This window comes from Thunnus thynnus, chromosome 3, assembly GCF_963924715.1.
Source record: "Thunnus thynnus chromosome 3, fThuThy2.1, whole genome shotgun sequence".
Taxonomy (NCBI): Eukaryota; Metazoa; Chordata; class Actinopteri; order Scombriformes; family Scombridae; genus Thunnus; species Thunnus thynnus.
Window position 1 is genome coordinate 11631469 of NC_089519.1, and position 143598 is coordinate 11775066.

General features: G+C 39.2%; 8 protein-coding genes and 1 long non-coding RNA gene across 23 annotated transcripts in view; 2 read left to right on the forward strand and 7 right to left on the reverse strand.

Annotated features, from left to right (window-relative positions):
- Positions 1-12217: 12217 nt before the first annotated feature.
- Positions 12218-17104, reverse strand: crybb1l2 (crystallin, beta B1, like 2). Its single transcript, XM_067584175.1, has 6 exons — positions 17002-17104; positions 15784-15884; positions 15303-15421; positions 14776-14908; positions 14430-14572; positions 12218-12974 (listed from the first exon to the last, which is right to left on the reverse strand). The coding sequence occupies exons 2-6, from the start codon at positions 15877-15879 to the stop codon at positions 12803-12805; spliced, it is 663 nt and encodes a 220-aa protein (XP_067440276.1). The 5' UTR covers positions 15880-15884; positions 17002-17104; the 3' UTR covers positions 12218-12802.
- A 4279-nt stretch (positions 17105-21383) lies between these two features.
- LOC137179490 (beta-crystallin A1-like) lies at positions 21384-27861 on the forward strand. The gene is made up of 6 exons (XM_067584176.1): positions 21384-21550; positions 21836-21912; positions 22025-22143; positions 25308-25449; positions 25740-25882; positions 27436-27861. The coding sequence occupies exons 2-6, from the start codon at positions 21838-21840 to the stop codon at positions 27581-27583; spliced, it is 627 nt and encodes a 208-aa protein (XP_067440277.1). The 5' UTR covers positions 21384-21550; positions 21836-21837; the 3' UTR covers positions 27584-27861.
- Positions 27862-28176: 315 nt separating this feature from the next.
- Positions 28177-41283, reverse strand: unc93b1 (unc-93 homolog B1, TLR signaling regulator). Its single transcript, XM_067584174.1, has 13 exons — positions 41143-41283; positions 39435-39551; positions 39131-39272; positions 38843-38996; positions 38585-38746; positions 35814-35943; positions 35568-35661; positions 34123-34247; positions 33194-33376; positions 32670-32943; positions 32450-32571; positions 32223-32345; positions 28177-30732 (listed from the first exon to the last, which is right to left on the reverse strand). The coding sequence occupies exons 1-13, from the start codon at positions 41143-41145 to the stop codon at positions 30466-30468; spliced, it is 1896 nt and encodes a 631-aa protein (XP_067440275.1). The 5' UTR covers positions 41146-41283; the 3' UTR covers positions 28177-30465.
- Positions 41284-41990: 707 nt separating this feature from the next.
- On the reverse strand, positions 41991-47459 carry timm10 (translocase of inner mitochondrial membrane 10 homolog (yeast)). Its single transcript, XM_067584193.1, has 2 exons — positions 47232-47459; positions 41991-43265 (listed from the first exon to the last, which is right to left on the reverse strand). The coding sequence occupies exons 1-2, from the start codon at positions 47300-47302 to the stop codon at positions 43070-43072; spliced, it is 267 nt and encodes an 88-aa protein (XP_067440294.1). The 5' UTR covers positions 47303-47459; the 3' UTR covers positions 41991-43069.
- A 291-nt stretch (positions 47460-47750) lies between these two features.
- LOC137179491 (uncharacterized) lies at positions 47751-57642 on the reverse strand. Of its 3 annotated transcripts, none has more exons than XM_067584179.1 (7): positions 57474-57642; positions 56391-56506; positions 55271-56295; positions 54695-54793; positions 52673-53162; positions 50033-52006; positions 47751-48632 (listed from the first exon to the last, which is right to left on the reverse strand). In XM_067584179.1, exons 2-7 carry the CDS (start codon positions 56491-56493, stop codon positions 48286-48288), a joined length of 4038 nt encoding a protein of 1345 aa, XP_067440280.1. In that variant the 5' UTR covers positions 56494-56506; positions 57474-57642; the 3' UTR covers positions 47751-48285. The 3 variants fall into 3 exon arrangements, with proteins under 3 accessions (XP_067440280.1, XP_067440278.1, XP_067440279.1); XM_067584177.1 differs by having other exon boundaries at positions 50033-52027; positions 57474-57641; XM_067584178.1 differs by lacking the exon at positions 57474-57642 and adding an exon at positions 57014-57401 and having other exon boundaries at positions 50033-52027.
- A 124-nt stretch (positions 57643-57766) lies between these two features.
- ctnnd1 (catenin (cadherin-associated protein), delta 1) lies at positions 57767-86325 on the reverse strand. Of its 11 annotated transcripts, none has more exons than XM_067584180.1 (23): positions 86218-86318; positions 79175-79322; positions 75280-75354; positions 75029-75154; positions 74488-74780; positions 74276-74366; positions 73901-74091; positions 73424-73679; positions 72658-72729; positions 70540-70690; positions 69383-69584; positions 66272-66389; positions 65965-66121; positions 65158-65175; positions 64769-64834; positions 64425-64552; positions 63949-64099; positions 63594-63789; positions 63266-63459; positions 62004-62051; positions 61737-61819; positions 60381-60435; positions 57767-59928 (listed from the first exon to the last, which is right to left on the reverse strand). In XM_067584180.1, exons 2-23 carry the CDS (start codon positions 79313-79315, stop codon positions 59870-59872), a joined length of 2871 nt encoding a protein of 956 aa, XP_067440281.1. In that variant the 5' UTR covers positions 79316-79322; positions 86218-86318; the 3' UTR covers positions 57767-59869. The 11 variants fall into 11 exon arrangements, with proteins under 11 accessions (XP_067440281.1, XP_067440286.1, XP_067440284.1 ...); XM_067584185.1 differs by having other exon boundaries at positions 60341-60435; XM_067584183.1 differs by lacking the exon at positions 86218-86318 and adding an exon at positions 86123-86198.
- Positions 86326-101168: 14843 nt separating this feature from the next.
- LOC137179494 (GTPase IMAP family member 9-like) lies at positions 101169-118079 on the reverse strand. 3 transcript variants are annotated; one of them, XM_067584194.1, is made up of 3 exons: positions 116825-118079; positions 107423-108199; positions 101179-103791 (listed from the first exon to the last, which is right to left on the reverse strand). In XM_067584194.1, exons 1-3 carry the CDS (start codon positions 116832-116834, stop codon positions 103274-103276), a joined length of 1305 nt encoding a protein of 434 aa, XP_067440295.1. In that variant the 5' UTR covers positions 116835-118079; the 3' UTR covers positions 101179-103273. The 3 variants fall into 3 exon arrangements, with proteins under 3 accessions (XP_067440297.1, XP_067440295.1, XP_067440296.1); XM_067584196.1 differs by lacking the exon at positions 107423-108199 and having other exon boundaries at positions 101169-104028; XM_067584195.1 differs by lacking the exon at positions 101179-103791 and having other exon boundaries at positions 105677-108199; positions 116825-117753.
- A 21146-nt stretch (positions 118080-139225) lies between these two features.
- On the forward strand, positions 139226-142141 carry LOC137180546 (CD209 antigen-like protein E). The gene is made up of 6 exons (XM_067585935.1): positions 139226-140271; positions 140359-140445; positions 140595-140663; positions 140782-140924; positions 141067-141167; positions 141704-142141. Exons 1-6 carry the CDS (start codon positions 140073-140075, stop codon positions 141831-141833), a joined length of 729 nt encoding a protein of 242 aa, XP_067442036.1. The 5' UTR covers positions 139226-140072; the 3' UTR covers positions 141834-142141.
- Positions 142142-143091: 950 nt separating this feature from the next.
- LOC137179496 (uncharacterized) overlaps positions 143092-143598 on the reverse strand; it is a 634-nt gene continuing 127 nt past the window's right edge. Inside the window, exon 2 of the long non-coding RNA XR_010927824.1 lies at positions 143092-143255. This is a non-coding gene — a long non-coding RNA (uncharacterized lncRNA). The remainder of the gene's footprint in view (positions 143256-143598) is intronic.

Here is a 143598-nt window from a genome sequence, read left to right on the forward strand (position 1 = left end):
GGCACGTCGGTGTCTTGTTTGATTGACATTAGCTGGCAGGCTGCCAGAGTGCTGGTGTTAATCTGTATGGCTGTTGGCTGTAGCAATATTTCATGGGCAGACAGTGTGTCACTATCAGCGATTTTGAAGAGCAATGACCAAACCAGCATCTAATGGGACCAAGGTGACATTTTCAGGTACATTTACAAGCTGCTTAATGCACTGCAGCTAAGCAGCCAATTGGTTATCTAGCCTGCTAACTGACGTTAGTGGTGCACTTTCTGCTGTGAATGTTTGTTTGGTGGCTCGTTCAGCAAGGTAAGGTGCAGGACAAGACACATGTTGATGTTTGTAAGTTATAGTAAATAAGGAGACTTTAGCAGAAAACAGGGCCTACTAAAGGCATAGGCCATACAGGCAGTCACTTAGGGCGCCACCTTGATAAACTAAATAAATAAATAAAAATTCACCGGTGGGTGCCCTTCCTCTTTTTCTGCCTTGAGGTAAAAAATGAACATATACATAAAGAAAGAATGAAAGAAAGAAAGAAAAAAATACACTTTGCACCCCTGTTCCTCACAGTGTTTCATCTGCCCAGCACCTGTACCTCCAGGTGTGCAAGGAATGAAAAAATGATGCTGTGTGGCAGAAAAACTCACCAAAATAATAATCTCGCCTAGGGCACCAAAATGGCTAGAGCCAGCCCTGGCAGAAAAGCTTATGTGGGTTGTTGTTCAGGGTCTGTGGCTCTTGTGTTGTGTAGCAGGATGCTATCAGGCTCAGTGCAACCATCTGCCTGTGATAGAGCACCACATTATTGCTTTATACAAGATTTGATTTGCTGTATTGAAATAAGTTCTCCAGCTTACATAAGTGAATTATAGAATGGCATTTTATCAGAATAATGTAAAACTAGGGGGCACAATCATGAAACCAGAGAATTTAAAATATAAATGTCTCCCCTTTTGTTTCAGATTTTTTCTCAAAGGAAAACACAGGACAAGTGATTTACAGAGCAGATATGCTGTAGTCAACAAAAAAGGGAATTCAATTTCAGTTTATCTTGATCCCAATGCTAATTATTTAGTTTAATATTGGACATAACTTCATCCATAACCCTATGTAACTCATGTAATCTATATCTCAACTATATCTCAAAATTAACTCATGGTTAATTTGATCAAAACGTTTCTTAGTTTTCAGTTTCAGGAGGTTCTTTGACATCCAAATGTCCTCAGAAAGATAGAAATACAGGAGCACAGACACATTTTCATGAACGCACATCATATTCAATATTTCCATTTATTGTGAGCATTGCCCATTATTTCCCATCAGTCAGGATTCAGTTCCGCCTCATCTTTCATTAGGATCAACCACTAACACAGCCTGACAGGAGGCATTCAATCCCTGTGATGCCACATTTACAGGTAATGGATTGCAGAACAGAGGTGGACTTACCATTAGACCCCAAGCTAACAAGGGCCCCATGAAACACCTCATAAACTCATGGTTAAGAAAGTATCTTTTTTCTGTCTTTTTTTTTTTTTTTTTACTTTTCACTGATTAATTATGGCTTTCTAAAAATCCATTTGCTAAAATGGTATCAGAATGCTTAATTCATGATGTTCTCATGCAAATGTAGTGGAGTATAACTATAAACTAGCATAAAACTTAAAAAAAAGAAAAAATTAAGTAAAGTAAAGTTCAGTGAGCAGTTCATGTCAGAGAAGCAGTGTAAAAACCTGGTTAATGACTGCAGTTATGGAAACCATTAACCTCCTTAATGCCACATGCTGAAAAGTCACCAAGGACATTTACTCAAGTATTATGCTTGCAGTTATGAGGTACATGTACTTTACTTTAATATTTCCATTTTATGAAACTGTATACTTGTACTCCACTTCTACTGGGAGGAATTCAGTTTGTTCTATTTCAGAGGAAACACAAAATATATGATCAATAAATAAAATAAAATGTGTTATTATAGATAGATTACTATCCAGCAGTATATAAAGCAGCTAAGATGAGCTCCACCTTGAACAGACGTTAAGTAAATGTACATATATTGTGCTAATAATACTAATGCACTTTAAGTAAAATATTGAATGCAGGACATCTACTTTTAGTATTTTCAGTATTAATAGTTTAAAGTTTTGAGCACTTCATCTACTACCGCCAATACCAACATTTTCAATTGGACAAAGGGTGAAATGAGGCACAAAGGATGCCCCATGACTGAGTTTGCCCAGAGCCCCCAAATCTCTAAATCCGCCCCTTCTGGAGAATAAATACATGAACAAACAACTATTAATGGATGGATTTATTACTTTTCTCCTGCAGGCTGCTGCTTCTAGACCTGTCCTCTCCCTCTCTCCCACCTCTCCCCCTCCATATCCTCACCTCCTAATCATCGTTCCCCTCTCCTCTCTACTTGCATCCCTCTGTTTCCCTTTCATCTTTTATTTTTAACCCTAAGGCATGCCTCATATGTGACGCAGATAGGCACGTAATACGGACACAACTAAAGAGGGAAAGGCCTGGACTGCAGACAGAGAGAGAGAGAGACGGTGCCTGGTATTAGAGAGGAAAACAGGCGCAGGGGGTCTTGTTAGGGAGACAAGAAGGGAGAAAGACGTTGAAGTTGAAGTCTGGGAGGGAGGAATAGGTGGTGAGGCAGATGGAGAGAAACAGACAAAAGTGTTATCACCATTTTACACATTACTCAGAGCTAAACAGGTAGCCTCAGCAAAACTTGTCACATGTCAAACACTGCTGAAATACCTGCCAGCAACATTTTTGTCCCTGCTGTGGTGTAAAACATATGTCAAAAAAACATAATCAGCATTGTATTATTGCTGCTTCTTCCCTCTCCCTCTCTACCCCATCTATCTTCCTGAAAGCTGAACACACCCACTCACTTGTCTGAGCAGAAAGGAGAGGAGTTACATATCAATCTTACATCACTCAACAGTCAGCCTGAGACTTTTCATAGAGGCACTGAATGAGCATCAACACTGAATGACGCACACCAACTGTCAGGTTGAAGTATTTATGTGCTCTTGTGTGTTTGCATATATGTGTGTGTGTGTGCGTGAAAAGGAGAGCAAATATGTGCAAATGTGTTTGTGCATGATTAATTTGTCTGCCTGCATAGCAGATCTAGATGGGAAGTAGCTCCATAGGATCAGAGAAAAGAGAAAGTTGTTCCTCTATATGGTCTTATACCTTCCCCTTTTTCCATCTAACTTAGAATAATGAGTTAACATTACTCATAATTGGACAATGAAACCAAAATTGTTGGTCCACTCCCACTCAACATACGTGTGCAGTCTGTTTCCAAACTTATACATCACATTGCACATAACAATGGAAGCATCTAAATTACTGCCAATTGTAATGATTAATAATGCTGCATGTAGGACTATATTACTCAAATATCAGTAAAATTAGTACTGATGACACATTCTATTGTTGGCAAAAATCAGTGACTTGTATAGCATCAAAGAATACAAAGAATCATCTGCTTTTATCTGCCTGTAACTCTAATTAAAGTGATTAAAGCTTTCCCAGAAGCAGTTATAGTGCGGTTGGTGAGAAGGAAGATTATGACTTCACTCTAATGTATGGAGGACCAAACCTGACTGATAAGCAAAGAAGCAAATAAGAAAGTGTCAAATGAACAAATGAAAATAAATTAACAAATAAATAAAGGTTAAATAAACTGACCAATAAATAAATCAATAGACAAGTAAATAAAATGGCAATACATTATAAATAAAATAATACATAAATGTAACTATTGTAAATCCACAAAATGCTCATACTGTAGAAACAGAAATATGAAGTGAATTTAAAAATGTGTTTATCTTTTTCTGTCAACTCCGGTTTTAATTTTTTTTTCTCTGGCCGATGTATATTTTCAAAAAGCAGAATATATTTTCCTTGATTTTCTTTTTCTTTTCTTTTTTTTGTGGGTGTACTCGATCACTGTTTCTCAGGGGAGAAACAGTGAACAAAAAACAACTACAATAAAGATTGGTTTCTGTGCTTTTCCATCATTTGTAAACGTTAATTCCTGCATACTTTTTTTAATGTTATTATTAAACATTTTCTCCAACAAATCAAAAAGTAGAATAAATTATTTTTTTCTTAAAACACAAGTCCTTTTTTTTCAGACCTGGATAGTGCCAGATCTTCATCCACCAATCAGAGGGTAGGGCGGCTTCTATTGTTCCGGAGAGGCAAAATCCAGAGCACAAAATGTCGAAAAAGCTTCTCATGAAACATATTTCTGTGACCACACATAATAAATGTAGAGTGTAATAACATTTTTACAAACTCAGAGCTTCTCTCATTTGGATTTATTTTAGTCTTTCATTTATTTCTCAGATTACTTTGTGGTTTTATTCATTTGTTCACTTTTGTATTTAGTTCTTATAGGCCATGTTTGGTCCTCCATAAAGCAGATCTCAGGAGAAGCATATGGGACTGTAGCTTTTGTTATCTTATTAAAGTCTACTTGACAACCCTATTGACTGAAGAAATTCTCCTCACATTACCTCCAATCAAATTAACATCCCCACAAGCCCATCTTGTAAATGAGCTGTCCTATATGCTCTCTTCTGCAGAAACTGAAAACTGCTGTTGTTACGTAGAGCTCATTTCTTCGATATCCACTGAGAGCGGTACTGGAGTGACTTCAACCCACTGGGAAAAGAAATGAGAATGAGGAAGATAAGAAGACAAAGATTGTGCGAGCCACATCTCATCATTTTCAGCTCCTTCATGAATGACCACCTGTGTAAGCTGCCCATCAGGCGATGAGGGTTAAGAAAAACAACAAGTCCTCAAAATTAAACAGCTAAATTGGATTGTTTGTCCACGCACTCCAGAACGTGTTTTCTAATTTGGCGTCTCTATCAGCAGTGATCGGCAGGACAATATCGTTTATCTGTGCTTTCCAAAACTGTTACAAATCGCTGTTAAAAAATAATTATATTTTATGATGTGACAATGCTGTGATGAAGGCACAAAAACCGCTTGGTAGCATAGGGGAAAGATCATGGTTTGGGTTAAAATGATTGCTTGAAACATGGTGTGGGTTTAAGTTACTACTTCCTTAAAGTTAAGTAACCTTTGTTGTCATGGCAAAGGTAAACACCACAACAATCGCAGTTATGGTTGTTAAAAAACTGTTCCGACTCACAGTTGGAAGTTGGAAATGTGACACTTGCAGTTGGAAACGGGATGCCAACAGTGGTCTCCTGCAGAAAAGTTACCCCACCCAGCACCTCCGAATATGGAAATTTGTCACCTTATATAGACATCATCTGAACTGCTTCGGCTGCTAGATGGCGTCTGTCAATCAACTACAGTTACGTTTGAGTCGTTTTTGGTGACTGACATTATGACCTATTGTGTGTTTTTTCTTGGAAAGACAGGCTCATTAAAACACCAGATGGAGTGAGAGGTTTAGTGAAGGAAATGGAAGTGAGAAGGTGGAGATTGGTCTGGTTCCCCTGTTTGTGTGTGTGTGTGTGTGTTCTTCCCATTCAATCTCTCTCTCTCTACTCATTATTTAGCAGTATTGTACCGCAAAGAGTCATTAAGCTCTCATAAGCTATCCCATAATGCCCTGCTGCTGAGACAGTCCCAATTCACAGAGTGACATCAGAAGCAAGGCTGGAAATAAGAGTAGCCGTATGTGTGCCTCTGTGTGTGTATGTGTGTGTGTGTGTGAGTGTGGCTGCTTGGATCTGCTCATGTATGAACCTCCATATGTGTGTGTTGTGCGTATTTGCATGTGTGTGCGTGCGTGTCAGTCTGACGTCAATACTCCTCCAATCCTTATTTAACTGCATAGTGAGGAAGGCTCATAGCACCTTGTAGGTGTCTTATCTCAGTGTATTTATAGACTGAACTAAACTGGGTGCTGGTGTGACAGGTGAAGTGTGCCTTTCCCTCTCTAGTTTGAGAGTTTATTTCTGAAGTGGGATGCAGGGGAATATGTGATGCTGATAGAACTGGGTTTTTACCACAGTTTCAAAAGCGGAGACAGAAGTATTTCAGGAAGGAGGGATGAAAAAATTATGGGGAAAGTGCTGAAATGGTGCATCATCACATATTAAAATAAACTTTTAAAACCTTCTAACCCTGTTACAAAAACAAAAGTAGCTTGGATTTGGGTCCACATTTTTTCTATTCCTGTCCAAAAAAAGATGAGGTGACATCACACAGATATTTCCTGTGGAGCTATAATGAAGCACAAAAAAGTAAAATATCAGAAGCACAGAGTAACATAAGATAAATGCAAAAAGCCATTAGATATGTTGCTTTAAGTGTGGCAAAATGTTCTTTTTCTCAGATGGAGGAACTCTTTCTATTGGTTTTGCTATTTCTGTTACTCCTTCCACCCACGTTAGTCTGGTGACGACTGTGTGCTACAGCTGCATCCACTCTATCTGGGAAATCTCCATTCATTGTGCAGTTTCATTCATGTAATTACTGAGAGTTTCAATTTGTTCTCATGCTTGAATGACAGACCATCTGCCAATCAATTTGCTGCTCCAGGAGGGTATCAAATAGGGTGGAGCCACATTTGAAAAAAACCTCAATGTCACTTAACATGGCAGCATGAGATAAATGGGCTCTTAATGGTTATTTTAAATTAAGTAGTTCTAAAAATTCCAATTTTGTTACAGAGAAATCACTTTTTTGAGCCTCATCAGCCTCTGCTGTGGAGAAGCCAGAATGAATCAGAGCTGTATCAAATTCTCTTTGTCATTGCAACAAGGGCAAAACATTGCTTGCAACAACGCTGACCAAGAATAAGAAAGTGAATTCATTTAAAATTCCAAATCTATTAATTATTTACTGGAGTCTAAACATTTTACAGAGCCCCAGAAGGGACCTAGAAAGAAAAAAATATATTGAGGCCACGTTTTACTACATCAAGCGTTCAAAATGGTATTGTGAGCACATGAGATATAGTTCGTTCCCACATTTTGATTAATTAGTGCGCACAAATGTTTGAGTGGGGCTATATCCCAGTTCCATACAGTATCATATCTACTGTTTAGAATTACGAGAATGAGTGTTATTATTTGTACTCATTTCTCCAACATGGCGTATTCACAGTTTTATATCCGTTATCATTTCAGGTTGTTTTGGTTTGTCTGTGTTCTGCAGGAGCTAATTTGTTACATACCAGAGTAGCTGGCAGTGTGCTTTGTTTGCCTTATCATATAGTGTAAAATTATTGGCCGAGATACATCCGTCTATTGCTTAGCTGTAGAATAATGGAAAGAGCTGTTGGGGTGCATGCTCTGCAAACAGCTGTTTCCACGCGCCTCCCCTTGCTGATTTTGACAGAGAATCATTCATAATTTCAAAAAATATCTAGCGCTCGGTTCTGATTAAGAAATGTATTCTTTGATTTTGGAACAGTAGCCTAATGTTGTTGTTATGCCTTTCTGAAGTTATTGCATGGTTAAATCAATTAATTTTATTTTATGAAAAAAATTACAGCTTCCTCAGTCACTTCATACTGATGCTGAGGCTGCTTTTACTCAAAAAGTAACAATGGCAAAATATAAAAATACTCCTTAACAAGTAAAAGTTGTCTTGCATTCACTGCTCCACTCATTGTTGTATTTACTTCCTGTAAAAAGTATTCATCCTTGGAATTTTCATGTTTTATTGTTTTACAACATGGAGTCAAAGAGGATTTAATGTGACATCTAGGATAATGACAGTTTCATGAAACTTTACTCTCAGAAACTACTGACCTAGGCCATTCAGAGGATATGTGGCTTAACTAGGTACATTGACAATAAGTGAGATTTCCTGAGCTTTTTTCAGAAAGAAGTGTCTGCTATCCAGCCACTGAAATGGCCAATTTTTGCAGGAATCTCCAGATGTCAAAAGTTATTGATACTAAATCAAAGTATGAACTTTTTTTAAAGTGTTAAGGTTTGACCTTTTTTACCATTTCTCAAGTGGGCAAAAATAGCGAAAAAGTGTACTAAAGCTACAGTATAGCTAATTGCATCATCCCAAAACTTGTGTACCGGTGCAACTTATTACACATAATTGAGCTAGGTAATGACAATTATAAGTATCAATCTTAATGTTCCAAGCCCTTATACACTCTGAAGTCTAAACCTTCATATATTGTTATTGCTTTATATAGCCTACATTATATTATAAATATGTATGTATTATTGCCATATAGTAACTCATTATACTGTGAATTTCTCCAGGCCACTCTTGGCAGAGCTTGAGGTGTGGCCAGCAATAGCAACCCCTCCTCTATACCCACACATCAGACTAAAACAAAAACATGTGAACAAAGCAGGGCTCTTTTGCCTCATGATCACTGTTTGATGACATTACAGTGGTTCCAGCTTTTTTGATGGTGTATAACAATATGTACTGCAGACCTTGCAATGAAGCAGTGAGGAATATTTGATGTCAATGTAACATGATTAATAATTTAAACAAAAACAAACACATATGCAAAAGGGAGTGCTTTTTTATTAATCTATTTTAAACAGCCTAACATAGGCAAACTTGAACTGGTGCTGTTTATGAAAACACACCCTGTACCGTCTCCATGGATACAACACAACTTCATCACTACCCGGGAACCAGTGATACAACATCCTCAGTGTGACTCAAAATACATTAATGTTAAACAGAAAGACCAGAACAGTCAAATGAAAAGACTCAGCAGGGGAAGGCGCGTAAAAACAGCTGTTAGCGGCGCATGCACCCCCACAAACAGCACTGTCCATTGTTCAGTAACAACAGCGGCGCAGTCCATTGTTCTGAAACATCAGTTAAGCGATAGTTGCATGTATCTCAGCCAATGATTTTGTTGGTTTTGCTATTTTTCTATAGATACACAAAGCTTAAACAGAGGAGGCAAAAAATACAACTGATTGGGCTATAAGCCCCCCTAAGACCCCTCATGGCGTCAGGCCCGAGTAAAAGGTCTCAGTACTTCTTCCAAAGGGTTCTCCCAATGTGAAGTCACAAACCTTTTGTCTCAGCTGTGACTCAATGTTCCAACTCCATGTTCACATTTTCCGACGTGACAAGAAATGTGTATAGTCAGACAGTCTTGGACAAATTAGTGCTTGTTGACACTTGACAGAAATCCATTCATCATCCTGTTAGAATCAGAATCTCTTTATTTTCCAAGTATATTTTATATACCAGGAATTTATAATCTGCAACCTATCCTTACCCATCCTGTTATTTTGTTTTACTATATATCCATCCTAACTATGTATGAGCAGTGGGCAGCCACAGTCTGACACCCAATAGTTGAAGCAGGTGCACAGCATTTCAGGGAGACCCAACCTCCCTAACCAAAATGTGGGAAAAAATTGTATCTTGTGTGAACTCAACAGCATCAATGTAGTAAAAATTTTTTTTTTTTGCCCATGTCCCCTTAGGGGCTCCCTAAAAATGTAAACTCAACCTTCAGTCTGCCATTAGAGGCACACTGTTTCTTATACTGCAGTGTTCCTTAAGAGTCCTAGTCAACGTCCTTCCTACAGGTTTCATGTACAAGGGCTCATACCTTTGACCTCCTATTAATGAAGCAGATTTTTAGCAATGCTAGCAGCATGGCACTCAGTCTGTCAGTCAGAAGTAATGATAGTGTTTCCAGCACTTACACTTACGTAATCATGAATAAATTAACAGCATGTGACACTGAAGTTTAGTGAGATTGTACAAGTAATACACAACAGTTAAACAAAGATAGATATTTGGTAGATTCAAAACTGTCATATCCACACTTTCATTATCTGCACACTTCTGCCTGCAAGACCAAAGAAAACTTCTGCAGGAATTATAATTTGTTAAAAGTGTAGATCGACACAGAGATCTGGCCCAACAAATGAACATGCTGATGGGTTGATCCAGGAGGCAGGTTTGAAACAGAACTCTGGATCCGGACAAAACATATCTACAGCTGAAGTTCACCCATGTGAGGCTCATTCCTTGCACAGTGTTCATGCTATTTTGTCCCCTACCCCCATTTTTCTATTCTGACAGAATATCTTACCTCTGAACACTAAAGGCTGCAAAAAGGTAGTATTTGACCTTTTTCATTAAATTGTGCAGGCTTAGGTTGTTAGAATTCCTGGTGTGTTGTATCATTACAGGATGATAATGATTCAAGTATTTCACCAAACCACCAAATTTCTCAGCCCCTTCTGTTGGGACTTCCATTAAAAGACAACTATTTCTTGTATCTCTTCAGTAAGGCATGGTGATATAAGACATTTTGCAATACCACTATGATCACTAGACAACATCAACATGCTTCCTACATTAGCACGGGAAACTGGGGCTGGATACAAGCTGTATACTGAAGAATTAACTTAAATACAATAACACCTTTGCAGAACTGACACATTCAGATGGAAATACGCATGTTATTGTGTTATATTAGGCATTTTGTTATTGGAGTGCGTCCTCTTGTTATTGATGACAATTGTGATCTTTTGTTATATGTGAACAGAAAGCATATGAATTTGTCAGCAGGTTGGAGAGGACAAAAACAAAGTAAAGAACATGGTGATGCTAATGTACCGTAACCATTATTTCTGGGCCAACAATAATTGAAAAATACTCCAGTGCAGTTTACTGAAACTTGCTTCATTATATTTTCATGATTTGAAGCACTCTCAGCCCTGCTCTATGAAAGTCTAATCATCACTGACGCCATTGATAAACCACATGGCAGCGAGAGACTGTGCAGATTACATTATGAATGATGTCATTTGCTATTGTGGAATATTTGATCACAGGGGAAGGAGTGAGCATTGCATAATTGAACATATTATGTAAAAATAAAGTGTGAATGCTAAAATGTGGTCAAATACATTTTGGTGCTGACGTTTGCAGACCACTCTGCCAATCAGTATTCCCTCTGGTGAGAAAGATGAATGATGTATGAAATCATTCATCAGAGAAAGCCTCAAAACATGCTGTAATCTGTATCTTGGATGGGATGCTAAGGTGGAGGAGATGGAGTGCTTTCTTCTCTCACAGATCAACAATGTTGATTCAAATTGTTTTCCATTAGTACAAACCAAATTTATGTCTCTGCAGCATGTGTCATTCATGATAGAATGATTACTCTGTGAGCAGACTGGTAATAGAAGTCGCAAATTACCTCAAGATGTGCTCTAACAATAACAAATCCAGTGAGCTGGTCGATTCTTCAAATTATTTCAAGTACATGAAGTAAGTCAACAAACATTCTCGTGCCTTAAAGAAAAAGATGACAGAAGTCCAAACAAAAGTTTTAGTATGTTTTCTGCTTTCCTGAGTAATGCAACATAAATTATATGCAATTCCAGTTGATTAGAGCTACGGTGTAAAAAATACTGAACTCTTTGCTACTCACTTGAGCACTGATAAATCACTGAACAGGCCTATTGAGCATAAGCCCAGGGCCCCAAAGACTCAGGGGTTTCAGAAATTGAAATGACTGCTATTAACATTTCTTATTGGAGAGTCTAAAGGCTCAGTTAAACGTAGAGATATCCTGATTGTATTTTTGACCCTTTAATATCTTCTGATACCAAGTCTAGTCTATTTATTTTTAGCCACACTATGAGGGTAGCTCTAGGGATCGCAATGGCAGTGTGTCGATCTACCACTTAGACCTAGCATAGATTGAAATATCTCAACTTCCAGATGGAATGACATGAAATTTTTGCATTCATGATCCCCAGGTGATGAATCCTAAAGACTTTGGTGATCCCTTGGCTTTTCCTCTAGCGCCACCATTTGGTTAATATTTATGCTTTCAAGCAAATGTCTTAAATATCAACCACTGGATAGATTACCATGAAATTTGGTGCTAACATTCATGTCCCTCTCTGGATGAATTGAAATACCTTTGGTGATCCATTAACTTTTCATCTAGTGTCATCATCAGGTCAAAATTTTAATTTGTCCAATTATTTGGTTTGTACCAAAGTCTTTTGGTTATTATATTTTATATATTTTTGTTAATTTTCACGTAAATAATTCAGCTGCATAATATTTGGGAGCTTTGGGAAACATTTAGACAGCCTCTCCTTATCTCCAGCATAAACAAAACACTGAAGTTCAGGATCTGTTTTCAACCAATAGCATAAATGTAAAGCTTGGTTTTGGTACACATTTATTACTACCATATCTGTTAAATAAGACATCATTTCAAGTGGAGTAGGATTTGAGATGCTTTATTGGGGTTCAGGGTTGATGTGGCTTCAGAATCTGAGCACAGAGATTTTGCCACCACTCTCTTTTTGGGGCTTTTTCTGTCTCAGATCCCCACCACACAAACACACACAAATCCACACTGGTTGTCCCTTCAGTCAGGCTGTAAGTTGAGTGAGGGCTGACATTGTTGGGATGTGGAAGAGAAGTGTGTGAGGGGGAGAGAGGGAGGGAGGGGAGGAGAGAGGAAAGTGGGAAGCAGGGAGCTGACAGAGACGGTGAGAGGGAGAACAAAAATGGAGAGTGTTTATTAGAATCAGTCTCGACGGTCCGTGTAATTATCTCCTCTTCAGTTTGAATAACTTTTCATTGGTCACTAGATTACGATGTTCCAACAACTAAAAATAACAACCTACTGTATTCCCTCTACGCTGCTTTCAAACCGCCGAGAGATTTTGGGACAGAAGAGAAATTATTACACCCTCTCCCTCCTCCTCTCCTTCTTCATCCTCCCTCCTCCGCTTCCATCTCTGTGCCCTCCCTCGACCTCCATTTCTCCTCGGATCCCTCTCTTCCTCGCCCTCGCTGGGTTTCACTTGGAGGTCACAGTGTAGCAGCCGTGTGGGTGCCACTGCATGTCGCGGATGCGCCTAATGGACTGCATCTGGGGAGAGCGGGCGCCAAACTCATTGAAATGCCTGAAGTCACCCTTCTCCAGCAGGTACTGGCTGCCACGGTAGCCAGGGAACTGGTAACCCACCCAACTGGAGAGAAATAGAGGAAGAGAAGAGGGGAAAGAAATTGAATTTACATTTTCATAGAAGAGGTGGATTGCAAGCTTGCAGGAGTAATCACAACATAGAATTTGAGTAGGATAAAAGTTTGTGATTGAACAGAGAAAATTACAGGAAAATTGATTTAAAGACACAAAACACAAGGCTGAATGATGTGTAACAGACAAGTGAAATGTGAAAGAAAGATGCTAGAAAGACAGATGCAGAGAAAACAAGGAGGACATACATCTTTTAACAAATAATGACATTGATCTGTTTGTCTTGCTGTCAGACACCAAGCCGAGGGGCAGTGTGCCCCCCAGCTGTTTGGTTCAGGCAGCGGGAAGTGCTACAAATGAACTAATCACAGCAGTTAAGAAACCTTGTCTGCTGCTACACCCCTGAGAGCACAGACGCACTGAGCTGCTGACGTTCATGACACCCTCAGCTAGCTGCTGATGAAAAAGCCTCTATTCCTGAGCTCACTCCCAGGCAAACACTTAGAGCACTCAGATAGTTGGTGATTATGCTGCTGTTTCTCTCAGTTTGACAATAATGTCACGAATAGTCTGACACATGCAGGAGTACACGAAGCTGGACTTTTTGACGTAGCTGTTGCAAAACCAGGGTGTAATGTTTGTAGCCAAAACATAAAATATGTATGATTTAACAATCTAGAGTTGCAGGTTGAGAAATTATTTGCAATAGCTGAGTTACAGCTTCACAGCAGGACATAAAAACCAGAGGCAAGTTTTCTTGGTGTTTGAAGGAATGGTTTGCTATTTTGGGAAATACGCTTATTCTCTTTTTTGCCATGAATTAGATGAGTTGAGATACCACTCTTGTGTCAGTATGGTAAATATGAAGGTACAGCCAGAAGCAGCTGGTTAGCTTAGCTTATCATAAAGGCTGCAAATAGGGGGAAACAGCTAGCCTGGCTCTGTCAAGTCAGCAAAATCTGCCTTCCAGCAAAGCTCACTAACTAACACATCTAGTTTGTTGTACAAAAACCAAAGTGTAAAAACAACAAGTTGTGGTTTTATGGGGTGCCTGTTAACCACACATTGACAACAGGACTCCAGGAAGTCACTGCACGTGGCAAAGAAATAGTCCAGCACATAACCCTGCATAAAATCACAACTTGTCGTTTCAACACTTACATTTTTTATGTATTAAATTAACAAGATATAACACATTAATTAGTGAGCTTCAGAAATTTTTGTAGAAGTTTTGTTACTTTCGGAATGAGCCAGGTTAGCTGTTTCCAGTTTTTATGCTAAGCTAAGCTAACCGACTGCTGGCGGTTGTTTCCCTTTTATCAGATAGACATGTGGGTGGTATCAATCTTCTCATCTAACTCTTGGCGAGAAAGGAAATAAATGTATTTCCCAAAATGTCAAACTATTACTTTAAAACCTGCTTGTAACATGTTGTCACAATACTCACGTTCCACAGCTGACCATGATGCTGCCAACTCTGTCGGTAAAACCGTAGGAGAACAGGCTGGGAACATCGTCGTCCATGATCTCCATCTTACGGCCCTTGAACTCTCCGACCTCATACAGGCAGATCTTATGCTTCTCAGGATCCTGGAAGATAATGTAGAAAGAAAAAAGAGGGGACAGCAGTTGGAAAACAGGCAGATACAGACGAAGATGAAGAAAAGTAGAGCAAAACACCCTTAAGAGTATGGAAAATGTGGATAAATCTTAAGATAAGTGGACAGATACAAGGTGTCAAAGTCAGGAGAGCATTTCGTTCTCAGTATGATCAAACAGACAGAGGGTTTTACCATGCGGACAGGCCTGAAGGACAGCAGGTAGTCATTCTTCTGGCTGTTGGTCCAGGAGTCCCAGCGGGGATACTCGCCCTTCTCCAGGATGAACATCTCACCACAGAAGTTTATCTGCTCAAAGCCCACAAAGCTGAAGAGGGAAGGAAAGGTCACATGAAAGAGGGGAGAGTGAAGGTGGTTATTTGCTCTTAATTTGACAAAATCTCCTTAGTCCTTATATTCTTTTCATTTTATTGGACAACACACTGAAATCACTGCACTGCTTTCATCACAATCCCTGCTGTTTGTTGCTTTGTTATGTATGTAATTTAGGTATTTGAATTCACTCCACTGCTGCACTCTCTGCAAATCACTCAGGATAAAAGCATCAGCTGAATGCCTAAAATGCAAAGTGTGAAATGTCAGATAATGGGAAGGTACAACTGTGAAAACTGTGCTCAGCGGACGAGTGTGGGTGCTGGGTACAGTATGTTTCTTGCATGTGTGGGTGGATGTGTGTGGCTGTAAAGGTACTAGTGACTTACGGTCCACTTTCAACGCGCAGGGAGCGCACTCTGTCCAATCCCATGTCACACACATTCATACACTCTCCAGTGATCTCCATACAGCGGCCCTGGAAGTTCTCCTGGTCGTACACACACATCTGGATGGTTGGGAGAGGTAGAAAAAAAAATGAGAATGGAGGTGAGAAAGTCAAGAGCAACAACTGAGGAGAGTAGACACAGGAAGGAAGGACAGAGGAGAAAGATAAGAAGTGTAGTAAAAGTGTGTTGTTTTGACAGCTACAGTTGACTTAATGTACAGAGGCCTCACATTGTATTTTTCTGTCAGTTGTAGTTGTCAACCGCCCCCTCACAGAGCTATAAGAACTAGCAGGTTGTGATAATAGACATCAGCCCAGGAGGTAAACTGTTAGTGTGAGGCCAGCTGCTTCACACTGTGTGAAAAAAGACTATGATGTATTTGTGGATGTTTGATCATCTATTGCATGTGTGTGTAATGTACCTTGTAAGACATCATGCCCATCTCAGACATCTTGTTCTGAGCAGCCTTTCCGTCAGTCTGGGAAGCAGACTTGGATTTCTCTCCTCCAGCAGACATGGTGACTGAGAGAAGAGAAGAACAGTTTTAGGGACTGTACAAAATTATCAGAGTGGGGAAGAGGGCTAAACATTTTATTTCATTTTTTTAAAAAGCAAGGCCCTCTTCAGCATTATTATTTTCTTTGAAATCTCCCCTTGACTAAGAGAAAACTCACAGCACCCTCCCCACAATATCTCAAATATTTAAGATGGTGTATTCCAATTTAAACCTTAATATGTTAATGGAAAAATAATAATTTTCACATAGCCGCCAAACACCATAATAGAAGTGGAATTAGCAATTACCAAAATTATGGCAAACAAAATTATGCATCCGGTTTATCAAATATTACATCGATTCTTTACTTTTGAACCAAGAGCTATCATCGTCATTACAAGACACCTTTCCATTTTTAAAAAAATAAATTTTACTTTACTCTAGTTCTGTTTCTGTTAAAATGCGAAATAAAGTGAGAATTAAAGTCCAAAATTTTAGATTATCTTCCCTTCAGCAAGAAGGAAAAAACACATAACACCTCCCCTCACACAGACACACACACAATATTTTTTCTATAATAACTAACAAAGCTGAATTCAGTACAAACTTCACAACACAAATTACCATCTTGTCACTGAACTGGCTTTACACTGATACAAATCAAGTATATTCTACTGACGTCATACTCACCTACTAATGCAAATCCACAAAAAACAGTACTTTTAAAATAAGTGTATATTACATATATATATATATACATATATATATTTATATACACATATTTTTAAAACATTTATAAAGACTGGAATTATTCTCAAGTGTTAACCTAAATTAAGAAAGGACCCTTAATGCTGTGTTTTAAGTTATATTTTAGATTCCATCAGTCAACATTTAAGCATTAGTTACTTTAATCTCAGAATAAATATTTATTCTGAATATAAGAGACTTAAACAGGCCGCAGTGCATTTTATGGCAGCTACTGGATTTGCACGATAGAAATTCACATTTCACCTGAAATGTTTGACTTTCACATCTTTAGCTTGAACTGTAATCCTTGCTTGTTCTCATTATTAGTTATTAAATTAGTCTCTGTCTACCTCCCCTTCTTTCTTTTCTTTTCTGTATGTTTGTCCACTGTCTTACCTGTGGCAGTGTGTGCGTAAAGGAGTAGACTCAGGAGTGGGACTGGTGGTCTGTGTGAGAGTGCATCGGGCCCCTTGCTGCTTTTATATGCTGGCGCCCAGAGAGAGGGGATTATAGACACAGAAACAAACTCGCTGAGCTCACAGCCCCCACAGAATAGAAATACCCCATCATCAAAGAGAGAGAGAGAGAGAGAAAGATGGTGGGGCAGAGAGAGAGGCAGAGAGATGCTAGCATATAGGCCCAAAAGGAGAGAAGAACTTGAGAAAGAAAATATGAAAATGTAAAAATGAGTCTCAGAAAGTGTCAGCTCAAAATTCAAGGTTATTTTCACTATGAGCCTTGATGAAAGATAAATAACATGAGCTACTAAGAGAGTAAAAGCAAAGCACTGCTGGACTAAAACGAGATGTTATACACAAAGCAATGAGAAGAATGTCCGTTTCATAATACCGACAGCCAGCTGACCAGGTTCACATGTAAGAGGCTGTCACATAATTATTCATCCTATTCCCCTCAGTGAGATAGCGCTGTAATCAAGAGGCGCTGGGACAAACAATAACAGGAAAAGCAATAAGCTGTGAGAAGCAATAACCTCACTATTCCACCTCTGGGTGAGCAAAGAGGTTCGGAGTGTGCATGGACTATAACCTGAATTTCCCTTTTTATCACACTGGGAGAAAGCTACGAAATTAAAGCCCTCTGCCTTTTTTCTTGTGTGGGTGGATAAAATATTGTGATGGGTGTTAGCTTTAAGAGGAAGAACTATAAGCTGCTTATTCCAAAGTGCACACAAAGGAGCAAGCAAAGTGGTCAGACGTAGCTTCGGACAAGGCTTCAGCACACGTGAGGTCACGTGTTGTGTGACATCAAGGCTCCACATGAGGCTGCTGAGGCTCAATCTGTTGATTCCAGTACCTCAGCTGTTCACCAGATCACATCCTGATCCCTTGAGGTGAAACCAGTCATGTCTTAGAGTCAGTAGTCGGCCTCATTAATCCTGCAAATTTGAATTTCCTCAAATCCTCACTCTCAAGAGAGTGTCAGTGAAATGTCAGTGGAGGAGGGAGTGAAGGGGTGAATCAATCTCAAGTGACTGGTGGACATCCTCAGGCACAGCTGAGAGTCACATGAACTTGTGAAATAATGAAGTGGATGACAGTAAGGGGACGTTAAGTATGCACAGTGGGATACGTCTCTTATTCATGCATCCTCTAGCCATGTTTTGAGGACAGACTGAAGGCCTCCATTCACAACCGGATTCAGTCAAGGTGCACCGTACAAAAGTACATTTGAGCTGATAAAACGCTCCTCAGAGGAGGCAAGAAATAAAGAGTAAGAATACACAAGTGCATCCTATTTGGAAATCTTTTGTTTGAATGTGTGACTTCTCTTTCTTTCTGTCTAAAATCACACCACAGATCATAGAAATCATGAAGTAAATGCAGGAAATATTACATTTTTTAACAGTCAACAAAAAATTGTCATTCTTATTACAAAATATTATCTGATAACATAACAGAGAACACACACAGATAATATAAAATGTTCACATAGAGTACAATAGAGTAGGACCTGAAAGACATGAAAGAAATGATATCCTCATCTATTCAAAACTATTACAAATAACAAATAATAAACTACATTAAAAAATGTGACATATGAACTCAAATTCAGAAAGAAGCAAAGTCCTTGAATTTTGTTCACTAATAAACAAAGAAAGTTCCAGTTCTTTCTGGACTCTGCTCAGCCAAGGAGAAGTTATGACTTTGTATTCATATCATATTTGCAAAGAATTATTAAGTTATAAACCATTTATCTTTTATCTTGCATGGATGTCCCTGGAAAAAATGCTGTAGGACCCAGTTTTCACAGTCGTTACAGTTTTCATATTCACAGAGACTTTATTAATTATTATTATTATTATTATACTGTGTTCATTCTGTGGACCTGAAGGTTTTCTAGGTGATCAGTGACACTCTGAGCCAGAAAATCTGAAGTATTATTACTATAAACTTCTATAACATCAGAACTTACATGTTATGCCAACAAAAGTCAGGGATGTTTTCCATGTGATCTACTAAAACCTTGCATCAAAACAGCCCATTGATCAGTGACTGGACTACGGATGATGTGTGAAATACACTTTCAAATTCAACTATTTGATTGATCTTTCCTCACACAGTCAGAGTAATGAGCTGTTTATTGATATATTTTCAGTTTAATATACAGTAACAGAGAAAAACAGCCTTTAATGCAACAGGACATCACACAATATGAGCAAAACAAATCTCTAAAGCACCAAATCAGTTAAAAGTCACTTGGATCAGTTCCTACGTGCTTGCATTTCATCCTTTCATGTCATCAGTAAGTGGACCACTGAGGCTTTCACACCAGCTCCTTATGACTGATAACCCATCCATTGATCACTCCGTCAGTACATGCATCTGTCTGTTCGTCCATCAATACATCAACCCATTTATAAGACTGAGCATGCATCAATACAACACTTGTGTCAGTGTTGCATCCTCACGCATGTCTCTATGAAATGAATCAGAAAATTCTGCCTTTGGTACTTTATTCCAAATACTTCACATATCTGAGAGGTTGAATTATGTTTATGTGCAGAGCTGTTGCCAGAACCGAATTATCCAAGTGGAGCATCCAGTCAAAAATACCCACATGAGATTTTGTTATATAAAGGTAAAAGGCAGTCCTCTACACGAGTGATTACAATTTTCCACCACTACATCATATACATCAGTGTTCACTCTCATTATAAAACACAGTTCGTGCAGGAAATTCTGTTGGAAAAGCACAGTGGTCGTGACTTGGGTAGTCCTTTGACGAGGCCTGTGTGTGTATGTGTGTGTGATGGTAATCGTGTGAAGTTCCAAGGACCAGACGAGGTAAGAGGGGGGGATGTTGCTGTGGTAACTGTGGCCCGTTGTCTGAGGTGATGGACTGGTGAGTTTACATTAAAACCACATCACTGCATATATTGTGCAGATGTGACACAACTGCAGCTTTATAGACAGAAAACTTTCCAAAATATTTCTTTTCCTGTGGGATTTCACAGTAGTTTTCTCTTTTTTTGGCTCTTTTTTATTACTATCCTAAACCATTTTCTTTTTCTCAGTCATTTAAAGAGAACATCATTATTAGTATAAACCAATAATTATATGAATGAATTTTATTGCTCTATCCCAATTTCCACGACTTCTGGGATGCATCATTGACACGGGCTCCCCCGGATGGCTCTCCAAATCCTCCTCATTCTCTGCCTATAGCCCCGGCCATTGTTGCTCTATACGATGGCACTGCTGACCTATACGAATAGACCAAGAACACAACAGCCCTGCATTCACCACCCGCACCTCTGTGACTGCTGTATATGATCTGCTGAGTCGACAGGCCGCATGGTGGTAGCTACAAAGAGAGAGAGAGAGAGAGAGAGAGAGAGAGAGAGAGAGAGAGAGAGAGAGAGAGAGAGAGAGAGAGAGAGAGAGAGAGAGAGAGAGAGAGACAACGAGAGAGAGCGAGAGAGAGAGAGAGAGAGAGAGCGAGAGAGAGAGAGAGAGAGGGCACCAGCAGGCTCCCCGGCGCGCGCACGAACCGTTTTTTACCATGGCACGGGCCGTTCAGGTTCACGCTCACCTGCGTCAAGCTGTTCACAGTTAGCCAGAATACCGGAAGTCATGTTTTTCATCCTTCACCATAAAAACCTAACATCTAAGATTTGAATTGTTTAAATCAATTGATTTATGAATGATATCAATGTTGAATATAAGTTAATCAATTAAAAATTTAGTCTATGAAATGTCAAGAATGAGTGTAAAATATGTGCGTCACTAGGCTACGTATGTCGTAGAGCCCAATTTATGATGTTATAGTGAAGTAACAATCCTCATATAGGAGAAACTAGGGAATGTTTGATATTTTTGTGAAAAAATGTAATTAATTAATTGATTATTAAAATAGTTTCTGATTACTTTTCTGTTGATTGACTGATCAAGTAATTGACTATTCATTTCAGTTGTAGGCTATTGGACTCAGAATATAAAGAATAGTAGAGCAACATCTGTAGTTCAAAAACATTTATGAATGAATGAATGAAGTGAAAATGAAGCCTGCCCCTAAAAATAAAGTGTTAAAGGTTTAATAAACTGTGTCTTGGGGATCATAATTTAAAGCTAAAATAAATTTTAAAAAAAAGTGTTATAACTTAAAAATGTTCAAAACATCTGACCATCTGGCTGATAATGTTTCTCACTGTATTACACTGTTCTCAAAATCAACACACGGAGTTATATTGTTCAATACAGCTTAATTTTGAAGAAATTAACCGGATGTATTATCCTTTATTGTGGCAAGCTTCACAGTCCACAAACTCGCTTCGTACAGAGTCATTAGCATGTAGGGGCAACGCACGCACACTTGCGGGCACGAGGGCCCCGCGTGGACGCCGGTATATAACAGAAGCGCCAGATTCAGACAAAAGTCTCCTAAAGAGGATTTGGAGTGTGAGGAGCGCGAGGAGAGCATCCAGGTAAGCAGAGCGGGAAACTAATGATGCAGAACTTTCCCACGGGATGGATTTACAGGATTCACTGTTTGTAACTCAGACATTTTATTTTCTAGCATTTTATGGGAAATTGAATAATTCATACGGAGGGAAACATGGTTCTTTAATGCAAATAGAAACTATTAATATTCACTTAAAATTCACATTTAAAAAAGTAATTACATTGTTATTCAATATAAATTTAATACTAATTACATTTAATGTTTTTATCCTTTTTTTGATCCATGTCTCTGTTTTTCTCTGCTCTAGAAATGAATAGAGTCACTAGAACCCACATGACCTCCCCCATGTACTTCCCTAACATGGGTACCGCCCCTTTCTTTAAGGTGAATTCACACACACACACACACACTTACACACACACACTCATAAACACACATAAAGCACACACCTTCACACCTGCCTTCCCCTTGCGTTTGTGTGTATGTGTGTGTGCAGGTGACTGTGTTTGATCGGGAGCATTTCCAGGGCAAGAGTCTGGAGTTCACCTCCGAGTGCAGCAACATCCACAACTGCGGCCTGGATAACATCCGCTCCATCCGAGTGGAGAGTGGAGCGTGAGTCACACAGCCTGTACGCCTGCAAGTCTCTGTGGAAAGCTGGCTGACTGACTGATTGACTGTGTGTGTTTATGTAAGTGTGTGTCTGTGAGACGGAGAGAGGAAGAGAGGAAGTAGTGTCCAGGCTTTCACCTCTGAGGTCACTCCATCCTACATGCAGGGGGCACCCAGTATAAACAATGTTGCTCCTCTTTCAGACACAAGAGAAAGAGTCTTTTAACCCGTCTGAAAGCCGTTTACACCGCAGGATTCTCACTTTGTGTCGGCTATTCAAACCTGGAATGTGTCCCTCACCTGTGGTCAGCGGTTTCTATTGATGATTTAAGGTCACATGAATGTCTTCCTTTGATAAAACCATGTGACAAAAGAAAATATCATAGTTTTTCATTCCTCTCATGACAAGCTGTAAATATATAAAACTATACTATCTATACAGTCACTACAGTATTTCTATTGCCCAGTTCTCGTACTCATAACTGTTATCATTTCAGTCATATTTTTAGCACCACAAGTGAGAGTTACATGGCAGTAATGTGATGTGTAAAAGGAGCAACAAGACCTCTAGAGGATGCTAGCAGAGTTACTGTGTATAATTTAAGGCCTTGTTCTCAAGGGTACTAAAAAATGAAGAGAAAAAGAAGCAAGAGTCCACCATTACTACTGATCATGATATCATACAGCTGTCATCGACACACAAAATGTCCTGTAACATTGAGTATATTCTATATTTTTATGTGTGTAAATGTAATGGATACATGTTATAGTAACTAGGGGACAATTTTATTACATCCTTTAGTTTTTTTTGTCATTGTTTTAGTTTTAACTTCACCACCTGATCAGTTACTGTGAAAATGATATATGAGTAAATCCAACAGTGGCCCCAAGTAAGATCCTCCTGCACACGTACTTCCATTTAGAGGTTGTGGAGGACTTTGTTCCAGTATTCACTTCCACTCCACACTACCTGGTTTGGGGTAATGGAAGTTCACTCACAGACAGGAAAAGAGTGGAAGCTGATAAAAAGAGAGCGAGCTGGCATTGTTGTGCTGTGAGGGAGCTTGATATATATGAGCTTATTGAATGAATGCCCTCAATAACACTCAAACAAGAGGTAGAGAGGAAAGGATGAGGAATTTTCCACAGAATTGTCTTAACTTTGATTTACAAGTCATAAAAATTAGGGGGAAAGTAACAAAAACCCACAGCAGGATCTTACACCAGAGTTTTGTATTAAAAAAAACACTAATAGTAGCTTAAGAGCTGAATTGTGGTTCTCAGATACTGACTGCAGCTACTCATAATTGTTGTGAAATTAATAGATATGAAACATTTAGTCAGTTAATGAAATAGTTGGTCGACATAAAATTAATTGGCAACTAGCTTGATAATTGGTTCATTTTTCAAGTATAAATGTTTATCATTTTAATGTCTCAAATGTGAAGATTTGCTGATTTTCTCTGTTTTACATAATTCATTAATTGCATATTTTTGAAGATGTCACTTTGGCCTATAGGAAAATATACTGGGCGTTTTTACTAGTTTCTAACATTTCATAGCCAAAACAATGAATTGATAACATAATCAGCAGATTATTAGATGATAAAATAACTGTTAGATGCACCCCTAAAAATAACTTCTACAATGATGTTGCCCTCCCTCAGTCACTGAATCAGCCAATAACAGGCCTCCAAAGCATACGCGTCAATGCTGCATCACTCATTCCTCACATTTTAATGTACAACCTGTGATGATGAATCCCTCTGAAATTATTCATTGTATCACACACACATATCTTCTTTATGTTTAGAAAATGTATGCGATAATTATGTTGCAAAAGTCAGATACACTGTTTAGGATATTGTTAACTCTTAATCAGCTGAAGAAGGAGTTTGACCTTAACATGAAACATTCTCCTTAAAAAGAGGCAGGACACATGTATTGTATTCCATCACTGTCCAGTTAAATTTGAAATGAATCATTGTATTTTTTGTAGTTTGTATTATTTTGATTGTATTCTCACTCAATCCAACACAGTATTAAGCTGAGAATCCAAACCTTATTATGTTGTATCAACAACATGTAATCCAAACATCTTTTCTGTCTTCTAGTTAAGTGTGTCTTTTCCTCTGTGTGCGCAACACAGCCATCTGTTAGAGATTCCTTACAGGGTTAGAAAATCTTTTGAGCTCATTCAAATAAATTAGTAGCAGAGGATAAGTCTGAACATTAATGCATGGCATTTATTCTGAGTGAGAGTAAGAGCAAACTTATGTCACCCTCAGTATTTTGACGCACTTAAGACCAAAACTTTACTTTGAGCAGCTTTCTACCAGCCCAGGCCTTAGTCATGTTCTGCAAAGCTTGCCAATTGATTCTCCAGCACCTGCTGACATCAGCAGCCGAGTGCAGATTTAGCTCCAGCTCTTCACTGAGAGATTCTGTGTGAGTCTCACTGGCAGTGCAGCAGTCTACATAACTAGTGGACTAAAGATTCAAATACATTTACTGAGCTCCAAAGCTGTTTTGCAGAAACAAAGTCACATAATGGATTAGAGCTGAAATGATTAGTCAAATAACTTGAATAATCAAATACAAATGAATCTAAAACTACTTTGATGATTGCTTAATTGTTTTAGTAACTTTTCAAGAAAAAATTCCAGGTTCCAGGCTTTTCTTTGTCATACAGTATATGATACACTGAATATCTTTTTGTGCCCCTTCATCTTCTCTGTGCAACATGGCAGGAACTTGTCACTGTTGTCTCATCCAAACTTTGAAACTTCATTTTTCATTGTTATTTTGTTAATTCAGCTAAGGATTATCCTGAGTGTTGAAAAAACAGTCCAGTCCTTCAGCATATAAAACTGTGTGGGAAAGTGGACTATTGGAATGTTAAATGTTTTTTAAAAAAATCATCCTAACAACTTAATGCACCTGCTCATCATCCTCCTCTTGAGGTGCAGTGTTGCCTGTGACCACTAGACAAATGTGGTTAAATTTCCCATCTGCGGACCTTCCCCGCTCTCTCCTTTTGTGTATTCTCTCCTCTCATCCTGTCTATTGTCACCTGCCGCTTGTCTGTTTTATCTCCAGTCTGAATTCATAAAACTCTTTGTACCACTGTTACTCACTCGTTTGACCCTTTTCACCTATCTATCCAGTTGGGTGGGTTTCGAGCACCATGACTTCCAGGGACAGCAGTTCATCCTGGAGATTGGCGAGTACCCCAACTGGGCCTCCCACAGCGGCTCCCTGTCCTACCACACTGAGCGCTTCATGTCTTTTCGCCCCATCTACTGTGCTGTGAGTACCTGCAGAGGAGGGGAGGGCTAAAATGAGAGAAAGGTGGGAGTAAAAGAGCAGGAAAGCAGGCGGATGGAAATGGAGATGATAGTGAGTGACAGAGTGACAGAAGGACGGAGAGAAGAAGAGTGAGCCACACAGCGGGTGACTGAGACAGCTCAAAAATAGAACGACAACTCAGTGTCTAACGTCTGCTCTCGCTGTACATCTGTCTGACAGCTCCAACTGTAAGTTAAAACACTAACTCTCCGTTCTTTCCATCTCTCCCTCTGCATCCGCCCCCTCCACAGTCTCACCAAAGCAGCCGTATGATGATCTTCGAGAAGGAGAACTTCACAGGCCGCTGCACTGAGCTGTGCGACGACTACCCCTCACTGCAGGCCATGGGCTGGGCCCAGCCTGAGGTGGGCTCCATGCACGTGCAGTGTGGCGCGTAAGTCAGTTCTTCATCCCAACACGTTCTACTTCAAGCTGCTTTGTAGCTCTTTATCATAAAAAAGTCTTTGTGGACTTAATGGACAAGAGCAGAAAAAAATCACTACAACTTTCTAATAAGGTAGCCTTTATAAAGGACCTATCAGTTTTAACTAATGAGATTATAAATGGTCAATAAATCATTTACTAGTACTTTGTAGATAAGTTATAAGATTATAAGGTAACCCTAACCCTTCCACAAAGTAACAGTGCATTAGGAGTCTTTCTAATGAGCTAAAGAACTAGTTAAAAGCACAAAGAATGTGTCATGCTAGAGGAGGACAAACGCAAGCTAAGCATTAATATATGCTTTATTAAACATTTATTAAGCCATTGTTTACAGCTTATAAACTCTTTATAAAAGGATGACTTATTAGAAAGCCATACAGAAATAGCATGCACATTTTTAATGTAGTCATATCACTTGTACCAGTTCAAGCCTTTCATGAAGCATGAATGAGCTGAAATATTCAGTTATATAGTTTACTTTTTTTTTTTTAAAATCTGGTTTTACACACTTCCTCACAACACCCATGTGTACAACGTAACTCCTACAATGCTGCCTCTTAGCATATCTTTACTTCTTCCTCTTTCATTAGCTGCATCTGCTTGTCAATCATCTCACTTAAATCTCTAGAGTGCTGATTTTTACCTTCAGTTTCCCTCTTGAGCAGCTTCAATGTTAGAAAACTACTCAACAATGAGACACATGTTCCAGCACTTTCTCTATGCTACATCACTTTTATATTGAGTGAAATATTCAAAAGCATGATGCCATTATTTTAGCCACACTAGCAGTGCAGCTGGAAGGATGGCGGTCAGATAGTGGAGTAGCAGGGTCCACCACTTTGTTTTCAGTGAAATAGTGCAACAATTATACAATATACTGCCATGAAATTTGGTACAAACATTCATGTTCCTCAGAGGATAAATTGTGATAACATCTTGTCAAAATTTAAAATTGACCAATACTTTTATGACCAAATATGCACAAAATTTATGACGCTACCATGAGCTTCAGCTGTGATTTGAGCTAATTAGAAAATGTTAGCATGCTATCACACTAGACTAAGATGGTGAACGTGATAGTTATTACCTGCTAGAACATCAGTGTATTAGCATGACAACCACTACCATACACTAGCATTTTTACATTCACGTCATCTTGACTGCTTAAGTTAAAAAACTAATTTTGATCTCAACTTATATCCATCTTTTCTTTGCAAGAGCTGAGAGCCTTAAACAGCTGCTGGCATGACTTATTTTATGACTTGTTATATTATACAGATGTAAAATCATCATGACATAAATGGTATCTATGGAGACTTAGGAAAACTGAAACTGACTTTAATCTATTGTGACCATAATAGATGACTATATATATAACTGACTAATCCATTGTGGCTCTGATGGGTTAAATACCACATACAGCACATGTTGAGAATATCTTTACATGAAGCAACTAAAGTCAGCTCTTCTTACCTTCTTCTTCCTGCCTCTGTCTTTGTACAGCTTTGTGTGCTATGAGTACCCCGGCTACAGAGGCCAGCAGTACATCATGGAGTGTGAGAAACACAGCGGAGACTACCAGCAGTGTAAGATCTGGGGCTCCCACTGCCAGACTCCAAAGATCCAGTCCATCAGACGTATCAGGCACTGAGAGGGAACAGATCAACACTGGCAGCGGCAACAGCGCCCGCGCTCAGACTAACACCTGGGCGTTGTGCTTCAGGAGCCTGAATATGAGCCCAAAGCCTGAAATTCAGGTTTGATTCTGAGCTCAGGGCTTCATTAGTCAGGACCACAAAGTGATCACAAAACAAAACATCAGTCCTATAGAAGCTACCTCTTTATCACAGCTCATATTCATATTTCTGTTAATACTCAAAACTATTTTGTTTTACTACAAGTGAAATAAATTTTCAATTCAGAACATAAGTCATTTCTGTGATTCCTGTGTGAGTGAAAGTATGCAGAGAGAATGTTTGGCAGCACACCTAAAGCAAAAAGTAAAACTAAATATATATATTTTCAATAGGAGTATTTTAACACACCAGTAATTAAACACTCAAAAGAAGTGATACTTATTATGTTATTATGTTACATTATATTTCTGATGCTTATATTCTTTTATAGCGGTACATTTTTGAACACAACTTTTTAAAAAAACTTTTTTCAGTCATTATAGTGATGTAATAAAGTATTCTACATTTATAAATGTGTAGATATGTAAATGTACTCTATCACAGTAACTGCAAGTAAACATTAATTTATTTGTGCTATTCTTTGAACTGGTCACACGCTAAAGTTTCCATGGTGATATTTGTTAGAAGGTTGTTAAATGTTGCTGAAGGTAATTTCAGTGACTTTCACAACACACCACCCACCCGCTGAGAGAAACACAATCAGCATCAATCAACTTCAACACAATCTTTAGTTGAATTTGCAGGTGTAATCAAGACAGAAGTACAAAATCTATTCCAAGAACATAGCAACAGTTTCACACTAAGTCAGTCACATTATATTACATAAGTTCACAACTTCATAGGGATGAGTGCACCATTGAGTAGTTTTGGCGTTAGTACACTGAGAAGTAAGGAGTTATAAATCTCTACTGTGGGTTCTATTCCTTCGTTTGACAGCTGGTTTAAATAGCAGTTCTGACAAAAATTACACTCCCACGAGTAAATAAAAGATGAACAAAGCCTGATGTCTGACTATGTACCTACAAAAATACATGAAATATCTCACCATTACTATGAAGGCATCACAGCTTCCTGTCCTAACATGACTGTTGATTACTTTTGTCTATTTCTCTCTATTTATGAATCAAACCAACTAAAAAAAAGAAACTCAATGGCCAGTAAAACAAATAGGTGTGACAACTTCATAAAATGGATACAGTAAAACCTATGTGCCTTATTGGTTTGTATGACATCCGACCAGACCAGTTATAAATCTATGAAAGAATGTGAATTTGACTCAAACAAAACTGTTGTTGCATCATGAAAAAATAGTACCTCTAACACCTGCACTGTAAAACCTTTTAATACTTTTTGATGTCTCAGATTAACACAAAAAATACAATACTTTTAAGGCTTTTTAATGGCATGTGGACATGCTGATGTGAGTAGTTTCAAGACATGATCTGACCCTATAATATGTTTGCTGTACAAACTCTTCTACTAAACAGTTATTCTGTTTTTTTTAGCCACTTGAGCGGTGTGACAATAGGAAGGGCAATAACAGTTCTGTTGGATCAATTGCAATGAAATGTTGTACACACATTCATGGTCCCCACAGAACACTTAATGACAGTGATGACTCACTGACTATCCTCTAGCACCAGCAGGCTGACTTTTGTAGTCAGCCTCGCCTGTACTTTGAGTCTAATGCTAATTAGGAAATGTTAGCATGCTAACACACTAAAATAAGATGGTGAACATGGTAAACTACACTATACCTGCCAAGCATCACCATGTTAACATTGTGTGTAATTGTAATTGTGGACATGTTAGCATGCTAACATTAGTACACAAGTAGCCTCATGGAGCCGCTAGCGTGGCAGCAGAGTCTTGTTTATTGTTGAATTTAAGACATTTGAAGATAGTATACCATAATAGTCACCATAATATCCCTGAGGCCACTGTTAACTAAAATGTGTAACTTACTGGCATTGGCCATACATGACTGACCCTGGTACCTGTTTCAAATTGAACTACCCTAAAGAATAAACATACATTCATACAGTCATATTCATATTTAGCTTCTGCAAAAAGCACGTTTAACTCAACCCAAGAGATACATCAGGCAATAGACACATGTCTGAGCGTCTGATAATATCATGTGTTAGCTTCTTTTCTCTAATACATGTGCATAAGTTGAGGGGTTGAAGGTAAACAGAGACAAAAAAGGACAAATATAGCTATGGCTGTTTATGCTGTTCACATCCGGCAGAACCTTGCAGGCTCTCTAAAAGTGACTCCATCAAAACACACTTCGCCCTACGGGATAAACAGAGAAAATCAATTCCTCATTTCTTTTTCTGTTGCTTTCAGTTCTGTTTTTGCAGATAAGTGCATATTATTACAGAATATTTTTTTCTAATTGATGAAGTACAAAAAGCAGCTACAACGCCCTCAGTAACTATTGGCACATTTGGTAAAGCCACAAACTGTGCAGCAAAGGAAGAAAAACAAGTATTCTTGCTGTATCTGAGTTACAGTCTTGTTTTATCCAGTGTGTGATACCCTTTATGATGCCTCTTATTTTATAGCAATATAGTATTTCCAGTTGCTGTACTTTTTGTCTGGATCACTGTTGTGAAGTTGTACAGCGAATAACAGCCTTTTAAGCACAGCTTATGACAGAAAAATGTGTGTTCTGTTTAGTGTAGTATATAAGAATTACATGAGGGATAAAAAATCTGTAAAAATATGAACGGTTTCATGAATACAACAACTTCCAGCATTTCTCCGATTCTCCTGTATCTCTGTCATCTGTCCACCATCTCTCTCTCTTTCTCCTCCTTTTTGTCCTCTCTCACCCTCCCTCACGCTCTTCCCTTTCTCCTTCCCTCTTACGGTCGTCCTCCCGTCTGCGGCGGTGACCCTCAGCCCCTCTCCTCCTGGCACCGGGTGAGTCAGCTCCCTGGGCCCCTGCGTCCTGGCCCCCCTCCTCCCTGCCCTCTGCTCCGATCTCCTCCGCCACATGGTCTTCGTCCTCCATCTTCTCCTCCTCGTCCTCCTCACTTCTCTCAGAGTCTGACTCATCTGAGTTGTCCTCTTCTAGGTAGCGGTAGCCTTTGACCTGATACAAATCATGTGTTATATTGATAACTGAGGAGAGGAAGTGAGTCACTCTTAGGTCAAAATGTGTTTGCAGTTAATGAGATTTACTTTACTCCTGCACAGCTGAAGGATTTCTCCCACAGCATGCTGGTGTGGACAAATTGAAGACAAATTAGTGTTTGTAAGAGTTCAAATCTCACTCTCACACCTAATCTATAAGTTATTTATTAGTTCTGCGTGAGATAAGAGAGTTTTTTGGAGTGAATGAAGAATTTATATGCTGGATGCAAAAGCATTGTTTGCTTCAGAAAAGAAAAATAGAGAAAAAAATTGAGATTTCTGGTGTGCAGTGAGATTTGGTCTTCTGCAAAGTTGTGACTGTTGGGTTTAAATCAGTTGCTGTTTGGTGCATTTATAGTTTTAGCTTTGGTATAGGCAGAAGATTTCCTAAAAGCTAGAAATCAAATAACTTTGTACTAAGCCACAGCAAATATCAAAGACAGCAGTTTTACTTAAGATGTCAGGCAATGAATACACCAAGTTTAAACAGAGAAGGGATTGATCGATGAAAAGCACTAAAGTGGCGGACTGCATTCACACTCAAACCTATAAATACGCTGCTGGTGTGATCTCAGAAGTTAACCTCGACCATGAAAATTTCTGATTGGATGGCAGTAGGTCATTAAAAGAATATAACACAACACTTCAAATGTAGTTGTGCTTCTGGTCACCAGTTTGAACCACCGCTGCTATTTTACCAAACCACAGTTAGATGGCTATTTGAACTCAGCTTCTCTTTTTGCCTCTACTAAACAGCTACAATATAACTGTGATATTACATTCTCAAGTGTCACGATATAAGAAAAATAATGGACTTACTTCCATCATCTCATATATTTTTGAATGAATGAGTGAATAAATGAATATTTAATATTAAAGTGTACTTTATCCAAAGCTGTCCAGCCCACATCGGCCAGCAGACACTACTTACATTATCTACAGTGGTGTATTGCTTACTTAATGTGGCTTTGCTATACCACAGTAAATATAATCTTAGTGTTTATGCTTTGATGGCACAAAGACTTTTTAACTTCACCTCACATGAGAACACCAGTGGCTGTTAAAATACCCACATTTTGTATATCACACCGTGCATGAGATCATTATATGTGGCTGCTCATTCATTCCAGTGAATGCTACTCAACCAGAATATATTTAAAAAAGATTTTACTTGAAATTAGCAAAGAAATGCTTAATGCTGAAAGTGAAAAAATTATGATACAAATGAGCATTTATGGACTGGTCCTGATTGTTTTCTTTCTTTTTTCCACATCACATGGACAGCAGTATTTGGTGAAAATGGGGGATGATATTATCCAACTCACTCTGCAGTAACATGAGTGCCATTTTACCATAGTTGTCCTCAATAGAAGCTGAACTCCTCGTTGGAATTTGTTAAATAACTTGGCCTGTGAAGGCAGTTATTCGTGGCACACTGTGACTGGTTACCTTGTGCCTTGGCCGAGGGATCCGAGGCCGTCTGGGAATCACATTTCTTGCGAGGCGACGCTCCATCACCCAATAGCAGTAGCAGGCCAGGAGTAAAGTGGCCAACAGGATGGAGAGTTTGGCCTGAGTGAGAGGGGATAAAAAATGGATGATGTAAGGAAAAAATAGGCACTCGAGATACAAACACACACACTAAACGCTCTCTTAACACACACACAGTCACATACCCTCATAGGCAGGTTGGACCAGAGGTAGACTATGAAGATGGCGATGGCCTGCCACCAGTGATAGATAGTGTAGACGAAGTCCAGACGTTCTTTTTCTTCAGCATACAGCATACTAAGCAGGGCTGACACACACACAGAGGCGTTTATGCCGACACACGTCATGTGTTAACAGAGTCAATGTACAGTACATGCAGACATCATAATCACAGCTGCTACTTACTGCTGACGCCCGTCTTGTTCAGGGCGGTGCCGAGTCCCCACAGCACAGTGATCACCAGCAAAGGGCCCAGATACTCTTGATCTTTAGGAGTTGGACTCAACGCCATGAGAGTAATCAGCAGCACAAAGTGCACAGCAGCGCCCCCCACCAGACACAGCCAGCGTGGGAGGCGTAGGAGGCACAAGGAGAGGGAGGAGAAGACGGAGCAGGAGAGGCCATAGACGACAATGAGGAGCCACAGACTTTTTAGCCCCAACACACATACGCCATAGGACTGTAAAGAGAGGGAAATAAAGAAAGAAATGACATATTTTCTGTCTTTATTACTATAACCTGCCTGCACCTTTATGCCTCCAGCTTGCTTTTCAAACAAGGCAAGGACACATTTATCACATATTACGGGTTAGGGTTTTGATTAAAGACACGTCTGTACAAACTACCTTCTAAACAAATAAAACAAAAACTAAACATTGCAAGTAAAAGCTACTCTACTATTAGTACAACCAACTCTATTGACAGCGTACCAGGGAGAATCCAGTGATGGCAAACAGCACTTCAAATCCGCTGTAGATGAAGAAGGGGCAGAGCAGTTGCAGGCGGTAGTCTCTCAGGTGTTTGAAAGGCAGCTGGAAGATGTTTCCCCAGCCGATACTGCGGAGGTCGATCTCTTCTGTCGGGCGGTAAGCGGCACCGCACAACACAAGGAACTGTGTGATAGTAGTACACAGTATTTCATTTCATTTGAATTATTTTGAATGATAGCTATCATTTGTACATGCTGTTTTGTAAATCAGCCCAGTGCGGGGCAAAATAACTGATTGCAACCTACAGTGCGACACTGAAAACAAAATAGGGTTTTGCACAGCGCTGAATAACAAAGAAATTCTCAAACAATTTTATAGCCCTCTAAGATCACTGAGAGCAGTATTAGCTTTACAACTACATCTAGAAAGCAAAGCAGTGCAAGCAACTAACTACATATTAAAAGCAGTTAAGCTATTAAACTACAAACTAAGACTTATGTTTAAAATCTTTTTTACAATGTAACTCCTCCCTAATGTAAAACTGATTGCTCTTTTTTGTTGTATAGTGGGAACAATTTATATATGTTCCTATCTTTAAATAAAAAAATAGATGTATGGTGGGATTTACGAGGTGAAAATTACCGTTTTAGCAGAGTATTAGTATCTTAACACAGCTTAGTGTGTATTCAGTTTTCTTAGCAGCGATATTATATTTTTGTTTTTGTTTGTACTTCTTCTTCTCCAAAGTAGAGCAATACAGAACAGACACAAGACAATCAAGATTATTACAAAACAAACGACACATAATAAACCACCTAAACTCACTGAATTCTCGGGAGTCAGATGTGTGTGTATGTGTGTGTGTCTGTGTGTGTGTGGGGGTGTGTGTGTGTGGGTATGAGTCAGGAGTCAGGGAGTTGAGATCTTACGATGATCATGGAGAGGAAGGCGAAGCCCATGAGGACGCTCTCCACCTGGATGAGCAGCATGGAGCGTGGCAGGTTAGTCAGCACAGTGGTGTTGAAGCCGGGGATCACTCCACTGATTACTGCACCTGGCAGAGGAAGAGGAAGGCTCAGACATTAGAAACAAGGTGATGGGAAGCAACCAGCATGTTTCAGTAGCGCAGGGTCTTCATCAAGTCACAACTGATGCATCTGCTTGAATATTTAACACATGAGACTGTATCTCTACTATTTAGGACAGAATAAAACATTAAACAAAGAATTAACAGAATGACTTAAATCTACATTAAAAAGCTAAAAGGAAAACTAACAACTAACAGCAGCAGCTTTAAAAGAAAACAAGGATGTGTGTGTGATCATAGTATTGTATTGTGTAGCTGTGGTGTGTGAACCTTTCTACTGTTCCGTTTCCTCCTATTGTTGTTTACAGTAAAATGGAAGCTTTCTTGTCAAGAGTGGGATCCTTTCCCAAATTAAGCATGCCACAAAAAACATTTCAGCTTTAGCAGAAGTGTTGCAATTCACTTGTTTCATACTGTAGCAGCTTTGGGAGGCAACTTTGGTTTCCTTTAGCACCCTGCTGCTTTTAAAAGCATAGTGGTTAGTGGACAACATGTATTAGCACATGTACTTCCACTTCATGCAAACCTTTGACACTGGTTTTCTGAGAAACTATGAGTCTACAAAAAAGAGGACATGAGCTTTGCAAGAGTTTTTGTTTGACAAAAATCAATTCAAGATATTAAATTTTAAACTACAAATTTTGAAATGAAAACAGAAAATTTGATTGAATATTAAATCAAGTATTTAAAGTTGCATTAATTTATTTGGCCTCTTGGGTGCAGCATAAAGATATAAAGTTGATCTGGTATATGTGTTAGCAAACAGTCGTTATGTAAGTTCCATATTTTCTCCTTTTAGCTTTGTTTTGGTCTTCACCATCTACTGAGAAAAAATATCTTGCTATTAAGCTGCTAACTGCTACACTAGGCTCTCCAGCCAGTCGCTACCTTTGTCTGTCTGCCATTTAGGGTTGGGCAGGTGGTGTACATTACGTTCATTAAAGCTTTTTTACTGAAACTGCTGCAGCTGAAAACAAGGTGATAAGAGCATAGTTTGTGGATTTTCCAAAATACTGAGTGATAAGATGCTAAAAGACTCAGTAGAGCTGCAGATACACAGTTAACAATTCTCAGCAGGTTCGTCACTATGAGATACCTCTTTTACATTTCACATAGTAATTTGGTCCTTTGATTATGTAAAAATTTTGATTGGTGCAGCTTTAAGTTTAAATTTAGTAGAGTCTAGAATCATAAAACTTTTTTCGGCAGTCAATGATGATGATGTCATGGGACAGAGAGTGCTTATTAGTCTGTCTTCAATGGAGGTGAAGTGATGTGTGTCTTTACCACAGTGTTTGACTTTGCAGAGAATGTGTTTGTTTTCATGCAGGTAGCCGTTGAGGACGAGACGCATGGGGAACTCGGCGAAGACAAAACTCAGCTGATGAGGAAGAGAGAGAAGACCGAGGCTCGTCTATTTGTTTCTGCAGATGTAATGCTTTTTTCTGAAGTTTAACACAGTCCTCACATTTGTTCAGTACAAAACATGAAATGAATTATAGCATGAGTGAACAAACACTGGTGAGGACTCACATGGAAGATGATGTTGAAGACTGACTGGAAGACGATGATGTATTTGTGGCACGCTCCTTTAGGAAGCTTCTTCTGCTCCTGCACATGTTCTTCCTTGTAGTTAACGTACTCGTAGTACTGCTGCGCCATCCTGCATGTGTTGTGTTTGTGTGACAAGAGAAATCCAAAAACAGATACATTTACTTAAAAAAACATAGTTATTATGACCCATCAGGTGTGCATTTGTATATTCAGAGTTCACACAACAACTTGACTGACCTCTGCCTCCGTGTATGAGGTGTATATACACACTTGTCGAACCAGCCACATCAAATTTTTCTAAAGCTCCCTTGATAATTTCACACACTGAAAACTAAGCTTTAGTCTTTAAATGTTGAATAGTAGGGGTTTAACGATTCCAGAAAATCATTGTTTGATTAGATTTGAAAGCATGGAGCTTGGGAATGTGCCTTAAATTGACATTTTCTGTTTTTTTATTCACTCAACCATACTTGAGACGTTGTAATGAAAAAAATTAATTTTTCCTGAGAGAATTGTTTCTCAGCAACATGATTCACAAAAAAGCAAAACGATGTTTTACAAAATAAAACAAACATTGCAAGCGGTGACAAAAAAGATCTCAGCTTGACACTGTTTCATTTGTCACATCAGGAGCCTCATATTGACTGAAACAATACAAGGTATTGTTACACCTCTTCTGTTAACAGACTCACTTGACAACACTCCCTCAGAGCTGCTAATGATTCTTCTTAGAGTCTCATCGTAATTGTTTGACACAACAAGTGAACACACTCACAAGCAGTGACAGCATACAAGCAAGTGTAATCTGTGCTCCATCAGAGGAGATGATGAATACATCACAGACTGAAGTGCATGTTTATTTTTAACTGGTTTTAACAAATGTCCTGAAAAGGCAACAATGGCTCGGCTAATGACCAGTGGCTCCTAAACTGTCTAATTTAATCATGTCAGCATTTTCATCTGATTTTATCTTATCACAGATATATCAGTATCAGCCCAGAAGTAACAAGAAAATAATCATTTATAATTTAGAAATGATGTCATAGTTCAAGGCTGGATTATCAATTATTCAAAGTGAAAAATAGCCCCGGGCCCCAGAACTCCAGGGGCCACAAAAGCTCCAGGCTTACTGGGTGTCGACAGGTTGATCCTACTTTATTACGTAATCTTGTGACCCTGAGTTGAGGAGGATTTTAAGACCTGATTTGTTTCAGTTTTGTCCTTACATTTTGCATATTCCTTAGTTAATTTTCATTTAATCAAATTACTGCACATTATACCTGACAGGCACCAGACAGCATGCCAGCATAGAAAAACTGTGGGATTGTGGGAGGAACAGGGGGTTGATGTATTATTATATTGTCTATTAAAAAAGAATGTCAGCTGGGGCGACCTTGGGACTGAGGGGACCTTGGGAAAATGCCCCCCAAAAAATAATAATATCACCTGATACATTATTATCAATTTTTTATTTGTAACTGGTTTTTTTTGTAACTCTCTGCGTCAAAAATCCAGTCGATCATGTGACCAAAGAAGGCAGTGATTGATCTTATGCGGATAATAAGTGAGACTAAACACAGAGGAGACAGAACTTTCCTTTACCGGTTAGTTGGCAAGTAGGTGAGTGTGTAGTCCTTCAACATTCAATGTCATAGTCACCTTCATTCAAATATATTACATATTCTAGCTGCAAGGAAATGCCCTCATGTTCTCTTTAGCTACTGATGGCACACTCTAAGGTTGGAAGTTTCTCATTCAAGTTACATGTTAATAACACAAGATAGCACTAAATTGGAAGCATGGAATGTCACCCAGATAACACTACTGAATATGCATGAATTACCTACACTCGACAAAGCACACCAAAGTATTATTACTCCATTTGGTTTCATACATAATGTTATAGAAACAATTATGCCAGCAAATAGTTAGTTTAGGAAATATTTAGTTTGCAGATAAATAAGTGCAAATGCCACAATAACATTTATGTTTAATCTTTCTTGGCAATGTGGATTAATTGCAAAACACAGCAACTAAACAGGTTTCTTCACAGACAGAACGTAACAGTATGGTGATGCTAGTATGGTGATATAATTACTCGTGAAACACAAAGGCAGGTAAACATGCACGCACTTTTGTTGATTCACACACACAGATAATCCAAATGGGAATTTACTGCTAATTAAATTGGTAAATTTAGCTGCTACAACTGTTTCCTGCTCTTTTCTCTTCACCTTCTGGGTTTTTCTTCACCTACTGGTTAACTGCAGGGCTAACCGGCACTAATTGGTGTGGCCACTCAATGAGCAAATGGGGGGAGGGGGGTGACACAGCCATACACATCACACAATCACACAAGTCCACTCTCCACTCAGGAGTCTCTTAGACAGGATGTATTTGGGTTTGAACCTCTGTTCGTTGAGTCCTATGGTGTGATTGTTATGTCACTGGTTTACTCTTTTTTTAAAGCTTTGATGCTTTGATGCTGGGTTATGTTTAGGTTAGAGATGGTTAACTGTAGGCACAAAGTGATCTTACATACAGTCAGTCAGGTTTCATGTAAGGTGAGAAACAGTTAAGTTAGTGAAGGTTAAGTTTAGGTATAATGTTGGTGTGTTGAAGGTAAGAGCAACAATCTGAGGAGTCACTTCAATGGTCGACCTTCATCACGTTCAATGTGCTGTGACGTAAACTTCGGCCTCTTATGAAGCATCTTCTCCTCCCCCATCCCTCCACCTCCTGTTTCTTACCTGGTGATGTAACTTCCTAAGGATGCCCACAGCGGCACAATGGCCACACCGATAGCGACGGCTGATGGAACCAAGGTGTAGTAACGCTCCCAGTAATTGGTTGAGACAAACAGTGCGTAGATTCCTGAAGCCAGGAACATCATCCACTTAGTACCTAGAAACCTGAAGGCAATGTATAAAAAGTATGTACTATATGCAGAGCAAGTACATCCAGATAAAAAGAACAACAAGATTTTATTATTGTGTGTGTGTGTCTACCTGATGAGTACAGGGGTGTACAGCAGGCCTATGATGGGCGTGACATTGATGCCCATCAGCATCTTACGGTCAATGTCCTCCAGGCCAAGGTTGCTGTACTTCACCTCACGGTAGGTCATATCATAATGAAGGATAAGCTGCATCTGCAGTAGGCCTGCAGCACACACACACACACACACATACACACAACTTAAAATAAAAATAAGAACATATCAGAGCCCCTGCGACTCTGCCTGTGTGTGTTTCAATGTCTTTGCTCACATCAAACGCAAACACAGTCCGACTCACCCATGTACACACTGTATACGATCATGGCTCCAATACTGGCTGCAAGAACATTCTTGATGACTCCCAACCTCTTCCTTCTGTAGTACTTCCTCTCCTCCTCCTCCTCATTGTACTCGGCCCCTGGGGCCAGAAACTCCTCCATCTGATGAAAAAAGCAAAAAAACAAGTTATGAAACTGTTTGATAAGAGCAAAGGTGGTGGAATTTTATCACACCCATGGAGGAGTGTGTTAACTTTCACACAAAACTTGCGAATCACAGAGACTGGAGTTATGAGTTTTTTAAGAGAGCAGCAGTGAGCTCACCTGGCCATGCATATTGTCATCTTGCCCCACATCCAGCAGTTCATTCAGGTCTCCATTAGGAGGCGCTACAAGGTGATCAGCCTCTCCGAGGAGCTCTTCTTGCTCTGTTGCCTCCATCTGGTGACCAAAAGGAGCAGTACACTGTATTAACAGATGGTTAACTGCACCTTCTGCAATGATCTAAACCAATCAATCCTGTAATATCTTGTTCCTATATTATTACTCCTACAGTGTACCTGTAGGGACCACATGTCTGTGCACGATGTTCAACAAAAAGGCTTTAAATGTTGTCAAATGTTGTATACTCAGAACATTACCTTTAAATGATTTTAAAAGGTTTCACAAACCACAAAAAATATGATGAATTCAGGATAAAATCTAAGGCTGGAAAAATGTGTATAATTAACCTTTAAAGTTATGAACTTTTAACTTTATGACACAGAGCAAACAACATATGCACAAAGGCTCCAAAATACATAATATACAACTACATAATCTCCCCCGACCCCCCTGTTTTTTTGTTTGTTTGTTCAGTTTTTTTGGTTATTTTAATTAATTTTTACTATCTGTGTAATCATGTAACTTATTTATGTAAATGTTTATGTATTTAATACTGGAAAAATGTAAACGAAAGCTGCTGCAAACCCAATTAAGCAAACTAACATTTGAAATTGTGAAATTGTATTGCTGAAAATTATATATCAAAATAAAATATACCTTTAAAAAACTTATGAACTTTTTATTATGATTAGGATTCATGTCTATTTCCTTTGGTGTGTAAGAGCCACGTGTCTTATCTTTTTTTCTTGATTTCACATCCTTTTTTCTTATAGCGTCATACACTTTACTGAGTTCATTTTTCTATGTTTATTTTATGCTGTTTGTCCTGTTTTACAGACTGTAAAACACTTTTATTTGAAAAAAAAAATCATAAATTTGGCTATAAATTATTATACAGTATTATGTGGTAGTACTAGTAGTAGTATAATAGTAGTAGTGTGTCCTCTGTTAAATGTATTGGGTATCTGGATTTATCATAATTTATCACATTCAGATAGAAGCTCATATGTAATCTAGTTATCTGGTGGAGGAAATTGAATTATTTAGTTTCTAGCTAGCTATAGCTTTCCATGCTAACATGAAGTTTATAGAGCTCTATCTAGGGTCCAGAGCCTTTTCCCTTCATTGTAACTCGATAACTATAACCCACATTATTATATATATTTATATTTAAAAAAGAAAAGTTAAACATATTCTGATAAATGTTAGCAGTAATTACAACATTGTTTTCTTCTCTGTAGACTACACGGCTCTATAAACACATCTCCGATATTAAGCTTAAATGAACATTTTCTCAAAAAAGTTATTTATTAAACATTAATGTTTCCATACAAAGCAAAGTCATTTTCCACTCTGCGTGTTGCCTTTGCCCACAGCCTGACCCTTCAAAAGTCCCTTTAATATTCCTGTAAAGTTACGACTTAATGTTAGTATGCATGGGTTAGAAGTGCGTATGTGCTACTATTATTTGACGATATTACTGCAACCAATATAGTGACTCTCACTGTGACATCCATCTACAATAACAATTTATGATTCTGTTTGTGTCAATGCCTGCCACATATTTCAGGTTCATCTAATTCATGAGTATTAAATACTATCATAGAGCCTTTTTTTACAATTTAACACCACCTGGAAGATCACTCACCATGCCCCACGCAGACAGCAGAGTGAAGTTAGTCCACCTGAGGCTCAGAAACACAGAGCAGTCTGCAGATCAGTTCCCCTTTACACGACACAAGCTGGTGGTATTTATAAAAGTTTCACCAGGGAAACGAAAGTCAGTTGTCTTCACTTCCTCACCCCGATCTGTGTTTGTCTTAAAGGTACAGACACATATTTATAAAACCCCGCCTCCACTCTGCCTGTAGGACAGACAATTTTACCTGAATCCTGCAGACCGGCGCCCCACAGACCCCAGAGCTGGACTTAATCTCATATCACACAGGTGCGTTACTCTATCTTCCTTTGACTTTATCAGTTTGTTCCTAATGACTTCATATCATTGTTTTCTGTTTGTTTTAATTAGTGCTTTTTAAAAATACTACTGTATTGTGGTCCTGGGTGTCTCCAGTGAAAATTCTGCAGTTTTAATAGATGGAACTATTTATTGAGTTCATGTTTGCCATGGGTCCTAATTTAAAGTATCACACACTATCAGGAGGGGTAGCAGTCATTTTGAAGGCTCTGTGGAAAGATTGTACTTGGGATAAAAGCTGTAATTGGTATTAGAGAAAAGTATATATTTTTGTTTTACACAATATGTAAATGAACTGTAACTTTCCTAAAATAACATTAATAATAATAATAATAATGTTTTGAGAAGAAATAAGTTAACACTTTGCTATGATGGTTGTTTCTTATAGTAGTTTATTCCTGTGGTCCCCAGTCAGTATTCCTTGTATGTTAAATATGTTGGTAGGATGAGGGTTAAATATGAAAGTGTGTGTGACAGACTTAAATATCTGTGAAACATCACTGATAACAATCATACTGTTGAGATAAATGAGGACATTGTTTTATTAGAGCAATTAATAACAACGAAACACTGTGCAGCTTCTCCAATATGCAGTTGAAGAGCTGCATCACTGACACAGTGGTTAACACATGAGAAAAAAAAGAAGACATATCAAAGTCAAAAAGAAAAACATGGTCCACTGGCGTACAGCACAACACAGTCTACACAAGCAGGACACATGAACAAAGTTCAGTCCATCCTTAACACATGTAACTAGAATGACCTGGCTGCTGGTCTGTATCTGTGTTGTTGTGAAAGAGAGTAAACTACGCAGTGTCTTGTATAAAAAGACATTCTGGCTCAAACTGTACTGCCATACATAACTGATTCAGTGCATGTCCTGATCCATGTATCTGATTTACTGTATTTCAAGGTTTTGTACTTTTACAAGTTGTCTGCATAACAGACAACTTGTAATTGTTAACAATGTATCTCTACCTGAATATGATGATGTGCTGCAACCTTAAGAGGCCTCCGTCACCCTCTTTCAAATAAGTCACCCGAGTTTAAAGAGTGACCTAAGACTACATGTAAATCATTATTTGTGTTTGTTTTAACCTGCAGCAAATACTAGATAATTGGTACCACAAAGCCTAAAAAGTATATGTGAGTTTCTGCGGTAGAAGCAGCAGAAAACAAGCACAAAGTATGACTTTCAAATAATATTACATGTCCCAGGTCTTTCTCCCTTCCAGTCAGTTTTTAGGTGACTTGTACAGGACCAGCCCGAGCTGAATTTGTAAAAAAACAAACAAACAAATCGGACAGATCCAGAGAGGCTGCTGAACCGCTGTGAGCAGTTTCAGGACGTCTTCACGTTGCAACTCCGCCAGGTGCTCCGGTGCTTCCTCTGTATCATCCTCTACTGAAGCAGAGGAGGCAGTTTCTCTCAGTGGACCCTCATGAGCTTTAACTTGACTTTATAAATTTTATTTACCCACCCTCTTATTAAAAACACCAATCTCTCATTTAGAGAAACCAGCTATGCTAACCCCGCCCCATAACTTTGTAATAACTCCCCACAACTTTCTACTTCTCGCTCCCGTCATCAGCGTCTCTATCCACTCCCGACAGCAGCCTTCCTCATCATTTCCTCGTCCTGGACGGACAGCTCTGTCAGCTTGCGTCCCAGCCTCTCGTGAAGGTCCAGGTATTTGGCCACGCAGCGGTCCAGGCACACCGACTCGCCCTTCGTCAGCTCGGCCTCCTTGTAATGTGGCGGCACACACTTCCTGTGGCAGGCATTGGTCATCCTGGGAGGAAAGGAAACCATGAGTCTGTCAGAGTGGCAAACGTTATGTAGAGCTGGGAGATGTTACAATTTATTTCATTCATTTTGAGATCAAAATGATGATGTGAAACCACTTCTACTGCACTATTTCATCATGCATGCAAAAATAAGTATCCAAGCATAAATTGGTGTGACTTATAAATTCTCTGTGTCCCCACCAGTTGATGTGAGTTTATTTGATATTACTATTTTTTTTAATGGGGACAATACTCATTGATGAATACTAGAGCAACGATTATTCGATTAGTTGCCAACTATGAAATTAATCTCCAACTATTTTGATAATTGATGAATGATTTAGAGTCATTTTTTAAGAAAAAAAAAATCCAAATTCTCTGACTGCAGAGACAAAGACACTCTCCAAAACAAGGCATTTGAGGACGTTACATTGGGATCTGTGAAACACTGACACATCATTTTTCACCATTTTTTGACATCTTATGGAACAAACAACTAATCGAGAAAATAATCGTCAGATTAATCGATGATGAAAATAATTAGCTGCAGCCCTAATGAAGACCAAATCATTATCAATCATGTATATGACTGAAATTAGCAATGACTGTCTACAACTGCCAAAGACAGCCTCATAAATATTGTGTTGTAGCACCGGTCATTCCTCAAACTATACTGCACATGGTAGAAATAGAAGAAATATTAATTTTGTCAATAAAGAGCAGCAGACATAACAGAAAAAACACAGGTGTAATTCATAACAACAATAACAGCTCTAATCAATTAAGATACGTCAGTAAGCTCTGCTACTACTGTTATTAGAAAGACGAATTTGTCGAGTCAAGAAGTGTCAAATAACGAAGGTTCATTAAAAATGACACAGTTCCTTATTCAGTATGTTCTGTGTGATCTGCTCCGACAGATATGAGAGCAACTTTGAGCTGAAATGGGGAAGAAAGATTCGGCAAGTTTTACCTCCGTCATTACTGCAGAACTGACAGAATGACTGGTAGGAACAAGCTGCTGCCCTCAACCAGTGAACTAAACACATACAGCAGATATTATTCATTATATACTGGAACAGGCCTTTTTCACAGTGGACTTTTTGACATGTTGTGGCAGGAAAAACAGATGTAAATAATATAATTAGTTATAGCTGCATTCCACTTTCTGTTTTGGGGCTCAAGTATTGTGCATGCTGGCTCTCTGTTAAAGCTTAAACCCAGCCATGTTAATGTTATTAATGACGAGTGGGATTTTTCTGCTATGACACATCAAATCATGTGTCAATGGATATGACCTCACCATAAGCTTAAGTTACTCTACTGTGCAGTCCTGCTTTCACATCCACAATATCTGCAGTCTTCATTGGTCAGTTTTCCTGACCACAGATTCATCCTAAACTCATACTGAATGTTGTAGCCACCTTGTCCTCAAACCCCCCTCTCTTCAGTCTTGGTCTCATTTCCTTAAAACCAGTTGGTAATAAGGATGCAAAGAAAATGGCTTGAGTAGTTGCATCAAGATTCAACTCTTCAGTGGTGGATTTACCTTTTTACTACAGTTGCAACATCAAAATTATAATATAATGGAACACTGGAAAAGCAGAAATTCCCTTTAAAAAACTAACTGAATGATTTTTGTCTCTCTCTTAAAAAGGACAGGTTCACACAGGCTTTGCTTGCTGTAATCATTCCTCCTGTTCATTCTGGCTATTAAAAGATCTCCTTCAAATGCACTTTATGTGTAAGTGATGGGAGCCAAAATCCACAGTGTGTCCACACAGTCATTTTGTGCAAAAATTCATTTAAAAGTTGATCTGAAGCTTGTATGAGGCTTCAGCAGTCTGAGTTAGTCATATCAAGTGGATATCTGCCATGTTTACAGTCCTTTTTGCATCAAATTCCCTCTTTGTGTTTCCCTGTTGAGCTGCAGTGGAAGTATAGTAACAAAAAGAGGAACTTTAGCACTAAAAAGACTGTAACGTTGAAAGGTATCTACTTGATTTGACTCATTTCTGAATAGAAGGAGGACTGTGGACTTTGTCCCTCATCACTTACATTGGAAGTACATTATGAAGGGATCTCTTAGGGTTCAGTATGAACAGGAGGAATAATTACGACAAGAAAAACCTGTTTCAATGTTCATTTGGGCTCCTGAGAGTTGTTTAAGACAGACTTGATAACAGTGTTATAAAAGGTATAAACCTTTGATATTTCTCTATAAGACCTCCTGTATTGTATAATGTATGGTTGAATGATCACATGAATGGTGTTAAAGCTATGTATACAAGCATACAGCACAATGCCGCACACAACTTACATGTAAGACATTTCAAGATCTTTCTTCAGCTGGAAGAAAATACAAAATACTTTCCTGTTTAATCAGCTTTTCCTATTAATCAATAATTGTCTAAAATATGTTAGTGGTTTTGGGACCTGTATCAACATGATCCAACATATTTTGAATATTTGATTATGTGGAAAATGACTTTGTTAGATACAAGTTTACATAGTATGTGAACATTTTCATATTAATTTTGAATGAATTAAAAATACTTTCCCTTCAAGGTTCCACCTGCTGTGGAGAAACTGCAAGAACACAGATGTGTTAAACTTTGAGGTCAAGATATATTTAAGGGTTCAAGCCAAAAGGGCTGATACCTTGTTGTTTTTGTTCTGGTTTATCATTATCATTATTATTATTATTATTATTATTATTATTATTATTATTATTATCATCATTATTATTATTATTTTAATTCATTCATTTTTTCTTCAGAAATGTTTTTGCAAATTCCTGTAAGATGATAAATGAGAGAGACAAGAGATTTTGCCCGTTGATTGGAAGTTGTGTGCAAGTGCTGCCCAACAAATATGAAACTCCCTTCAGCCTGATGGTGGCGCTATAACAACGATCTTCATGTTTTGGCCTATTTATAACTTTTGAATCGAAAGGGTCACAAACAAAATTCTTTTTTCCTGGATTCTGTGGCTCCAGATGAATCCATCCATGTAGGCCGAGATAGATTTTTCACCATTTTGAATTTTTTGAAAAACACATTTTTAACATCTCCTCCTAAACTGCTGTGATTGCTACCAAATTTTCTGTGGATCATTATCAGACCAAACTGATCAGAAGTTGCAAATTTGACTTAAACTTTAACTTAAAGGACAGTTTGTCCAAACATCACCAAACTTAGTGGATATTTTTAATTAAACTGTTGAAGCTTTCAACCTCTAACGGTCTGTGTTGGCTTGAACCACAGAATCACATCTTGCAGCTTTATTTCACCACGTTGTCCCCAATCTTCATTTCAAGACAATGTGTGTGTAAGATAAAATTACTGAATTTTAGAGAAAAGTTATTTTTAAATACTACAACTACTAATACTACTACTACTACTACTACTAATAATAATAATAATAATATTGAACATGTCCTGATATTTCTGTAAACCAGAAATGTTTGGTTTAGGCTGTTGATGACATCTATCAATAACTCAAAGATGTCACTTTGGCTTTTGGCCTGGGATAGAGAATGTTCTTACTTAGACATTTTACAGATGAATAATGAATTAAATTATAAGTTGAACCTCCAAAAACAATGTTCAGAGTACTTTTCCAACAGCAAAGCTAAGAGGTCGTGATTTAATTCAACCCATTAAGGTCATGTGATACTGTCATTTAACAGACTAACAGACTAATACCTCTCCTTCAACATGACTAACTGCTGCCTGCTCCTGGTGGTTTGTACAGTTAATATAAGCTTTATGTATAGAGCCAATCAGTGTAGGTGACTGAGTATCAGTGAAATACTGTAAGTCTTGGCTAACATTTAGATTACCATATGTCACCGACACGTTTACCACGGACACATCTATACATGAAGGCCATGCTACTGTGACAGTGGATGACAGAGACAGCATGAATAAGAGGCAGCTAGCTCGGTGATTAGCGTGTTTTGGCTTTACCGGTTGTACATGTCAGCCATCATCTCCACCTCCAGCTCCGCCGCCAGCTGCTGCGCCTTCATGGGATCCATGTCTGCGTTTCAGCGCTGCTCACACCCGGCTTTCAACCACAAACACGCCGTGCTGGGGACCCTCTCCTGCAGACTGCACAAGAAGCCTACCTGCAGCTTCTTCTGTAACCTTCAAATCTGCAAGAAAACACGTGTCTACCGTTTCCTCCGACACTTCCGATGTCAATAAAGTTGGATTCAAACGGAGGACAGAGACAGTGCGCCCTCTAGTGGTTTTTTCTGTTTTAAGCACTTGGCACATTTCTGCTAGTGTTTGCCCCGCTGTTGGCCAACAAAGCCACAATAATTAAGAAATCTACCCTCAATCCAAATACCTTTCAGCTTCTTGAAATACCCGTTTAACACGTTTGTTCTGTGAATAACTGGAAGTCTTGTTATCTGCATTCTGGTATGAGGTCAGGCGATAAGAGACATCCAGCTGAAACCTTCACAATCAAAAACACATGCATGAAAATAGACTGTTTTTTAATAAACCATAATTATGTTATTTACATTAAACACTGTGCAGACTCAAAATAAGATCTGTTTTCTGCAATAGTTGCAGTGCAGTAAAAGTGCTTTTTACCTTCATCAGTCTGACCAAATTTGACTGAAAATGTGAAATTAAAAAAAGACAAATATAAATGATTGTAAACAAGGGCAAACAAGTTTTTTTTCTTCTTGTATCAATATTTCAGCATATTATCAATGCAAATTAAAACAGCCATTTGAAACTTGTATATGGAACTCAATTCACCAGTGTGCAGCCTTTGACTCTTGCATGCACACAGCTTATGATCGCCAGACACAGACTGATGGTTGAGTAACAGAAAAAGGAAATATATAAAAATCTATTATACATAGCTTCACATTGAAACAGACTTCATCTGACATCTCTGTGAACAGAAATAAAAGCAGAACCACACAGGGAACATTAGGACTGGCACACCCAAGTGCTAAACGAGTTACACAACATAATAAAAACTATGCACACATACAAAAGGCTACTCTGCCTCATCTCCAGTCACATCAATCTCGTTCACATCTTCCTCCTCTTCTTCATCTGGAGTTAGAGCCATGTTGTCGAGTCCATCCTCACACTCTCTGGTCTGAGGCACTTTGTCTGGGGAGTAAAGCAGAACGTCCACCTCCACTTCCTCCTCCTCTTGATTACAGCCTGAGTTCCAGCTGAACCCGCCAGACAGAGATGGACCAGTCCTCTCAGGGGTCTGGGGGTTCAAGTTGTGGTCCAAAGGCTTTTTGTCTTCTCGAGGCAGCTGGCTGTCAGAGGAACCGTCGTCGTTGGTGGCAGCCTGCATTATATCAGACACTCCTGTGCTACAGGGCAGTGCTGCAAAGAGAAAGGAGGTTGTGAACTGGAGTATCCAGTGTCATTGAGGTACATTGTTTATACAAAAGCATGTTTTTGAGTTTTCAAAGGCTATTTTTAATCATCCCACAGGCCTTTCCATAAGGATATAGAGTAGCCAGCCAGTGGGAAAAATATGGCATTTAATTAGTTTCAAAACCCGCGTAGATAAAAACCAGCCGCGTGCACGTGATACGCGCGCAGAGAACAGTATCAGAGAGCAGAAAACCATCCTTGTGAGAAAGCATTTCTGCTTCACGTGCACAAATGCAGTCTCACGGGCACGGGGCTGTGATGAGTACTAGTTCGACTCTCCCTATGTGCTCGCAACTGCAACAAATTGACTTTTAAGACTCTGGAAGCGGGGATGGAATTGACAGTCCACTCCCTTGACTGGTCATTTTGAATATTGACCATGATGTTTGATTGGCTGTTAGATAGGCACGTTTGTCTATCATCATGTTCGCATTGCTTTGAAGCAGAGGAAAGTGGTCGTAAATGTACACACAGTAAATTGCAACTTGTTAATCAAAACTACTTTATTAGAACAATTAATATATATTACTAGTATTATATATAATAGTAGCTGGCTGGACTTAAATGAGTCGTCGGCTGTTTGGCTGGCAGACGGCGTTTATGGAAAGTTCTGATCCCAAATGAAATTTCATTCACACCAGTTGTTTTGGGGGAGAGGCACAAGTTGCAGAGGCAAATTCTGGTCAATAGAATATCTGCCTGGTTCAATACAACTGGGGGCAAATTGGGAGGTATTTTTTTGTGATTTGGTTGAACTAAATCTCAGCTCACTAAGTCTAAACATGACGTCCTTTTTGGCCAAGCTAGCAGCATGGCTCTAAGGAATGGCAATGTCGGTCTGTTGGTCCACCACTTTGGTCAAGACTGACCTAACGACTATTGGATGGATTTCCATGACATTTGATAGAGTTTTCATGGTCCTCAAAGGATGAATCCTTATGACTTTACATGACAGTTTACATGATCCTAATTACAATATACTGTCTGTTAGCATGCTGGTGTTAGCATTTTATTATTCAAAGCAAGTGCAGCCACATGGAGCCGCTAGCATGACTTTAGACTCTTAATCGTCTTTTGAAGAGTTCATATGCTTTTATTTTAAAAACACTCAAAAGTGGCCCAACAGAATTCAAAGCACAATTCAAGCTTCAAGCATCTTGCAGCATGTGATTCTTAGTACTGCCACCAGATGACGCCAAAGTTAAGTTTATAATCCTCAAATTAAACTCAAAATATTCAATGATTCAACATTCACTGTGATCACAGTAAATGGACTTTATAAGCTGCCCTGAACACAAGTCACATTCAGTAATCTACCATGAAGAAAAAATACACAATTTCAGTACCTTGATCCTGATTGTTCAGTGGCTGCTTGCTCTCAGCTCCTCCTTCAGCCGCCAGTTTGGCCACTTCTTCTTCACATACATCAAAGGGAAACACCGGATGGCACTCCTCACCAAACAAACTGGTCTCCCTACCAGCAGCGCTGTTTGTGTCATCTTCTTGTGATCTGTGATTCTCAGCTGTGGATTTCTTGGAAATTTGATTGTGATTTTTATCAACTGTGACATTGAAGATGACATGAGATTCTTCAATCTCACCCGTGCTCTCAGGGTGGATGACGTCTATGTCCATTTCTGTCTCCTTCGTTGATTCTTCTTCACAGTTGCTGGCTGTGTTATCACAAGCCTCCATTTTATCTTCTGTATTTCTTACAGTTTCATTTGTTTTATGGTTTTCTTTTGATTTCCTTGTTTTGGAGTGTTGACGTTTGATAAGCTTTTGAAATTCCTTCAAAGAGACCATCTGTTTTGGTGTCCCAACTTTTCTTACTGCTGGGATTATGTCATTGTTATTCTCTGCCTCAGCAGTGCTCTCAGCACTAATGGTCTTCTTCAATGGGATTAACTCCACTTCTGCACTTCTATTCCTCTTCCTTTTTTTACACTCTGTCTTTGTTTTTTCACTGTTTTCCAAACTCTCCTTTGGCAAATCTTTTTCAGTTTGCTGCTCATTTTCCCCATTGTGGCTCTTTTTTTCAATGATGGGAGGAACACTGTCTGGATGGGTGAGATCTTCAAGCTTGGTTTTCTTCCGTCTTTCACGTTTCGGCCCGAAGAGAGAGACTTGTTTAGTCACAATCGTAGCTCTACAGATTACAGGAACTGGGGAACTTTCTGTGCTTTTGTTACTTGGTGTCTCTTGAGCTTTTCTCAGAAAACCCCTTGTTCTGATCCGAGTTTGGTCAGTATTGACCAACTTTGTACACTCCTCCGGGCCTCTGCTTTTCTCTTTCAGTTTTTCTGTGATGGTTGACTGCTGGTTTGGTTTCCCTCCAAATTTGGATGGCTTGTTTGAAGAGCTGATGGCCACTTCTCTTTCATTTGCCAGCACATTGTTGCTTGACAAACTGACTGAACAAACGCTCAAGTTGATTTGATTCTTTGTTCCATCACTGACTTTCAAGTTTGGGTATGTCAAGAGAGAACCAACAGCATCTTGTGGATCACTGGGGCACTTTCTCTTCCTCCTTTTAGGTGCTACAGAATCAACTTTAGCGTCACACTGTTTACATTTTAAACTTTTCTTTGTTCTCCTGAGGTCAGATTTCAGTTCTGCAGCATTCTCAATGCCTGCAGATACCGTTTTTCTCTCTCCCACCCTGTTCTCAGCACCAGGTTCTGCACAGGTTCTTCCATGTTGTTGATTAAACTGCAGATGTTCCTGGCATTGCATTAACCAATGGGCGTGGTTTGTATGCTGCTTCAAAGATGTGCATTTATTATCTCTCTCAGCAATAGCGCTGAGGGGAAACTGTAGTGATCCGGGGTTTTCTGTGAGCCAGGGTCGCCCATGTCGAGATGACTGTTGCTCAGTGTTGTTGCCATGGTTGATTGAGATGTTGAGGACAGGCTGATTTGCTGTTGAGGTATTTGCCTCCAATGGAGAGAGACACGGAGGAAGCCGCAAATCATCCATGCAAGATAAGCAAAAAGAATGCAAGGACAGTGTCTCATTTCCATTCGACACAGGTAAAAACTCTAAGATATTCTGCTCCTCTTGTGAAGACGCCACCTGGGATGCTGGGTAACGTGGTTCCTGCCCAGTGGAGTAGAGAGCTGAGGCTATGACTGAGCTTGTTGTGAGTGCTTCAGGATATAGACTATTTTGACTTTTGGACAGCAGCATTCCATCTGTTTGCCCCATGTAGGCAGCTGAGTGATGCTGAGGAGAGCGTTGCTGCTGCTGCTGCTGCTGCTGGATTAGCACAGCATCTGGTGGTACAGGTGAAAGGCTTGTGCAGCTGGGCTGGTTCTGAGCTGTAAAACAACAACAGACACCTGTACAACAGGTAGGAACATGATCATCAGTCTGTTTTGAATTAACAAAGCTGAGGTGGTTGTAGTTAGGGTAGTTGTTTTGGAGGATAGTGAAGGATTTAGATTTAGATTGTGGGCTGATATTAAAGTCAGGCACAACTGAGACTGTTGGTGTGACAAAATATGAAGTGCTCATGGAGTGAAGGATTGGGAAGCAAGAGACAGAGAGAAAGAACATTTAAGGTATAAAGCCTGTGATCTATGTTTGCTTTAACACATGCTAACACTTCTAGTGAGAGGGCAAAACAAGATTCTGAATTATTTTAACTGCACTGCTCACTGCTGAACATAGAAATGATGAAAAGAAGCAAGGGTACTTTTACTTTTTACCTCATCAACACGTTAAGAAAAATGGCTGCTTGTTCCATTTGCATTTGCTGTCTAGCATGAAAGTCACACTGTCATTAATGACATTAATTAATGCAAATAATGCAAATAAGGCAATATCAAAGACAAAAGTCTATACATCTTGTTGGGGGAAAAATTAAAGATCAAAGTATGGTAAGTCTTCCCAGTAATGAATCTGAAGATGAACTGACGGACGATACAAATTGATACAATTTCTTTATATAATATTAGCATAAGAAAACAAATGTATCTAGATACCTGTATCTGTTGATGAATGGCCACTCTTTGTCCTTAAATCCTGGTAACATACACAGTCCTCTGCAGTGATGGCAGCGTGTATCTGACCTGCTTCATTCTCTGCAACTGGGACCTGGCAAATGGCTCCATTATGGGTAGGTGGGTTATGTGACTTCTTGCAGTCTCTCTCCATGTTGGGCAGGATGTTCAGGCCCATCATGATGTCCTCCAACAGCTTCTCTATCTGCTCATCAGACTCCTCTACAGGGCCCCGAGGCTGGGGGAGAGGGGCTGACAGGAGCTCTTCATTGTGGTTTGGGGTGACGTAGTCACTGGAGAGTGGCTGAGACTCAGATGAGGTGTTGGGGTGAGGTGGTGGTTTAGGGGAGTTGGTGGTAGCAGGCTGGGGAATCTGGGTCTCTGGTTTCTGAAGTGCGCACCGGTGGGCAATGCAGGGGGGAGGCTGGATGTTTGTGAGTTCTCTCTGTGGCCTTTTGTGGTTGGAGCCATCCTTTAGAAAGATAAATAAAAGGTCATTGGTCTTCTGTTGAGTTAAGTTAATAAATAATTCATAAGTACTAAATGTAAAATGTGAATTGCTACATAAAATAAAACTTATTCCTATACTATCAGACAGATTGGAAAGTCAGATAATAGTGTAGAAAATCAAACAACGCACATGTTGTTGCCTCTAGATGTCACTCAAGATTTTACACTGACGTCACTCCTGCTGCAAGACACCAACAAGCAAGGCTCCTAATGATTGATTCCCCAATTTTTATATTCAAAATAAAAACTGATCATTAGAATAAAAAAAACAATCAGCCCTAGTTATACTTCACATTAAGAAGACATGTTTTTAGCTATTTAAGTTCATCTGTAAGAGAGAAATTCCTTTTTGCACATATTTGTGTTATCATTTTTACTAACTGTATTCACACATTTTATAATCTTCTATTAATGTCATTTTATTTACTAATAATGTGATGGCAATGCCTCCTAAGAATCATCAGCATTGTTGTGATGCAGCTGATCTATGGTGGAGTCTGGGTGCAGATGATGAAACAGACCGTCTGTCCATCAAGGCAGCAGCTCTGGCAGTCTGGAGCCAAGTGAGGATTTTACCTGACGATTGCATCATACTGCCTATCACTTCTCCCAGAGTACAGCACCTGAGCCTGAACAACTCACCAAAACTTCAGCCAGTCCACCTGCACCTCTCTCCACTGCACAGCCTCCTCCTCTGCCTACTCTACTCCCCCCAGAATCTGCATCACATCCACACGATAACATCCCATGGTTTTGGATCACAGAGTATGCCATGCAACAAATCTGGGCTTCCAACACTTTCCTTTGGCCTCTCAATCTTTCTCCACACCATCCATGTGATATGTTTATTTTCTTTCACAGCACTTGCTTGTATTTGTAATGTAGTAATAAACTTTCAGACCTACCAGAACCACAAGCTTTCATTCCTAAAAATGATTTGTTTAAAAAAAACGCTGTTCTGTTTGAGAAGCATTTCATGAAAAAAGATTACACAAAATGATCTATGATGATGATCTATCACTTCAAAGACTTAAACTCAAGTTTAACTTTATCAACACTTCTGGAAAAGTGGGTCATGTTAGCCAATTAGCCACATGTATGATGAATGAGAGAGGTCTGCCACTTTGATCTGTGAGTTTTCAAAGTAATACGAGACAGCTGACAGAGCACCAAAGAGACCACATTAATTGTACCCAAACTGCAGGCTGTTTCCTGACAAAATGATGTGGTTAGACAAATACTGTACCGCTGACTGACATGGAAGCTAGTAAGACCCAGCTGTGTGGCTGTGTTTCCTGAAGTGATTTAGTTACATAGTCCACACATATGATGCTAAATACTGTGAAATAATAGCTTCTCATATTAATCTATAACTGCAGTGACAAAAGAAGACAAAGTGATTCTAATTGTGATTCTATTCCCACGTTAAAAACTCCAATCGGACCCAAGTGAATTGCGTGTTCGTATAAAAAATTTGCCATCATACTTATCTACCTGCGTCAGGGAGGTGACAACTGACAACGTCTCATCTGTGTCTTGCATGCTCACCACCTCCCACATCTCTCCATTTGGCCTCCTCCTCCTCAGCTTCACCTGCACGTGGGGAAAAAAATATGTTGAGGATGAGAAAACACAGGATAAAGAGGAGCAGGCTCCCTACACAGTTGTTACGACGGTCTGAGGACATCAACACATCATATCTGAGACGATTGTCATGAAACTTAATCCTCAAATTTTCATTTCCTTTTTTTTTTCCAGTTTGTGAAAAGTGGAACAGATAGAAATGTTCTGTACAGCCGTGACAGAGCTCAAGAAGCAATGGAGATAACCTCAAATTATTTGGTGACAGAGGGTGACTGACTCTAATCGATCAATAGCTTCATGCTCTCAAGAAAAACTAGGCGAGTGGAGTGAACATCACCTTACATGACACCAGAAATTCTGGTGTATTTTTACATCAATTTATAATGTTGCCTTATATAGTATAGCTTTAGGATTTATCTACAGACTTAACTATAAAAAAAAAAATCCAATTTTGATTATTCATTAATTTCACAGATGAACTTTTACCTTGATAGAAATCTGCGTTGTCTCCATCATCTGCTGCAGCTGCTTCTTATTAGTAAGGCTCTTCATCCCTGTATTGGCATTTGCACACCTCTTCTCTGTAGACTTTCCTTTCTCCTCTCCTAGCATCACTTCTCCTTCATTTCTTTTTTCAGACATCTGGTCATTTGTTTGTCCATCCTCCAATCCTGCCCATTCCTCAGCCAACACCTGTATGCTGTCCACAAACTCAGATGGCTGCTGGTAGGTGCTGTCTTCTTCAGGCGTCGGGGAGTTGGAGGCGTCATTGAGGGAAACAGGGAAAGTCAGGTTATTGGACACTTGTGAGATTGGAGTTGGATTTGTTATACTGTCAGATGACTGGTATGATGTAGACTCTCCATCGCTTGGTGCTCCATTCAGCATCCTGGGAATGAGTGGGGAAGAAGTGGAGCACAAATGTTTCTCAAGTGTGATGTTTTGGGATTGTAATAAGATAGAAAAATCTAAATTTTGAACGACAGAGGGTGCAGGCTCTGGGGTTGGAGGTTTAGTTTGGTTGGAGAGAGTGAGAGAACTGCCCACTGCTTTTTCACCAGCATTAACAGTCTGCGTGCCTGTCGATACACAACTTCTCTTTTCCGCTGAAGAATCTGTATCCCTCCTTTGAGCCATCTCGGCCTGAACTTGTGCATCCTGCATTTTTCTACTTTCAGCCCTCTGTCCGACTTCTTCTGCGTGAATGCAATATTTACTGCACCTCCCAAGACTCTGCCACCTCTCCTGGAGATCTTTATGTCCTTCTACAAGATCTGCCATCCCAAACTGGCGGGCTGCAGCCAGCACGTCATTCTGCTCGACGCTTCCTTTTACCTCCAGCTCCCCAGAGTACAGCAGACCAATCAGCTTTAACAGGATCTGGGGCTTCACAGCCTGGAGCTGGAGTCGGCGCTTTTGGCCAGATGGAGGAGACGGGATGGCTGACAGCTTCTGAGACAGGTAAGGGCTGAGAGCTGCGAGGACACAGCTGTGGGTTGGGACTGAGATACCTTGACAAGAAGAGAAGGGAAAAACCGGAGTTAATTTCTTCAGTTCAAACCTTTAAGTTTCATTTCATCCTGTTATCTCCCGTCCTGTGCCTCACCCTCAGTTTGCAACAGGGTATCACAGAATTGGGTGCTGTTTTGTTGTCTCTGCAGCTCTCCAAGAAGCTGCATCTCATAACCTGGCAACCGGTACCTCTGCATGTCCACATGGGCACTGGGAGCAAGGGAGGGAGAGAAGAGGAGGTGAGAGGCTCAGATAAAGGAATATATGCCTAAAATTATTATTAAAGATACACACAATTTTTGTTTTCAGATGTTCGCTTCTTTCTGGCCTTGTCATCTATGGGGATTTTTATATTTCAACCTATTTGATTTTTATCTCATGTTGTATCTTCATGTTTATAAAAGTGCCAATTAAAAGGGAAGAGAGTTTTTTTTTAATATAAAACAATTTTGCTTGAAACCCTTTTAAAATGTGAATTGTATGATCTAAAAATCCAAGATTCAAAACAGACAGAAGAATACCTGGTACGTTTTGTACCACTGGTTGGCAGTTTGGCAGTTTTCAGTTTAACACCGACATGAATAATTTCGCTCGTCTCTATAGAAAATTACTTTAAATTCTTTTGGATTTTTACACCAACTTTTTTTTTTACAATTTAAATCCACGGAGTGGTTGTGACAGTATTTTAAAAAGTGGCGTGTACAAATGTGAACTCACTTTAAGACTCTGCAACAGCAGCGTAGCTTAGCATCATCTTAGCAGAGCTGTGTGCGGGTATCAGCACGTGGAGGAGAAATTAACGTTCAATGTCTGTCCGACATTTGACTTCTCAGGGTCATTTAGGTAATTTAACAACCTGCTTTCCCGCTTCCATTTGATGTTGTCGGCCTCTTTTAGCCGCTTGATACAGTAAGACTACCATACATTTCCTCCAGAGGGTCAAAGTGTTGAGATGAGTTAACATCTTCTGGACATTGTGGCTAATAGCTAGCTACATTATTAGCAGAAAAACACAATTCAATACATTTAATTATTTTGCAGCGTCCACCTATAACACATTAAACTACTTTGAAGTGTCACCGGATAAGTTAGTGAAACTCATAGTTAACGTAGTCTGTGCTGACTGCATAGATCGCAGCTTAGCATTAAAGTGGGGAACCTTAAAATTTACACTTACCGATATTTTGTTGTCGCTGTACAGGTGTTTTGGATGATTATCACTTATTTCGAAAATGTACCCTATCCCGAAATTAGTCACCTCACACGACACTTTTTAACACTTTCCCTGACATAGTCGCACCGACACGCCCTGTTGTAAACTGATGGCGACACCTACTGGCCGCTGTGTGCAATGACACTGAGGTCACATCATAGCTGGACACCGCAACCAGCAGTGTTTATGTAAAGGGACTATTTCCATAAATTGATTCATTATAAAATATACGCAAGAGGCAAAAGAAAAAAAGGCTGTGCGAAATCATTTTCTTTTTTATTAAAAACAGTATTGCTAGTTACATTATTCATTCATAAATGAGAATGTGCAACTTTAAGAGCCAAGGCAAAGAGATTAAGGTGTAGTCCAGAATCAGATATTTCCATTAGTGTTCCAGTATCCAACCGTGTTTGTTGGATTTTTAGCTTTGTTTAGCTAACTTGTTTTGCATTTAATTAAGACATAAACTGAATGTTTTAATCAAACATAAAAACTGATTGCATATGCGTTCACCCAAAACACCCAAAACAATTAAACCCAAATCAATATAAAAAATACATAAAACCATTCAAATTAACAAATATTCTCTTGTATATATAGTTTAAATGTGCTTTTATTTTTTTCTCCGCTTTATCTAATAGCAAATTCTGGTCTATGCCTCCTTACAGAGATTTTCTACAAACAAACCCTTGCTCTCTTCTTTTAGTCAGTCCACTCTTGAAGGCAACTTTGTAAATGAGGCATCGTCTGTCATGTTTCAATTGGCATGGAAAACAAAGGAAAGGGAAAAAGAAAAAAAAAAAGAAAAACACACATTATACCCCCCTAGTGCTTCTTTAATCATTCACTCAGTAAGTATCTACATCTCACTCGGCACTAAGAGTACGCAGTCTTCTACAGAACAAGCACTGCACTAAAGAAATGTGGGCAAAAACAGACAACACTGTACGCCCTCTCCCATGTGCTGTTCTGTAGTCTTTAAGCCAGGAAGGGTTTGTTAAGCAGTAAATTATACAAGAACTCGAAGTTTGTTTGTTTTTTACCTTATAAAAAACCAATCCCAATAACAAGAATCAAGTCTTACTTACAAACAAGTTCACATATTCAATTATCTAACAGAACAGAAAACTGCTGAGTTCCATATACAGTATTCCAACTAGTATCCACTGAGAAAAAGACACCTTGATTTGTTACCTATGTCATGTTGGACACACCCATCAGACTTGTCCTGAATGAGCGAGGCACTCCAGCTAGCCCACACAGACACTAATAGAGACAGTCTTGTATGTACACATTCATAAGATCATCTGCAGATAAAAGGAAATGCACCCACTGAATCCTGTGATATCTCCAAAGAGTTACAAAGGTAAGGGGTTTACAGTTAACAGAAATATAATAGAAATATCACACAGACTACACTGGTGGAGAACCGTTCGTCTGCTCCATTTCTGTCTGTAAATCGTAGGATTATCCATGTAATGACCTCCACCCCTTTAAATCTATGGATCACAATCAAATACAGAAAATGCAGCATCTGCATGCATCTTGGCGATGGACTTTCACTGACACAAACTGCATACAGAAACAAAGCAGGTGACAGTTTTCAGTGTAACTGCTCTAAAAAGTGTGTGTGTGAGCAAAGTTCTTGCATTCAGTATTGGCAGTCGCAGCAGTAGCATTGTCATTTGGCACATGTACATTACTGTGGTACAGCACAAAGCAAGAAGAGGAACAAACACTACCAAAACAGAAGCAGATGCTTTACACATATCTCAATAGATCAATAAACATTGGTTCTCAGTGGTAGGAAATATTTTTTGTAGTATTTAACCATTAGAGAAAAAAATTACACATTCCCTCAATTTCTCCAAAACAGAGTGTAATAGGTATTAATGTAAAATTTCACCAAAGTGTCCTGTTCTGATCCCAACAGTTCCTTTTAATCAGTCTAAGTCTACGCTCCGATCTCCAGGAATTAGTCAGATGAAGCCACAGTCCCTGCTTTTTGTCAAAGACAGCATTAGTGTTTTCCGAGTCTTAGTGTTGTAAGGGGATGTAGTGTTGTAGGAGAAGCTTGTGGCCACGGTATCCGATTGAGTGGTTAGCATTTTGGAGTTCAGGGACATGCAGAGCCCAAAGTGGTCATAGTGTCACGTCCGGTTGTCCACAGGGAACGTAGAGCCACGTCAGTTTTCCATGTGGTTTCATTAGTTTGTCAGCTGCAAAGGAGGAATGTAACGGAAAGAGAGAGAGAGAGAGAAGGAAGAGAGAAACTGTAAAAGAGTAAAGAGGGACAGAAGAGAGAATGTAAAGGATGGAGTTTAGTCCCATCGGTAGTGTAGTGGTCCCCCATTGTCAGTTCAGCAAGGGCAGTAGGTGGGAGGAGGCTGTCGTCTTGTGATGCACACAATCAGTTTTTCTGCAAGAAAAGAGGAACAAGTGTGGGAATTGATCATGTGGAGCAGCTGATGCGAGGCGTTCATGCCTAGGCGGAAAGAATTGCACGTTTAAAATTCAGATTCACAGCAGAGGCTTTACAAACAGTACAAAATACACATTAGTGGCTGCTGGCAACAAAGTCACCACACGTTAGATCAAACTGTGCAAAGAGGAGGAAAAAAAAAAAAATCACATCTCAGGAGAATAAAAATCAATTTGACACTTTTCACCAGCAGGGGGAGCAAAAAAAACCAGTCCAAATACAGTACAATGGAAGCTCACTGACAACACTGGTCACTGTCAAACACACAAATAGTCACAGTTCTTAATACATAACTAAGACATTGGGCCATGCAGTGAGTTGAGAGGAGCAGCCGGTGGGACACACATACCATGCGCTGACATGCAGTGTGACTGTGGGTGTAGTCTAACCATCGTAAGAATCCATTAGAGGCAAAGAGGCCTGCCTCTCCCCATACATCCCTCCCTGAGAGAGAGAGACAAAAAGAAAGCGAGAAGGAGTGTGTGATAGATAAAAGAGCCAGAGAGAGAAAAAAAGACCAAAGGAGACATACAGAGAGAGGGAGAGAGAGAGATACAAGACACACAGCGGGGAGGGAGTAAATAAAGAAATAAAGAGGGTTAAGTGTGAAAATCCAAAGAATGTGAGGAGACACAAAACATGAAAAAGAAAGAAGATCAGAAACACAAAGTTGGGAAAAGAGTAGAGGGAAATAAGAGCATCAGACACAGATGAGAAAAGAAAGAAGGGTTACAAAAGGTTAGTTTAATGTTAGGTCATGTGCCAGGGGGAAAAAGAACACCGGTGAGAAATTATGTGCAAGACAAAGATAAAACCCCAGAGCTTTAAAAAGACATGCATCAACATGCTGTCTGTGGGAGTGTGTGAGAGCATGTCCCTTCACACGGTTACTTTTTTAGCTGGAGGTGAGGATATCGGTCTGTGTACCATCCTGAAATCCGGAACCTCAAATGGTGTGCATGTTGCACAAGATTAACCAGATTCATTTTTACAATTATTTCCATCTTTTTACAAAAAGACTGTGTTGTGCAATCACTGTTCAATCAAATAAACATTATTCAGCTTCATGATGGCAGAAACTCAAGACTGACGTCTCCTGAACTCACTGGAATTATTTTGCAGACATGATGCTGCAGCAATACAGCTGTTGAAACATTTGTTTAGAGCTGCATCATTAGTTTTATTTTATTTTTAGATAGTTTTCAATTCATTTGGTCTATAAAACAACAGAAAACAGTGGAAAATGCGCATCATAATTTCCTTGAGCCCTAGATGACGTCTTCAAATGTCTTGTTCTGTTTGACCAACAGTCCAAAACCTAAAGATATTTAACTTACTGTCATGTTAAGACAAGAAAAAGCACCAAATACATTTGAGAAACTGGATTAATTTGGTGTTTTTGCTTGGAAAATCAAACTCAAATGATTAATCAATTGTCAAAATAGTCTCAGATAAATTTTCTGTCAAATGAATAATCAATTAATTGACTAATCACAGCAGCTCTACATTCGTAAAATGTGACAGCTGATAGTATATGCTGAAACTGGCTAGTAGGCTCCCATTATATTTGCACACAGTGTTCTTTTTCTTGGTACATAGTTGGCAAAATTTCCTTTGTCAGGCTGGCAAAAAATATTAGTCAAAGCCTGCATTGTTTAACAATTGTTCTTGAAAATGATGATCTTGTCTGTACGATCTATTATATATTTTTTGGAAAGTGTGTGTTGCATGTGGCCAGTGTTTACCTGTACTCCATCTTTGTCAGCAGGTTCAAGTGTGTTATCCAGAGTGTTCCTTCTCCCTCTCTGGTCCAGTGTGGAGTAGGCATCTGGAGAAGAGGAACATACGTTAAACCAGAAGTGTGTGTTTCTGCTATGCAAAGATCTCACAAATCTCACATAAAACTGCCTCATTGTTAAGTTCAATCTGCTACACATGCAAACATCATATCAGCCCAGTGTGATACTGGCCAGTTGTGTGTATGTGTATGTAGTTTCTGCTTTCACACTTGCCTGGTCCCAAGTCATTCATTGGAATCATTTCCCGGTCACCTTTGCCCCCTGTGTACAGACACACAAACACAACCAGCATCAACATCATAGTTCCTCTGAAACGTTAAAGGTTTCTGTTCAGTGTTCATAGCTGGAGCATGTCCTGCCAAAGATAGAGGTGTGTAGCTGTGTAGAGTGTTTTTTAAGTGTTTCTACGTGTCAGACATGAGCTAGATAGTATTTGCAAATTTACAGTTTACATTGCTTTCATGTGTTACAGTATGGGTGGGGTTTGGAAACTTTAAAATGTGTGCCAAAGAGCTTAAAAGATTTTTTGAGCATATTCATATAAATCATCTCTGTGATTAACAACCCTAGTTGAGATAATGTGTCTCAGTGTTATAAACTCCTGAATGTCTTGCACAACAAGCAGGTTGAAATAAACATGTAAGAATTCATTGCAGCTGTTTAATATCAGTTAGCAGTTAGGACTGCAAATCATACTTTTCTGAATATAAGACAGGGTTTTTTTCCTGGAAATACATCTGAAAAACTGGGATCATCTTATATTCAGGGTCTAGACTTTTAAATATCAATAAACATTCACAACAACAGATGGTGCCAAAAATCTGTAAAACTCCCTCCTGACTGAGGCAAGCCGCCGTCTCTCACAACTAGCCTACAGTGCCAGGGGGCCTGAGAGATGGAGAGACACAGTGACCGTCTTGAACAAAGTGGTTCAAAAGTAGGCCAAGCTAAACAACAACTGAGTAACAGTAACGTGTGTTGTCATCAACTCGACTACTTCACTGTCTCTCCTCTGCTCCACTGAGCTACATGTGTGCGTGGAGCGGCAGCCCCTCCCACAGTGAAACAGAGGAGAGGAGAGAAACTCGGCATGACCATAAATGACAGCGAAACGCAGTAGAGAGCATCACACTGTGCTGATATGAAACGAGTGCACATAAATTAGGTAAATAACATATATAAACATAGCCCCTACTGCATCTTGCTGTCATTTATGGTCACGCTGACTCTCTCTCCTCTCCTCTGTTTCACCACGGGTGGGACTGAGCGCTGTGTCTGTGTGTATGTGTGTGTGTTCCACAGAGCAGAGACAGTGAACCATGTTGAGTTTACGACATCTAACTTCACTTAAGTTACTGTAAGTGCAATAAAAGTTTTGCGAGTAAAAAGCAAATAAGAGTAATTTAATCCAAGTTCTAAGACTTTTTCCAAAAAGGAAACTTAAAAAGGGTTGTGTTTCCCTTTTGCTTCCTGACCTTTGTCTATGAGCGGCAGAGTGCTGTCCTCATATCCTCCGTTGGCCCTGGTGTTGTTGCTGGGAGGGTTTAGGTTGACCATGAAGTCTGTCTTCTTCCAGCCGTCCTTCTCCAAAGTGCGCCGCAGCTCCTTGTAGCCCCACACTGTCTGCAGCACCAGGCCGGCCCCGCGCACTTCCCGCTCAGAACGATTACTGGTGATCCCAAAAAAAAAAAGGCAGAGACAGAGAAAAGGAATTGAAAAAAGATAAGACTTCTAACGCATGGTCAAGTACTCACCACAGTAACACATCTCCACAAAACCCCCACCCCCCAACGCTACCCTTACCCGTCCTTGTTGATGAGCACCAGTCTCTCAATTCCCTGTGAGGCCCTGAGGGTTTTAGCTGCATCCAGACTGGAGCCCAGCACCTCATGGAGCGTGCTCAATACCGACACCACTGTCTCCTCTGACAATGCTCGCACTGGCTGACTCTGACCGCCGCCGGGCAGGTTGGCCACCAGGTGAGGCACCGCATGTTTACCTGACAACACAGAAGTACAAGGGGAGCGGTTAAACATTAAAAAAACTAGGTCCTGATGCAATAACTAATAAAACATCTAGTTCTCCTTGGTTAAAACTTTTATTTTTAAATACTGCAGTTTGACTATTTCAGACACACCCAGAGTGCTTTAAGTCTCACCTAGTAGATCTCTGTTGCGTGCATCAATAGCCAGGTTGCGGAGCGCTCCAGACATGGCTCGGACCACGCGGTCATTGCCATGGGCCAAAAGCTCAGTCATCATGGGGAGACCCTTCTCCATGCGCAGCAAGGCACGGATGTATCGGCCGTACTAAACAAAGACACACACATATTTTTAGTTGGTTTTTTTTTGTTTGTTTGTTTTTTTTTTAAACAGAGCCACAATACTTCATCTTTGATAAAGTGAGATGTTAAAGGAGTTTCGGTTCACAAAGGGAAGTGTGTACAAATGCCATAGTCCATCCCTAAAACTTTAAAAGACTCGATTGACTAATATTTAACTAGCTCTGTTTGGTCCCGTAGCACACTTGAAGAGATTCCCACAATCTGAGACAATAACTCTCCAATGTCCAACTGGTGTGTTTACTCAGCACAGGGAGTGCTGCTGCTGTGAAATGAAACAGGACGGTTCTTACAGTCCAGCCTCCGGCACAGAGGTTCTGAACAGCTCCAGCCGAAGCTTCCAACACAGTGGGGTTCTTGGACTCCTTTAGCAGAGAGGTGTAGATGCGGACCACCTCCGGCTGGTACAACAGCTCATAGCCTACAGGAAGGAGAGAAAGAGTGGGGTGGAGGGCAGGAGAAGTGTGGAGAAGCAAGTGGGAGTGATTGATGGGAAATAAGCAGAAGAGACAAAGGCAGGAGGAACACGGGGTTCAATATGGTTTGAGAAGGACAAATATAAAGTTTACAAACAGATGCATATTTTCCTTTCAGGGCAACATCAGATGTTGATTAAGCAGTTAGATCAAGTAATTACCTTTAGCAGGTGAGGTCCTCTTTGGAATGTCTATGATATCTGCAGTTGCATCCTCATCTTTCCTACCTGGAACCAAACATCAACATTACAGCCTTAGAAACACAGTCTGGCGTCAGCTATGACTCTAAATATGCCACATTTACTTTAGTGACCTACATCTGCTGTTAGTTAATTTGTTGTAGTTTGGTTAGACACGTACAAATCAAAAACTGAGATGCATGTTCTCTACTTCAGTTTCATTTTAACTCTTTCACAGTGAGAAGAAGGCATGCATGTTAGTACTAGGACAGTACTCTGATCTGTTAGCTCAGCTACTCTACAACATCTACTACAACAACATGAACAAGCAGCGAAAGCAAAGTGCAGTCGTACAGAGGTAAAGAGCTTACCTTTAGAAAACCACTCATCTGTAGCCCAGCGCCACAAGGAGAAGAGAAGAAATGGAGGAGGGAGAGAGAAAGAAGGGGGCGTAGAGGGAGAAGAGAATGGCAGAACAGGAGGAAGAGAGAGCATTTAAGTAAGAGGAAAGCAGCCATAACTGAGGCACCCAGTTAACACCTGCTTACATCCCAACAGCACTGCTGCCCCCACACAGAATCAGCAATGTGACATGCCGGATATGAAGGCTAAATAAAGCCAATCACAAGACACACCAGCTCGTGTCCATTTCATATACACACATCGTAACTGCTCTGTACACTATCAGTTTGGGAATTCAATGTTCTGATAAACTGATGCATTTTTGAGCAACACAAAAGTAAAAATGAGAATTACATACATACAATATGTTGATATTAAATGTGTAATATCAAGTGAGTTGAGATATATCTGACATATTCATATTAATGTTGACAGATGTTCATTGTCGCTGCAAAATTAGATAATAATAACAGGAAGCCACAAAGCAGTAGAAAGGGGTGTGTAGTTTAGAAAGAACAAATCAATACTCTCGGTGAAACACAAACAGAGCAGCTGCAGAGAGGATGAGCTTTCTCTCAGTTGGGGAAATTGTTAACATTCCTGTGCGAGCTAGGGGTTTTGTTTGTGTACTTGTGTGTGTGTGTGTGTGTGTGTGTGTGTGTGTGTGTGTGTGTTGTAGTATCGACTGAGACACTTGTCGACAGTGACATCACTTCAAATGTGCCTCCTACTGACTGAACAAATACAGTACATGTCTCTCTCTGTCTAACACAGACCTTTGCTCTTGCGGGAGCTGAAACAGCCGCCCTTCTGGCTGGACGGGGCGGGGCCCTGGTTGAGGGGTGCAGCCTCTTGGTAGCGCTCACAGTTGGGGATTTCGCGATGCACATGATAGGACAAGTTCCTCAGCAGACACACACTGTTCTCTATCAACTGCAAAGACAGAGACATAAAGGAAGGGTGTAGAGAGGAAATGAAAGGGGGGGGGGGGGGGGGAAGAATTGTTCAAATGCAAAGATTCAACCAAGGGTCAAGTCAATCCTTCAAAAGGTTTAATGTCAAACTGAGGAGAGTTCAACACACCTTGTTGTCGACATCTTTACAGTCAATCTGGGATTGGACGATATACATGAGCGAATCAACCAATCCCGTGCACTCCCTCAGCTTCCTCCTCGCCTCACTTCGCTCTGAACTCACATTTCTTCAGATGAGTGGAAAGTGGAGAAGAGGAAAAACAACAAGAATGTAAAACAAAACAAGGATTAACTGCATGAAAGGCTGGAGAAATAAATGAGGCAGTAAGAGAGGTTAGAGAGGAACGAGAGAGTCCATTTTCGCGACTACAAAAGGATTCCAGCACACAATGCTTGAACACACCCCCAAGAGTAGTTTGAATGAAACTCCTGTTAAATGTACTGGTTTACAAAGAGAGAACAGTTTGACAAGATCAAGTTACAACTCTGGACTACTTTTCTCAGTACCGTCTGACTGAATCAGACTTACAGATATAACAGAACTGCATTGGATGGAAACAAGTTATTTCTTCATTAACTGATGTGGGTGGATGCAAAGAAAGTACCACGAAGGAGAAAACTGATTATATTAATCTTTGGTCTTTTATGCTGGCTTGTTTTCCCAGTGACAGACACACCCTCTCACACAATGAGAGCAGGGGGCAGTGATTTCACTTCAGTACATAGTACAGGAAGTTTATTTACATGCTGTACTAGTCAAACATTTATAACGTAACATACAAATGAAATCAAATCAGGGCAGCAGCACAGAAAGGAGCCCTACTTCTCAAAAGAGAAGCTGTAGATTTTCTATATTTATAAAAGAGTGTCAGGTGTAGTCACTGGCGGTAAATCCTCTGTGTGCAGAAGGAAGAGGGAAATAAAAACCTGAACTCTTCATCAGAAAGAGAGCGCTCCAATCAGAGGACGAAGGATTAATCAGTGTCAGAGCTTCGCCTTACTTACTCATTTTTGATGACGCAATAACAAACCAGGAAGGTTAACATAATCCTGTCATTTTACTTCTGGCTGCCATCTGCTTTTTGACTTCACACCTGATCTACTACATACTTAAGATATCACTCTTATTTATTCATTATTTATTATCCAATTGTACCACTAATATCACTTTTAAATGAGGGTCAACCATGGAGCTCACTGATATCTTAGGTATTTATGAGATGCAATGTTCCTACATCTTGCATAAAATGTTGGAGAACATGGATAACACGGCTCATCAGGTCATGTGAGAAGGGTCCTACATGAGTCAGCCTCATCTTGTGATAACAGAGCTAAATTATACATACTGTAGGTGTTAAATGAGGTCTAACACCTCCAATGAACTTCCACTTACACCCAGAGTGTACCTGAAACTTATACTTACATTTCATCTCCTAACTAAAAACTATTCAAACAAGGATTTCCCTCAGGTATTTATGTAAATGCCAACCCAGAGCATGTTTATCATACTGTTGTGTATGATTATAACATCTTTTAGATTATTCGTTTTCATGTTTTTTATTATAGAAAATGAGACACTCCCAGGGAAAATTGGTGCAATCTATGTGCTGCTTCAGCCATTCATATAAGTAGTGCAATTCATGCAGGCAATCTACATTACATTTTAAAATTTGGTGTGGATAATTAGTTAACATCTGCATGTTTATGTACTAAGAGTGGCCTCAACAAGTACTGTGTGCTGTGTAATGCTGTTACTTTTCTGGAAGGCCCCAGTCAAACATGAGCTTTTCTAAAAATAAATAAAAGTCTAAATAAAATAATGAAAGTGTCCTAAACAGATTTTAACAGATGTTAAATCATTTTATCAGTATCTGTAAAAAAATGACAATATGTCAGTGTTTCCCCTATATTCATTCTGACGTTGCAGAATTATAAGTGCAGCTGATGTAATCAGCTCACTCGCACATTGCGCAAGCATGATAACACCATATTTTACCATGGAATTGTTTTGAGTCATCCTCCCTCTCCTCAATCTTTAAAGCACATCTACATGAAAGGTACTGTTATAAGAGTAGCATGAGTAACCTGACCAGGCTCACTTAAGGTGCAGTGAACTTCAAGGTGGACCAGCTATTCTCATTTTAGTGTCAATCTCAGCTGCTCTTAAACAGAGAACAGAGAAATGTCTGACTGCTGAGTGTCTTCAGAGTTCTTGATCAGCGCCCCCCTCCCCCCCGCTGCCCCAAAGCAGTCAACTTCAACACTACCCAGACCGTTTCTGCAAGTCTCAAGTTATTCACACATACTTTTCTAGACCCACAAATGAACACTGTAATTAACCGTGTGGTCAAGGGGAATGCATAGATAACAGAGCCACAGGCCAGTACATACTGTTTACACTGTATAAGTCAATGCCCCACTGTCCTCTGCTCAGTCCCTCCCTGTAAACTGTCAAATTCCCTTCCTCAGCTTCTCCTGACCTCTCACAGTTGCTGAGAGACTGCAGATCTCTTCAATCCAGCCAGAATTTGTCTTTAATGACTGATATTTAACCCCAAGGTATTTTAATGAGCACTATATAAAGTTAATAACACATCCTGTTTATATAAACAGAAAGCGTCTGGTTTACTGAGGAAGTAGTTTTATGAAATTATACTTTTACCACATTTTTAAAAATTCATATTACAGGAGGACAAACCACTAGTTTAACCTGCCATGTTTCAGAATCTCTGGGGAAGAGTAAAGGCTACAAGTGCACAAAGAGCAAAGATATTCCAAAAATAGAAAGTAATCAGAAGCAGCAATTGTGACATGTTTTCATCAGTTTAACTCATTATAAAAGGTTTTTATCATCCTTTTCAAATGCATTGACATTTCTTGTAGAATGGGCAAGTTTATTGTGATCGAAGGTCACATTATTGTGACTTTTATCTTTTGGATTATTAGCGGGGTAAAAGGCTCCACATGAACGCAGCTTCTTTCCCTCTTCTCCAGTGAAAACACTACATGATGATTTCCTGCTTTTCTGCTCTGTTAACTCATCATTAATCCCTTCCTCCCTCATACATCCAACAGCTCTGTCAGTCTGTTGTACTGGCATGTCTCCACTTTCTCCTCTTGTCTACATTAACCCTCCCTCCTTCCATTTCCTTCATATTATCAGGAGCAGTCAAACAGCTTCTGCCTCCATCCATCCATCCCTCCTTCCTTCTCTCCGTACCTCAGGCAGCCTGCTGTGTTGGTGAGGGCTGTCTCCCACTCAAGATGTCTGGGCTTGCAGTTTTCCTCCCCTCCTCCTCCTCCATTGCTCCCTCGCTCCCAGCCTGAATGTGGCACTATCACTTCGTCGGACAAGGCGTGCAGTGCGTGGTCCACGATCTCCATTTTCACAGAATCGTGGGACGACAGGTTCCACAGCGTTCCTGGAAAAGAAATATAGACTTTAAAATGTGCAAAAATGCCAAATTTAACAATGCAGTCTTAGACGCTTTCAAAACTGTCACTTAAATGAGAAAGTTCTATCTCCTGATATGTGGGGACACTGACAGCCAGCACTGAATTTAAATTCAAAAACAGTAAATATAGTGTGTGTCCATGTATGACTGCTGTAAAACTCTGGATCTGTCCTGGCCATTTTCAAAACTTGTCCCGGCTTTGCTCAAACTGCTCAGATTTTTGACCTCAGATCACCTCTCCATAAGTGCCTCCTCAGGCCCTTCCTCCTCCAGTTAGAAAAGCTGTGCACCACTTTCAAATGTATCAGAAGTTCAAAAAGCCTAAATCTGCCAGATGGACTAATCAATAAGCATCATGTCTTCCAAATGAAAAGATTATGGATAACTTGAAAGGAAAGCCTGGAGAGTTTAAAAAGATTCGGGGTGGGTTTCAAACATTTCTAGAGACAGATTCCTCAACTCAGCACTCTTTTTATATTCAATGAGTATTGAATCAAACTGTCATGTGTGAGTCAGACATGCCCTTTTTTTATTCTACTCTTTTAATTAAACTGATATACAAGGGCTGTTATCTATTCACTCTCTGCGACTTTATAGTTTTATGTTTCTTTTTAAGTCTGTACTGTTTTTATTTATTCCTTTATCTTTGTATAGGTACATATCCTGAAGTTATTAGGGGTCAGACCTGAAGGGGTGGGTGGGTAATGGGGGGTGGCCTGTGGGGGGAGAGAGGTGGATGGTGATGGGAGGGGATGATGTGACATCTATGTGATTATATCTTTATACATCGTTGCATTAGCTCAAGGTTTTTTAAGTTCTAAAACCAATAAAAAATAATGTTGAAAGAAAAAAAAAAGTTTAAAAAGCATTTCATAGTCAAAGTCATGTTCACACAGTTTGTGTGTTAGCATGTGCTTATAACCTGTGATAGTGTCAGTGAGGTCCTGGTCGCGGGTTTTCCTCAGCAGCCTGATGAGAGCTGGCACTCCGTCACAGTTCTTAATGGCAATCTTGTTGTCTGGATCTTTGCCATACGAGATGTTCTTTAGTGCTCCGCAGGCTGCATAGTGAACCTGTAACAGAGACACGATAACAGCTTAATGTGCTGTTAGTCATGAAAGACATTCACTTCAAGAGTTTTCACATACATGGATTTTGCACAGTAGTAGAAAACTGCGTCATGTCAGTGGAACTGTTAGATTGTACTACGCAAATGACACGGGTCTTGACAGTGTTACTCATGCAAGTAATTGCCGATGATTAATGGTAAATTAGTTGGCCACATTCCTTTACATTTTCACTATATGGCAAAGTTAATTCCAGCACAAGTTCATTTAACACAAACTTGGTTTATCTCATGACGAATATTTCTTGTCCCTATTGTTTGTATAGATCATTTCACAGACATTCATCTTGTGTCATTTCAAATTTGGTTTGCATGTGTTATGATACCAGATTCTTTTTCCTATTTTGTGTCTTAGGCCTGGGACACACAGCCTTCCTCTACCTGAGCAGCGTGTGCGCTGCTGAACTGCTGTGGCTCGCACGCATGCGGTGTCCACACAGACAGTGTTGCTGCTACTGCCAGCTCTATCTTTCTACACAGAGTTTGACTTTGATCAATAATAGAATGTTTCAAATCATTTCATTGTAATTTTCTTTTATATTTAGTTTAAAGAGAAAAAGATTAAGAAGCATGTGCTCAATTGTGAAAAATAACTAATAATATGTGAGGTGAATGCAGCTTCCAACAGGCATGGTTGGGTCTGGTTGGTCTGTCAGCCACATACACTCCTCACACAGGACAGGGTTTTTTTATTGATCATATTGATTATTCCGCAAGTTAAACCCCTCCTGTCACTGCTCCAAACGTAGAAAATCCCTCCAAACGACGTTACCCAAATGAGCCAAACACACTCCGACAAACAAACCTCCAAACTGTCAGGAGGGAAACTGACAACAAATAAGGAAAATAACAACACCAAATCTCTGTCTGGAAGCAGGTGAAACAACAGGCAGGAGTCCTGATTTGAACTAATATCACAGAAAGTGAGCAGCAGTCGAGAAAAGAAGCTCCGTGTGTCACCAACTCTCCACACTGGAGTTCCCCACCATAGAGGCTCCCTGCCCCAGCATGCACCGCGCAGGCTGACCCGCAGTAGCGACACTTTATATTTTTTTCATGTCTGTGACATATTATACAGATATAGACATTGAAACTATAGTGAAAGGTGTAAAGTCATGTAAAAGTCATGTAATACGACTATTAACAGATCATTTTCACTGTCTATTTTTGCTGTGAACCACGCGTGTCACGCGAGTCGTGCGGCTCACGCGGGCTGTGTGGCTGCTCTAACCTGATAACATGGGCGCCAGAAATGAAAAGCAAGAGGTTCCACAACGCACACGCACCGCTCACGCAGGCTGTTTGTCCCAGGCCTCACCCTTTTCATATAACGTACCATACATACACACACAAAGCCGAAGTGTGTGGAGTCTTTGGAAAAACTTTTAAATGTTTGGAAGGATGCAGTCGCTGTCTGACCCATTTCTCCAGCCAGCAAGTCATCCGACACACACCAGACTTTAAACTTATCACTGACCGTAGAGCATGAAATGTAAAATTAAGACGCTTCTTTGCCTCGAGAGTGGAATGCATGATGTGGCTTGTCTGGTAATGCCCATACAAACATCAGCAAAAGTTTGCCACAGCTTCTGCTAAATGAAAGGGAATCATAGAAAAACCACAGAACGTTTTGGCCGAAACTATATTTAGCACAAATGTTGACCTACGAGATTTGACCAAGAACAGTCAAATACTGCAAGTGATGCTTACTGCTATTTCCCTTTCATTCAGTATTAGTGCTGGGCCTTAAGTTTACCTTGTCCTTATTCTTTACAGCTTGACTCATGCCAAAACAATATCTCTGTATTACAAAAGAAATACACTATATCCTTTAAGCCTCACTCTTTATCCTATCTATCCAACCATAACAAATTTCGAGGACATAAAGGACATGGAGAAAAACAGCAAACTGACCTCTTTGTTTGGGTTGTCGAGCATAGAGACCAGAGCTGGGATGCCTTTCAGACGACGCACCTCAGACTTCACCTGGAAGGCAAGAGGTTGGAAATAAGTGGTGATGTGGATGGGGGTCAAGTAAAGTCCAGTTTACTGTGTCAACCACTGTGTACTTGTATCAACATTAAATCAATCAATTCAGAAAGTAAAAGATGCAATTTGTACAAACAAATTAAAATCAGACCATCAAGGAAGAAATACAAAGCATATAACATAGGATAGCAAATCAGAAGATCCTCAGTGAAGTAGAAATAACTTGGACAAAAACTTGGGTGGGCAATTTTAGTTTTTAACTTTTGCTGTCTCAATGCTCACCTACACTTTTGAGTTGTTGCTCCAGTCAACGCTATTGTAAACCTAACACATGTGCACTGATAAATGCATAACCAGCTATGTTGACTGGGCTGCAAGTCCAAGATTAGCCAATGAAAAGTAGTTGTCACTAATCAAATAACCTAAATTAAAAAGCACAGGTCTGTATTTGGAGCCATTTCCAATTCAAAACAAGCTCTCAATATCAGACCATGTGAAACAGAGAAAAATCTTTCTATTGTCTATTCTCTGAAATCAAGTTTTCCACTTATCCAACTATTAGTCATGAGGAATGTCACTTTGACCTTTCACACTCCTTAACTATTTGCCTTAAATTAAAAAATATTCTACTCTGAGTCACACGGGATAAGAGCATTACACCATGAAATATGTGCACATGCGTATCTCTTACTTTATCATTCTTATAGGTGAGATGCTGCAGGTAGGCAGCTGCATTGCTCCTGACTGGATCCAGCCTGTAGTTGAGCATGGCGATGACCTCCGGCAGCTCTGGTTGACGCCAGCCGCTGGGACCTGGACCTTTCCTTAGAGTGCTGTCCAAAGAAGCCATGCTTCCTCTTTCACCCTGAGCCAGCGGTGCTCCTCCTCCCCAATAGTACATGTCCCCAGGACCGCTCATATCACCATCCAATGTGCCCTCATAGCTCCTGAGGAGGAAGAGGAACTGTTGAAATGCACGAGCTTTTTGATGATACACAGACATCCATCATTGCAAACAAAAAGGGAAACCACAATTTTCCCTGTAATTGTTTATAGCAGTGGTGATATGAAGTGTTCCCTCTTGATGACTACATACAGTCAATACATACAGAACATGTTACTCATCCCTAAAACACAGATGATACAGTACAAAAAGATAAAAACGTACCCAGTCCTACGTGGGGGCCCGTGAGGGAAGCCATGGTGGTTGCGGGGCACGGTGCTGTAGTGCATTGGGTGTCCCAAGCCATAGTCAGGCTCATCATAGCCCATGCTCCGCTGATCATCCTCCAGACCGTACGGCTCTGGGACAAACCTCGGAATGGAGGATAGCTCCAGAGCACTTCCCATACGCCCAACCTACACAGGGACAGGGATTAGGGTCCAAAATGATAGAAGCTGTAAGTCAAATGCTGTGGAAAACCTACACTATGGCTTGTTAAATACTTTTAGTCTTTTAGTCTGGAAGTGAAAGTGTGCTATCAGTGTAATCCTACCACAAGGACCGCACCACAGCAAGTGATGCAATGATAGTTGAACATACCTGTGGCTGAGCAGCATAGGGGTCAAGCTGGTTCCTGCTGGGGGCTCTGTAGCTTGGATCAAGAGTTCTGTAGCCATCTGGATGGACTGGTCTGGACAAAAGTAATTGGCAAGTAGAAAATGTTGGTCCAAAGATTATCTAATTGATGCTGACAACCATATTTGCTATAAAAACAAACTTGACTTCATTCAAACACACACAGTTGTGTTTACCTGTAACGATCATCCATGCGAGCGCCCCGGTTCAGGCTTGCATAGGCCTCAGATGGGGGTCCGGAGCGGTAGTCATCGTAGCCACCTGGAGGTCCATAGTGATAGTTGCGGGGCACGGTGTGGGTGGGGTAGTCCATGGGCACACCACCTCCAGGTCCATGCCTGTAGACCCGGTCCATGGGAGCAGTGTAGCCCCCCATACCCGTCACTGAACCCCCGCCATCCAGGGAAAGTGTGTCTGATACAGAGGGGATGACTGTGCGAGTGGTAGTGGTCTTTACTAGTTTCTTTACCTTAAAGAGCACAAGCAGTGAGGAGACAAAATATCAATACTGAATATTTTTAAGTTTGAAATATTGTATGTCAGTTTGCAAAAAAGACTCTGAAAGTGCTCCACAGAAACGATCCAACAGGAAATTCTAATTCTGAACAGATGCAAAATAAAGCAAAACTCTTCTTCTTTTGTAACCATCACGTCATTCTGGTACTTCCAGTAATGCTTATATAACAGGCACGTATTTCCATTTGGTTCTCATGTTACCGTGGTTTCTGTGCGCCGTGTGGTCCCATCTTCATTGGTCTCCACGGAGACAACAGGTAGAGACTCCTGGGGATCTTCCTCCACCGTGTACGTCTCCTGCACCACCTGACCAGGCTCCATCCTGAACTGCACGCGCACACACACACATTTCATTTTAAAACCCAAATATAGGTCTCCCAGAAGAGATCACTCGGTTTAACCTTGTTAAAAATTAAATAGCTGAAATAGAGACTGCTCTGAAAGATGCTTACGTGATGTGTCCCGTTGATGTAACCCTCGTTCAGTGTCAGCCTCTCTATGTCTGCATCACAAGGAATGCGGCCGTTCTGCAGGGAGGAGGAAATTCATTGAGAGGATGCAACATATATGTACAGACTACTCAGGGTAAAAGATGAGAATGCATTTATGAACCAACAAACCACTGACTGAGCAGTTGAACTTTTCAAGTCATCCAGAGTAAGGAGCTACTAATGTACAGTAAGGATCACATTTGCAAACATTTATGGTTCAAATGCATAAAACTCCAAGTGAAAGCAGCAACTGCTGTTGACTTCCATTTGAATTTTAATGGCACCCAGATTTATATTGAGAAGCTCAGGCACTTAAAAGATGCAGTGCTGCTTGCAGCTAAAAAAAAAAAAAAAGATCCTTGTTCTATTTATTTCTATGTGTTTCTTATGTGCCATGGTGATGCAACAAGCCAATGACAGCCCAGCTGCAAACAAAACAAACGTGCTGTTTTGGTGCCGGTTGAACACTTGGTTATTAGTTTGCAATGTGTTAGCCAATAGAAGTCTGCATGGACTGTAATAATGACACCGAATGAACTCAGAAGGTATGTAAACATCCAAACAAACACACACAGGCTTTCATGTATACAAGCTTCACTCCTAAAAACAAACAACATGGTAGCTGAGTGGAGCAAATTAATGAATGAATGAACTTTGATGATGAAACATTAAGATGGTGACAATTAGTGAGTAATGAAATGACCCCTAGAGATATACAAACAGAGTTTAACTTCTTTCTCATGTGTCAACACCACCCGCATTGCCTGCCCTGGTTCAATGATGGGTGTGGTACACTTCCCATTCCAGCCACAGGAGGCACTCTACTGCTATCTCTGCCGTTTTATCTCCACTACTGTGGTAAAAGGAGGCAGACAGGAGTGGAATTGCTCAACAATGAATCAGAGATGATATGCAGCTGTCTCATACTGACAGAAAAGTTGAATTTCACTTCAGAAGTTGAATTTAAAGAACAGAAATAACCTGCTGAAAGCTGGAAATAGTAATTGCGGGAGGAGCAATGACTACTTGTTGAAGTGCAACTCAGTCCAGATCAAATAATCAAGGCACATTAGGCAAAATGAGCCATCTTTAGCTCAGAATAAGACTCAGTCAGAGAGAATAGTAGAAAGCACTGGGCAGATGAGCGTGTGGGAACGTGTCAGTAAAGACTCAGGTCGTGTAGCGCTGCCTGGGAGAGTGGCAGAGGCATGCCGAAGCCTTTGGGCTACGTAAACACACACAGCAGAGATAAGAACCAGCACAGGCTACATTTCTATCCTGCTCTTACTATAACAAACACACAAACACACACACAAACACACACACTCTCTACCTATATTTCTGCTCCATATCAGCTGCTACAATTCCCCAGCACTGAGACATATCCCAGTGAATGCCTACTTACATGCAAGAGCAACAAACGAGAAGGAAAGTGGGAGAGCTCGGTTGTTTATGACTCGTTTCAAAGTTTGCCTCAGGGCCAAAAGTGTGTGTGTGTGTGTGTGTGTGTGTGTGTGTAAAAATGTGTGTGTGTGTGTTGGTTCATTCATCCACACTAATGACAGAGCAAGTTAATAAGGTAGCGAAAGAATGAGCAAGCATGAGTGTGTGCGCCTGCGTGTCTGTCTGTCTATGAGATAAACCTGGAGCATGAAGTCATTCGTCAGTCACACCAGGTAACTGACTCACACATGATAAGGAGGGTGCGTAATCAAACAGTGGAACAAAACTTGGCAATGAAACAGATTTCAAAATCAAGAGTTTTAATGAGAATTCACAGCTGATAAAATAGGAGTGACTAGAGCTTTCTGGTCCCAGATAACAGACTTTGCCTTACTGAGAAAGCAGCTGAGGGACTAGGGATGTCGCAATAACCGCAATATTGCAATGTTGCGTTATAGACAATAGCCAATCACGGTGGATTGCAAGCAACCGCCACAACCATGCTATGATCGCCTTATAACCTGGCCCAGCCCTCATAACAGAGCTGGGCTCAGGGTGGGCTGACCGGGGTTCAGTGCTGATGCTCGGTAGTTAAACCTGTCTGTATGAATGTTTGGCCGAGCAGACTGCCATTTAACCTGTGAGGTAAAGCAGTTTTTCACCAATCATACAATCTAAAAAGGCGCGTCCAGCCAGACTCCATTCATAAATCCCAGGTTTAAGGAGACTTTGCTGTAGGCCAACGTTGTTTCCTGCCACGATTTAAAGTGTTTCCCGTGTTCGTGAGGTTCTGCAGCTCCATTCGGCCGACACGTAATCAGAATGAGGCTAATACCGCATAGACTGCATACCGTGCTGGTGAGCCACCCTGAACATCCGCAGGGGAAATTCCTTCATCGAGTGATGACTTCCTTATACCAAACACAAATCCAACAAATTCTGAATAAAACACATTTCTGAGATACTACTGCTGCAAAGGTGAACTCACAATGATGGTCTCTGAAAAGCCCATCATCGCAAAAAGCTAAATATCAAGCAAGGCATCGTTGTTCATGCAGATGCCTGTGGACAAGTCAAGACAAACATGATGGGTTAAACTGGGTTAAGCTTGATTGGAGGAGGGATACGATGATGAGAGGAGACATGAACGGTTACTGAGGAACCAATGGAGGATGGAAATAATGTGTGATCAAAAGCTATGCGGTGCAACAGAGGGTGTAAATTACCTCCTCAGCAAGGCTTCACTGGAAGGTGCTTCAGTCCATTTATTTGACTCAGCACTATATTCTTGCCAATTGTCTACAGGCCTCTTGGGATGGGTACTGAAACCCAGTATTAAATTGGCCCCAGGGCTAAATTATTAAAGACCATAGTATTGATAAGCTCCGTAGTTACTGGTTCTGCTCTCAGTATTGGAGAAATTAACAAAATAGATTTCCTATTTATTTAGGATACATAAACATTATCTCACGTCTTTTATCTCTCCCTTTCTAATTTGCTATAAGATAGTCATTGGTCTACAATGCAGTTTTGCTATTCCCAATCCAGAAAAGAGATCCCTCTCTGAGCTTTTCATATGTGCAGGGGGCAGGAGCCAGCTCTCTCTGCCTCTCTCTCTCTCTCTCTCTTCACACAGTTCTGAATTGGCACTACTTTTATACATTTTGCTGTAACTCCTGGTCGCGCTGCAGGCAGCTTCTCCTCTCTGTCTCCTCTGCTCTGTGTCTTTGACTGAGGGTGGGACAGTGATGGTGAAGTAAAGATAATGTTATACTCGAGTTAATGACAACTACGCTCATTACTGTAACCTCAATTAAAACCTTTGCGGGTAAAAAGCCAATAAGAGTAATCTATCAAAACACCTGTTCAACAAGCATGTATGTGGAAAACCGGTATTTTCACCTGCTTTGTCCGCAGTCTCCCATCCAAGTTCACACAGACTTTCTGAGGTAAACATTACTGTTGCTGCTCTAGAAACTATATTTAGTTATGTTTAAAATATTAATCAATTTTAATCCTGTTCTGAATTTATTATTTTTTAAATTAATATTTAGTACTGATACCCAGCCCTATTGATAAAGAACCGGACCAATAAGGAGCATCGATAAGAGTAGTAGTACCAATAAAATCCTAACAATACCATCCCTACAGGCCTCACCTTTTAACTTAAAAATTTATCTGAAGCACACATTAAGAGTCCAGCCTGAATAAAACCCACGAGGAGGTATTTTGTCCCCAGGTTTGGTCTAGGTTCTGCTGCCATCCAGCCAGTCCACACAGATGGGATGAGGGTGACCATGACGATGACACTGGAGGATGGTGCTTGGATCGAGGGTGAGTCCGAGGGACTTTTCGATGGAAAACGTGCATAAGGGTGGGTGGAAAGGGGGCAGGGGGGTTTGTACAGTGTTACCTGCATGTTGGGGAGGGGACGGGGCAGGGTGCCGGCGCACGACCTCCGCTCCTCCTCCAGAGCTCGGCTCAGCATCTCAAACTGCCTCTCCTGCTCCCGCACCGAGGCCAGCAGGGAGGCCGTACTCGCACACTGCTCCATTCACACACTGAGAGCAGAGCACAGGACAGCACAGGACAGGACAGGACAGGACAGGGTCAACACCAGAGAGCAAGAAGAGATTCAACCAACACCAAAGAACTGACATACAGCGAAACAGATCACCCAAGTATACAGATATAAAAAGCAGGTGGGCCCTGGCACCGTGCACATCTGGGGATACACACAGAGAGGTGTTAATGAAGTTGATATTTAGAGATTAAAAAGCAGCAGGAGCTGACACAAGGATGCAAAGCAAGGGAAGATAAATGAGGGAACTAGATACATCAAGAAGCAAGTACAGAGAAAATGTGAGTACAGAGAGAACAAGTTCAAGAAACAGCAAGAAAAACCAGCAAGCATTAAGAAAGAGCTCACCACTTCCATCCATCTACAAAAATGATGAAATAGTTCAAATTCAAGGTGGGACTAGCATCAGCCGCACAGGGATGGGACAGTCACTTTTTCAGTGTTTCTTCACCTTCTGCTGCGCAAGGTTAAAAATAGAAAGAAAGTGAGATGCATGACGAGAGACAATTACAGCATGTTTTCAGCTGCAGCATGTGGAGCTCGTTAGCACTTCTTCATTCCAAGGATGCAGAGAAAGTGAGAAGGGAAGAGGGAGAAGAGTACAAGTGTGAGAGCAACCACATCCTACAAGTTAGCAGGAGACAGTGTCACTCCGTCATTACACCAAATTTAAAAAGCCAGAGGTGTTGAACAGAAAAAGATGGCAGTGTGTGTTCAACACTGAAACAATCCCAAAATGGATTATTAACATTTATCTAGAAACATTTTAAATACTTTCTACTGTATTTATTACATCCTGCAAGTTATAATATGGCCTGCGCTTCATTTGCATGCAAACATAACAATTTACAGTACCAGGATAGGAGGACCATTTCACTGTAGCCTGAGCACTATTACCTCTACAAACTCAAAGTAGTTAATTAGTAACAAAACTACAAAAGATCAATGATCTTTTTTATATTAGATGTGGCTTTTAATTAATGATCCAGATTAAATGAGCAACAGAAGCATCAATTTATTTTCCTGCATCACAAACATCGCAAGCAACCCTGTGAGGAGCCCGACCGTTTTAAGGCGGATTTATTCTTGATTAAAGGGAGTCCTGCCATAGATACATATGGGGAAGGCTTTGATTTATACTTCAGTGTAAGATTTACACCTGTCGGTGGTACCCCGCAACACCACAGAGTATCCTACATGATCAGGCTGTGTCCTGCTTTAATTATATTCCCCACAGTAATAGCTTCACTTCACTTTGAGATAGAAAGTGATGATGGGCTACACAGAATATGTATAATTAGATTTACATTCAGGTAACATCTGTTTTGCCATGTCTCATTTCTGAATAAGAGACTACTCCCATGCAGTCGCAAAGAATTTAGAGACATCACAGCAAAGAAAAGAAGTTTATTTTTAATGGTCAAACTAGCCTGTTTTGGAAGAAAGGGAGGCCTAAACACTAGCCACAGATGACTTAAACCTAAATTACAGAGGCATGATAATAAGTGAACGTCACTCAAGTCCAAATTAAGAGAATGACAAAGACTTTTTCTCCGACTTCCTCAGCAGGGATGCTGGTGAGGGTGGAATGAGGAATCTGGAGAGGATTACTTCAACAGTGTCTGTCTAATAACGGGATGACATGAACGTGGCTCGTCTCCAAACCAGGGCAAAAACCATTTTCTACTTCAAAGTTCACTGACTCATGTAGATCAAATCTGCTCTCCATCCGCGCACACAGAACTGGCTGAGTGAACAAAGAGTCCTGTATAAAGTCTGAGTGCGCGCATACACCAGCAAGAGCATGTGCACACATCTGTGTGAGGGCAAGTGACTGTGTATGTGGGGCAGAGACTAAATAAAGGTAGCAAGTGTGTGGCTGACATTAGTTTTATCCTTGACAACTCAAACAGATTTTGTTAAAGTTAATGCTGCTGCCTTTCTTTCCATCTGTGTGGAAAAAACATAACACATTTGTGAACAGAACCACACATGAGCTGCACAAAAACACACACACACGCGCATGCACACACCATTGTCACACATTCCACAGTGAGATTTAGCATGTCATATCCTGTCTCAGCTGTTGGAAGCTGTCCTAATAAGGGAGCCCTTCACTCTTTCATTGTACTGCTTTCATCATCTCTCACACCACCGTTTTTTTCTTCCCAGCCAAATACTTCAATCATAAAGAGAGAGTGGGTGCCATTACTTTCTCTGACCCAATCAGGGCAGCCGTCCACAAACCGACAAAGTGTTTCTTCAATGGATAATGCTAAGAAACTGAAAGATGGTTTGAAATCATTTTAAGTGGCTATACATGTAACCCTTGAGAAAAGCTGAGAGTGCATTAAAAAACTTGACAAAGTACATAATGACAGATGCTGCAATCCCAAAAACAAAAAGAAAACTTTTGACTAAATGTGGCAGCAAGCTACATTGTTGTGTTGTGAAGGATGCCTTTAGCAGCCGTCAAGATTTTAACTTGGAGATAAAGTCCTGACACCATACATCAGATAAGTCAACATGCCACAGTCTGCGCTGTTCTTTGTAGCTCTGTCAGAACGTCAACACTTTTTGGAGAGCATAGAGGAAGACAGTCTCTTGTGCCTGACTGCAAGAGACAGACCCACACAACCTCTACAGCTATGCGAGTCCCACCACTAACATTCTTGTGGCAGGGAGCAGTTGCTTGTGAGAGCGTTTTAAATGGCTTTAGCCACTTAAAGCCTGGGCATTAGTCATTAATCTATTGTAAGGCCATTAGCAGTGACACTAAATCATATCTGCTAATGGGCTAGCTCTGGAATAACACTGCTGAGCCACTTACCATCCTGAGCCAACACACAACAAAGATGTACACACACTATTGATGTCCACAACTCACTGGAAACTTTGTGAAGTACACACTCACAGCCTGTTTGTTCGTCTGTCACCCAGTGCCCACTGAGAATTGTGACTGCAGTGTATTCCCTCATTATCATATGCTATCAATGCTATTTCAGCAACTTGGTCACTGGTGGTTGTGGCAGGCTGACATGCATTCTGTTCCAGTCTGCGCACGTACACACACACAGCTGAGGTGAAGCTATGGTAAAATGCTGTTGTGGCTTGGCCAAGTGCTCCGCTGACTCAGCCTCATTTGAATGGTCACACAGAGATTTGGCCTCTGTGTGTGTGTGTGTGTGTGTGTGTGTGTGTGTTCTGTGTGTTAGCCTTGGCCCACATCCAACCACTACCGCCTTTGCCATCCTGACTTGAAACCATGACCCACCCACCCCCCCAACCCCCCTCTCTCCCATGTGGCCTACAGTGTGGTAGCAGCATAGAGTGCACACGCACACACACCCACCCACATACACACACATTCACTCACACTCCACGCAGACCTTTCAGGGACCTCTGCAAGGCCAGCTGTCTAATCTACAGGATACCAACTTACTATTCTTAGTCAGAAAGGAAACATGCAGGCAACTGTAATTTAGAGGGCAAAAAAAGACCTATAAGCTCAAGTACGGTCTTAAAGGCTGCATTACAGTTAGATGATGAGTGAAATGAACGTTAAATGATTGACTTCCATACCCACAATAGAAATGAATTTGTCCTCATACACAGTATCACCTACCTCTAGTTTAGGTGAAATATTATATCAAATAGGGCAGCGAGATTTTAAACCCCTTGTTGTGGTCATTCACAGTCATTGATACTCCATTCACAATCATGTAATACACAGAAAAGCAGCAAAGCCACACATTTGAGCAGCTGGAACTAGATGACTTTTCTATTGATCAACCAATTGTTTAATCTATGTTGCATCTATCTTTTCTGATCATGCTGAGTGAAATGATCAATGAATGCCTCCACCTGCTGCTTGGCCATCATACCCATTAGTCATTTATTTGACTTCAGGCACAACATTCTCCACCACAGTTTTTTATAGTCCAAAACAAAGACCACCTCTGCTAACATCATTCAAATCAGTTAAAAGAGCAGATTTGCCATTTCACACAGCAAATGCCATAACTTTAATGAGTGTGGCTATGGATTAGATGTCTTCATCTACTAACTACATTGATCACAAGATGATCAGTATCTGAGAAGCATACCACCAAGGGAACCCCTGTCTGCCTCTAGTTAGGATAAAATTATTTCAAGGCCCCATCACAAATAGCATCACATTATCAATATTAAGGTACTGAGTCAAAGATATTGTAAGAGCTGCAATCAATACCATTATCTTAATAAGAGTACTTTAAATATCTATATACTAGTACATCATAATATGGCAAATGTAACCAAAATCCATAAAAAGCAACATATAAAGCCATCAAATTTATGAGTAGTCGGATGAAATTAATCAAATTAATAACATGAACTGGGTTCCATGACATCATCAAACAAAACATGTAAAACCTGAACAACTAACCTCTCAAGTTTCTGATATAATTAAGCCCATATATCATATAATGATGAGTCCACTGACAGCTGATAAAAAAATAATATTGAACATTCCCACAGCCCTAAGACCCTGTAAATTTGATTTAGTTGGCCCAGCCCTACATATAGCCAAGTATTTGATCCTCGTCTTCAACAATCAGTAAGTAATCAAACATTCTCAAAACACAGCAAAGCACTAATATTACATAAACAATTTCAAAACACAACATGTAAAAACTTGAGAATAAGAAACAGCTTACTGATCAATCTCTATTATGAAGAAAGGTCAAACAAACTAAAAAACAATGTTCAGCAGGTGGTAAGAATTACCACTTGGGAGTTTCAGTTAGAGTGCAGCCACCACTTAACAAGGAAGTTGGTTAAATTACTGCAGTGAAGGCCATAAAACTGCAAATGGACTCTAAACCTTTCTAATTTCACCACCAGCACTGTGGGAGTGTACAGTAAGACGGTTTCGCTTCACAGCTTTTAAAATCTGGGCCCTTTGATTTCACTCTGTAGATATTATCACACAACTCAAATATCCTCCCCCTGCATGGATAACACGCTGACGTGCCCACGGTTCAAATAAAAACACAGACTGCAGGTGTAACTGTTGGAAGTAGAGACGGAGAGAAATAGACGGGGAGAGAGCAAGACAGACAGGGAGGAGGAGCAAATATAAGAAAAACCCCAGCTTCTGTGTGTCAGAGGGACACACCCGTGGTGTGCTCTGAAAGCCCGTCATTACAGAGGCTCACAAATGATAGCCCTGGCTAAAACAACTGGCTGAGCAGCAAGACTTCAGCCCCCACAGACAACATGGCTAGGAACAAATTCTAGGCAGCAAAAGAAATACCCAACTTTTGATTTTTTTTTTTTTTTTTTGCCCCTCCTTTTACAGAGGGGACATTTCTGAGTAAACAACTTGTCCAAACTTGCTCACAATCTCCTCCATCTCTGTTCCAGCAGGTCAAGGCAGACATGCCTGCAGGGCATTTAGAGGAATATGCAAGGCATGTCCACGCTTCACTGAAACTCAGATCAGCTGACTGTGCCAGCTTAAATCAAAGATTCACAGGTACTCCAGACAAGCTGTCAACTATGATCTCAGGTTGATCCGTGTGCAATTACTGTGCAGTGATTTTTAACGTCACAGACAGACACGGCAGAGGAGGACAACCACAAACTGAAAGTTGCAAGCTTACTCCAAGAGTGATCCGCTAAAGTGGATTCAGCCAGGTCTCTGAGTAATCCAGCATCCGTTCACACTGAAAGACTGTAAGTTGAGAAGGTGTCCGTGTTGTAAGCGCCTACACAAGAGACTGAATAATGAAGCAACAAACACGCCTTCCACCTTACCACACCCCATACATCCAGACCCACACAACAGGTTCTTGCTTTTGTCCCTGGCTGCTCCTCCACCACCACCAGTTTCCCTCCCTCTCCTACATGGACAGACCACATCAAAAGACAGCTGCTGAAACATTAAACAGTGTATTTTCACAGGAATCTTTCAACATACAATGAACAAAAGTCAAAGGCAGTCAGCCAAAAAAAGACATACACACCGTGCAAGCGGGTCCACCTGGGCAGCAGCGTGCGGTCTCACTGCCCACGGAGAGTGGGCGTTTCAGGTACAACACATAAATGCAAATTGATAAGTAAACCCGAGACTGGACTTTGACTCCTAACTTACGGTCTGTGACGCGGCAGGCTGGCCGGTTACTTCCGTGTACCCTCACCTGTCCTGACTACTCCCAAGCTAGTCAAAAACTAGCGAAATCTTGCCGCTTCAAGGTTTAAACTCAACAAACAGCAAAAACTCAACGTGAAATGTTTATAACGTGTTACACCTCCCAGCCAGCCAGAAACCACACCATTCACGCAACCCAATGCTAACGTTATATTGGCAAACCAACTGGACAATTTATTGTTCTAAATGTCGTGATATCAAGCAGTTTTTAACTACACGCAAAAGTCCTGTTACACTTTTATTGAAGTTTCACTCTAGATAAGTTATTCATCAAGCTAACCGCTAGCAAAATTAGCTTGTGGTATGGTAGCTAGCTTGCTAACGCTGCGTCCAGAACAATCAAGTTAATAAAAATTAAAAGTCACCTCTTTAACCACTAACAACAATCCTCCAACCAACTATACTGAGCACAATACACCAAGAGACACGCAATTACCGAGTCTGGAGACTGTTGGGCTTGTTTTTCAAAGTCCATAAATGTTTTTTGCGAGGTGGATTTCAGGCCTAGCCTAGCCGACTGTCGCCCCGCAGGCTCGTGAGAAGAAGAAGAAGAAGAAGTGAGTTGGGATGAGACAACAAAAACACACCTCGGGGTGGTCGAACAAACGCCTTTAAAACTGCTCAAATAAACTGTCCCTCCACCGCAGGGCGAAGACTCAGTGAAGACGGAGAAAACACCCACCTATGCAGCGTCCTTTCTCGCTTGGCTTGTTGTTCACTTGCTTCTGCTCTGCCTCTCCGCTGGGGGGAAGAGGAGGAGGCGAGGAGAGCAGGAATAGAAAACCACACAGGAGTACATCAGTCTACAGTTTATGTTTCTGCTCTCCACTAATTTACTTTATCTGATAATTATTGTTTCAGGCTACATATAAATTCAACTAAAAATAACATTGACCATTTTGTGTGGCTTTTGGGTATTATTATTTGTACTAGTGGTAGTATTAAATCATTATTTAATAAAAAATAAAATTAAATAGTTGATTCGATTTTAGTTTAGTTTAGTTTAGTTTAGTTTGGTCATTTTCAACTTACACAACTCAAATACACATGTAAATAATAAATAAATAATAAAAAGTCATTACTTTTGAAGCAGTGACAATCTAAAGCACGTTTATACTGACTGAAAAGGTGATGTAGGCTGAAGCCTTAACTTATTACATCCACCCTTTTACATTAATTATTTTGTACAGATCCCTTTAGATTTATACACTAAACATGAAAGAAATGAGAAAAAAAAAGGAAAATAAGGGGAAGATTATTTTTATATATGTATATTATATATTCCCAAAAGTCGCAAACAAAACTCATATACTAGTGTTCATACCTCTGTTTTATACTTGTTAATCGTCTTATTTTTAACTATATTCTTTAAATATATTATAATTCACCTTCCTTGGTTGTAAAGGAGCGACGAAACAAAGGGTATTTCTAAAGCAGCTTTCTTATTTAACTATTTACGGAATAATTAATTTAATGAAATCTCTCCCTTAATACGCATTCAGCATTATCTTATTTTCTCAGATTCCAGTCATTAAACAGACCACTTCACATTATTTCTGTTTCACATATGGAAATATCTAAGATTAAAGATACCACTCATTAGTGTGTTCTGCCCTCATGTGGTCATGGATGTGCTATTACAATAACAGCCAATACATCAGTGACACTCAAGTTTATTTTGGAGAAAGTACACCAGTGATGGGAAGGTATATTTGCTTCAGTACTGCACCTTATAAAAAACTATGAGGTACTCAATTTACTTGAGTATTTCCATTTAATGTTACTTTATACTTCTACATTTCAGAGGGAAATTGTGTACATTTTACTGCAGCATCTTTATGACATGTGACAGTTATATTTTATAATATAAAAAATTGCACAAAGTTTAGTGTCACATCCGGTGTGACACTAAACTAAACATTGACTTGTTGTTTGACCAGGCAAAACTTGGTATAAACCAAGCGATTGGGGGCGATGTAATAATTTTTTGTTATTAACTCAGCAATTCAGATTTCAAATTTCACTATATTGGCTTTACACTTGTACTATTTTCTCCAGATTAGGCAGATAACTTTTGACTCTTTTCCAGGGATTTGACAGTTCATCTGTGGTCTCCTGCTGCTCTGTAATGGGCTGTTTGCATTGTTACAAGGATCATAGTCTTCTGAAGTTAAAGTGGTGCAACAAGATTATCTTATTTGAATATCCACTTTCACTTTTTGAGTGTAAAACTGTGGTGTTGGATGAAACAACAACATTCTGAAAAATATCATTAGGATTATTCTCAATCACTGTTTACATCAATGGGTTTATTTATATGAAGAAATCTTCCTGATCTACAAGTTCTTTCTGTCTAAAACAGTTCAGATAATCCTTCATGATGCTCTCACAATACTATAATGCTGCATCTCAGTGGACGTGCAGAGCGATTGTTTCTTCTACTGTTTTTTTAATAACTCTGAATTACAGATTTCAAACTTCACTATATTTACTATACAAATGCACAATGGTCTTCAAATTAAGCATTTAAAATTAGGTGCAAATCAGTTTAACAGTGTATTTTTCAGATTTGTTTTTTCCAGGCAGGACATTTCATTCCTGGTCTCATGGCATCGCTGGTGGAGTTTGTGTGCAGGACACCAAATTCTGTGCAGGTAAAGGTGTTCATTCCCCAGAGGGCTGCACCAAACCACAATCTGGAGGTCATTGCAGTTCAACATGAAGTATTTACTGAGAATTATCTGTGTTAAGAGGTTACATCTTCATGTGGCTCGTTCATTCTATTGAGGGTTTGAGCTCAAGAAGTTGTGATGAATGTTAGATTGGCAGCATAATACTTAGTGACATTACAAGGCTGTGCAACAGCATCACCTTATTTGCATTGTATTTGTCAGTTTTCAAGTATAAAACTATTACTGGATGAAACAATAGATGCTGAAAAGAAACATGAAATTATTTGCATCCATATTTGTTTATTTATATCTATATTTTCATTTTTATACATGCAACATTACTCCATGATACTCTTAAATAAACGTTGCTGGAACAGCTGAATTTCCCCTTTTTTGTTATATTGCATTTTTAAATTTTTGGCTTTTTTGACAGTTGAATAAATTTCATATTCAGTAAGGCAAGTTTATTTGTATTTCACATTTCAACAGCAGCAATTCAAAGTGTTTTAAAAAGATATTACATAAAAGGCAACTAGACAGAATATAAAAGCAACAAAAGACAACATGAAAAGACTTTTAAATACAATTAAAAAGTGTTAAATTTGGAAATAAAAAGAAGCTAAAATAGAATAAAACAGTAGGGGTGTATTCCTTTTGAAGTCCACAGAGAGAGACAGACTGAGGTTGATGTTCAGTCTTCAGCTTTTTCTTTTTGTTGCTCTTCTTCCGAAACAACATAAAAAGATCCTGCTGCCACAGGAAGTCCTCGTCCTGGCAGACGACCTCGCTCTATGTCGATCAAGTCTCTTTTGGAGAATCTCCACAACCTTGATGGCCTCCAATTCGTAGTTTTCTGCCTGGACTCTCAACATTGTTTCTTTATCAAGCACATGCATGAGCTCAGTGATGTCTTGAAGGAGAGCTTCCTGTCTTTTTTCCTCCTTTCTCAGCTTGTCAGCGAGCGTCTGACTCTCTGCTGAAAGCTTTTCAGTGACCGTTCGAGCCTCTTCCAGTTGCTGGAACAACATCTGCTCAATTTTCTTGCTGCTCTCTGCCTCCTCCAACAGTTCCCTCTCTCTCTGGAGCTGATGGTCCAACTCCTGACAGACCAACTCCACCAGCTCAAAGTCCTTGAGGTTGTTGGCATCCGCCTGGTTCCTCAGGTCCTTTTCGTCCTGGAGCATTTGCTGCAGCTCCAGAATTTCATAGTGAAACTGGTCCTGTTTTGCTTTCTCTGATTTGAGCTCAACTGAAAGCAGCCAGCTCTCAGCTGAACACTCCTCTGAAAAGCTCTGTAGCTCTTCCACTTTGTGGAAAAGGGCCTCAGCGATCTCCACAGCCTCCAGTTTTTCAGTCTCTGCCTGCACCCTCAAGGCTTTCTCTGTCTGCAGCTGCTGCCGGAGATCTTCTAGCTCCTGTTCCACCATGAGGAGCATCAGCCTTTCAGCTGAGCGCTTCCTGTTTGTCTCCTCCAGTTGTTGAGAAAGTGCCTCCACTGTGGCGGGGCAGGTCACTTTCTTCATGGCATCAGCTCTCTGCAGCTCATCCTTAAGCTCCTGGATTTCCAGCAGCATGGCCTCTTGGTCCTTTTCCTCAGCTGAGATCACAGCTTCATAGTGCTGTTTCATCTGCTGGTTCTTCAGCTGAAGAGCCTCGATGTCTCTGGAAAGGACCTTGATCTCACCCTGATAGATGGCACAGAGGTCGTTGTGCAGATTTATGGCTCTTAACTTCTCCATTCTCTGCTCTCTTTAAGTAAAGTCTCTAAAGACGCTCGTCTGTAATAAAACACGCTGATGAATGTTTGTGACTCTCCTACAGTGGTCAAGTGGTAAAGTCCTAAAGTGTTAATGGTGAATATTCTCAGCTGTGTCTTGTAGAACTCTAGAACAATACGTGTCATAAAAGACTATATGACATCAGAGAATGCTGATGTCATTATTGAGGAAAGATTCCCTGTCAAGTTATCCAGATAACATGGGGGCCTATTACCATGGAAACCTTGTTTTCACCACAATGTTTGTAAATGATATGCAATAACAGAGAATAACAGAGAATAATAGAGATATTACAATTCACACAGTTTTCACAAAGTTTCTTTTCTTCAATAGTAGTAGTTATATCTATTTGACAAGCAGAGGAATCGCTTGTCATATGAACATTTCCAGTTCAATGCAAGCAAAATGTTGCAAACACATTTAGGAATGATTTAAGCCACTTTATTTCAGATCGTATTGATTGTCGCTTGTTTTTTCTTTCAATGTGTGATATTACTTTAAAAATGTGATATTATATATTATTATATAATGATAATATATTGATTTCTTTTTAACTGACCTTAGATCTCAAAGTCACAATCTATGAGATTTATTGAAAAGTTTTTAAAATGTTTTCATGGTTATTTTTCACAGTATACTTTTTCTTTTTCTGTGTGTTTTTTAATTTTATTTTAGTATTTTTACATATATATTTTTTGTTCCTTATGTATCTTAATACTAATTATTTGACCTGATGATGTAATGGTGTAACAAAACTGTGTTAATTCTGGTGTTGTTTTGTATTGTTGTTCTGTGTTTAATAAAAAAGAAAACTGTATAAAGTTGCTCTGAATGTGTTCACTGTAATATTAATACTGTGTTTTTGTTGTAGGGTTGTATTATTACTTCACAATTATTATTACAATTACAGTAGTTTTAAGGATGTTTAGAAAAGATCCCATAGCACTACTGTAAAATATCATACATTTATCAATTTTTCAGTAAAATAACAATTACAGATTACTTTTGTAACAGTTGTCTTTCACATATATTTTTCAAAATTAAAAAGTAATAATAATTCTAATAATGATTAATATTATTGTTTATTTTTATTTTATTTGTTGTCATTATTATTGTTATTATTATCATTGCTATTATTTTGTAAAATTATTATATCCATATGTGTATGTGTATGGTATATGGAGGTAAAGGTGTGGGCATTTAGTGTAGGATAGGGGGTTGAACAGATGAATTAAAGACCATTCTGGAAGTATATGAAGGTGGTTATGTAAATTGGTTGAAATTTGAAGACTCATGCAGGATATTGTGTGAGTTGGTATAAACTGTGTATACGAGTATATAGATCTGTGTGTGGCTAGCACTCTAGTCTGGCCCACAAATATGATAAAAAGGTCCACCTTGGGTATTGGTTTCAGGTTGTGCTAGTTTGACTAAGTCAGCTTAAGATCATGTTAGGCAGATTTATGAATCCATTGTTAGAGGTTAGAGAAGCAGTGCAGATAGAATGAGGTCGATAGGTTGGGTGATTGATCCTTATTTAACTTCTTACTGTTTAGGGGAGGGGAGGGAAATGATATGTGTGTGTTTTATGTGTCATCTATGTTTGGTATGTTTCAAAAGGAAAAGCAGTTTATGTGAATATTTACATTAATGTTCTTTCTCTAAATGTAATACTCAATATACTTATGCTAGAATATAGTTATGGACCCTAATGCATTAATTAAGGTGTGTTCATGGATCCCATCATCCCATTAAGAGAAAAAAGATTTGATCATTTCTAAAGACAGAAAAAGTTTCAATTGCATTACTTCAAGAAACTCATCTCAATAAGTCAGAACACATTAAATTCAGAAGAGATTGGGTTGGCCAAGTCTATTTGCCCTCATACAATAGCATGAGTAGGGGTGTAGCAGTGCTGATAAACAAAAACCTACCTGTTCATGTGGATATTTGTGAGGTTGATGCAGAGGGTTGCTATATATTTTTACATGGTTATTTATACAGAGAAAAAAAATGCTATTCTAAATGTGTTTGCTGCTCCAAATGTTTCTGTGTGCTTATTCACTAAACTAACTAGTCTGCTGTTGGAATACCATTGCCCTAGTTAAGTTAGATTTTCAGGTCCCAAATCACAGACCATGGGAGTTAGATCCATAGCAATCCTTCAGATGAGGGACAAAGTCGGTCTAGCAGATATATGGAAACTTATGAATCCTTCTCAAAATGATTTATCTTTTTATTCCAATCCCCATAAAATGTATTCTCATATTGATATTACAGTGCTCAGCATAAATGAGTACACCCCCTTTGAAAAGTACGATTTTTATCAGTATCTTGATGAACACAAGAATTTCCAAAATTTTCACATGGCTGAGTTTTATTGAACACTTGTTTAACTCTGTAACATGAAATTAAGGTAAAAAAATATAACTTAGATCACAAAATCTTCAGTTTTACTCAAATTAGTTAAAGCAAAAATGAATACACCCAGCAACAAAAACTACATCTAGTATTTTGTATGACCGCCATGATTTTCAAGGAGAGCACCAAGTCTTCTAGGCATGGAATGAACATGTTGGCGACATATTACAACATCTATCTTTTTCATTCTTCAAGAACAACCTCTTGGATGCTGGCTGGAGAGTGATGCTCAACTTGTTTCTTCAGAATTCCCCATAGGTGTTCAATAGGGTTCGGATCAGGAGACATACTTGGCCATTCAATCACCTTCACCCTGTTCATCTTCAAAAATGCAGCAGTAGCTTTAGATGTGTATTTTGGATCATTGTCGTGTTGGAAAAGTGCATGACGACCAAGGGCATGGAGTGATAGTAGCATCTTCTCTTTCAGTATAGAGCAGTACATCTGGGAGTTCATGATACCATCAATTAAATGCAGCTCCCCGACACCAGTAGCACTCATGCAGCCCCACGCAAGGACACTGCCACTACCATATTTCACTGTAGGCACCATGCATTTTTCTTTGAAATCCTCACCTTTGCGACGCCATACAGTTTTGAAGCCATTAGTTCCAAAAACAGTGATCTTAGTCTCATCACTCCAGAGTATAGAGTCCCAGTAGTCTTCATCTTTTTCAGCATGGGCCCTGGCAAATTCTAGGCGTGCTTTTTTGTGCTTGGGCTTTAGGAGAGGCTTCCTTTGTGAACGATACCCATGCATGTCATTCCTCTGCAGTGTGCGCCGTATGGTGTCACATGAAACAGTCACTCCAGTTTGGCTTTCTACTTCTTTAGCGAACTGCAGTGAACTTGCATGGCAATTTCCTTCAACCCTTCTCATCAGAAGACGCTCCTGTCGAGATGTTAACTTCCATGGACGGCCTGGACGTCTCTGCGAGATGGTTGCACTTCCATCTTTCTTAAATTTTTGGATCACTTTTGCTACAGTACTCTGACTGATATGTAAAGCTTTGCTGATCTTCTTGTAGCCCTCACCTTTTTTGTGCAAAGAAATGATTTCCTTTCTCAGATTTGGTGACATTTCTCTTCCATGTGGTGCCATTGCTCACAGCATGACATGAGAAGGGGTTTTCTTTGTTAAGTAATGCCCCTTTATAGTCACCTGTCTGCTGGACACATCTTAAATGAATAATTAGACTCACCTGTGGTTGAATTCTTTTTACTTTGAATTTTGGAGTCTTAAGTGTGGCTTTCCTCCTAAGACTTTAATTGGGGTGTACTCATTTTTGCAATATGGGCTTGAATGAATTTGTTAAAAAAACACTTTTGTATGTGCAAACAAATCTTGTTTGCAATCAATGGCCCACATTTGGGGGTATTTTGTAGTATAGTAACCCATAGAAAATGTTGATTCTGAAAGGAAACTAAAGGTTTTCTGACAAATGTAGTGTGGTGTAGTCATTTATGCTGAGCACTGTATATTAGTCCCTAATGTCTCCATCAACAGAGTTGTGAAGTCTGACATTGGGTCTATTTTTACATCCGATCATTCTCCTACATCAGTATGTCTTTCTGCTCAGAATTACAATGTTAAACGATCTGGATGGAAATGCGATAGGTCGATATTAACTGACTCTGAGTTTTGCAAATGGGCAGAACAGGAATTAAGAATGTTTATTAATGAAAATGATAATAATGATGTAACTCCATCTATCTTGTGGGAAACTACTAAGGCATATATAAGAGAGATCATTATCTCCTACATAACCACTAAGAGAAGGAAATATATTGATGAACAAAGGCAACTAGAATAAAACAACAAGAAGTAGGAAAACAACATAAACAACAGCCTACTCAGGCAAAATGGGATAAAGTTGTGACAGCTAAGATGGCTCTCAATACCCTCATATCCCAGAAAGCTGAAAAAGCTATGTTTTTGCAAAAACATAATATATATGAAAAGGGAAACAAATCAGAGCAGTATCTGGCAGCACTAATTAATAATCAATCAAAACAGAAATGTATCACCAAGATAAAAAGCAAAACATGAAACTATTGTTGTACATTAAATGATATTTTCTCTGTCTTCAGTGATTTTTATAAAAATCCAGTGTCTTCTGATACCAAGAGGAACAGGGATGCTCGAAGTAGGGGTGCTGAGGGGACTGCAGCACCCCCTGCTGGCGGGGGGCTGTAACGGCAAGGAAAAAAAGTTGACAAATCAATAAAAAAGAAAACGTATTTTGTTATTGTTGTTATTTTTCTATGATATTCGATTTCATTTTAGAACATTCAATGTATTTTGTATCTGTGTATCTTTTTATTTGATGCACAAACACAGAGCATGTAGCCAGGCGCGAAGGATCATGGACATTAATGACCAGTGATAGTGTTAGGTATCACTACTGCACTTCATCAACAGCTATAATGGCTGAAAATGACTTGTGACACCAGCTGTTGAGGCCCATAAGTGTTGATTAGTGTGCTGAGGAGGGCTTAAGGCCAAAAAAGTCTTTCCTAAAAAAAAAAAGTCATAAGTGCAGACTATTTCATCTACTTTTGTGATAAATGATTTGTTTAGTGCACTCATATGAAAATATCTGACACAAGGAGGTGATAGAGCATGGTGTAGTTAATTTTATCCATGAGACAGACTGTGTATTGAATTTCCAATAGATGTTGGTAATGCTAAACCACTGAAGTAATTATGGAGTGAGTGATGAATATTAATTAATATCCCTATCAACACTCTACAGATATAGTTCTATTATGGTCATTGTGTGTTTTATGTGTCACAAGGAACCTTGAGGCTGACAGATTGCAAGTTTGAACCAGTTACCCTCAAACATGAAGCAGCTGCTGAAGAACAACAGGAGCTGAAAGGTTAAAATATGATATTTCTTGCAACAAAAAAAAACAAGAAAAAACTACCTTGTCAGCTATGATCATTAGACTGTGGCGACCTTTGCTTCTGCTTTTGTTTCTAGCAGCTCTTCCTGTACACTCGTCCACCTGTCTTCAGCATTAAGTTGCAGCTGAACAGAGCTCACAGTTCTGCAGTGATCCTGCAGAGGACAGCAAAGATCTACACACAGACTACAAGCAGTCTGTGGAAACTCGGTGCTAGTTAAGTATTTCACCAAGCGGAGGCCACCTCATTGATGTTGGCTGCCATGTTAAAAAAGAGGCAGAAAGTCCAGGCCTCCAGACTCCAGGTGAGGATGTAGATCAGGGTTTAGAGCTCCAACAAGGGATTTTGTATCAGTCATATAGCGACTGTGGACAGCAGTCTGCCTGACACCCCAGCACTAACGTGCTACAGCAGCTCTCTCCTGTCAGATAAACATCACATATTAAGAACATTACACATCCCTGATTTATCCTTACAGGAGCAGTACTCTGCAGACAGCAACACATCTGGTCACCTTAGAAACCAGCTAAGAAGTGGAAGTGGCAGCTGAAACACTGCAGCTTTGTTTCTGGCCAATCGAGCCACCAGATGATTCAAGTACATGTGCGACTACTGTGGGAAGGGTTTCCCTTTCCTGAGCACGATGAAACGCCACCAACTCTCACACACAGGGGAGAGGACTCAGGTCCGTGGACAGTGTGGGAAGAGATTCATCAGACCGAGTCACCTGAGGTGTCACTGCTGCATTCAGGTATCCGGCCATTTACCTGCCACATCTGTGGCCGCAAGTTTTCTCTCTGCACCCACCTCAACATGCACATGAAGACATTCCAGGTGAACAGGAGAGATGTGTGCGTTATCGAGGTGGTATAGGTGTCATCATGCTTGGGTCAGTGAGAGGCTCTGTAGATAATAATCTATATTTTATAAGGTTGTATAATTTATAATGTTTTTTATATACTATGGTAAATGGGACCCCCATATGGTACAGGTCTTACCCCACTTCCAGCAGTGACATTTTCAACGAAAATGTTTCAGCAGACAAGGTTAGTGATGAGGTGATAAAGGCAGCTAAAGAGCTAGATAATGTTGTCAGGAATTGACCAAAACAGAGGTGAAAGGAGAGTAAATATTGGACTTACATTCATTTGGAAGAGACAGATCAGAAACATGACTCCAGATGAATGCTGATGTCACTGCATGTCTGCTGGATGTGTAAATAGGCAGCTGCTGCTAATGCCAATATATTATCTTTCACAAATTTGACACTGTGAAACAGTCTTTACAGTTATCTAGTCCATGTTTGACTAGTCTAAGTATAATAGATTTTCAAATAGACGTGATCTAATGGGGTTGCAGCCCTAATAACTGGATAACTGGGATGTATGTTATTTTACTGCAGCATTTTTTTTAGATATGTGTTTATTGTTTTTTGAGAGCATAGCAGGAATATGAACAAATAAAGAAAAAAACAAACAAAAGAGTGCAGCACATCCTTGGTAATAATGATAACCACAGTCATAATTAAATTAGATACAGAGCAGTTTTTCTTTAAAAAGTACAAAAGTAAAAAAATAAAAATAAAACAAAAAAAGGAATATACACAGCAAAGTGCTTTACATTGGACACAATACATTAGTCATTACCCTGAAAATATTTCAGTACAGGGTCCCACATCTTATCGAACATGCCTCCTGTATCTTCATCATAAAATCTCAGTCTCTGCAGATGTAATGTGTTTGCCATTTCTCTCAACCACAAATCATTCGTGGGTACAGAGTCTTTTTTCCACACTCGAAAAATAACTTTGTGTGTAAAAATAACTCTGCTTGGTGAAATAACTTTTTTGCAATCACTATTCTAAACAAAACAACCCTTTTTTCATACTTATTGGCAAGATAAGGAGCTTGTTGCCCCAAGAATAGCTATGAGTGGATCTGGTTCCCAAAGCTTCCCAAAAGCCTCAGAGAAACAATGAAAGATGCTTTCCAATATATGTAAAGTTTACTGCATGACCAGAAAGAATGTGTTAACTGATCATAGACTTACATCAGTTACAAACAGGTAAAATATCAGCAAAAAAAACATCATATAGGGCCGCTCCACTGGATCAAGAGCACATTGTGCATCTAATGAAATAACAACGGCCTCTTCTGTATGCTTTGTGTACAAAATATTGAAAAGGCAGCATAGATTGAAATACATATGTCTACCTGGCCTAAAGCCGGTTTTGGTCGTGATGGATAATAGAACATATATGCATATTTTTATTTTTTAATCGGTTGGCCAGAACTTCTCATATGATATTATGTGGCCTTTAATAACAATCTTCATGGCCTCCCATAGAGTGGAGTCATCAACATCGCCTGCATCATTGGTGTTTAGATCTATTTCACCTGAAAGATAGGAGCAAAACTCCTCATTCTTTAACAAGGCATTATTTAAGCACCAGCTGTATTCACCCCTTTTGTGGTTCAATTTAAGATTTAAAGAGACCGGGGCCTGATCTGATGTAAGTATATTATGGTAAGTGCAATGGGCTACTGACATAACAACTTGGAATCCAGCAAGAAATAATCGATCCTCAAGTAGGACTTGTGCACTGTGCAAAAATAAGAAAAATCCTTTTCGTGGGGTAGAGAAAAATACTTCGCTGTCATTTTCTTAATGTGTGTTTTCCTGGAGAAAATAGATATCAGCTTTTAGCACATATAGATGTGCATACACTTTTTCTCTTTTCAGTGGACTATTCATCCCCCGTACACTCCAGCTGATTATTTTAACTTCACCATTACTGTGTTTATGTGGATCCATTAACATATATAATGTCTACTGCTTAAAGGAACCTGTTGCATGACCATGGCAAAACATAAACAATAATCTGAACAGACAGATGTGCTGAAAAAGCCGCCCCAGGGAACACAAGAACCCACCCTGGAAGACAGAACAAACCCAGGAGCAGTGCTTCCATATCCCAAACCTAAAGTTAAAGCTAGATCCAGAGGCCTGTGTGAGGCCCACACTAGCAGGATAACTACCCACCTTTCTCTAAACAAGGGAGGCATTCCACTTCACAAATTAATAATGTCATTGAGAGAAAAAACAATCAGTCCTCACCCACTTATTAGTGTGAGCATACTTTTTGACCTCTCATTTGCTGAACATAGTTAAAATGTCTCTTAATTAAGCCACAGCTGACAAACGACAAAACCAGGGACCTAGTCCATTTTCCAGCTTAATACAACATCAGGGTCCCAGTCTTCAGCTTCTCGTCTCAGGAAATCTTCAGCTTTGGCTGGGGTGTTGAATGTGCTGGTGTTATTGTTAATTGTAACCACAAACTTTGCTGTGTGATGGAATCCACATCAAATTATCCTGGCTCTGCACTTCTCCTTGATATCTTGAAAATCCAGACATCTCTTCATGGTAGCTGAAGTGAGATTGGGGGAGATGCCCTCGATTTACCATCTTTAGCTGGCATTAGGCTCCAGTGGGCACGGTCCACTTCAGTTGGTCAGTCGAAGAGTTCCTCTCCCAGTAGCTTTGGGAGCAACATTGCGACAAATTCTGCCCTTTTCTTGTCTCTTTCCTTTGTCATATTGTTGAGAACGTTATAACCCATTTCAGACACGTAGAAGTGAAAATTGAATGTCTTTGGGTGACATAAAGTTGAAGCTGAGGTGGAGCTACTACTAGGAGCTACTACTACTACTTTGCAGTTTGCCTGTTTGTTGGTAACATTTTGATAGTAAGGTCATTTTGAAATAAATCATATCAGATTTATTAAGTGCTGCAGAAGTCATCACTCACACATTTTTGCTCAGTTTGATGGTCATACTGTACCCTGTCATAAAAGACTACAGTATAAATTCTCTCTAAATTCTTCCCAAACTTCCAAATTATTGCTCAGTAGTTTGTACATAAGCTGTAATAACAGAATAGGCAGTAAGTTGTAAGTTCCCAAATTGTTATCCCTTTATTCCATAACTTCACATCTTGTTCCCCTGTACCTACATATATGCATTGGTATGTACTGTACTACTACACCATTAGTACAAAAAATTACACCATAGCTATGGAGTAATTATGTTATACTTTGCGGGCTGTAAGCTAAAGTTTTACCTTATTTTTCATCATATATTTCTGGTTTCAAGGCTGGCTGCTGTTGGGTAAATGATACTTACCATTAGCTAACAGTTAGGTTAATGTTACCTCAGTTGGACAAAGATTAGCCAATAATGCTGACTTTACATCCTGTGTACATAGGAAACTTTTATAAAAGATGTGACTGAAGTTAGAATTACATCTGAATGGAAAATGAATAATATTCAAATGATATTAAGACAGATTTCAACGAGATAACTTCACTCAAAACAGTTTTTTATTGTAATACATTTTAGGGAAAGATATTAACTGAAATGTAAGCAATGAATGTCGAGTTTTAATGAGCATTCACAACACAAATTCACTGTCAGTTGAGGAGGTCAGAGTTTTTTAGGAAGTTAAAGAAATATGCTACATTCTGTTGCCAGGCAACCAGAGCTGCTAAGTGATTTACATCAAATTCTCTAACTCATAAGGGTAACTTAACCCAATTTCAGCTGTGCTGCCACTGCAAACGTTTCATCATACTTTATCACATCTTATATTTTAATTGCTGTTACCAAATGCCACAACAGTAATTGGGTCACAGATTTGGAAACCCGTCAGATTCTGTGAGGCTACATGAAACTTCTACATGAAAAGACCCACAGGTTGAAAGATCTGATATTGACAGAAGTGTTAGGGACTGTACGAAAATTACAATCCCTAATGAAGGCGACCCTCACTTCTTTTTGCTGAAGAGAAAGGTCTTTTAATTTTTTCCCAAATTTATATTGCAGCCTCTCCTTGCGCAATACATTGAAAGAAAGAAAGAAAGAAAGAAAGAAAGAAAGAAAGAAAGAAAGAAAGAAAGAAAGAAAGACAGACAGACAGAAAGACAGACAGAAAGAAAGAAAAAGAAAATAAATGGTTGAAATAGTGGTGGGTCATTTGCTTAATGTCGAGGACAATAATCTTCACTGTTTCAGGGCTATTTTTCCCATCACAGTCAAGTAGTTGATAGGACCAATACGTCAATTTTGAGAAACATTGATCTTTATGGATACTAGGGAATAAATGTTATCTTTACCAATAGTTGTTTGTAAAAAAAAAAAAATTGAAGTTCAAATTGTTGTTGAAAGTTGGCCTATAGTATAATTCAAGTTTAGTCGTATATTTTTTCAGTGATAGAGTTGCTTTTTATGTTTGCCATAAATTTGGAAATTGCCAATTACACTTCTAATAGGTGCACTGGTGGCTTTTGTGACTTTGTGAAAGTTATTATTCCATTAATAAGGTTTACATGAGACAGCAACATCCTGAATTATTTATGCTTTGCTATGAATGGTGTTCCTCAGCCTTGGCATTGATTCTACAAGTCTCTGAACTCTTCTGGAGAGATGAACACCATTCTTCCAAAAGACATTCCCTCATTTGGTCTTTTGATGATGGTGGTGGAGAGCGTTGTCTAACATGTCTAAATCTCCCATAAGTGTTGATTTGGGTTGAGATCTGGTGACTGTGAAGGCCATAGCAAAGATCCTTTTCAAATTCAAATTCAAATAAGCTTTATTGGCATGACAGATCAGAAACCTATATTGCCAAAGCAGTACAGAAAATTATAAACATTGAGAGATGATTGATTCATAATATACAATAATATGTAAATATCAACAATAATATTAAATGCAATCTAATAAAAGTTTTCTTTGTTTAGTTTTTTTACAGATGTAATCACACAGAAACATGTACTACAGAGCTTTTTCATACTCATCAAACCATTCAGTGACCCCTCGTGTCCTGTGAAATGAGGCATTGTCATCCTGGAAGAGACCACTCCCATCAGGATAGAAATGTTTCATCATAGGATAAAGGTGATCACTCAAAAACAACTTTGTATTGATTTGCAGTGACCCTTCCTTCTACGGGGACAAATGGACCCAAACCATGCCATCAAAATGCCCCCACAGCATAACAGAGCCACCAGATCCTCTCACTGTAGGGGTCAAGCTTTCAGACCTGTACAAGTTTTTCCTTAAATTTGTCAAGTTAACGTTTGCTCAAGGTGGAGCTCATGTTAACTGATATATATATATATTGCTGGATAGTTTAATCTATAATAACTCATCATGTTTTATTTGTTGATCATCATTAAATTTTGTGTGTAAAATCTTAATCTGTAAAATAACCAGCAACAAGCTGTCAGATAGATGTACTTGGTTTCTTTTCAACATGTGGTATTAAGGCGGTTGATTATTTCTATAACTTTATCAAACAGATGACATTTTGATACATTTTGATTCTTGAATGACAAGAAACACATCAAGGGTAGCAATGATAAGAATGATAACTTTATTCATATAGCAAGTTACACAGAGCTTCACAAAAGACATAATAACAAGATTAAAATAAGGAGCAATTTAACAAATGAAATTAAAAAAAGACCAAATGGAGTAAAAGCAAAGAATAAAACAATTTAAGAAAACGCTATTCTAAAATGTGTTTTTAGAAGAGATTTAAGTGAAGATGAAGAGTTGGCTTGTCTGATCTCTGGCAGGTCGTTTTACAGTTGAGTTGCTCTGACTGTACAGCTCTTCTCTGGTTTAGAGCCTTGACTTGTGAAATACTCATAGAGACCATCAGAGGATCTCAGGACTCTCGAATGGGGTTTTAAGTAAGAAATATAGTCAGGAATCAATCCCATACATGTCTAATAGGTGATCATTTAAAGCAACTAATCAGCTATCAGACCTGCTAATTTACATAAACGGTGCACTTTTCCCTGGTGAATGTTTTTTTGGTGACCCATTCAACAAGCTAAGGTGCAGGACAGATGTGTGTTCATGTTTGTAAGTAAGACAAGAAGATGTGGAAGTTGTTTACACAGAGGAGGAGAAAGGAGGGACAACTCAGTCTGACTGTGTGTTCATGTTTATGTAGAGGAAATCTTATTTCTTAATCTTATTCTGATTTGGTGTGTATAAATTATAAGAATGATGAACTCTCTGTAAGGACAAAGTATGTTTGAATGAACTGTACAAGTAAATAGCATTGAACTCAAATGACTGGTCTTAAACAAACTGACGCCCCTGTGTCTAGACAGTAGACGGAATGAACTGCAGGGTCGAAATCAGGACAGACGTCAAAGTACATGACCATCTGCATGTTCTGTTTGAATTTGAGGACAGTCATTTCAGTTATCCTGTGTTCAGTCTCTTGATGCCACCTTGGTTAAAAGAGACTGCACCCTATTCAGCCAAATAGCGAGACTCTGTCTCTGTTTGCTGATTGCTGTTGGTTGTTCATATTAATTTGACTTAATACTCTGTAATAAATTCCTTAAATCTGAGATCAAGCTCAGTGTTATTAATGAGTCTGTAATTTATTGTTCCTCACCACAGAGAAAGGTATTTTTGCCACAACAGTTTACAGCTGGTTAAGGTTAGGTGTGGCAGGCTCAATAAAAGGATTGATAAATGACACATGACGCATACAATAGGACATTGTAGGAAAATATTTTCAAATGTATTTTTGGCCTGCCCCCTCCAAAGTCAGATGCTCTAATTAATTTCCTGCGGTGAGGGATCAGTCTACAATGTCAACCAATGATGCTACAGCTGGGCGTTTTTTTATCATATACAATTTTTTATCATCATTTTTCACTGAACCAGTACTGATTATGGAGCCAGTCTGTGTTCTGGTCAAGGCAACGTGTTGGTACTTTTTCCATTTTTGAAGTTGTGTTTGTTGATAAGTTTGATTTGACTTGTTATGGATTTAGATCTTTCAGTACAAGTATCTCTTTCTCCTCCCTGTCCCTCTCTTTGTCCATCTCCCTGTTTCCTTCTTTATCTCTCTCTTCTCCTCTTTCTTTCTACAGCATTGACTCAATCTCATCATCTCTCTCTCCCCATCTCATGATCCAACGGACAGTATAAAAAACACTACAAACAACGACCAAAAAGGAAATCCACCTAAAAGATCTAGACCTGAAATTCCAGATATATCCCACTGGCATTGAGATCCACCTCACTAACTTCTTCTGAAAGCTGGCTGGCTGGAGAGTGAAGTATTTTCCCTTGAAGGTGGAATCAATTTTGTCAAAGAGCTCTTTGACCTGATCAGTGTTTCCCATCTCTCTGTTGTTGAACACATGGTACTGGCCGCTGCATTTCTTGAGCATCTTCTGCAGGTTCTTGTCCCCTCTGATGAACTGCTCTATGTTGGTATCTTCCAGTCGGTCTCCGTAAGTGAACAGCAACATGATGTGATCAGCTACTGCAGGGGAAAGCATCGTCATCAGTGTCTTCAGGCCTTTCTGTTCTTGTTCAGTCAATCTTCCGAGCTGGAGGGTGAGGAGGAAGACGCATGGACCCGGTGAGCTCAGCTGTACTGCTTTTTCCAGCTCTGCTCTCACCATCTCCTCTCTTAGCTCAGTGCTGAAGAGCCCAGGAGTGTCGACCACGCTGACTCTACGACCCAGAACAAGACCTTCTCTCCGCTCACTGCTCAGCGTCACAGGTCTGGCACTGAACTTACAGTCAAACTCCTTCTTTCCCAGGATGGTGTTTCCTGCTGAACTCTTCCCCACTCTCTCCTGACCCACCAGCACCACTCTCAGTTCAGGCTCTGGAAACAACACAGCATTAGAGCTGGGATGAAATAATGAGGCAAAACATATTGTGGTATAAAATATGTAAAACATACTGTGGTTTGCAACAACTGCCAAATCTGATCACCTGGATATTTGAGCAGCATGGAAACAGAGCAGAGCATTGTTTCCAGTTTTTGTTTTTTTTTCAACTGCTGGAGTGGTTATTAAGTGTCTTTTGAACAAAAGCAAACAAATTCCCTGAAGGAGTTTGCTGTGATAACAGTAGTGACTGTGTGTCAGACAGCTCAGACAGACTGATATCCAAACTTAGAGGGACTTATTTTCCATCTTATTTTGTTCTTGTCTCTCTACTTTCTTTTTTGGAAACATTTATTTAACAAGGGAAGTATCACTGAGAGCCAGGCTCACACTGTCCACACATTCACACCTGGAAGCTGCCCAGCATGACTAGTCTGATCTGCAGACCATTGAGCAACACTGGAGTGGTTACAGGCTCAGTAGCACCTCAATGTTGGTAATGAGGTTCTACTGACGTCCCACACAGATTTATCCTGGACATCCAGGGATCGAACTGGCAACCTTCAGGTCACAAGGCCTTCACTGCCCAACATCTCAAACATCTCACAATAACCATTGATTCATGTCATGTTTTTAACTCATTCTGTATATTTGTCTGTATTAAAAGCAAATCTACTTCTGCTCACCTCTGTGTCATTGCATATGCATTCATACCATCTCTAAATGTGTTGTAAGATTCATTCAACACCAGCAATCACAACATTGTTGATATGGATGTTTAATACTGAGGTACATGCAGTCAAACACACCAGATGGAGAAAAAAAGAGAGGGAGGAAACATGAACAGTTGAAACATGAAGTTTGCATTCTGCAGATATATTGAGGAACTCCTTTGTCGAGACTGTGAACAATCACGCTCATGAGGCAACACTACAGGAGATGAGTGAAGCTCTACTGTGCAAGAGTCAAGCTCACTAGGATTCATTAAAGCCCAATGATAATCAACAACCAAAGACATTCAGTATATGATGTGGCATTTAAGGCTTAGTTAGGCTTAGTGTGCTGAGCTTCTTGAAGGTAATACACACCTTTGTTTCATCAATATTACTGTAATGTTCTGTTTTGAGGCTTGCTGCACACTTGTACTAAAAGTCTTTAGATGGATCAAATTGCTGCAGCTAGAATCTTAACTAAAGCAATGAAATTTGGCCATATTACACCAACTGTAGCCTTCCTTCACTGGCTTCCTATCCATGTTAGATCAGACTTTAAGGTGCTTCTGATGACTTATAAAATCCTAAAAGGTTGTGCTCCTTCATTCCTATGTGATCTACTTACTGTAAACCTTATATTCCATCCCAAGCTCTCTGCTCTCAAAATGAAGAGCTCCTGTGTGCCCCCAGAGTTAAAAAGAAGTCAACCTATCGAGCCTCTTTCTCTGGAATAATCTCCCTGCTGACATCAGAAAAGACTGACATTGTTAAATCCTTTCAATCTAAACTTAAAACTCATCTTTTTTCCTTAGCTGCTGCTTATTAATTGATTACTTGAGGCCCTGTTACCAAAATCTTTTTGGCTGGTCTGTCAGAAAATATGTGATTTCTGATATATACAAATAAAATGTATTTGACCTGACAAGAAAGGACTAAATGCAGATTATCATTTTGCATATTTATATTTATTAACATGATGGAATAGACAAAATACATGAGATACATGAAGCAAAATTTAAACATAGTTCTGTGTTTCACATTTTTACCTACCCAATAAACATTCCTTCTCTTCCTTCCTCCACATCTGATCTAGCACAGAGTACACAGTGTTCCCATTGTCTTTAACAAAGCTAATATTTACTGACAGTTTGAAACCACAGATTATAAATCAGTTCATTCATGTAAAATGTCGTTTTAAAGGACCAGTTCACCCAAATTATAAAAAATAATCTCAATGAAACCGTAGACATTATGTTCTATGGATATCCAGATATTATGGATATTAACCAGGACATTGCATCTGGAATGATATGATTATGCTGTATAATATTCTGAAAATACTATTTTTAATGCTGTGAACTCCAAAAACTAAATTTCTCTTTCCTCTATTATATTGGAATGGTGAAAGAAATCTCAGAAACTGATATCTCAAGGACCGGAAAAATGAAATTAGGACTATGTGTATGGATGGATGATACATGCTCAACTTGAAACTGAGAGCAGCATACTATATAATATATAAAGATTGGTATGCAGCAGTATACAATATGTGATGTTGTAGACTTTGAGACTACACAGAGCTGTGTGTGCATGCTAGTTCCTGTGTGTGGTCACCCAGGTCCAATCAAAAGAGGTATGATATCATTAACATGACAACAAGTTGTAAGTGTCAGTCAGTGATGTGTGAAAGTTGTCACTAGTGCAAGCGACAAAATGATGTTCTAAAATTTTACAAAGAAAAGTAAAAATGATCAAGAGAACAGAGAATTGGGGGAAGGACACTGAACCGTCAATCTCTAGGAAAACAGCATTAAAGCTGTGAGCTCATACTGCACTGACTGTCTCCATCTGCTAGTCAGGTTCTAACTGTCTTCACACAATATACACTGATGGGCTGTGAAAAGGGCAACTTCATCTGTTAGGTATGTCATAGAATGACCAACATGAGTCCAGAAATCATGCTTTCTTTCTGGATGTGTGCAACTTTAGCCAAATTATATATCTGGCCAATTATAGTAATAATTGTTGGAGTAAATGATAATAACAATTCAGATTTATTTGCCACTTTTTGGTGTACTCAAAGATGCTTCACAATACAAAAAAGAGCAACAACAACAAAACAAAACAAAACAAAAACAGCATTGAGAACCGGTTGAGATATCTGTTCAACATTGTGTCTGACTTAAAGTTTGTGTTATTTTTATCAGCATATTTTGATGCCATTTTGAGACTTCATATGTCCTTTGTTGTCCTCCAGCAACTGTGCAGCACTGCAGTGTGTCAATCATCGTCAATGACTTACAAATGACATAAGATGTAATATGACATGTCTCTTGTTTTGGACTGAAGAGTTCAAAAGTGTCCCGTTGATGACATGATGAATAATGAATCATACAGAGGAATATTTTGTACAGTGAAGATGCTCTAAAGTAACTGAAAAACTGTTGGTAGAGATGATAAAATCTATGAAAAAGCTAAAAATAATTCTTACCACAATGATTCCCTGTATCTATATTTTAATATTGGTTTAAAGCTCATGGCTAATTCATATTGGAAATTCACTGAATAATGCATGCCTTCTTTCTCACTGCAGTTATACCTCCCACTGTAGCTCCTGCTGCAGCTCCTATTCCAGCTCCTGCTAAAGCTCCCACTGGACCCCCGAACCACCCAATACCTCCTCCAGTAGCAGCTCCAGCAGCACCTCCGGCAGCACCTCCGGCAGCAAATGCCTTAACAAAGGAAATAAATGAGTTGTCTTCCTCTGCACTTGTTCTTGCTTCTTTGTCTGTCATATTTGGATTTTCTTCTTGGAGTTGTTTCATTTTTTCATTTATGGCTTTCTGAGCCTCTTGGAACATTTCAGTGGTGTAGTATCCTCCTCCATTTCTCTGAATCATTCTTTTGATCTTCTTCAGTAGCCCACTGACCTGAGAGGGATCCTCGTTTTTGTTATCAAAAACATAGTATTCTCCATAGCACTGCTTGATGAACTTACGAAGAGCTGCCTTTGCACCAATTAATTCATCTGGGGAGCCTCCTTCCTCCTTCAGCATGTCTCCTTGGGTAAACAAGGCCATAGTGTAATCTGCTGCCTGTTTTCCAAACATCTCCTGAATGAGTTTCACTGTGTCTTCTTCTTCTTTTATGAATCTGCTCAGCTGGAGCACAACCAGGAACACATGAGGACCAGGAGCAGCCATTGAGACACATTTCAAGATCTCTTTCATCACTTCCTCGTTTGTTTTATCGGTGTCAAACAGACCTGGAGTATCAACAACAGCCAGTGTTTGTCCATCAACCTCTGCTGTTTCCTTTTGACAACATGATGTCACTGAGGAAGGAGAAAGCTTAGATTTAAATTCTTTTCTCGCCAAGATGGTGTTTCCTGCTGCACTCTTGCCAACTCCAGTTCTCCCAATGAGCACAATCCTGAGATCCGGTTCCTCTGCCTCTGTTGGAGGATTTCAAATAACATTATTGATGTTGTGAAGCACAAACTTATTACCTCCCAGTTAAAACTTGATTTTTTGCCATTGTACCCCTTGCAGTACCACTCTGAAACAACAGCATTTTAAACCAAGGACACATTGTGACACAAAGCAGCCCTGGGGCCAGATGCATTAATGATGCGTATACACAAAAAAAAAACCCAGCAGCCTCATTTATAACCGTTGCCAGGGCTGGACTGGGAAAATCATTCAGGGCAGGAAATATATCACGAGATATAGCCCCAGTCAGGCCCCTTTTTAAACATGGGGTCTGGGGGTCCAGCTCTAGGAAAATTTTAGTTACAAAGACTTGATTTCCTGCATTCTGGTGAATTCTAGTGCATGTGAATAACAAACTAATGAGCCAGCAACTGATTAGTACAATGTATTGGTATGAACTTGAAATTAAACCAAAGGTACATATCATTAAGGAGGGAGACGACACAAGAACTAACTTTTAACCAATATTTATTAAATAAAACATAACTAAATAAACAACTAATATACTAACAAAATACAAAATGAGATGTGGGCATCAGTTCATCAGTGGTGGGTGTAGGGTGTTCAACCTTGTATCTGCAGGCTGCTCTGAAGTAGTGGGCTTCTGTACTACTGTGGCACCAAGGCTACTCTCTCCTCCTTCAAAAAGTAAAAAGCACACCTTATCTTTTAATGTACCAATATAATACAGTTAACAACTCTCTCCACCTATTCAAAGAACAGAGCAAGAGCACAATACCCTACTCAGTTTACTGATATACACTAATAGTTACCCATCAAAGGTTAAAATAGCCCTTTAACCAACACAAACATTAAATAATAATACTGTAAGAAATTACAGTAGCCTGAATAGTGTGACAGAATTTAAAATTATGAGCTCAAAGTATGAAGTCACTGACTGAAATTTTCACCAAAACGCATGAATTTTCAAATAATATTGACCACATTAACTAGACTAGATATGCCAATTATGCTTTCAGTTTTTTTGAAAAAATTAGGAACTACCACTTTTATTATTGATTGTCCAGTTTCTTGGCAGCTTTAACATTGACAGGGGCCAAAAAAAGTTTCTAGCTTCCGGGTTTGCTTCTGCATTGTGCAGCCCACTGAATATGCGCAGTAGTGTTTCCCTTGCTGGCCCCGCCCGCGAGTTCCCGCTCGGCCCATAGACTTTACATTGTGATGACGTCACAGATTTTTAAATCGCTTTTCTCGGCTCAAGGAAAGTTTTACAAATATAAAACCTCCATGGATCAAAAATTCATAATAGATGGAGTCATAATTGACGTTGTTTGCAGTTCGAGGCATCCTGTCAACAGTTTTACAAATGTCTTTTTTACAGTGGTTGTGTATGGGGAAAATGCTTTTTGGGTCGCAGGGGGATTTTTCTCTGTAATACTGCAAGTGGCCACTGGGAAAATTTGGCTGCAAGGCTGAGTGGGGGCACCCTATCCAGCTCTTATTATACATCCATGAGAGAACTGGATACAGGAACAGCACCAGGCTGTAAAGCAAATTTGACATAGCGGCCAAACCATGTAATTACAACGTCACATGATGCTATAGAGCCCAAAAAGACTTTTTCCCATAAACTTATATTGTGAAAGAGATGTCTGTAAATCAGCAATTAATTTTTTTTTGAGCGTCACAACCCCTGCGAAATGACTTGTTTCACTATCAGAATTTGATCCATTTGGTCCAATCACATTTCAAAAGCCTAGAAGAGCCACACGATTCAATTGTATTATCCCCATTCAAGGTAGCCGGAGGGCTAAACCGGAAGTAGCCAACTCGGTCGGCGAAAGTCACTAGTGCACTTGCTCTATGGGCCCCACAAATGCAGAAGCAATGCAGAAGAAGTTGCACTTTTTTGGCTTCATGCGCCACTGAGCAACTTTCATAGGAATGAATGAGGCCCAGTCTCCAATGCTGTATCCAGTCCCCTTTATATATCCATGATTTATTTACTGACTAACCCGGCGGCTGCGGTCCCATGCATGCAAAAATTTGGTCAGTTTTGCCACATTCAGCGGCATCTCTGCAAGCACCTTTCTTTTCTTCTCTCTTTCCCTCTCTGCTCCACCCTTCCTCTTTTTTCCACTGTCCATATTGCTGCTAAGCCAGTTAGTGGCACTAAATTCACTTGATGCCAAATGAAATGTGTACCTGCCAACTACAGCGATATTTTTTCAGCGAAGTCACGACCTGCCCTACTCTGCCTCTGATTGGCTTACCCTGATATTCTAACCTGGTCTGCCTAAATCTAACCAACCCAACTAACCTAACCTAGCCAATCAGAGGCAGAGTAGGGCGGGTCATAACTTTGCCATCCTGGGAAAAAAAATTGGCCTACCAGCACCTGGCTGTCATGGTGCGCAGGGCAGTGTTGCGTTCAGGGTCAAAAAAAAAAAAAATCTGCGGTCTGCCAGCCATTTAGCAGGCCAGGCCACTGGGAAAAGTCCTGATACTCCTGATTGCCAGTCCGAGCCTGTGTGCGTACGCACAAAATGGTGCTTGAAAGAGGCATATGTCACTTCCCACGAAACAAGTTGGGATTTATAAAAACAAACTTGACGAGAGAATGTGCACACCAGTAAGGAAACTGTATGAACTATACAAACATTTTGGAGGGGAAGATGGTGACCCAAATGGCGTGGTGAAGTAATTCCAGAATGTAGGGGGGGGGCTCTTCTAGGCTTTTGAAATGTGATTGGACCAGCTCGGCCCCGCTCGGCCCATAGACTTTACATTGTGATGACGTCACAGATTTTTAAATCGCTTTTCTCGGCTCAAGGAAAGTTTTACAAATATAAAACCTCCATGGATCAAAAATTCATAATAGATGGAGTCATAATTGACATTGTTTGCAGTTCGAGGCATCCTGTCAACAGTTTTACAAATGTCTTTTTTACAGTGGTTGTGTATGGGGAAAATGCTTTTTGGGTCGCAGGGGGATTTTTCTCTGTAATACTGCAAGTGGCCACTGGGAAAATTTGGCTGCAAGGCTGAGTGGGGGCACCCTATCCAGCTCTTATTATACATCCATGAGAGAACTGGATACAGGAACAGCACCAGGCTGTAAAGCAAATTTGACATAGCGGCCAAACCATGTAATTACAACGTCACATGATGCTATAGAGCCCAAAAAGACTTTTTCCCATAAACTTATATTGTGAAAGAGATGTCTGTAAATCAGCAATTAATTTTTTTTTGAGCGTCATAACCCCTGCGAAATGACTTGTTTCACTATCAGAATTTGATCCATTTGGTCCAATCACATTTCAAAAGCCTAGAAGAGCCACACGATTCAATTGTATTATCCCCATTCAAGGTAGCCGGAGGGCTAAACCGGAAGTAGCCAACTCGGTCGGCGAAAGTCACTAGTGCACTTGCTCTATGGGCCCCACAAATGCAAAAAAACTCTGAAACCAATCCTTGTGTGACTGATGCTTTTTTTCTCCATTACGCTTACACCTCAATCCTACTGGCCTTCATCCTAGTTGTAAGGGTTCACCACCATCTAAACCTTACAAGCACCTTTCAATTTTAAAAGATACGAGACAACACAAATCTTTTAATTACATTAATTTAACAATTACATTTGTAATTTCTTATTTTTATTTATTATTGAACACATTCCCAACCCCCAGAATAAAACGTTTGCATTGTATGTTCCTGCAAACCACAGAAACGTTGAATATCTACATTTCAACGTGTGTAATACATAGCATAGCATAACATTTCAACAAAACATTTTTATTTAAACATTGTTTTTTATTTAGTTGTCTTTAGTTTTTATTTTATTTTTTATTTTATTTTAACCCAAACCATGATCTTTCCTTAACCCTAACCAAGTTTTTTTGTGCCTAAACCTAACCAGACCTTAACTGCAGCATTGTCACATCATAAAACATCATTATTCAACTGATAATTGCCAATATTGACATGTAGACATTCAACGTATCTGTGGTTTGCAGTTCATACAATGCCAACATTTTGTTCTGGTGATTGGGTTTAGAGTGCAGAGGAGAGGGTCAGACTGTACTCACACTCAATCATGGTCAGCTGTGAAGTAGCACAGTGCTGCTGAAATGCCAAGATGATGCCAGGATGTGACAAGTAGCAGGATTCTGGAAGTCTGGTTTGCCTTTCCCCAATTAACCCTGAATATACTGATTCCCTTGTACCTCAACCACTCTAATTAGGGCCAGAGTACCGAATGGTGCGAAGGCCCTCTTGTAATTGAAGGAATTATTCTTGTTCTCTATTATTATTGTTCTTCTAAAAGAAATGCTTTTTTGAGGGGCTAAACGTGCTTGAAAACTTACTAAACTTTGCACATATGTCAGAAGTCCTGAAAAATGTAATATTTTATGGGTCTTGGACATGGGTGTGGCAAAATGGCTTGAGGGCGTCCCCTAGAAAATTTTAAATCTGAAGCCCCTCCTTCAAAATTGATATACATGAATCTAATTTGGTAGGGACATGTATCATGGCCAGACGCACAAAAAAATCCCCTTGGAGCCAGCCCCTAAATCCAAAAGGAAGTCGGCCAATTTGAATTCAATTGACGATTTTTGCGCATTTTTTGCCATTTCCAGGCGTTGTATTTTAACAAACTCCTCCTAGAGATTTAACCTGACCTACTTCAATCTAATCTAATTAATGTTCTGTGTTCTTCTACATATCCAATAGGTCAATCTTTTACACACACAGTCCAGGTTCATACAGTGAACGTGTTTGGAGTAAAGCAGCTAAGCTCCATTAGGTCAAGCAGCGCAGCAAAACTAATAACCGTACGTCTTTTAATTCACATGAAAAACGGACGAACAAAATAATGCATTTCTTTATCCTGTTATCAAACAAGTTGAACACAGGAGGCAGCAATGCAGTGCATATGCCTAGTTTGCAGGAAAATAAAGGACATCAGTTGAGTAGGTAGGTCTTCGATGTGGACCAGGACACATTGCGTTTACACTGCTAAATGAATGTGGCCACATGCGGCCCAGACCACCTCCAAATGTGGTCTGAGTGATCGAATCTCAATGCGTCTTGGGTGTGTTCACATCTGTACTTAGAGCTGTCCACTTGTTAATGCCAGGTGTAAACAGGGCCAGTGTCATCTTTTTGTGATGAAAAGTTATCAAGTTTTCATTGAATTCATTTGACAAGGAAGTTGTTGTAACTCGAAATCCAATCCAATGTTCCAGATTTCTCGTGGTTGATGAGGGTCCTCACCTGAACACATCTATAGGTACGTCTCAAGTCTCCTATTTTATGGCTCCTCGCTCCTTGCCTGAACCAGAAGTTGTTCCTGATGCGCCATTTTGACGAGCGTCCCAAGTCTCTTATTTTGCTCGGAGGAGCGAGGAGCGAGGAGGAATCTCTGAGGAGCAAGGAGCAAGGAAACATGAGAGCAGACTTCTCGGAAGTCTTTCACCGGCCGACACGCCCCCTTATTGGATATCAGTTATTGACTGGACGCTGCAGCTGATCAGACTGATCTGATACATCACTGCAGTTTCATACCGAAGTGGAGACAGATTACAGATTAAATTTAAGTGTATCATTCCCAAGTTTTATGTTTATTTATATATTCATCATATAGTTAAAAATCTGTTAATTGTCGGTCTGATCAACAAAAGCACCATAAACAACTTTCTTCATTTATTAGAAAGATTTTTTCTCATGATATTATTTCCTCCATTAAACTGTTTCTTGCTGACAGACAGACTCTTCCTGACTTTAACTTTATCCATAATAACAGTTAAACACATTTATATTTTATATCATTTATCGTCATTTCCATTCAGTCACATGAGAGGCTGAAAATTCCTGAGTGTGGGGTTTGATATGAGTTACATCATTTCCATTTGCCCTGAAACATTTAGCCAAATACATATTTTCCACTGTTCAGAAGACACCCTGATCATATTCTGGGTTATTGAATGATGAATTCACTATCAAGGTTATCAAAAAATACAGATGGAAATGATCAATAAATAGTATAAACGCATTCTGCGAGTAGAAATGGTTTCTACAGCTGTTAAAGCCGACTGACAGCTGATCCAGCTGTGATCAGCTGCCGCCGTCATCAGAAACGGACGTCGCTTCACATGATGCTTCAGAGGAAAGCACGTCTCATGTCTCTTAAAACAAATTTCCTCGTTTCCTCTCTCCTCGCTTGGAAAAGACGCAAGTGAGGGAAACATGGATGCAATTTAAGAGACTTGGTATGCATCCTATGTGACAATTGAGTCATAGTCATAGCGCCACCTACTGACAACAGGAAGTTCCAAGTGTTGTGCTTTTACAACCTCTGCTCAGCAGGTTGAACTGATCCACGTCAAATTTGGTCAGAAAAGCCTTTAGACCTTGATGATGGTGCACTGTGAAGATTGTGAGTTTTGACAGTTGACAGTTGTTTGACAGTTGTTTTTGCCATTGCAAAACAAACTGTTGTAACTCCACTCCACATCGTCAAATCTTTTCCAATTTTCACATTTGATAAGAGTCCTGGTCTGAAGACACATACAGGCCCATTTTGAATCAAAGTAGTAGCGCCACCTACTGGCAAGTGGAAGTTATATGCCCCATACTTTTACTAACTGCTCCTTGCAGATTAACCAGATCCACCTAAAATTTGGTTAGCTAAGTTGGAAGACATTGGTGATGCTAAATAGTGAAGCTTTTGAGTTTTCATCAAAAGCTGTTGTGGGAGGGGCTAGGGATGCTTAAAAACTCAAAAACTCAAGCAATGTCAGGGTGATGTGTTGAGGTGGAGATGAAATATAAGGTGAGAGACTGAATCTTTTAATAAAACATTGTTTTGGTTGACAACCAACTGCACAGATTGTGTGATTCATTTTAACATTCTTTTAAAGTACACAGCAATTGACTTTTCATTTTGCTGTTAATATTCTTTTTTTATCCTTAGTTGCAACACAGCTTGTAAAGTCTGTTTAGATATAAGAGCTACAAACTAATCATTGATTAAATTTCTGGGATATCACTGCTGATAATGGTTTACAGGTCCATGCGATGAATTACAATTTACAATTTACAGTTTCATTTAGCAGACGCTTTTATCCAAAGTGACATACATCTGAGAGCTGATACAACACAAGCAGGGATCTAGTCAGGAGAGAACAACACGAGTAAGTGCTATAAAACTAAGTTTGAGTCCGACGTAGGTGTCAACAGGCGGTGCACAGAGGCAATGAATTAATGATATGGATGCTATAAAGAGACGCACAGCCATTCTTCCACAACGACTGAGATTTATGACACAGAACCATGTGTATGTACATTTCTGGCTTTGTGCGTACACACAGTTTTTGTCATGAATCTACACAGAGTATTATTCATCTGGCCTCTTTTTCCTGTCAAGTTTGTTTTTTCATACATCCCAACTTTTTCGTGGGAAGTGACGTGTGTATCATTCAAGCCCCGTATTGTGCATACGCAACAGCTTTAAATGAGGCCCTGGGCCCCTGAAGTTTGACCCAGAGCAGCCCAACACATACAACACAGAAATACGAGACCATCCATGGGAGAGTTTTTATGATACAATACTTTTTGCCACAATAGAAAGTGCATTTCAATGTTTAGCACAAGCAACTGTGCAAAACAGGTTTAACAACATTTAATCTTAACAAAAATTGTAGCGTGTAGTTACTAAAGTTACCAGTCTTGTATCTTAATTAAAATAGAAAGGTTTTGGACATTATCACATGTTAATTTAAGTCAGTGTAAGCTACAAAACAAGGTCATAAACTTAGCATACCTGTAGATCTGAGCCACTGTATGAAACAGTTTTGTCAAAATGGAGGTTGTGGGGTCAAATGTGCCAGTAATGTTGGGGTAAGTTGAATCAATGGCTCAATTTACCCCCCAAAAATTATTTTCTGATATTCTAGAGACTAGAGACGCTGTTCATGTTTGATCCCTGTTACAAGTGCTACAATGTTGATGAGTGAATACCTTGTTGACTGAGTGAATTGTTGACTAATGTTAAGTTTAAGTCACACACACACATGCTGTACATACAGATGGGTGGCAAATTAAAGGAAAAGAAGCCAACCACCATGTGCCACCAGAACAGCATCAATACACTTTGGCATTGATTCTACAGTCTCTGAACTCTACTGGAGGGACGAACATTCCCTCATTTGGTGTTTTGATGATTGTTTGGAGAGAACTGTTGAACACGTTGGTCTAAAATCTCTCATAGGTGTTCAGCTGGGTTGAGATCTGGTGACTGTGATGGTCATAGCATATGATTCACATCATTTAATACTCATCAAACCATTCAGTGACCCCTCATGCCCTATGGATGGGGGTACTGTCATCCTAGAAGAGACCACTCCCATCAGGATAGAAATGTTTCATCATAGGATAAAGGTGATGACTCAGAACAACTTTGTATTGTATAGCAGTGACCCATCCCTCTAAGGGGACCAGTGGACCCAAACCATGCCAGCATTTTACTTGTTTAAACAAAAGATGAGTTGTTTCTCTGCCGACTGATATTTGAAGAAAATTATGCCAGGTCTTTCCATGAGTAGTAGAGTTATAATTGTACTTACCCCTGGCCATATTTGTCCTTTACAGGCAGTTGATCTTGTGAAGTCTTGTCACTGTTGGATGTCTCGCTGTTGAATAGATTAATTTTCATCTCATCTCCAGATTATAATCTACTCCTAGTCTCCTCCCCTTTCGTGTTTTATGGAAACTTGGTTAACCCCTACAACGCCTTTAGCTTTTTAAAGTCCCAGGTTATAAGGTGCACAAGCGAGACAGAAGTAAATGGAAGGGTGGGGTTTTGATTTATGTACAAAGTGATATTGATGAAAACACCCTGGAGTGTGCTGGGGTCAACATTACACTATCCCCTGTAATGTCATTTGTTGTATCTGCAGTTTATCGACCACCTACAGCAACAAATGTTTTCTTTGATATGAGATGTATTTTACAAATAGAAATTTTAAAAAGGGTGGAGGAGTTGCCTTATACATCAACAAAAAGTATAAAAGTAAATCTATTAAAAGCATGTCACAAGTCATGGAATGTACCACGGTGGAAATGGAAATAGAGAAATCAAAAACATACTAATAAGTTGTGTATACAGAAGTCCAGGATCATGTATTGATACATTCAGGGATAAGCTGTCTGGGATGTATGAGAACATAAATAATAATAAAATGCTTTTTGTTTGTGGGGACTTCAATATTGATTTGTTCAACCCACTCGAACACAATACCACTACAGAATTCATCATTTCAATGTACAGTATGAGCCTACACCCTCCAATTACATGCCCAACCAGAATAACAACACACAGTGTGACACTAATTGATAATATATTTACTAATGTAATTGATAGGAAAGTAATAAGTGGACTAATCATAAATGACACAAGTGACCATCTGCCGGTGTTTGTGGTCATTCAGAGCTGTACAGGGACAAGCAATGACATTACAACTTACAAAATAATTAGACAAAAAACAGAAGGGGCAATTAATTCTTTTAAAAAAATCTGATGATTCAAGACTGGAACAAAGTCTATGTGGAAGATGTAGATGAAGCATATGAAAAATAACATTAAAAAAATACATGGAAAGTATTGAATGAAATTATTAGAAATAGAACTGGGAAAACAGGATACCCAAACCACTTCCTAACCAAAACTATTAATGATATGACCTTAGTTGCAAATGAACTTAATGAATTTTTTGTCAGTGTTGGTCCTGGTTTAGCAGGAGAGATTGCAAACGCTAGCAGTAGAAATGAAATGGAAAGTAAAGGTCATATTTAGACCAAATCAGGCGTTGTAGCACACTGCCACAGGGTTATACGGCGTTATCTTTGTCCTCTAATCTTTCACTTTTATGGCCACAAAACAATGGAACAATGTTCCTACAGAACTGATAACGACAACAGTCTTACAAAACATTTGCAGTAAACTTGCACACATTTGTAAATGAATGTTGTTGACTACCATAGTATCTTGTACTCTTTTAATGTATAATTTTCTTATTTTATTATTTTACATACCTGCCCAGGGCCAACGAATGGAAAATAGCAATTTGCTAAAACCTGGTACATTACATCTCTCCTTGTTTTATATTAATGTTCTTTGTACATAGTCCCTGTTCAAATAAAGAGATTGAAATTCAAATCTCAAAACCACTGCTAACCTTAAAAACAAGAGTCAAGAAAAACAGACCATCATGCATACACTTGTAAAGAAACTGTACCAGGTCGTGTATACTGACTGTGTTCTGAAGATGAAAGCTTCAACACAGAAAAAAACACTGTGAAACTAATTGATAATATATTTACTAATGTAATTGATAGGAAAGTAATAAGTGGACTAATCATAAATGACACAAGTGACCATCTGCCGGTGTTTGTGGTCATTCAGAGCTGTACAGGGACAAGCAATGACATTACAACTTACAAAATAATTAGACAAAAAACAGAAGGGGCAATTAATTCTTTTTAAAAAATCTGATGATTCAAGACTGGAACAAAGTCTATGTGGAAGATGTAGATGAAGCATATGAAAAATAACATTAAAAAAATACATGGAAAGTATTGAATGAAATTATTAGAAATAGAACTGGGAAAACAGGATACCCAAACCACTTCCTAACCAAAACTATTAATGATATGACCTTAGTTGCAAATGAACTTAATGAATTTTTTGTCAGTGTTGGTCCTGGTTTAGCAGGAGAGATTGCAAACGCTAGCAGTAGAAATGAAATGGAAAGTAAAGGTCATATTTAGACCAAATCAGGCGTTGTAGCACACTGCCACAGGGTTATACGGGGTTATCTTTGTCCTCTAATCTTTCACTTTTATGGCCACAAAACAATGGAACAATGTTCCTACAGAACTGATAACGACAACAGTCTTACAAAACATTTGCAGTAAACTTGCACACATTTGTAAATGAATGTTGTTGACTACCATAGTATCTTGTACTCTTTTAATGTATAATTTTCTTATTTTATTATTTTACATACCTGCCCAGGGCCAACGAATGGAAAATAGCAATTTGCTAAAACCTGGTACATTACATCTCTCCTTGTTTTATATTAATGTTCTTTGTACATAGTCCCTGTTCAAATAAAGAGATTGAAATTCAAATCTCAAAACCACTGCTAACCTTAAAAACAAGAGTCAAGAAAAACAGACCATCATGCATACACTTGTAAAGAAACTGTACCAGGTCGTGTATACTGACTGTGTTCTGAAGATGAAAGCTTCAACACAGAAAAAAACACTGTGAAACTAATTGATAATATATTTACTAATGTAATTGATAGGAAAGTAATAAGTGGACTAATCATAAATGACACAAGTGACCATCTGCCGGTGTTTGTGGTCATTCAGAGCTGTACAGGGACAAGCAATGACATTACAACTTACAAAATAATTAGACAAAAAACAGAAGGGGCAATTAATTCTTTTAAAAAAATCTGATGATTCAAGACTGGAACAAAGTCTATGTGGAAGATGTAGATGAAGCATATGAAAAATAACATTAAAAAAATACATGGAAAGTATTGAATGAAATTATTAGAAATAGAACTGGGAAAACAGGATACCCAAACCACTTCCTAACCAAAACTATTAATGATATGACCTTAGTTGCAAATGAACTTAATGAATTTTTTGTCAGTGTTGGTCCTGGTTTAGCAGGAGAGATTGCAAACGCTAGCAGTAGAAATGAAATGGAAAGTAAAGGTCATATTTAGACCAAATCAGGCGTTGTAGCACACTGCCACAGGGTTATACGGGGTTATCTTTGTCCTCTAATCTTTCACTTTTATGGCCACAAAACAATGGAACAATGTTCCTACAGAACTGATAACGACAACAGTCTTACAAAACATTTGCAGTAAACTTGCACACATTTGTAAATGAATGTTGTTGACTACCATAGTATCTTGTACTCTTTTAATGTATAATTTTCTTATTTTATTATTTTACATACCTGCCCAGGGCCAACGAATGGAAAATAGCAATTTGCTAAAACCTGGTACATTACATCTCTCCTTGTTTTATATTAATGTTCTTTGTACATAGTCCCTGTTCAAATAAAGAGATTGAAATTCAAATCTCAAAACCACTGCTAACCTTAAAAACAAGAGTCAAGAAAAACAGACCATCATGCATACACTTGTAAAGAAACTGTACCAGGTCGTGTATACTGACTGTGTTCTGAAGATGAAAGCTTCAACACAGAAAAAAACACTGTGAAACTAATTGATAATATATTTACTAATGTAATTGATAGGAAAGTAATAAGTGGACTAATCATAAATGACACAAGTGACCATCTGCCGGTGTTTGTGGTCATTCAGAGCTGTACAGGGACAAGCAATGACATTACAACTTACAAAATAATTAGACAAAAAACAGAAGGGGCAATTAATTCTTTTAAAAAAATCTGATGATTCAAGACTGGAACAAAGTCTATGTGGAAGATGTAGATGAAGCATATGAAAAATAACATTAAAAAAATACATGGAAAGTATTGAATGAAATTATTAGAAATAGAACTGGGAAAACAGGATACCCAAACCACTTCCTAACCAAAACTATTAATGATATGACCTTAGTTGCAAATGAACTTAATGAATTTTTTGTCAGTGTTGGTCCTGGTTTAGCAGGAGAGATTGCAAACGCTAGCAGTAGAAATGAAATGGAAAGTAAAGGTCATATTTAGACCAAATCAGGCGTTGTAGCACACTGCCACAGGGTTATACGGGGTTATCTTTGTCCTCTAATCTTTCACTTTTATGGCCACAAAACAATGGAACAATGTTCCTACAGAACTGATAACGACAACAGTCTTACAAAACATTTGCAGTAAACTTGCACACATTTGTAAATGAATGTTGTTGACTACCATAGTATCTTGTACTCTTTTAATGTATAATTTTCTTATTTTATTATTTTACATACCTGCCCAGGGCCAACGAATGGAAAATAGCAATTTGCTAAAACCTGGTACATTACATCTCTCCTTGTTTTATATTAATGTTCTTTGTACATAGTCCCTGTTCAAATAAAGAGATTGAAATTCAAATCTCAAAACCACTGCTAACCTTAAAAACAAGAGTCAAGAAAAACAGACCATCATGCATACACTTGTAAAGAAACTGTACCAGGTCGTGTATACTGACTGTGTTCTGAAGATGAAAGCTTCAACACAGAAAAAAACACTGTGAAACTAATTGATAATATATTTACTAATGTAATTGATAGGAAAGTAATAAGTGGACTAATCATAAATGACACAAGTGACCATCTGCCGGTGTTTGTGGTCATTCAGAGCTGTACAGGGACAAGCAATGACATTACAACTTACAAAATAATTAGACAAAAAACAGAAGGGGCAATTAATTCTTTTAAAAAAATCTGATGATTCAAGACTGGAACAAAGTCTATGTGGAAGATGTAGATGAAGCATATGAAAAATAACATTAAAAAAATACATGGAAAGTATTGAATGAAATTATTAGAAATAGAACTGGGAAAACAGGATACCCAAACCACTTCCTAACCAAAACTATTAATGATATGACCTTAGTTGCAAATGAACTTAATGAATTTTTTGTCAGTGTTGGTCCTGGTTTAGCAGGAGAGATTGCAAACGCTAACAGTAGAAATGAAGTGGAAAGTAAAGGTCATATTTAGACCAAATCAGGCGTTGTAGCACACTGCCACAGGGTTATACGGGGTTATCTTTGTCCTCTAATCTTTCACTTTTATGGCCACAAAACAATGGAACAATGTTCCTACAGAACTGATAACGACAACAGTCTTACAAAACATTTGCAGTAAACTTGCACACATTTGTAAATGAATGTTGTTGACTACCATAGTATCTTGTACTCTTTTAATGTATAATTTTCTTATTTTATTATTTTACATACCTGCCCAGGGCCAACGAATGGAAAATAGCAATTTGCTAAAACCTGGTACATTACATCTCTCCTTGTTTTATATTAATGTTCTTTGTACATAGTCCCTGTTCAAATAAAGAGATTGAAATTCAAATCTCAAAACCACTGCTAACCTTAAAAACAAGAGTCAAGAAAAACAGACCATCATGCATACACTTGTAAAGAAACTGTACCAGGTCGTGTATACTGACTGTGTTCTGAAGATGAAAGCTTCAACACAGAAAAAAACACTGTGAAACTATTTGATAATATATTTACTAATGTAATTGATAGGAAAGTAATAAGTGGACTAATCATAAATGACACAAGTGACCATCTGCCGGTGTTTGTGGTCATTCAGAGCTGTACAGGGACAAGCAATGACATTACAACTTACAAAATAATTAGACAAAAAACAGAAGGGGCAATTAATTCTTTTAAAAAAATCTGATGATTCAAGACTGGAACAAAGTCTATGTGGAAGATGTAGATGAAGCATATGAAAAATAACATTAAAAAAATACATGGAAAGTATTGAATGAAATTATTAGAAATAGAACTGGGAAAACAGGATACCCAAACCACTTCCTAACCAAAACTATTAATGATATGACCTTAGTTGCAAATGAACTTAATGAATTTTTTGTCAGTGTTGGTCCTGGTTTAGCAGGAGAGATTGCAAACGCTAGCAGTAGAAATGAAATGGAAAGTAAAGGTCATATTTAGACCAAATCAGGCGTTGTAGCACACTGCCACAGGGTTATACGGGGTTATCTTTGTCCTCTAATCTTTCACTTTTATGGCCACAAAACAATGGAACAATGTTCCTACAGAACTGATAACGACAACAGTCTTACAAAACATTTGCAGTAAACTTGCACACATTTGTAAATGAATGTTGTTGACTACCATAGTATCTTGTACTCTTTTAATGTATAATTTTCTTATTTTATTATTTTACATACCTGCCCAGGGCCAACGAATGGAAAATAGCAATTTGCTAAAACCTGGTACATTACATCTCTCCTTGTTTTATATTAATGTTCTTGTACATAGTCCCTGTTCAAATAAAGAGATTGAAATTCAAATCTCAAAACCACTGCTAACCAAAACCACTGCTAACCAAAAGAGGACTCCTAAGTCAGAGCTTAACTTACTAACACAAAGAAAACAACAAAAATGACATCTCACTCTCTAGGTCTAGTTTTCAGTGGCTTATAAAACAAACAAAGTGAGAGCAGCACCCCTGCTTCTGATGAGGCTAACAAAGAAACAACTAGTGAGTGTGCGTGAGCAATCAGTGATACTTATAACTACCCCTGGCCCAGTCCCCAAACAACAAGCGAGTGCCTCATACTAGATCCCGTGCACCTGACTTCAACATTCACGAGAAGCACAGTTAAACAGCGGATGCTTCATACTAGTCTCACATCAGCTATCACACAACAACGAGTGGCACGGTGGCGCCTCGGGATTGGAGGGCTGGCTTGAGCAGGGGCCACTCCAATAAGGATGCTTATAGCATAACATAGGTTGTTAACCTACACTCTGGAAAAAGCGTCTGCCAATTTGTTTTCTGAACCCTTTTTGTGACGGATACCTAAGTTGTAATCTTGCACGACCAGAGCCCACCGCATGAGTCGCTGGTTGTGATTGTACATGCGGGACAGAAAGACAAGGGGGTTATGATCTGTGAAGACTACAACATGCAAGGGACTGGAATCAACATATACTTCAAAATGTTGGCGTTCCAACAGCAAAGCAAGGGTTTCTTTTTCAATTGTGGAGTATTGGACTTGGTGCTTATTGAACTTACATGAAAAATAACATACTGGGTGGTCAACCCCATCCGCATCCTCCTGCAGTAGCACAGCACCCCCCAGCACTGGCATTCACCTCCAGTTAAAATGATTTAGAGAGATCGGGAGCAGCGAGCACAGGGCGTGACTTAAGACAGACTTCACACTTTCAAAGGAATGTTGACAATCAGGAGTCCACACGGAATCTGCCTTTGGGCTGAGTAGAGTTGTTAACGGAAGGACAACAGTAGAAAAGTTACAACTGAAGCTCCTGTAATAACCTGCCATGCCTAGAAACCTGCAAAGGGCTTTTCTCGTGGTAGTAATGGGACACTCTGTTATAGCAGAGACTTTGACTTCTACAGGGAGTACCTGCCCTTGGCCCACCTGTCTCCCTAAATAGGTGACGGTGGCTTTCCCAAACTCACATTTCACCAAGTTTAACGTGAGCGACGCTTCCGTGAGCCTGGAGAACACTTTTTCAAGGATCTTTATGTGTTCTCCCCAGGTGGGGGTATACACAATCAGATCATCTAAATACAGTTAATCAGCCCTGTCAACACTGTGTTTATCAGTCTTTGAAAGGTGGCCGGAGCATTGCACATGCCAAAAGCCATAAATGTATATTGCAAGAAGGAAACCTAGGAACCGTAGCAGCGACCTCCATCTCAGTCTCTCCTGAAAAGGCCAGCATAAGCACACTGTCAGACAAAGAAACATCCCAATTTTTACGCGATTGCTCACAACTTACTGCACATGAGGGAAACAAGTTAGAACGAGGCTGTGCTACTCCACCGGACTCCGTGCACCGAGGGGAATCCAACACTTCCAACGTAGGATTCACTTTACTGCCGGCTATATCGTTACCCATTAAAAAGGCTATACCTCTAATCGGCAACACAGGACAAATAGCGACAGGGAAAAAACCTGTGATCAATTTGGATCAGTGGAGGCTGGTCCATAGAGGCAGAGGAGTTGCTCCTCCTCTATATTTTGAGAGGCAAGAGGGAGATCAAAATATAAAAAAAGAATATTTAGTTGAAATAAACCATTACCAAATCTCAGCATTATTTATAAAATAATTTTTCTCTCTTCTTTGGGAAAAATCCATTATTGAAATTCTGATTAAAATGCTTCAACAGTGACACCTGCACGGCAGGAGGAGAAAGGGCAGCGTGTGTGAAGTGTTGGTGGGGGGCAGTGGAGAGGGAGTGGGGGACAGAGGAGGACGGGCTCCTGCTGTCCTCCTTAGGGCGGGATCTCCTTCATCAATTTAATGTTGTTTTTTTTTCATGCTAATCTATGATTGGTCAAGACACGTAAAATGACGTTCCAAGGGAGGACGTCCTCCCTAACCAACAACCAGAATGCAATATTGACATTGTGTTGGTCCAATGATAGTTTCCGGATTTCATCCTCAATTCTCTACCAGTGTAATGTATGTGAGTGTGACAAACTGTTAAGAGAAGAAGACCAGTAAGATATAGATATATTACGTTTCACTTCTTTTATCTAGCAGTAAATAGCTGCTTCCGTTAGCCAACACAACAGTTAGCTCGTTGTAGCAGCGCGAAGGACTCTATACATCCATGGAGGACTGTTAAAGACTGTTGTTAAGCTAACGGGAGAATGGATCTGGACTGTGCAGCGAGCAGCGGCAGGATGCCCCCAGGGAGCAGCTGGAGAGAGAACCAACCGGGAAACAAACCAGGAGAGTTAGCTTGTTTGTCATTATTGCTAATGATATCAGCTTGATTAACCAAGCTGAGCCTCTCTCTGTCTCTTTGGTCGCTAATTTCATCTCTGATGGTTAAATGTCTCTGTCGCTGTTGTGTGAATTTATCTCCTTAACAAGAATGCAGCAGATATCATATAATGTGCTGTAGGTAGTTTACTTGTTGAAGTTACAGTGAGCTGTCTGGACTCAATCATTCATTTGGAATTGATCCAGTTTTTAATAAAGTGGTTGTTCAGTCACCTGTTGATGTTTTGTGATTAGTGAATGAGTGTGCAGGAGGTCTGGCTGCTTGCTTGGGACAATTTCTTCAGTTTTTTTTTAAAGCTGAGTCGTGGGGTAAACGTTCCTATTAAGCCCACCAAATCCGCATTTCAGACATTTTTAATATATACTGCCCCAATTTAAGTGAAAAAAATTTAGTTAAAATGAAAGTCTAATCTCTCATTTGAAGTGTCAATAATTTATTTATACCAATTTCTAATGTTTTTATTGTTTAATTTGTCAAAATATGTCAAAAGTCAGGCATGGGCTTAATGGGTACCTAACGTACCCTTTAAGCCCGTGGGTGTTCCAAATAAGCCCACTTCATGATTTGTTGATAATTATTATATTTATTTAAAAAATCTTAAAAATACAAATTGTTCTATTCAAATCTAATCTCTTAGCTCTCAATTGCTATTTTCACTTTGTCTTCACTCCTATCCTATGGCCTGTAAATGGCATTTGAAATGGGCGTGACCAGCCATTTTGCTGTGTTGCCAGATGGTTGAAAGTGCAGATGTTTTTATGAAGATTTCTAATGACTGACTGACTGAAAGAAAAACAGTTTGCAGGTTTAACACTGAGGTTCTAAGGATAGTAAATGAGTCAATTACAGGATTTACAATTAAACAATAACTGTCATTGATTTTCAAATGTTACTTATGCAAGCGCACACAAACACATACACAAGTGCACACACATACCCACAGACCACACACTCAGATCCACTGGATTAGGCAAAATCACATTTTTCATGACCTCATATTAGGATACCCACTGCTTCATGTTATCTTTTTCTTAGCCTATCAGTCACTATAACTCTACCTGAAGACACTGAAATCTCCTGCTCTACCGCTGGACCCAGGTAGATGGCATGTCCCTGTTGTGCATCAATACTCAGCTGCTCCTTCACTCTCTGCCTTAATGACTTCCTGTCAACTCCATAACTTTTTGCCAGAAATGAGAGATTTCGCACTGTTCCCTCCCTGTACAGACAGCATGCTTCTATCATGCATGGGCATGAACTGTAGTTCTTCCGTGTTCTAGTCATCTCAAGCTAAAACTCATCTGAAAAGTAAAGATTTAAAAATATTGCTAATGTTAGGAAAGAATATAGGTCTATCCAGACTTAATTGACCAAAATTAGGCAGAAAAATGGTTCAAAGGTCAAAAAGGAGAAAATCCCCATTGAAACACAGTCAAGTGGGCTTCATAGGAGCAGGTTGGCTTAAAGGGAAAATCAGTGACTTTATGGTTAAAAGACTGAATATTTTATTCTACACACGACATTAAAAAACAACTATATGAAATAAATCTATATATGGTGCACTATCATAACATGAAAAGTATAAATTGATCATGCAGAGAAATAATTATCTGTACTCATTTATATCCACCCCAGATGTAGTGATTTTTTTTGCTGGCGTCCCCTTTAAGCCCACCAGGTAAAAATGTTGATTAAAAAATAAATAAAAATAAACATACACATTTATTGTCCATTTAACAGTATAATAATATATAATGCATGCAAAAATGTAAGCTATACATGCTTACCATGCTTTATGTCATTGCAATGAACCATACTATACAGCTACTCTATTGATGCAGCATGTGGTCTGTTTGCTAGCATGCTAAAACTCATATTTTGATTTCAAAAGAAACAATATTTCTAGTTCAAGTAATGTTCTTACATAGGTCTTAATCAAAACACTAATCTCTTAAATTTTGATAACAAATGAGTATTTACCAAAAACAGGAGTAGAAATATGAAAAAAAATGCTTCTGAGGGTACCAAAATGACCAAAGTTTTTTTGCAACTTCTTCTGGGATCAGCCGGCATGTGTCAGACATGTGCTTCGATAACTCAATATCGACAAATCTGATTGGCTCACAATAAAAAGTGGCATTTATATATCAAGCAGCTTTACTGGAGGAAACATCACACAGCAAAAAATGATGATGTAGTTTTTTTTTTATTTGACTCAGAAGTTGCAAGTGGGCTTATATGGTACGTGGGCTTAATAGGGACGTTTACCCTATATTTAGTAATAAGCTTAAAGTAACTAGAATAACAAGTGTTAACCTGTCAGCTTTGTAGACTATAGTTTGTATGTGGTGCATATAGATAAGAGTGTGTATGTCATGTATTTGATACATACATTAATACTTTCTGATGTGAACCTAAACTTTTAGATCTGTAAATGTTTTTAGTGTTCAGTCTTTCTAGTATTCAGCACTGATCTATTCCTGTATCACATTATGAGCTTTGTAGTACTTTATAGATTCCTGTGTACTATGAAAATACATAGGACGTGTAAATCATGTGATATGTTGTTTGTTTTTGATGAAAACATAAATCTGTTGTCACCATAGAACAATACTATAGACTTGAATTTCACTTTGTTGGTAAAATGACACAGTGTGAACCACTCCACGGCTAAAATGAACACTTCTTCTTGTGTATATAGTAAATGTATTTAAAGAAGCAGCCTTTTCACCAGTCAGGGGTTTTGTTTTTAAAAGAAAATTGTTTTATTGACATATAAAATTGCCCTCCACCCCTCCAATTTCATCAGGAGGGTGACAATGATGTAGTATGATGTGGTTTGTAGTAAGATTCCATGTTGGTTTTCCTCTTGTCCTCCCCAATTTTTTGAGTCATCAGCCGCCACTGATTTGGATTATACATGTATATGAGACTTCAAGAATGGCAACGCACGGAAGAGAATCCCGGTGTAACATAAAATACGCACCGGACGCTGGTCTCCAGGCTCACCTGTTAGCGACACTAACCCGTCAAATATAAATGGTTTGAAATAAGCGTCAGGATCCTGTGATAGAATCAGTGAAAGTACACGGCTCAGTTTTAATTAACCCGATGCCTTTCAGCTGCAGCACACTCTGAGAAAGCTGCTGCTGCTCTTTTCACTGGAGCATGACGAGGCTTATCAGCAGAGAATTTACTTTCTGCTCGTTGAGATACACTACAATGCGGTCAGGCAAGCATTTCTTAAACTCTTCCAACAGAATTAGCTCTCACGAGAGTTAAAATCACTAGTTTTGCAAGTAGTGCTCCACTTATCAAACAGGATTCCCTTTTCCCTGTCAAACTCAATATAAGTCTGATTCGGGGATTTTTTGTGATTTCAGAATTTCTGTCTGTAGGCTTCAGGGACCAATTCATACGCACAATAGAAGAGGCCAGACTTCAGGCGGTCACTTCAGAGCTAGAGCAATGTGTTCAAATGCGCCGAAATAGGAATCTGCTTCAGTTTCCCAAAATGCAGGTACCAAGGCAACGTGCTTGCTGACATCAAATGAGCTATGTGGTAAAGTGGTGGAAGAGGAAGACAGACCCCCAGCACCAGTGGTTGCACTCAACACATGAGTCTCCCTCTGGGACTCGAGCTCTAACTGGTGCAGCCTTATGGCTTTGGTAGCTTCAAGTTCCAGCTTTTTAATCTCCAGCTGGTATTGTAACTGTGCTTGTCTGTTCTGTGCTTTCTCCCCAGCTTCCAATTGGAGATGAGCAAGACGGACTTTCAGTCGAGCCTCGTCCCTGGACCCGGTACTAGCAGAAGAGAGAGGATCATAGTGAGGCAGCGTGAACGGAGTTTTCATCCGCTCATCTATCTCACCCTCCACCCCTGAAGCTGCCTGAGCACCGTGAGGATCACCCTCATACATTTGGCTGCCTGCCACCTCATGCAGGGTACCATCCTCCAGCACAGCTCTGACGGAGCTGGCAACACAATAATCTTCAACTCCACCAACTTACCCACAACTAAGGCTTTAAGCTCTTTCTTAAGTATCTGTTTAGAGTATGTGATACTGAAGTGATTCGCTTTTTGGGCCAAGTCATCTTTCTTGTTTTTGTGGCACCATTCAAGTTAGCTGGAGGGCTACACCAGTAGATAAACGCCCAGACCAGTGGAAGTCTCATGAGGCCCATAGTGTGCACAGTATGTTTTCAGGAAGTGTGTAGGAGTATTAATACTTTATTAATGAATTACCTTGTCATTAGGGCACCACCTCCTTTTTGGTTAAGATTTGTTAGTGCCAGGAGGGAGCACTAACACTTGTTCAGTTTAATCAATGAATCAGTCTCATAATCATAAGTTCTTGTCCCAAACAGTGACCTTTGTTTACTGCAGCTCAAAGAAACAAGCAAACACTTTTAGGATAAATGAAGACATTTATTAATAGCTAAATGTCTTGAGGATACATGATAAAGCATAGATAATATACAGAAAATAATAAATAAAAAGAAAGAAAAATAAATAAATAAATAAGGCCTAAGAAGGATGAAAAAATAATAAAATAAAGAAAATTATTCAGCAAGAGTGACTCGAAGTGCGTGACTCAAGGCTTAACATGTTGTACTGGGAAATGCTAAGAAAAAAGCTAATTCAACTTCTCTAAATAAATTCTTTAATTTTAACGTTATTCGACATCAACCCTTGATCACAAAGCCATGTTATGCCTTACTGTTGAGGTGTGTCGTCGAGGTAGAGGCGTCATCTTGGCAGGTCCAATGTTGTTAGTGCAGCATCACCAGCGATGTTGCAGTGAAAGAGCCTGTATCAGCTGTGGGCTGTGGCGCATCTCAGTGGATGCAGGGGCGTTGAATTCCGGTAAAGAATCAAGCCGTTTCAGGCTGCTCTGAAAGAGTCTCCAAGCCGGTGTCACTTCTGGGTTGCAGTCTTGCTCTCAGAGAGCAGGTTCAGTTTCAAGCGTTCTTCTTTTTCTTCTTCTTCTTCTTCTTCTTCTTCTTCTTCAAGGGTTTAAGTTGCAGATTCAGGCTTTATTTGGCTTGTAGTAACTTAAGTTGAGTGTCAAATAAAGTTTAGTCTGACTACGCTCAAGTCTTCAGCGGCGTCTACTTCAAAATAAAATACTGTACTTTTACTTCAAATTAAATTACTATACGTGGAAATACGAGACTTAATGTTACTAATAAAACAAAACAAATTAACTTGTTGCAATAAAAAGTTAAATACGGATATATTTGGGTGAAAAACAAATAAAAGAGACGTCTTAAGAGCTTTCTTGAGTTCTTGGAGGCCAGCTCAAAGAGGGATCTCTTTGAGGCTGTTTTTATGAGTTAGAATAAGATGGGAGGAGTTTTAGGGATGCTCTAAAGGGGTTTGTGCCAAATTATTGATGAATATTCAATTTCTTTGTTCTAGGGGCTTTAGGTGTGGCCGGTGGTCTGCAGCCTGAAATTTCTCCTGAAGTAAAGAAATTTGGTGAAATCTAATTCTGAGTTTTTACATGCAAAAACTTACACTATAAGTCACTGTTGCCTATTATTTCACATTAAGCTGTAAACACATTCCTGTCATAATGTCCAAATATTCTGATTAATAACGGTCCTGTCAGCTTGTATCATATTTGTAAAACCATTAAAGAAACAGTTAAGCAGTTTACACAATGCATGATAAGTCAGTTCTTCTAATAACAAACATTAACCTTCATATTAACACTTCACAAGTATACAGCCTTCATTAGTTCAACTTTCTCAAACTATTTACACATCTTAAACCATCTACTGAAATAAAGTTTAATACTATAGTGAAAGGAAACATTGTGTGTGATTAGATTACTTTCAGAAACATATTTAAATATAAGTTGACATAACTTACTTCATAATATAAAAGCATTCAACGTGACTATTGTTTAACAATAAAAGAAACTTTAAACTCAAATCCTTCAAATATTATCTTTACATTCCTATTATTTTAGAAACTTCAATCTTTGAACCAAACCACTCGTCTAATTTAACTACTAAAATATGATTGTCATTGAGTTTAATAGATTACAAGATAAACACTTAAAATACAAATACATGGTGATCAAACATTCATCAACTCTTCACATAAAGGATCCCGTAGTATAAAGGATAATACGATCTAAGTCTTCTATCTCTTTAGTAGATAGTCATACACCTATGAAAGTTAGACTGTTCTTCTTGTATTTACATGACAAATAACATGATATAAGTTACATGATGATTTAATTTACATGAATTTCAGGTTTGCCTCAGATTTGCAAAGGGGGCTTCACAAAGTCCTCAGGAATGTGGGTTAGTTTATGGCTTTATTGATAAGAGCCTGTCTTCCCTCTAAGGTGGGAGCTGTTTTCCTCCGGTCCAATTTTTCCTATTTTTCATGCTTTTAATTTGTGTCGTAGTTCAACTTATTGAAATGGTTTCTTAGGAGGTCTTTCTGAGTCTGTTTAGCATCACTGATCGAACCCCCACTTAGAGGGTTACAAAGCTCAGTTCTGCAGGCCGAGGGTCTGCTCTTACAAACTTAGGAATCCAGGGAGTCTGTCTCTTATTTTCTTTAAGAATCAAAGATTAGTTAACAGAATTAAAGAACAAGCGGTTGTCCTCCTACAAGTGGCTTCTTTGGCTTCATGCGCCACTAAGCAACTTTCATAGGAATGAATGGGGCCCTGCTTCCAACACTGTATCCAGTTCTCTTTATACATCCATGGTTTGAAGCCCAGAGTAGCTGCTTATGGTCAGCACCATCTTTTCCATTTGAAGCCAGGACATTCCATAAAAGGGACTGTTTGTTATTTATCAGAGGGAGGGGGGTGGCTGGGGTGTGACTTTGTTTTTCTGTTTTGTTTTTTTATCTTGACCCTCCCCGGAACTACAAATATTTTTCCTTGAGCCTCCCTGAGTGACTTATTCACACCAAAAGTAGGTCATATTGGAGAAAATAAAGAGCAAAGGCTGACCTTTACCAACCTTTACGTGTAATAGCGAACTGTGACTCTTAAACCTTGGCCCTCTGACCCCCCCCTTCCCTCGTTGGGGAAAAAACCAAACTACCAGCCCAACTTACTGTGTCCCTCCTATAGTACAGCAAAAGTTACCTGTGACATTTCCAGCTCTGAAACAAAAATAAGACGCTAACTTAGTCCAACCAATGTAACGAGCAAACAGCACGGAGGGAGTGAGAGTTATCACCAAAATTAACAGCTAATTTCTTAGGCAAAATGCAAATCCTCCTTTAAAATAATCACATCATCACACAAGCTGTGTGCACTTCAGCAGAATAAAAGACAGCAACCCTCCTACCACACAAAACACACAACATTTAATAAGCCCACACATCACAGACACAGACACACACACACACACACACACAGACATCACAGCATGCACACAGCCAACATTAGCAACATGTGCATATTAATGACCATTTTTCCAAATGAAGTAACATACACATTGATAGCAGTGGCCAGAATAATATCAGTTGGCTCGGCGGCTGTTATTAGATTTTAAAAACTTACCCTTTGATGATGCATTAACGAAAGTTACTTGAAAACAAAAACCTGGAGTTGAGAAAAGCCTTGGTTTTCTGCACCAAATTATCTCTGGTGAAGGTCTTCCTTTGCAGATTAACTCCAAACTTTTCATTAAAAATTAAACTTAAAAAAGGCATGGATAATCCTCACAAAAGGGGTATCTTACATTTAACCCGTGTAGAAGACATAGAAACTACTATTCGTCTCAATATCTTATTAACAGAGTAATAATTTCCAAAATGGCCACCAGCACACTTATTAGAGGGCTTGAATTTAGTGAGTGAGAACATAATGACTCATTGAAAAAATTTGACTCAGTATTTCATGACAGAAGTTGACACTTTTTGAGTGAATTGAGCGTGTTTTTTTCCTCAATGTGTGATATTGTTTGTTATTATAAAAATACAAAAAAAAATCTGAATTAGTGTTACATTTTTTTTATATTATTTGAAAAATGGTTTATTCATAAGTAAAAAAAATCCCTAAAGCTGAACTGAAGTTTGATTTCTTTTCAAGTGACATTTATTTAGGGCTGTAGTCTGCTGGTCGACTGGTCGATTAGTTGGTCAATATGCTCTCGTCCGACTAAAATTCTCATTGGTCAAATAATCTCCGTGTTATTTTCATGAGGAGAAAAGTGCTACATCAATAGCTTTCCAGGAGTAACCCATTATTTTCTGCGGCGGGAGGGTAAGACTAATAAATTACCTGTGAAAACGGGGGTGTATTCAAAACACCCCCGTTGTTTTCAGAACTTTGAACTCGCCCAACCTAATGGAGACTGCTGGGTCTAACTGTACTCAACGTTTACTGAATCTGTGTTTCTCTATAATGACACAACAAGAACCCCCGCCAGGCCGAAAAAATATTTTTTAATATTTGATATATTTGATATTTGATATCCATTCATTTACAGTATAATTAATTTAATGAAATCTCTCCCTTAATACGCATTCAGCATTATCTTATTTTCTCAGATTCCAGTCATTAAACAGACCACTTCACATTATTTCTGTTTCACATATGGAAATATCTAAGATTATTATTTAAGATACCACTCATTAGTGTGTTCTGCCCTCATGTGGTCATGGATGGCTATTACAATAACAGCCAATACATCGATCACAATCAAGTTTATTTTGGAGAAAGAACACCAGTGATGGGAAGGTATATTTGCTTCAGTACTGCACCTTATTGAAAACAATGAGGTACTTACTTTACTTGAGTATTTCCATTTTATGTTACTTTATACTTCTACATTTCAGAGGGAAATTGTGTACATTTTACTGCAGCACCTTTATGACATGTGACAGTTATATTTTATAAGCGCAAACAAGCTCAAAATTGCACAAAGTTTAGTGTCACATCCACTTTGACTTGTTGTTTGACCAGGCAAAATTTAGTGTAAACCAAGATATAGGGGGCGATGTAATAATTTCTTGTAATTAACTCAGCAATTCAAGATTTCAAATTTCACCATATTGGCTTTACACTTGCACTATTTTCTCCAGATTAGGCGGATAACATTTGACTCTTGTCCAGGGATATGACAGTTCATCTGTGGTCTCCTGCTGCTCTGTAATGGGCTGTTTGCATTGTTACAAGGATCATAGTCTTCTGAAGTTAAAGTGGTGCAACAAGATTATCTTATTTGAATATCCACTTTCACTTTTTGAGTGTAAAACTGTGGTGTTGGATGAAACAACAACATTCTGAAAAATATCATTAGGATTATTCTCAATCAGTGTTTACATCAATGGGTTTATTTATATGAAGAAATCTTCCTGATCTACAAGTTCTTTCCCCAAATGAGACTAAAAACTACATGTTTATGGAGGAAATATTAAGGATATTGTAAAGACATACTTCTGTTTGTCTCACAGTACTCATGGACTATAGTATTGCTTGATGGAGGTTTGAAGTTAAAATTGTGTCTAAAACAGTTCAGATAATCCTTCATGATGCTCTCACAATACCATAATGCTGCATCTTAGTGGACGTGCAGAGCGATTGTTTCTTTTACTGTTTTTTAATAACTCAGCAGTACAGATTTCAAACTTCACAATATTTACTATACACATGTACAATGTTCTCCAAATTAAGCAGTTAAAATTAGGTGCAAATCAGTTTAACAGTGTATTTTTCAGATTACTTTTTTTCCAGGCAGGACATTTCATTCATGGTTTCATGGCATCGCTGGTGGAGTTTGTGTGCAGGACACCAAACTCTTCATTCAGGCAAAGTTGTTCATTCCTCAGAGGGCTGCACCAAACCACAATCTGGAGGTCATTGCAGTTCAACATGAAGTATTTACTGAGAATTATCTGTGTTAAGAGGTTACATCTTCATGTGGCTTGTTCATTCTATTGAGGGTTTGAGCTCAAGAAGTTGTGATCAATGTTAGCTTTACAGCATAATACTTAGTGACATTACAAGGCTGTGCAACAGCATCACCTTATTTGCATTTTATTTGTCAGTTTTCAAGTATAAAACTATTACTGGATGAAACAATAGATGCTGAAAAGAAACATGAAATTATTTGCATCAATATTTGTTTATTTATATCTATATTTTCATTTTTATACATGCAACATTACTCCATGGTACTCTTAAATAAACGTTGCTGGAACAGCTGAATTTCCTCTTTTTTGTTATTGCATTTTTAAATTTTTGGCTTTTTTGACAGTTGAATAAATTTCATATTCTGTAAGACAAGGCAAGTTTATTTGTATTTCACATTGCAACAGAAAGACAATTTAAAGTGCTTTACAAAGATAATACATAAAAGCCATCTTGACAGAATATAAAAACAACACAAGACAACATAAACATACATTTAAATACAATTAAAAAGTGTTAAATTTGGAAATAAAAAGAAGCTAAAATAGAATAAAAAAGTAGGGGTGTATTCCTTTTGAAGTCCACTGAGAGAGACAGACTGAGGTTGATGTTCAGTCTTCAGCTTTTCTTTTTGTTGCTCTTCTTCTGAAACAACAGAAAAAGCTCCTGCTGCCACAGGAAGTCCTCGTCCTGGCAGACGACCTCGCTCTATGTCGATCAAGTCTCTTTTGGAGAATCTCCACAACCTTGATGGCCTCCAATTCGTAGTTTTCTGCCTGGACTCTCAACATTGTTTCTTTATCAAGCACATGCATAAGCTCCGTGATGTCTTGAAGGAGAGCTTCCTGTCTTTTTTCCTCCTTTCTCAGCTTGTCAGCGAGCGTCTGACTCTCTGCTGAAAGCTTTTCAGTGACCGTTCGAGCCTCTTCTAGTTGCTGAAACAACATCTGCTCAATTTTCTTGGCCTCCACTTTGCTGCTCTGTGCCTCCTCCATCAGTTCCCTCTCTCTCTGGAGCTGATGGTCCAACTCCTGACAGATCGACTCTGCCAGCTCAAAGTCCTTGAGGTTGTTGGCATCTGCCTGGTTCCTCAGGTCCTTTTCATCTTGGAGCATTTGCTGCAGCTCCAGGATTTCATAGTGAAGCTGGTCCTGTTTTGCTTTCTCTGATTTGAGCTCAACTGAAAGCAGCCAGCTCTCAGCTGAACACTCCTCTGAGAAGCTCTGTAGCTCTTCCACTTTGTTTAAAAGGGCCTCAGCGATCTCCACAGCCTCCAGTTTTTCAGTCTCTGCCTGCATCCTCAAGGCTTTCTCTGTCTGCAGCTGCTGCCGGAGATCTTCCAGCTCCTGTTCTACCATGAGGAGCATCAGCCTTTCAGCTGAGCGCTTCCTGTTTGTCTCCTCCAGTTGTTGAGAAAGTGCCTCCACTGTGGCGGGGCAGGTCACTTTCTTCATGGCATCAGCTCTCTGCAGCTCATCCTTAAGCTCCTGGATTTCCAGCAGCATGGCCTCTTGGTCCTTCTCCTCAGCTGAGATCGCAGCTTCATAGTGCTGTTTCATCTGCTGGTTCTTCAGCTGAAGAGCCTTGATGTCTCTGGAAAGGACCTTGATCTCACCCTGATAGATGGCACAGAGGTCATTGTGCAGATTTATGGCTCTTAACTTCTCCATTCTCTGCTCTCTTTAACTCAAGTCTCTAAAGACGCTCGTCTGTAATAAAACACGATGAATGTTTGTGACTCTCCTACAGTGGTCAAGTGGTGAAGTCCTAAAGTGTTAATGGTGAATATTCTCAGCTGTGTCTTGTAGAACTCTAGAACAATACGTGTCATAAAAGACTATATGACATCACAGAATGCTGGAAATTTGGAAATTATATGGAATAACAGAGAATAACAGAGATATTACAAAGTTGCTTTTCTTCTAAAGTAATATTTTATTTTTATTGGATCTTTTTAACAAGCAGAGGAATCAATCAATCAATCATTTAATGACCACACGACAGAGGTCGGGGAATTTGCTTTCGGTACAGCATATATCGAAGCTCATAACACTGTGTCAGACATAAAACAGATAAAAGCTTAACACAGAACTGGTACAACAGACAATATACACAAATTAACACAACAGTATTTACAGACAGTATATACATTGACATGACATTTTAAAATACAGGTGCATCAGGCGGGGATTATTGCAAATATTATTGCAAGGTGTACTGGGTCCTTATGGCAGTGGGGAAGAAGCTGTGTTTGAAACAGGATGTTTTAGTGGACAGGGATCTATAGTGCCTCCTGTGGGGCATCAGTTGGAACAGGTGGTGAGCAGGGTGAGAGCGGTCAGATTATTTTATTTGCCTTTTTCTTAGTGCGTTTGATATATAGTGATATAGTGGGGGGGGTCTACTGCTTATTAGTTGTAAACTAATAAACAGTAGAGTCAAACTGCACAAAACATAAATAATAGAATTCCAAAAAAAGAAAAAATATGTAGAAAAATTCAATTCAGATCCAGTTTGTGGTAGTTTTGCAAGTCAAAGTCCACAAGATGTCACATGGTGATTTAGGAACGGAATTTTTTTGGTGACCTATTATCACATATACGGCTGACTTGTGACATCAGGGTTGATCAGTCCCTCAGCAGCAGCACTGGGCTGTGAGGTGACCACAGCCACAAAAAACAGCTGAAAATTATGAATAAATTCTAGTGTCACAAACACTACAAAATGACTCTGTGTATTATCAGAGTTTTAACCATTAGGTCCAATAAAAAAAGATTTTCATCCCCTTCACATGTGCAGGGCAGTTAGGATGAAGTCAGTTTGCTTCACAGAGATGAACTCTAATGCTCAGGCTTTGAGACTTTCACTTGAGTGAAGGAGTCGCCATCTTGTGTTCAGTTCTCTCGCAATCATGAGGTTGATCCTCAGAATGAAACTGCAAGCACAATAATAAGTACATTATTTCTCAGACAGGAGTATTTCTACACTGTGGAATTGGTACTTTTATTGAAGTAAAGGATCTGAGTACTGAAAAATGGATTTAATCAGTTTTTTTAGTCCCACAAACGGCCAGTAAGTGGTGCTATACTATACTAAAGAGGTACAGATTCCTGTACTAGTACTGTCAGCACATGTAACTACTACCTGATATGTCTATATGTGTTTTTACACCATGGTTCATGACAGAGCATGATGAAGAATCAGTAAAACAGTAAAAAGCAAAGATTGTGAACTGATGCTTTGCTAATTTTGTTACAGGTTGATTCTGTAGGCCTACACACATCTTGCCAGGGCTTTGTAGTTTAGTTTAGTTTAGTTTATTAGTTTATTTAACAGGGGCCATGCACAACACAACCATTGGGCCAGATTTATCTTTATAGCTAATTTACATCTGTGGTCCCTGGGAAGGAAAATATAGAAAACGATACAAACAATACAAACAATTAAAAACAATACAATTACCAAATTTACAAACAGTACATCACATATAAAACAACATCATACAGAAAAATACATTGCATACTCTCCACGTTGGAAAGCAGTTGGTTCCGTACAAAGTTTCAGATCAGTGATCACATTATTGGTTCATTGTTTAAGTGTTGTTTTAAAAATACTGAAGCTTGTGCATTCTCTGATATGGGCGGGAATTGAGTTCCACTCATCTGCTGCTCTGACTGTAAATGCTGATTGTCTAAAAGGAGATTTCCTAAATTTAGCGGAGCAGTCACCTCTTGCTAATGCCCTGGTCTCCCAAGCATCGTTCCTGCAGAATGACACACATTGTTTAAGTGGTGGCAACAAAAGATGATGAATTAATTTATACATGAGACACATATTTGCAAAACAAAGTCTGTCAAAGGTCAATAAATTATAGCAGCTAGAGGTAGTTGATGCCTAATATGTCATTCATATGTCCTTCAAAATTCATTAGGTTAGCTCTGACACGTCTGGAGACCTTTTTTATATGTTTCTTAAAATTTAAGTTAGAATCAAATACAATGCCCAGATACTTGAAATACTCAACAATATTTATTACCTCTCCTTTAACTATAATGTCAGGTTGATGTGTGTTATTTCTCTTGATAGAAATTTGCTGATCATGTATTTGTATTTGTAACTGAATCTGATGTAAGTTATAAATATTTCCATTTTACCCCAGGGACCACACAGAAGCTGATGAAACATCCTGTCAAGGTATATGGGTTAGTTACACAGAAAGAAAGAGGAAGAAAGTTAGTCTAATGAGAAGTAAGAAGTAAGAGTGGCACAGCATGCAGGGAAGTGTCATACCGAACTGAACAAAACACAAGTTATTTGAGGATAAACCAGCTAAACTGTCATATTTTGGAGTTTGGAATTAGTTTGAAGAAACAAGAGGCTGAAAAACCTTCATATCAGGTAAACAGAGATAGAAATGTCTGAGCATATTTACGACAATGACTCTGGTGAAAGTGAGCAAATGGGAGAAATAGTGTTAAATGCAGCTGGAGAGAATGATGAGGCAGAGGAGAGGATAGTGATTATCTATGACAGCGCAGACAACCTCGGGGGTCACAACTCCAGTTTAAATACAGGAAGAGCTGTAAATCAGAGCACACCGGACCAGCAGCCAGGTGAGACAATCATACACACAAATACTGTATAATAAACTTCTCCATGGCAAAAGCAGTCTTTTAAATATTAGATATCATTTCACTCAGGCTGGACTTCCTTCAGGGCTGTGGCTATGTGCCTGGGTCTGCTCTGTATTCTCCTCCTGGCTGCCATTATAGGTGTTGGACTCCACTGTAAGAAAAATTACATTTATTTTCTCTGTGCAAGTGATATTTCTGCACTGCTAAACATCCATCCAGCAACAGTTTTTAGCTTGCCAGTTAAATGAACACTGGTGGTAGATCAGAAGAGTCTCACTGTGTGAATTTACTGTCTGTTGCAGGCAGATTCACACAGCAGACACACAACACAAGCTGGGCTGAAAGGAGAAAGAAGACTTTAGTTGAGCTCAGTGAGTACAAACTTTGATCTGCATGTGTCTGATTGAGCTTGTTTCTTTGTGTGTAATAAAAGGACATTTTGGACAATTAACATTTGCCATTTCTACTTCTTGAATTGTCTGTTTGCAGGTCATTTCTGTAGGGATGGGTGTAAGTCATTCAACAACAGTTTTTACTACATTTCCTCTAAAACAAAGAACTGGGAGGAGAGCAGACAGGACTGCAAAGACAGAGGAGCAGATCTAGTCATCATAAACAGCAAAGAAGAACAGGTAAAAGAAAAGATTTTGCTGCCCAAACATTGCTGTTTGACTGTTTAGTTGGATTAAAACTGTCATGACAGCACATTTCCGCACTAACACACTTGTATGACTCTGAGTGTTGATGTTGATTTTCCTTAAAATAATTCAACAGGCATTTATCAGTTCATACTATTACCACTGGATTGGTTTGAATGACAGAGAAGAGGAGGGAACATGGAAATGGGTGGATGGTTCAGTTTTGAACAGCACAGGGTAAGACGTTTTCCTGTCAGTGCCTTATGACAGTCAGTTAAAAACCAGCTGGACTAACTTTGTCTTCAGTATAAAAATGTATTTCTGACCTTAGAAACATTAATGTGACAAAAACAAAAAATTAATTCAAGGTCCACTTACAACCTTTTCCAGACCACATCTAGTGGTCTACCTCAGTGGATGGAATTTGTTTAAAGAAATAGTTTAATATTTGGGGAAATACATTTACTCGCTTTCTGGCCAAGAGTTAGATAAGAAGATCGATATCACTCGTCTGTATACGGGACAAATATAACTCCCCATAAAACCACAACATGTTGTTTTACCAGTTTTTCTGCAAACTACGCAAATTAGACATTGTGTTTATTAGTGAGCTTTTATAGGTGCTGTAGGTTGATCATTACTCTTGGACTGAGCCATGCTAGCTGTTTCCCCTGTTTCTAATCTTAAAGACTATGCGGTTGAAAGGTCAGTAAAATGTGAGTAACTGTGTATCTTGTTTTGCAGTAATATCAGGATGTCACTTGTTTAAACAGGTTTTGGAGAAGTGAACCCAGTGGACAAGTGAAGCACTGTGTAAGCACTTCGAATCGAGAGCTGAGCAACTGGAATGCTTTTTACTGTACATCCTCACGAAACTGGATCTGTGAAAAACTTGACTTTTAACATGATTTGTGAAACTAAATAAAAATGTACTGTGATAAGAACAATACTGCGTAAACAGTTTGCTTTCTTTTCTTGTTTGTGAAACACTTTTTTGCAAAAACTGCAGCACAAGAATTTCAGTTGCAAAGATCAGAACATGAAGTGACTTCAAATGTATCACCAGGGACTCACAGTGTTTACTCCAGAATGAACGTGCATGCACCTTTCCTACCAAAACATCTCACCTGTAAAATGTGGAGAACATATCCCAAAATGTACTTTTAATTTTGCTCATTTTTGAATCAGTTGCTGTTTCTTTAAATCTTCTTTGGAACATGGTTGCTATATGTAAACTTCTATTTAATACTCCTTCTTAAGCATTATTAAGACTTCTGACAAAGTAATCTGTATATTTTGTCAGTTCAAAAACTGCACCTGAGTTTACTGCCACAGCAGATCCACACAGACACTCCTCTGCACAGATATATATACTAAATACTGCTGCACACTATATAAAATATAGGAAACCATCAAATGAAACCTGAAATGTAGGTTCAATGTTCTTAAAGCAGGGTTATCCTGTCAAACTGATTTACTAACTTTACTGTATTGTAATGTAATGTTACTGTAGTCTCAGTATGCTGTGCCATAAACTGTATGTGTGCATGATTTATGACTAAATTAAAATTATATTTCAGAAATCCATTTCTTATTTTTATGTTTGAAAAGGCGTCATTACTGCCAGAAATGTAATAATTCTCTCATTGTAAATTGTGCGGACGATGTTCTACCCACACATGGACTTTTGAATTTGAAGTATGACATGATTTTATCAAATTGAAATGAAATGGAAATGCCAGTTTGCTTTTTTTGTGTATAACAGTAGGGTTTTTGCAGACTTGCTTTCTGAAATGTGTCATCCATCAAACCCAATTGGAAAACATTAACATGCATGTATGTGAGGAATTTGTTAGGTTTATGTGAGCTCTGGATTATCTTGCAGGTCTCCAGGTGGGTTGAACAGTGAAACTGGTAAACTGTACAAAGAGTTTTAAACTTTAGATTAGGGTTTTCTTAGGAGGCCACGCAACTTAATTATGTCCCTTTTCCCAACAAATATGTGCCGTCTGTAAAGCATGTTTTTTACATATTATTTTAGTTTTTTACATATTATTTTAGTATTTATTCAACACTTAGTCTCACACACTTTCTTACACACAACAATATATTTAAAGAATTTGTTTTTACAAATTATAAAGTTTTACAATTATACAGCCAGTCCATGCACATTTTTATTTCTCTTTCACCAGAGTCAAACATGACTTAACAATATTTGAACTGTCCCAACCACCCTTGAGCACAATAGGAGTTGATGAAGCCTGACAGGCAGACAGCAAGCAAGCCTTCATTCCTTACATGCAGCAGCACAACTGGTATGTACGTCTGTAGATAAGAGGAGAGAAAACAACATGTATAATCTGATGCATTGCAGTTCAACAGCAGTGCAATAAATATTAACTTTGTCAGTCTTATAATGTTGATTTTTTCTTTTTTTTTTGCTGAGACTGTGTGTGTGTGTGTGTGTGTGTGTGTGTGTGTGTGTGTGTGTGTGTGTGTGTGTGTGATAGAAAGACAAAGTCTCTTATGTCAAGAGTCTTCTGAACTTATTTAAATTTCAACACCACAGCACTCTTACTCTTTACAGAGTTAATACAAATACAGTGTGTGTATTGACCTCTGTCATACTGTATTCAGTAATGTCTGTTCTTTTCTAGGTAATCTTCTG

Bases quoted from the DNA above. Each gene is read 5' to 3' on its own strand.
- LOC137180546 (XM_067585935.1), top strand. From the start codon at position 140,073: ATGTCTGAGCATATTTACGACAATGACTCTGGTGAAAGTGAGCAAATG. The intron at 140,272-140,358 runs GTGAGACAATCA...CATTTCACTCAG, and splicing joins CACACCGGACCAGCAGCCAG to GCTGGACTTCCTTCAGGGCT. The intron at 141,168-141,703 runs GTAAGACGTTTT...TTGTTTAAACAG, and splicing joins TCAGTTTTGAACAGCACAGG to GTTTTGGAGAAGTGAACCCA.
- LOC137179491 (XM_067584177.1), bottom strand. From the start codon at position 56,493: ATGCAGAGGTACCGGTTGCCAGGTTATGAGATGCAGCTTCTTGGAGAG. The intron at 52,028-52,672 runs GTATCTAGATAC...CCTGTTGTACAG, and splicing joins CCATTCATCAACAGATACAG to GTGTCTGTTGTTGTTTTACA. The intron at 48,633-50,032 runs GTACTGAAATTG...TTCTCTTTGCAG, and splicing joins ACTGAACAATCAGGATCAAG to CACTGCCCTGTAGCACAGGA.
- timm10 (XM_067584193.1), bottom strand. From the start codon at position 47,302: ATGGATCCCATGAAGGCGCAGCAGCTGGCGGCGGAGCTGGAGGTGGAG. The intron at 43,266-47,231 runs GTAAAGCCAAAA...CTTTCCTCCCAG, and splicing joins ATGGCTGACATGTACAACCG to GATGACCAATGCCTGCCACA.
- LOC137179490 (XM_067584176.1), top strand. From the start codon at position 21,838: ATGAATAGAGTCACTAGAACCCACATGACCTCCCCCATGTACTTCCCT. The intron at 21,913-22,024 runs GTGAATTCACAC...GTGTGTGTGCAG, and splicing joins GTACCGCCCCTTTCTTTAAG to GTGACTGTGTTTGATCGGGA. The intron at 25,450-25,739 runs GTGAGTACCTGC...CCCCCTCCACAG, and splicing joins TTCGCCCCATCTACTGTGCT to TCTCACCAAAGCAGCCGTAT.
- crybb1l2 (XM_067584175.1), bottom strand. From the start codon at position 15,879: ATGTCTGCTGGAGGAGAGAAATCCAAGTCTGCTTCCCAGACTGACGGA. The intron at 15,422-15,783 runs GTACATTACACA...CCAACCATCCAG, and splicing joins TGGGCATGATGTCTTACAAG to ATGTGTGTGTACGACCAGGA. The intron at 14,909-15,302 runs GTAAGTCACTAG...TTCCCTCTTCAG, and splicing joins CTGCGCGTTGAAAGTGGACC to CTTTGTGGGCTTTGAGCAGA.
- unc93b1 (XM_067584174.1), bottom strand. The intron at 38,747-38,842 runs GTAGACACACAC...CATTGCCTTCAG, and splicing joins TACACCCCTGTACTCATCAG to GTTTCTAGGTACTAAGTGGA. The intron at 34,248-35,567 runs GTAAAGACACAC...TTCCTCTGCCAG, and splicing joins CTGCAAAGTCAAACACTGTG to GTGCAGTAATCAGTGGAGTG.
- LOC137179494 (XM_067584194.1), bottom strand. The intron at 103,792-107,422 runs GTATTGGGTGGT...TGGAAAAAGCAG, and splicing joins TGGAGCTGCTACTGGAGGAG to TACAGCTGAGCTCACCGGGT.
- ctnnd1 (XM_067584180.1), bottom strand. From the start codon at position 79,315: ATGGAGCAGTGTGCGAGTACGGCCTCCCTGCTGGCCTCGGTGCGGGAG. The intron at 75,355-79,174 runs GTAACACTGTAC...TCCTCCCTGCAG, and splicing joins GTCCCCTCCCCAACATGCAG to AACGGCCGCATTCCTTGTGA. The intron at 62,052-63,265 runs GTCAGGAAGCAA...GTCTGTACACAG, and splicing joins TCTGCCGCTCATAGACAAAG to GGGGCAAAGGTGACCGGGAA.